Source organism: Ovis canadensis, chromosome 8 (genome assembly GCF_042477335.2).
Source record: "Ovis canadensis isolate MfBH-ARS-UI-01 breed Bighorn chromosome 8, ARS-UI_OviCan_v2, whole genome shotgun sequence".
Taxonomy (NCBI): Eukaryota; Metazoa; Chordata; class Mammalia; order Artiodactyla; family Bovidae; genus Ovis; species Ovis canadensis.
Genome location: NC_091252.1, coordinates 66,714,197 through 66,858,375, shown reverse-complemented (window position 1 = coordinate 66,858,375; position 144,179 = coordinate 66,714,197). Strand labels below are relative to the sequence as shown.

Here is a 144,179-nt window from a genome sequence, read left to right as displayed (position 1 = left end):
AACGATGGAATAAAATATCTATTAAGTTAATCTATCATCCATGCCTGTATGGATAAGAGAGTTTGAATAGCAACAAATATCTTGAATAAAGGGAAGTAGCATAACACTTTTAGTGCTAATCTCTAGGGGGTTTGGATATTATTTTTAGCGTGGGGATTTTAAGTGAAAAAATAAAAGCATAAAGGATAGAAAAGAAGAGAAATAAAATGTCATGCTCTTCTTTCAATTATGTAAACCAAATACTTTAATTTGGAACAAACTAACAACGAAGATAGAGTTGGCAGAGATGTTCCAGATAGTTTAGGTATCCAATGAATTGTTCAGAAATGGTGACATAGATGTTTTAATTTTAGCTCTCATGTTTACTGCCTTACAGCCTGAAAAATAAGTGCTTCAACATGCCTATCCTTTAGGGGGACAGAGAAGAATTGTAACACAAGGGAAACTAAAGAAGATATCATGTATTTAGAGCTTCTGAAATGAAAAATCTAAGTAGCTAAATAAAAATAGTGGACCAAGCTACAAATTTTCAGAAGTTGGCATGACTAAGAATAAAACATCTATGCAGAACAATTACCCCTTCTTGGACAATTGAACTCCTTAAAGAAATGAAAGTGATGCTCTCAGAAAAAATTGTCACAATGCTAAAACTTATAAACCTAGAAACTCATTTAGGTTGCTGAAGAATATACAGACAAGATAAAAAATATGTGCTCAGCACCAAACAGCTTTTAGTGCATCATGTTTGAACTAAAACTAGTCTAGTTTTGAAGAATTTATGTCTAGTTATTTTAAATAATTGATCTCACCTTGAGTCTTTTCAAATTTTCCCTTCTTTGCTGAATTTCTCTTTAACACTATACCATATTTAAGATTTTTCCAAAATGTGGGTTCTAATTAACAGTCTAAAAGGCCATGGAGAATCCCGACTAACACAGACATGCAGGACCTTAAGGTCCACCACAGGCTTAAGGCAAAGAGATTATTTCTAGATCCACCTACCGTTAGGAATGAAACTGGTAGAAAGAAGCCAGAAAAGGCTGATCGTAGGTGAAGAGGGGCTCTTCCATTCAGGTAGATCTCATTCTACCTGAATGAGATCAAACAGGGGCTGACACCTGAAGTTATGCAAACTCTGCTGCGTCATTGAGGACAATTTGAAAAACACAGAGGGGCAACAGCATCTGGAATACTTGGAGGTTTTTCTGGTGACACGTGCAGGTAGCATCATTCTGAAGTCAGCAAGAGCTAGTCTGTCTAGTTTTTCTCAGCTGAAAGAAAGAAAAGGAACATATATTGGCCTTACTGTAGGCCATCTGGGCCTCCCTAGTGGCCCAGTGATAAAGAATCCACCTACAACACAGGAGACATGGGTTTGATCCCAAGTCATGTTCAGCTCATAACACACTGAGTCAGACACGACTGAAGAGACCGAGCACAGCACAGCACAGCACATAGGCCATCTATAGGCACTTTGATTCTATTTCATCTTATCCCTGCTTATTGTTCATGTTTTCATAACAAGAAATCATGAAACGGAAGCTCAGAAAAATTGGCACTTACAGCTCACAGACTTAGTCATCAGAGTTAAGAATTAAACTTGGGTCTTTTCCCAATAATGGTGTTCTTTCTACAATTTTGTAAGGCTAGGGGCAGTTTTTCTGAGTATATAAAAAATTGATTAAAGCTTTAAGGACAGATTCATACTAATAAAATTCATGGGGGACTGATTTACTTAAAGAGTTCTAATTGATAAATACACAATGAGATATAAAACGGATGAGAAAGACTAGAGTGCTTGAATCAAAACTTCAGTGCATTCTCTCACGGAATTGGAAGCAAATATATATTTGCTGGAAAGCAAAATTAAATTCAAAATATTGCTGGGACAGTATAAGTAAGAAATAAAGGACTGGAATGTTCATCTTTAGTATGAAATGCCTCTTTTAAGAGAGATGGAGACAGTCCTCCTCCCTAGTTTAGAACTGGGATTGCTATCAGTGATGTCCCTTGGCCATTATTCACTATCCAGTGGGCAGTGCTGAGAACGGACTACCACTGCCATATTACGTACTATACACATCCACATGAAAATGTTTGCTTCAAAATCTTTTACATTCATTCGTTCAAGATATATTGTGCATCTCTAACGGTCGGACTGTTTTAGGCACTCCAAATTTAATAATATAGAAATAAAAAGAGTTATAATCCTTGCCTTTGATGGAAGGAGTATTAAAGTAGTTCTCAGGCAGTTTTATCTTGTAACATTCACGGGTGTCTCTATAGCTCTTCTTTACTCACTGGCCACCGAATTTTTGAAGAGTTACTGCATCTCTAAAGAAGGCTTGAAAGCCAGAGGTGCAGTCGCGTTTATTCTACTCATATACCGAATGTCATCCATTTTGTGTGCTATCTATTCCTGGGAGATCGCTAGCTTGGTTCTCAACTACCTTTAATGCTTAGACCTTTCAGAGACTCTGTCTCTACAGTAATTAATCTCAATGAAAATGCTTCTATAAATTCACACCAGGTCATCTGGGGATTTCATATGGTATTATTATCCTCATCTCTAAGAGGACTCCATGCCCTTGATTCTGTCTTATTTACTTCTTATTCTAGGACAGAGTTACATAAAATACCAGGAGAAATAAGTGGGCTGGTGGCTAAAAATGGAAACTCTTATGATTATACAAGAATTTTGATTCAAATGCTGCTTGTAAAAGAATTTATTCTAAGTATGAAAACAGCCTTTTGTCTCTGCTCCCTAACCCCTGCCAAAGTAAAATCTACAAAACCAATCTGTAATATAATAGAAAGTTTTTGCTTCTACTAGTGATTAGGTAGATTTCATACATAGGTTCAAATCGAACAGCTTTCACCTTGAAGCAGTTTTCACTCAAGGCTGAATGGTGGGCAGCAATGCCTCCGTCTTGTCCTGGGGAATGGGTTACATCCTGCCTCTCATGAACTTCCTATGTGAAAGCTCTGTTATTACAGGGGAGCACAGGCGTTGAGTGTGCGGCATCCTCAGGCAGCCTGCAGGTTTTACACCCCAGCTTGGCAGTTATGGCGCTTCCCAAGTGGCTCAGACTGTAAAGAATCCATCTGCAATACAGAAGACCTGTGTTCGATCCCAGGGTCAGGAAGATCCCCTGGAGAAGGGAATGGCTACCCACTCCCATATACTTGCCTGGAGCATTCCATGGATAGAGGAGCCTGGCAGGCTAGTCCATGGGGGTCACAAAAAGTCAAACATGACTGAGCGACTAACATGGCAGTTACTAGCTGGAAGATCACCAGTAAGTTATTTAACCCCTCTATGCATCAGTTGCTTTGTTTATATAAAATAAGGGGTCGTCATCCATTCAGGCTGCTGTGAAAGGAAACTACAGATTGGATAACTTCTGTAACAAAGACTTTTATTTCTCACAGTTCTGGAAGCTAGAAAGTCTAAGATCAAGGTGCCAACAGATTTTATACTTGGTGAGAGCCTATTTTCTGTCTCATAGAGAGCTGTCTTCTTGTCATGTCCTTATTTGGAGGAAGCTCTCTTGGAGGAGCTCTCTTGCCGTCTGATTTAGGGTGCTTATCACACTCATGACCTAATCACCTTCCAGTCCTCACCTCCAAATACCATCCCACTGGGGATTAGGTTTCAACATACGAGTTGGGGGGCATCGTGTATTGTGCATTAGTATGTATTGTACATTAGTGTATTGCATGAGAATAATAACACATATCTCATGGGATTTTTACAAGGGTGAAGGGAGTTATTACTCCTAAAATCCTTAGTGCCTGGCAAGGAAGATGCTCTCAATAAATGTCAGGTTGCTACACAGCAGTGGCTGACTCAGTAACATATTCAATAGTTCTCATCTCTCTTCTTTCTAACTTTCCTTTCCCTCCCTCTTGCTTCCCTGTGATGAAACCTTACACATGCACCATTACCTGAGGTTTGCCTTCTGGATGCTGTGCAGGATGACCTCTAAAATTCCTTAACAATATGAAGATCACATGCAGTGATGCGAAGAGTGGACTCGCAATCAGAGGACCTAGTTTTCTGTCCTGGTTTTAACCATGATATCTGTGTGACCTTGGGTTAGCCATTTAACGTCCTCAAATGATGGCTTTCTTTTTAATAAATGGGGATTAAATGTACTTGATTCTGTGAAAAACAGCTTCCTTCACCAAGTGATTGCAAGGGTTGACTGGAATGTTTATTTGAAAACAGTTTGAAACTGTGGCGCTATATAAATCTACAGTTGGGGTCAGTTCTTATCCATCTGTCTTACATTTGCCTAAGCAAGGACTTCTGTCCAAACCTACAAGGGGTGAGTATTAGGGGGACCTCTTTGAGCCCCTATTCTTCTGCCCTGTAAGAAGCAGAATGACCCAGGTTTTCAGTGAGTAGAAGATACAGTTCCTGACTTCTAGGCATTTCCAGGGAATTAGAGAAGGTTCATGCTCATTTATTCTAGCCCTCCTCTTAATTTCCTATTACCATGTTACCATAAGTGTATCTATCCCTCCACATGTATAGGCTTATTATTTGTTATTCTATCCCTGTTCTACCAGTGACCAGGTACGATGGAGCCACCCTGCTAATTTTTTTGCAGCAGGTAAGAATACACAAGTGTACTTGATATCTTCCCTATAAGTTCAGCAGTCCTCACAGCCAGTCTAAATATGGGGAGTAAGGTCTTATTAGTCTAAGCTACATATACCACCACAGTCTACAGAAGCCAGAAAGTCTAGGGCTACAGTCCATGGGGTAGCAAAGAATCAGATACGACTGAATGACTAAGCACAGCACCCAACCACTAATGGAGCTGACAGTTTGTGAACTTATTCTCTGATTGCAATTTGGAAAGGAAGAGGGGTGTTTCTTCATGGCTCCACTATTCATTCAACTTCTAGCAATATCTCTAACATGGGATCAACCCTGTCTTCAAATATTCACCACTCGTATCTTTTTACTGATGCTAAATCTTCACAAAGGAAGAGTAAATTGAGGAAGGTAAGTTTACAATCACTTTCCCTTTGAAAATAAAACAAGAGAGAAAAATAGTCTGTTTAGAGAGCTAGATGTAAAAACCTTTACCAAGAAACAGATCCTATCAGCATAGGACTATATTTAGATGGAAAGCCAGCTGGCCACAGTCCGACTGCATTTCCATGTTCTGTACAAAACTCAGCATACTCTGTTCCACAAAATATAGCACAAACCATAGACACTGGTTATTTAATATATTTTGACTGCTCATAACAACAGTTTTAAAAATAATCAGGATGATCAGTGTACTTCAATGACTATTTGTAGGATAGAAGAAGCGCTAAATAGGACAGAAAAGAGTGAAACTGGCACACCACTGCGATCATCCCAAAGTCCAGAAAGACTGCTGTATTGTTTCCAGGGGTCAGTTTCAGTTCACAGTGTTACCTAGAATGATTACATATTCTGATGAATTTGTATTATTCCAAAAACGGAGCTGTATCTCCCAAAGCTCCTGCCTTGAATAGTTCCATGTTAGCATAGGCCAAAAGAAATATTTTGATTGATATTTGGGAGGTGGTTATGGAGCAGCAGCCATATTCTTTTATGCTGGGAGATTTGTGGGACCAAGCTCTTACATATAATAACTTACCTACTGGCTCCCCTTGTAGGTTTGGGGCATGTAGCTACTCCAGCTCCTGCAAGATCCTCCTTTACCATCTCTGACTTCTGAGCCAAGTGTATGTTTAACTCCCATGGTACACCCATGTCACTTAAGTTGGAGGCTTATAGTCAGTCAAAGGCCATGACACTTTCTAATCTAACCTTGTGGGGTCTGTGTTTCCTTCTCTCTCTCCCTCTTCACAGTTATTTTCCCGTCTCACTGGCCTCAAACTCTAGTTTAGTTCAGTTCAGTCGCTCAGTCATGTCCGACTCTTTGTGATGCCATGAACTGCAGCACGCCAGGCCTCCCTGTCCATCACCAACTCCTGGAGTCTACCAAAACCCATGTCCACTTATCCTCTGTCATCCCCTTCTCCTGCCCTCAATCTTTCCCAGCATCAGGGTCTTTTAAAATGAGTCAGCTCTTTGCATCAGGTGGCCAAAGTATCGGAGTTTCAGCTTCAGCATCATTCCTTCCAAAGAACACCCAGGGCTGATCTCCTTCAGAATGGACTGGTTGGATCTCCTTGCAGTCCAAGGGACTCTCAAGAGTCTTCTCCAACACCACAGTTCAAAATCAACAATTCTTTGGCGCTCAACTTTCTTTATAGTCCAACTCTCACATCCATACATGACCACTGGAAACACCATAGTCTTGACTAGACGGACCTTTGTTGGCAAAGTAATGTCTCTACTTTTCAATATGCCATCCAGGTGTTCATAATTACATGGCTGCCATCACCATCTGCAGTGATTTTGGAGCCCCCAAAATAAAGTCTTACACTGTTTCCACTGTTTCCCCATCTATTTCCCATGAAGTGATGGGACCAGATGCCATGATCTTCATTTTCTGAATGTTGAGTTCTGAATGCAGAATGCATTTCTGAATGCAGAGTTCCAAAGAATAGCAAGGAGAGATAAGAAAGCCTTCTTCAGCGATCAATGCAAAGAAATAGAGGAAAACAACAGAATGGGAAAGACTAGAGATATCTTCAAGAAAATTAGAGATACCAAGGGAACATTTCATGCTAAGATGGGCTTGATAAAGGACAGAAATGGTATGGACCTAACAGAAGCAGAAGATATTAAGAAGAGGGGGCAAGAATACATGGAAGAACTGTACAAAAAAGATCTTCACGACCCAGATAATCATGATGATGTGATCACTAATCTAGAGCCAGACATCTTGGAAAGTGAAGTAAAGGGGGCCTTAGAAAGCATCACTATGAACAAAGCTAGTGGAGGTGATGGAATTCCAGTTGAGCTGTTTCAAATCCTGAAAGATGATGCTGTGAAAGTGCCACACTCAATATGCCAGCAAATTTGGAAAACTCAGCAGTGGCCACCGGAATGGAAAAGGTCAGTTTTCATTCCAATTCCAAAGAAAGGCAATGCCAAAGAATGCTCCAACTGCCGCACAATTGCACTCATCTCACATGCTAGTAAAATAATGCTCAAAATTCTCCAAGCCAGGCTTCAGCAATACATGAACCATGAACTCCCTGATGTTCAAGCTGGTTTTAGAAAAGGCAGAGGAACCAGAGATCAAATTGCCAACATCCGCTGGATCATGGAAAAAGCAAAAGAGTTCCAGAAACACATCTATGTCTGCTTTATTGACTATGCCAAAGCCTTTGACTGTGTGGATCGCAATAAACTGTGGAAAATTCTGAAAGAGATGGGAATACCAGACCACCTGACCTGCCTTTTGAGAAACCTATATGCAGGTCAGAAAGCAACAGTTAGAACTGGACATGGAACAACAGACTGGTTCCAAATAGGAAAAGGAGTACATCAAGGCTGTATATTGTCACCCTGCTTATTTAACTTCTATGCAGAGTACATCATGAGAAACACTGGGCTGAAAGAAACACAAGCTGGAATCAAGATTGCTGGGAGAAACATCAATAACCTCAGATATGCAGATGACACCACCCTTATGGCAGAAAGTGAAGAGGAACTAAAAAGCCTCTTGATGAAAGTGAAAGAGGAGAGTGAAAAAGTTGGCTTAAAGCTCAACATTTAGAAAACGAAGATCATGGCATTTGGTCCCATTACTTCATGGGAAATAGATGGGGAAACAGTGGAAACAGTGTAAGACTTTATTTTTCTGGGCTCCAAAATCACTTCAGATGGTGATTGCAGCCATGAAATTAAAAGACGCTTACTCCTTGGAAGGAAAGTTATGACCAACCTGGATAGTATATTCAAAAGCAGAGACATTACTTTGCCGACTAAGGTCCATCCAGTCAAGGCTATGGTTTTTCCAGTGGTCATGTATGTATGTGAGAGTTGGACTGTGAAGAAGGCTGAGCGCCGAAGAATTGATGCTTTTGAACTGTGGTGTTGGAGAAGACTCTTGAGAGTCCCTTGGACTGCAAGGAGATCCAACCAGTCCATTCTGAAGGAGATCAACCCTGGGATTTCTTTGGAAGGAATGATGCTAAAGCTGAAACTCCAGTACTTTGGCCACCTCACGAGAAGAGTTAACTCATTGGAAAGGACTCTGATGCTGGGAGGGATTGGGTGCAGGAGGAGAAGGGGACGACCCAGGATGAGATGGCTTGATGGCATCACGGACTCGATGGACGTGAGTTTGAGTGAACTCCGGGAGATGGTGATGAACAGGGAGGCCTGGCGTGCTGCGATTCATGGGGTTGCTAAGAGTCAGACACGACTGAGAGACTGAACTGAACTGAGCTGAACTGATGGGACCAGATGCCATGATCTTCGTTTTCTGAATGTTGAGATTTAAGCCAACTTTTTCACTCTCCTCTTTCACTTTCATCAAGAGGCTTTTTAGTTCCTCTTCACTTTCTGCCATAAGGGTGGTGTCATCTGCATATCTGAGGTTATTGATGTTTCTCCCGGCAATCTTGATTCTAGCTTGTGCTTCTTCCAGCCCAGCATTTCTCATGATGTATTCTGTATATAAGTTAAATAAGCAGGGTGACAATATACAGCCTTGACATACTCCTTTCCCTATTTGGAACCAGTCTGTTGTTCCATGTCCAGTTCTAACTGTTGCTTCCTGACCTGCATACAGATTTCTCAAGAGGCAGGTCAGGTGGTCTGGTATTTCCATCGGTTTCAGAGTTCTGGTTTATTGTGATCTACACAGTCAAAGGCTTGGGCAGAAATAGATGTTTTTCTGGAACTCTCTTGCTTTTTTGATGATTCAGGAGATGTTGGCAATTTGGTCTCTGGTTCCTCTGCCTTTTCTAAAACCAGGTTGAACATCAGGAAGTTCACGGTTCACGTATTGCTGAAGCCTGGCTTGGAGAATTTTGAGCATTACTTTACTAGCATGTGAGATGAGTGCAATTGTGTGGTAGTTTGAGCATTCTTTGGCATTGCCTTTTTCTGGAATTGGAATGAAAAGTGAAAACTGACCTTTTCCATTCCTGTGGCCACTGCTGAGTTTTCCAAATTTGCTGGCATATTGAGTGCAGTACTTTCACAGCATCATCTTTCAGGATTTGAAATAGCTCAACTAGAATTTGACCTTGCATAACTATTTAACAAGGTTCCAGAAATATGTAAGGTTAAATGGTTTTAATAAATTCCAAGCTGTTTTCTCTGATTGAACCTTGACTGATACAGATGTTGGTACTAGAAGTGCTTCCATAGGAACAGAACCTTACAGGTAGTTTCTCTGAACTGGTTTTGCATTATCTGGGATTGATTTGATTTGATTTGAAGTCATTGGGGTTTCCTTGATAGTTCATTTGGTAAAGAATCCTCCTGCAATGCAGGAGACCCTGGTTCAATTCCTGGGTCAGGAAGATCCACTGAAGAAGGGATAGGCTATCCACTCCAGTATTCTTGGGCTTCCCTTGTGGCTCCGGTGGTAAAGAATATGCCTGCAATGCGGGAGACCTAGGTTCAATCCCTGGGTTGGGAAGATCCCCTGGAGTAGGAAATGGCAACCCACTCCAATATTCTTGCCTGGAGAATCCCAAGGACTGAGGAGTCTGGTGAGCTACAGTCCATGGGGTCGCAAAGAGTCAGACATGTCTGAGCAATAAAGAAAGAGGGCCACTTACTTTCACCTCAGTTTCCAGACTTTTTTTTTTTTTCTTTACTGACATCCAGTCTGTTACATATAAAGAAAAACAGAAACTTTGCAGGGAGATTTAAAAACAAACTGCACAGCATGAGCCACTGGTGGGAGAATTAAAAAAGTGAAAAGCAGCTGTAAAATCCTGCTGCCATTACCCATCAGAGGTCTCCTCCAAACTCAGAATTTGATAGCAATGGTCAAATTCAACCTTTTCCAAACCAGAGGCTATCAATGTTGATAATTGAGTCTATAAAGCGAGATGTGTTTAATACATTTTTAGGAATTAAAATAGAAAGAGTAAGTTAATTAAAAACATAATTGTAATGTGAATTAATTGTATTGGACGTACTAGACTTTTCTGCCATTGCAGACATGCACAGAAGCTTCAGTTTTCTTGCTTTGTGCATTTCAATAACTCAAATCAAATGTGCTGTTTCAGCAAAGGGCCACTAGTAACAATTGTCTCCTCCTAACTATATATTTTGGAAGTTAAATATAGCACAATTCTCTCTGATCTACAGCCCACACAGATCACACACATGGACCATATAAAAGGCTTTTGTGCCCCGAGCATCACTTACACTTGGACTTGTCACATGACCCATTCTCTTAATCTTCAGAGAAATCAACTGAAAATGTCTTTGTATTTTTTGCTAATAAATCTTATTGTTTTATGACAGAAAAATTTCAATGACTTCTATTAAAAGTAAGAAACCAGGGAGAGCTTCACCCAGGACTGAACACAGGAAGTGATCTGATGAATTAAACATAAAATCATGAGGTGTTTTCACAGCTTGTGCGAACATTCCATGTCATTTACCCATTAATGGAAGGACTGATGATGGGCAGGGAGCAGGGTCTTCAGCCACAGGCGGGCTCATTCTCCCCCAGCTCCTCATTATCGCTGCCACCACTCTGGCCCAGGTCCTCATTACCTCTCACCTAGACTGCAGGAAGAGCCCTTTAACTGGTTTCCTCCAGTTTTCTCCTTCTGGACCTGTGCCTTCAAAGATTTATTTTCCTTAAGAACTTAGCTGAACATGTCACCACTGTGCTGACCATGTCACCTCTCTGCTCAGTAGCCCCACTACTTATCAGATTAAACACTAGCTCCCCCATCTAAGTACCTTCCTCTTCTAGAATCCTCTCTCACTCCTCACTTAACTCTCCTCCAAATATCCACCAGACTCAATCTTCTTCCCATTCATTGAACAGAAAAATCCCCATAGCTTTCTTGCCTCTGTAACTCTATTTCTTCCATGTGTATCATTTTCCTTTTTTGATTTGTGCCAATTTTACGCCATTTTTGTGGGGAAAAAAAATGCCACCAGCCATGCAAAATCTCTCTCAACAGAAACCTCTTTCATTAAGAATTTATTTTCTGACCACCACCTTCCCCTTCTTGAGCTGGAAGAGACCTTCTGTTTGTGCATTCTTCATGATATTTATTTTATTCTGTTTTGTATTATAGTCATTTGTTCCTTCAGAACAATCTGTCCCAGATTCTTTATTCCATGCTCCCCTAGGGAAAAAGATCCCCCCAAATTAATGTTTTGGGGATTTCACAAGATATGAGTTATCATGCCTGAAGTACACATTTACAAAACAAATAAGTGAGGGAGTGTCCTGTAATCCAAGCTTGAGATATTGTGTGAACTTACAAATGGCAGAAATTTACAGATGCCTTTTTCCTAAAGCTAGGAAATAATGATATCAATAAACCTTATTTTTAAACAAAAAGAAAATATATTATCATGATTAATAAAGAAGTAAAAGTAATTATAGTACTGATTATGCTTAATAAAATTCTAATAGCCCTGACAGACTCTCTCCACTAGTTGATAATCATAGCCCTAGCGGATTATGCTGGAAATATATGCAAAAGCTAAGCATAGTACTTGTCATATGATAGGTGTACAATAAAGGTTAGCTGTCTTATAATTATTGAGTAGCTCCTTGTGAGCAGGACTGTCAACTCTTGCAATATTCATAACCAGTTGGTTCTTTAAATAATACAATTTTTACTTCACAGCAAATTTAAAATTGTATTTTCTCAATAATGGTTATGGTAACAATCACTTCACAGTTTCTATGACACAACTTATGCACCTGAAGAAAAAATGAAATAATGGCCCAGAGAAGACAACGTATGTTAGTGAGTAAGTGGTAAGTTGACTGACCCTTTCAGGGCATCACTGTGTGTTCAGGATTGGATTGTTTTCACATTGAAAGAGATACACGAGATACTTTGATCAATAGTTCAGCAAATCAGGTGAATAACCACTTCAGAACTTTAAATTGTTCGACTGTAAACCCCAATGTGTCATCTTTTTTTTTTTAATGTAAAATTATTTATTTTAATTGGAGGTCAATTACTTTACAATATTGTATTGGTTTTGCCATACATCAACATGAATTCGCCACAGGTATACACGTGTTCCCCATCCTGAACTCCCCTCCCTCCTCCCTCCCCATCCCATCCCTCTGGGTCATCCCAGTGCACCAGCTCCAAGCATCCAGTATCATGCATTGAACCTGGACTGGCAATTCGTTTCATTTATGATATTATACATGTTTCAATGCCATTCTCCCAAATCATCCCACCCTCTCCCTCTCCCACAGAGTCCAAAAGACTCTTCTATACATCTGTGTCTCTTTTGCTGTCTCGTATACAGGGTTATCGTTACCATCTTTCTAAATTCCATATATATGTGTTAGTATACTGTATTTGGTGTTTTTCTTTCTGGCTTACTTCACTCTGTATAATCGGCTCCAGTTTCATCCACCTCATTAGAACTGATTCAAATGTATTCTTTTTAATGGCTGAGTAATACTCCATTGTGTATACATACCACAGCTTTCTTATCCATTCATCTGCTGATGGACATCTAGGTTGCTTCCATGTCCTGGCTATTATAAACAGTGCTGTGATGAACATTGGGGTACACGTGTCTCTTTCAATTCTGGTTTCCTCAGTGTGTATGCCCAGAAGTAGGATTGCTGGGTCATAAGGCAGTTCTATTTCCAGTTTTTTAAGGACTCTCCACACTGTTCTCCATAGTGGCTGTACTAGTTTGCATTCCCACCAAAAGTGTAGAGGGTTCCCTTTTCTCTACACCCTCTCCAGCATTTATTGCTTGTATAGGAAACGTTGTATGATTCAAATGACTTGTTGAGTTCACGCAAGAGAAAAGACTTCAATGTTTCTAACTCAGTGACATTAAATGGGGGTTATGTAACAAAATGACTAATTAATGATGTCAAACACCCACTTTAAATTAGTGAAAAATCATCTATGGTAAAATATTTATGAACCTTGAATCACCAAAAATGAGACTTTTTTGAAGTTTTTCAGTTATAATTATTAGGAAGTGAGGCTCAGAAATTGAGTCAGCATCTAAAGATAAAGTTGAAAACTCAATTCAATCACCTATGTTTAGAAAACATTACAAGCACTTGCTTGTCAGACGCCTTAGAAGGATACAACCAAGAAAAGCACTGTCACATCATATAATGTCATTAAAGACTGATGAAAGTATCATCAAACAGTGCAGAAAACATTGCACTGTTCCTTAACATTAATCTTGTTGTCTGTTATTAACAAAAACAAACTGCATTCTGCAAAAAATGAGGCAGCCCATCCATGAATATTTTTTAAGTTAATGCAGGTATTGATATGGCTATAGCACTGGATAAAGAACTAAGGAGTTCATTGTAACACATTAACTTGGTTTTGAATCTTAAAAAAAAAAAAACAACGAATGAGGCCTTGACTTAATTTTTTACTCTCTTATCTTTAAACTGTATCATATTTTTCATTAACTTAAGACTTTTAAGCTAATTCCCAAGAAGTTTCCCAGGCATTTACCAGTGTCATCTGTATTTATGCTTGGCCCACATAACTACAGATGCTGGGTGATGTTTTTCTGACAACAGGCTGAGGTTGAAGTAAAGAGTCCCCATCCTATCTGCTAATGGAGGAGACAGTCCAAAGGTATCCACCTGATCTCTAGTTAGAAAGACCTAGCCTGAGGTCTGCATGATGAAGGATTGCTTCCAAGGGGAGCGGACCCATGAGCTGATGCCTCAGTTATGTGGAGGTGCTGGGGGAGCAGAAGCAGGGACGAATACCTTTAGACTGTCTCCTGGAGCTAAAAGATGTTAGCCATGATTTGCCGTGACCAGCTACAGAATTCTCCCTTGCATTGTAGGAATATTTGCAGTCACTCCAGCAGCCCCACCTGAGACTCGTACGGAGCTCCCTGAGGAGAGGAGGCAGGACAGTTCTTGCTCACAGGACAATTGATATTCCCAGGTTCTATTTTAAGATATGATAGCATCAGCATATTAGTTTGAGAAAGCGCCTTTCTAACTGCAAGGCTAGTACCTGGTGGTTGCAGAGGGTAGGAGACAACATGGTGTGACCACATAGTAAAACTGCAGAGGACCGCGAACACTTTAAGCAGAATAGGTTCACTGAGGTTAGAAGAATAAGAACATTTGTCAAGAAAAAAAAATGAACAAAAGAGATACGTTTTGGGTAAAGAAAGGTACAAGATGTTCCATAGTGTGAAACCATAAATAGATAGGAAATGAGAGCCTGCAGGTACGTGAAGTGAGAGCTGGGTCCCCTGACAATGGACTCCAGAGAGGAGCGGAAACTAGAGTCTGCAAGAACCAGGTAAAAAGTGGGGCATGCATCTGTTAACCAAATCACAGGATGGCATGCCCCAGTGCGATTGATTGCAGTGTCTTAGAGAAGCCTCAGAATTATCTCACTCCCTTCTAGCACATGACTTTATCTTTGTTTGCAGGACAAATAAACCCACTTATATGGCTTCCCTTCTGCTTTTCAGAAGAACACTTGCCAGTAAATTTTCTTTGATGTTTGCAATTTGCCTCCGAAACATAAGTACACCTTCTCACTACTAGACTTATCTCACCAATAACTTTTTTTCTGATTTAAAAAAGCCAGTGGTTCCTTACATTATACTCTGTAAGATTTTCCCAGTCTCTGTTGAGTTGTGAGATATCGCTTTGCCATTAAGCATCAGCTAATTGGCAGAGCAGGTACAATTTCTAGCAGGAAACTTAGGTAAGCCTCTGGAGGGAAGCATTTTGCTTCATGATTTGGCTGCCAGCTCCCTTGAGATCTTTTTTCTGATTTTGGTTATGCTATGTTACCTTGCTCCATAAGTGTTTGAAAACAGGATTGAAATTTGACAGGTGGGAAGATGAATCGTGTCTGACATGTCTTTCCAATGAGCACTGGAGGCATTTTAAGAAAATTGAGCTGGATGCTCTTACGTATTCTCTCTCTCTGACTAACCATGATAATGACAACAAACAAAAGGACTCGCTGTCCTGTAGGTACAAGCCAATATTATATTATAACAGCTAAAAAGTACAGTTCCTTCTGTTATATAAAAACGAGGTATAATCAAGGCCTCCTGGTGTAGTCATTGCAGACACAGGTATTTTTAAAAGCTGGGAAACTAGGCAGGATAACCAACATCACATGGATTTTTTTCCCTCCCACTACTTTTTCTGTGGGTGGCAATCAGCAGTGGATATTATGTGGCAATTGACCTTTATATAAATGAATGAGCATTAGGCTAAAGCATTGATTGGTAAGAATTTTGCTTTCATTAAGCAGTAGGAATCATCCCTTTGCTATTTGGGTTAGAAGAGCTTGACGCAATTAGAGTTTTAATTAGAAACATGCTAGACTTAATTACCTGTTTGTCATCCTTATTTGATGTCAGTGGGAATGGTCTTACTTTTGATTCATAGTCTCTCATTCCACCTGCAACCTACCCCCTATGACCAGTTAAATTGGCTGGACTAAAACCTAGAAAATGTGAAAAATCACCCTAACAGTGGAGAAAGGCCATCGGAGGCTAAGAACAAAGGTAATTATGCTGTGGACATCTCAACACCATCTCCTTTTGTGGGAGCATCTGTGGTGTCCTTTGTGGTCCCATGGTGAAGTGAAGTGAAGTCACTCAGTTGTGTCTGACTCTTTGAAATCCCATGAACTGCAGCCCTCCAGGCTCCTCCATCCATGGGATTTTCTAGGCAAAAGTACTAGAGTGGATTGCCATTTCCTTCTCCAGGGGATCTTCCCAACCCAGGAATCGAACCCAGGTCTCCCACATTGCAGGCAGATACTTTACCATCAGAAGCCCCAGGTCCCATGGTAGGTAGGTGATAAAACTGATTTGCACAAAGCAGACCCAGTTCTGTTCCTGCCATCGAGTTCCCAATTGTCGTAGGTTGCTTCCCAACTGGCTCACTGCAGTCTGAAAGATCATCTTCCCTCTCTTCCCTACTCAAGGCAGTGGATGATATAGCAGACAGGAAAACCCTGGCGGAAGAAGCCCGGATGGCCTGTGACACAGTAAACTCCCAGAGATGTTCTTATTCATCTGTGCTTCCTTACCACACACACACACACACACACACACACACACACACAAACACACACACACAAACACAGACACACACACAAACACTTACAGGGCTTACTACATCAGTAAGCACATTGAAGATGCCTAATGCACAACCTAGATAGCATTTTCAAAAGCAGAGACATTACTTTGCCAACTAAGGTCCGTCTAGTCAAGGCTATGGTTTTTCCAATGGTCATGTATGGATGTGAAAGTTGGACTGTGAAGAAAGCTGAGCGCCGAAGAATTGATGCTTTTGAACTGTGGTGTTGGAGAAGACTCTTGAGAGTCCCTTGGACTGCAAGGAGATCCAACCAGTCCATTCTGAAGGAGATCAGTCCTGGGTGTTCTTTGGAAGGAATAATGCTAAAGCTGAAGCTCCAGTACTTTGGCCACCTGATGCGAAGAGTTGACTCATTGGAAAAGACTGACGCTGGGGGGGATTGGGGGCAGGAGGAGAAGGGGACGACAGAGGACGAGATGGCTGGATGGCATCACCGACTCGATGGACATGAGTTTCGGTGAATTCCGGGAGTTGGTGATAGACAGGGAGGCCTGGCGTGCTGTGGTTCATGGGGTTGCAGAGTCAGACATGACTGAGCGACTGAACTGAACTGCACTGAACTGAAACCATAGTTATAGATTGTCCAGTTGATGAGATGGGCCACAGAACGCCTTCCTGGGCCCCAACATCACCCAAACTAACGTGTTGTAACAAGGGAAACTTTGTAATAAAAAATGAAATGATTCGTGTTAAGGTGTTATTCTTGAAAAAGCCCTTTTTAAACTCCAAATGACTTTGAATGAAATAACCCCAAGTCATCAACATTCATTGCTAATGTTTACTGGGAGTTACTATGTGCCCCAAACACTTCACCAATATTCAAACTTCCACCCTATCCCTGTAAGGCATTTGTTCTGTTTCATAAATGAAGAAAACTACTATGTTGCACAAGCCTCCATGCTAGTAAATCTTAGCAGTCAAATTTCCAAGCTGGGATTCCTCACCTTACCTTATATTAGAGAATTCATTTATGACCTCAGTGTACAAGAGGAAGCTAAATTTTCTGAGGAAATGGGGCAGAGAACACATGTTAAGAGGGAAGAAGGAGAAACCCAAGACACGGAGAGCAGGCGAGAAAGGCCAGGGACATCTGGGGTACCTGCGGGAAGAAAGGGTAGGACGCAGGTAAAGGAAGACTTCTGAAGCCAGCCCACATGCCTTGCACTTTAAAATGCCTGATTATTCACAACAGCCCCAATGTGGAAACAACCTAAGTCCATCATCTTCTTTATCCATCCATTCTCATACAGTGGAATATTATTCCACCAAAAAGAAGGAAACCCTGTCTTCTGCGACAACACGGATGAGCCTTGAGGCTTTATGCTAACGAAATATGTCAGACACAGAAAGACAAATATCATATTTTCTCACATCTCTCTAGAATCTGATAAAAGTTGAATAGATAGAGAAGATGGTTGCAGGGGCTGGTGGGGTGGGAGAAATGGGATGATGTTTGTCAAACAGTTCAAACTCCCAGCTATAAGATAAATAGAATCTGAGGATCCAATGCTTAGTGTAATGATTCTAATCAATAATACTGTATTATATCCTTGATGGTTGTTAAGAGAATAGATCTTTAGTGTTATCACCCAAATTGTAATTATGTGAGGAGATCGTGGTGTTAACCAACTTTATTGTGATAATCATTCTGTAATATATGCATATATCTAATAATCACAATATACATCTTAAACTTCTGTATGTCATATGTTAATAATATCTCAAAAGTGAGAAAACAAAACAAAAATGCAAATTTTATCTCAAGTATTTCTCAATTCCCCCCAAACAACATCTGTCTGAGCTTCACCATGGACATCACTTATTGCCAGCTTACTATGGTCAAGCAGACTCTTCTGAGGTGCAAAAGTCCTGTGTATTCATTTCCTACTACTACTACCGTAACAAATGCCTACAAACTTAATGGCTTGAAACAATACAGATTTACCATCTTATAGTTCTAGAGGTCGCAAGTACTAAAATCAAGGTGTTGGCAGGGCTTGATTCTTCTTGTTTCTTCTTCCTTTAGTTGGCCTGTTCTAGCTTGGTAAGGATGCCTGCATTCCTTGGCTTATGGCCCCATCCTTCATCTTCAAAATCCGCAACATAGCATCACCCACTCTCTGCTTGTCATAACACGGACTTTTTATGACTCTGAACCTTTTGTCTCTCTCTTATGAGGACCCTTGTCATTACATTGAGCTTATGCAGATAGCCTAGGTAGGAAGTAACCCATCTTAAGTTCCTTCTCCCAAGATCCTGAACTTGTTCATATCTGTAAAGTTCATTTCACTAGGGAACATTTACTAGGTTCTAAGGGTTAGAATGTGAACATCTTTGAAGCCTATCATAGTGAATAAAAATCTAAGGTGCTAGTTGGAAAAAAAAAACACAATGATTGGAAATCATCTGTGTTGTTGAGAATGTGGAGATATGAGAATTATCCTACACAACCCATAAGTAGTGATGGATAGAGAGGAAATGTTATAATCAAAGTTTTAAAAACTTGTATTCCCTTTCAACCAACAATTTAAAAACACATTCCTCTGACTGTTCTGCCATTTTAGGTGCAGTCCCCATGGAAGGGAAGGAAGAGCAAGACCATTTTCCTCAATTTTCACAGGAGGCACCCCATCATTGTTTTCCTTCACTTCTCTTGTGGCTTTTTGGCTTTGCTCCTCATCTTCTCTAAAAGGCAGTGGCATTCTCTGCAGTTCTGTTTGTGACTGTCCTTGCTCTCACCATGTATACCTAAAAATCTGTGGTTTGGGATAATGGCACTGGTGTGTAGTGGTCCAAATTTATTTGTCCCTTTTCTTCACTTTAAGCTATACAAGTTAGAGCCCTGTTATAACACTGTCCACAGAGTCCATGTGTACTAGTTAGACTGTGTTTGGCTACAAGCAATAGGACAGCTTGAAAGCTTCAACCAATCAGGATTTTATTACCCCCAACAAGGAATCTGGGGTAGATTAATTTGGATAATAGCTCAGAGATACCATCTAGCCCAGATTCCTGTGGGCTGCTCCTCCTTCCTCAGCCTTATGGTGGCTGGAGGACTACTGCACTTCTCAGCTTCCGAGTCCAGGTCTCAGGTGGGAGGAACATGAGCCAAAGGACAGAAGAGAGAAGCAGCTGGCTTGTCTCTTCTGTAATGTGTTCCCAAAGCTCTTCTCAGTGATTTCTGCCTTGTTTTCACTGGCCAGAACTGGATCATATTGTCAGCTCAGATAGAAGAAAGCCTGGGTAGGTGGGTGTTTGGCTCTCTGGATTCTCATGTGGTAGTTAGTCAGTGAATCTCTTTCTATTTTTAAAATAAGTTTACTTGTATTGTTTTTAAAGATTCAACATACAAGTGATATCATATGATGTTTGTCTTTCTCATTTCACTTAGTATGATAATCTTTAGGTCCATCCATATTACTGCAAATGACATTATTTATTTTATTTTATATTATTATTAGGGTTATTGTACTGGTATAGATATACTCCTCTAATTTATGTAATTATAATTCTGACAAATTTCTAGATACTTTGGCAATCATCATCAAAAACTGATTTTTTTCTAGGCATCTTTGATGGAGACAGGATGACCATCAGAGCAGCCTTTGGTCTAAGATAAATTTAGCTCCATTTCAGAAAAAGTTCTGGAGTACGCTGATGCAGATGCTGTGATTTGGATACCCACAGCCATTCACAGCCCACTGCTCTTTCCTTTTTACCCTCTATCATGAGAATCCAGGAGACCTGGGTTCAATTTATGGGTCAGCAGGATCCCCTGGAGAATGAAATGGCAACCCACTCCAGTATTCTTGCCTGGAAAATCCCATGGACAGAGGAGCCTGGCATGCTACAGTCCATGGGGTTGCAAAAGAATTGGGCATGACTTAGTGACTGAACAACAACAAGATAAGAAAAAAGAATCTGATGTATATGTGTATATATATACATATATATGTGTGTATATATATACTATATATATACATGTATATATACATACATATATACACATATATATATGACATATATATATGGGGGAGAGAGAGAGAGAGGACTGAACCACAGTGCTGTACACCTGAAACTAACACAGCATTGTAAACTATAAGTTTTAAAAATTCATTTATACCAGTATGCTATGTCTTGACACAACACAAAAATGAAATTTAAGGAGAGAAAGGTGTTTCAGAGATTATCCCGATGTACTCTCTTGCAGATGAGGAAACAGATTAGAATTTGGAGGGGGACATGATTTTCCCAGGGTCACCTCAGGGTGGGTATTCAGAGCCCCTTCTCCTAGTCATGAGTCGCCTGAGAATAAGCCCCACACACCAGTGTGGAGGACCCTGGGCTCCACATCTTATCCGGGAGTTGTACTAACAATGTGTTGCATGAACTCTGTCTTTCTTTTCTTTCATACCCAGAAAATAATTTCATGCAACTCCCACCATTTCAATCAAGACATATCCTATTTATATTTTCATCAATGCAAATTTTGTTTTAAGGGGGAAATTTCAAAGCTAGAAGTGAGGAAATTCCACTGTTAGCGACTCTCTTAATGACAGCTAAAATATACTCCATAGACTACATATATACTTGCTAAAAATATAAATAGGAACATATTGAGACTGTTTATTTTTAAATATTGAAGATGCTAATGTCTTCAGTGAACCACAAAATTAATACATCTAATTTTTCTAAGCAATGTTTCCATAGTTACTTTAGATTCAGGATCAATTTTGATGTTCTCATATGCTCAATTTTTTTTCACCCTAATAACTTTTATTATTGTTTTTTTAAATTAGATTCAGTACCTGTATGATATGCCATCTAGCTTCCTGTCATTTATTAAACAGAATAATCATTACAGTTCTCTGTTTTCTAAAAGAATGATCCAAGCAGTGTCAAAGTACTAATTTCTGCTTTGACGCATCCTTTTTTCTTTTTTTTTTTTTAAGCAAACTGATTCAATAGTCATTCATTTAAAATATGGCTATAGTAACTGTCAAGAAAAAGAACTGAGACTGTATAAATCAGTAATCTGGGTTCCATTCCCACGTCTGCCAGTGGAGCTGTGACCTCAGTGGATGATGGTGGTAACTTCATATCACTGGGTTTCAGTACTTCATCAGTAAATGAGATTAGCGGATAGATTGACTCAATTGTGCCCACAATCAGTGTTTCAAAGAGAATGATTTGTGTCATCTTTTGATCTTGAACACTGTTCTCACGGTGTCCATCCCAGAAGCTGAACCTCTGAAGAATTAAGGGACAGTAGATTTATTACCGGAATTAGACCTTTCACGGGGATCCCCAGGTGGCGCTCATGGTAAAGAACCTGCCTGCTAATGCAGGTGACGTGAGAGATGCAGGTTGGATCCCTGGGTCAGGAAGATTCCCTTGGAGAAGAGAATGACAACCCATTCCAGTATTCTTGCCTATAAAATCCCACGGACAGAGAAGTCTGGCGGCATACAGTCCGTGGGGTTGCAAAGAATCAGACATGACCGAGTGACTGAGTACACAGACCTTTCACAATTGTGGAGGGGGAGAGGGCACTGGGTAAGTAATGGTCTCAAAGGGAGGCAAAAGACGACAGAGTGCCTGACCTGTTTATTTGAGAAGCCAAACACAGGCAGGCCCAGAAGAAGCCAGCAGAGGGGGAGCTGTTGGAGGAGTCGATGGGAGAAGTTGATGGGGCCGCAGCAAGAGTCTGGAGATAGACTTGGGCTGCAGGGTGAAAAGTTGGTCAACAGAGTGAAAAGTCAGGAAGGATAGTTGAAGAAGAAGCAGAAAAGAGTGAGTTGAAACTGGAACTGGCTGCCACCTCTGATCACAAACATCCAGAGAGGGAGGCTGCTGCTAAAGCCTACCCCTCATATTTTATGCCCAGTTCTCCTATGGCCAGTTCTAACCTGGAACCATCAAACAATGGGAGTTCTAGGAAATACAGCTGCAGTTTAATTAAGCTGATACCAGAATGATTTAATACAAACCCAGCCCAATAAAGTGATGGGATTTTTGTTCTGATTCTCTCAACTATTTATTCAATCTTGCTATAGTCTACATGTTTTTATAATTAAGCTCAAATCCTCGGTGCAGAAAGTTAGGTAATGAACACTTTGAAGGAGTATGGCTATGAAAACATCTGAGGATTTGGGGACCATGTGGACAATCTCAAAGTGAAGCTTTTGGTCTAGAATTAACCTGACTGCCTGCTCACACCAGCCCCTCCCTCCTCACAGATGCCCAGGCTGTGGGAGGAAAGAGTAGGAGGTTCTGCAGAAATGGGACACAGAGCCAGACGGGGAGAGGAGGCAGTGGGAGGAAGTGGCAGGTGGGGATACAGGATTGAGAACGACGGAGAGGGAGTTCAGGAGCAGGGAATAGGAGGTAGAGGAATAGGAAGAAGCAGAGAAGAATGATGAACGCTGGAGAAACGACACTGAGTGTACATCTGGCTGATTGTAAGATTTACCTTGGGAATTCTGTTTTTCATTACAATGAAATAGTTTATATATCCCAAGGAATATGAGTCACAAATATTTTTTAAAAAATGATGCACTACCCTACACTAAATGTCCACCACCCAGCTTAAAAAAAAGAACATTGTCCACAGTTGAAGCTCCATGGGTACCCTCCTCAGGCTGCCTTTCTTGTCCTGGAAAAGAAGGTTCTATCCTGAACCTAGAGCCCAGAAATATGGACCTTGCAAAAACTGCAAAGGAGAGTAAATGATGTGACTGAAAGGGGAATGGGTGGGGTTTCATCGAACGCTTCTTTCTCAAAAATTGTCATGGGGTTTTTGTATAGTCTGACCCGAGTCCCCTGGGTGGGCTGGCAGGGGTCACTCTTCTTACTCTGACTCCAGTGTGTTACACTTCAATGTCTTTTGCGTTTTCCCCTCAGCAAAACTCAAGTCCTAGGGTTATTTATTCCACCTAAGCAAGCAGGGTAACCTTATTTGCAGATAGAAACTGTCTAGAAATTAGAGGCATTTGCTGAGATAGTTCTTGTATATAGAAACTCAGTATTTAACAGCCCCATTGAAGGCTGTTTCTTTGTTAATGATAAATTACCAGAACCTTCCTATAAAGAGGGATATTGTTCTGTTGCCCTTTCTGGGACTTCTAGATTAGTCTCTTTGGGTCTTTTTTGGCTTCTTAGGTCTTAAGCAGCCAATAAATAGAAGTCAGTCATAAGGAAGGGCTTTTCAGGTGTTTGAGGGGGAAGGTAAACCGCAGAGAGAAGAAAGGCAGAGGGAGCTGAGGCTGTGACTCCTTGAGGAAGGAACAATATTATGCAATTTTCAATCCTTCCCTGTGCCTTACACTTTGTCTGGCACAGAACCCTTTGTTGAATTGTTGAGCTGAAATGAAACAGACTTAATTGGTCAGCAAAGCCTCCACAGCTTTCTTGTTTAACCATGCTTTTCGATCATCTACTTTGATTCCACACTATTTCTGAACTGCAAGTGGAGTTGAAATCCACAGAGAAATCTTCCCAGCATCACTGTGTCTGCCAACAGCAGTGATGACTCAGGAGTGGCTGCAGAGAGGGCCCATCATCCTTCAAGCCTCTGAAGATAATTGCCTCCAAAGGGTCAGAGCTGAGCCAGCATTTTCCACCCTATATCTTTATTCTGACAACCTGGGTACCTATATCTTTGTACCTAGGTTGTTAGAGTGCTCTGTAGTAAACTCCTAAGACTCAGTGGACACCGAGGAGAGTGGACCAACACCAGCTTGACTTGTAGGGAAACCGCAAACTAAAAGCAGAATGTTCTGAGTTTGGGCCCCAAGTCTGCAGAGGTCAGTATGGTTATAGAGCAGCACCAGAATCATTGTGAATCGTAACTCTTTGTTGTGGGGAACAGGGCTGTGCCTTGTAGCATGTACAGCAGCATTTTTGACTTGCACCCAGTAGATGCCAGTAGTGCTGCTCCCACCCCCACCTCACCAAGTTGTGACAATCAAAAATACCTCTGCATGTATGCATGCTAAGTTGCTTCAGTCGTGTCCGACTCTCTGCATCCCTATGGACTGCATGTAGCCTGCCAGGCTCCTCTGTCCATGGGATTCTCCAGGCAAGAATACTGGACTGGGTTCCCATGCCCTCCTCCAGGGGATCTTCCCGACCCAGGGATAGAACCCAGGTCTCTTATGTCTCCTGCACTGGCAGGCAGGTTCTTTACCACTAGCCCCACCTGGGAAGCAGAAAATAGCTCTAGACATTGTCAAATGTTCCCTGAGGGAAAATTCACCTCCAATTGAGAATGGCTGAGTATAGAATGTGTCTACAGCAGTTTTTCTCAAAACATTTTTCTAATCTATTTGTCTCAGAAACACCTGGTATGCTCATTAGAATACAGAGTCCCACAGACCATTCCAGAATCACTGGAACGATAGCATTTGTATGTTTGATGAGTGTTCTAAGAAATTCTTGTACAGATGAAATTTGTACTGTATGGTTTTCACTAATATTTGAATTAGGGATTTGTTTTGATAATTCAATAATATGTGGCCTGTAAGCAAAACTGTCTTAATGAATTTCCTTTAAATACAGGATTTTGGTTAAGAAGACATTTCCACATCTCAAAGTCAGGGCTTGTTGATATCCTAACTAATCCTTGCACAGTCCCTTAACATATTTTCTAAAATAAAATGCAGTTGTCTATCTGGCTCTAACATTCCATACTGCCACCAGGGAAGCCCCTTACTGCACTAGTCAACATCTATCCTATTCTAGTTGGCCATCATAGCCTGCAAATCCCCTACCACTGGATGCATGTATGTAAATTTGGGCAAGGAAATTCCCTGTTATTATGAAAGAAACTCTGTAAAACTTAGTCCCACTTAGTTTTAATGTTGGTGTTAGCCTAGTGCATGGAAGGATATAAAAACAGATCTTTAAATCTAGATGAGATGTTTTCTGAGCTTTGAACAAAACTTAAAGTTTGGAGACTACACAGTCTCTGGAGATACTTCTGTGGAGACCACTTCAGGATGAACATTCTTTGATTCATGGAGGCTGGGTGCTGTGTGCCTGATTAACCTGGGAAAGGAGCTTATGTTATGAGGCTTGGATGTGGTGGTTACTGGGAATGTAGTATACAGACATTCTTCTGAGCACTGGAGGTTGAACGCTGCCCACTAAGATGTGGGAGAACTGAAAGTAGAACAAAAAGGCTCTAAAAGTTAACAGAGCCTGCTTTCCTTTTTTGCTTAAGGCTGACTCTGCCAATAACAACAGGTAACATTTGTGATGCGTTTACTGCATGTTTAATGGGTATCATCTCATTTAATCTCAACAGCCCTAGGAGGCAGGCACTCTTCTTATTTCCTAAGGCAGATGAGAAAACTCCAATTTAGAGGTGGAACCATGACCTGGATGCAGGCCTCTCTTATCAAATCAGTCCTCTCACTAGACACCAAAGAATTAGACTTGAAAAACACCCTGGAGGGAAGAGAGGTTCACAGGCTTCTGTGGACCCAGCAGCCACTCCAGTATATGAACATGGCTTTAGATTTGGTTTACAACTGGGCTTCTATTGTATCTGCATCATATCTGCCTTCCAAGATTGCCGAGGGTGGTGGGATGAAGGAACAGAGCAGTCCCAGGGCTGAGGTGGGGACTGGAGGAAGGCAGATGGGGTCAGCTGACCATCCCCCAGGGATGATCAGCAAGTCAGGCACCCCAGGGCCTATGGAACAGAAGGCAGTTCTCCCAGAGGCTGCAAACATGGGTTGGAGCTCTTCACACAATTCAGAGTCCTCCAATTGCTTTTCTTGTGCTCTTTCTGCTGGAGCCTTCATTTTGTGCGTTCTTTTCCCCGCTAAGACACCCTCTTTCATTTGAATTCACTCACTTGAAAAGGAAATGAGGATGATTCCAACTGATTTTTCTAGCTCTGCATCCCCACAGGGAAAGCTGTGTCTCTGGTTCTTTGGAGACCCCAGAGGAGTCTGTGAGCCGCCAGTCACCCCTGGGGAGAGATAGGTGAGGGCTGAAAGGGAGTCAGCTGTCAGAGCGGAGTGTCTGAATAGAAGTGACTGCAGGCTTGGCTGTATTTAAAACGGGAGCCAGAGAGAACACGTGATGTTCTTATGAGACCACAGAATCTTAAACTCCATCAAGTGGATTAACATTAGAATTTATTTGTATTGGTATACTCTGCGCCTCCGTGATTGGGTTATCTTTTCTGTCCTTTGTGTTCGTTTTCCCTTCTCACCTGGTCTGAGAAACTGGTCTGGAAAACTGGTGGCTCCAGAGGCAGGAACGTAAGACCTTGACAATGGGGCTTTTCCAGTTACCAGCACAGCGTTACCTGGTTATCCTGCTGGCAGTCCCCCAAGAACCATCTCCTCAAGTCGTGTAGGGAATGTCAGTTAGAACATAAAATTGAGATATATCTGTCTTCAGAACCTATTGTGCCCCTAAAGTAGGACGTAGGGCTTTCTGGGTGGCTCAGTGGTAAGGAATCTGCCTGCCAGTGCAGTGACGCAGATGTGGATTTGATTCTTGGGTTAGGAAGATCCCCATGCAGAGACAGTGACAACCCACCCCAATATTCTTGCCTAGGAAATCCCATGGACAGGGCTAGAGTCCACGGGGTTGCTAAGGAGTCAGACGGGACTTAGTTACTAAACAACAAGACAAAAGTAGGACACACCCCAGGGAGGACCAGCACTGGCCAGAGGTCACAGACAGACCTGCCAGGAAGAGGGCCACCCAAAGTCTCCTTTTCTCTCTTCATCCTGTAAGCCACCTGCAAAATCCAAAATGCTGCGATTGAAGGCTTTTCTAGCACTTCCTTCAGGGTCTCTTGACATTTCAGGCTGGTGCACTTATGTTTATTGTTGGGGAGGATTTAGCTCAAAATAAACCACTAATACCTGTTTTCCTTTGCAAAGTGCCAATTGATGGGAAGAGTAAGCTTTCATTCCAAGGCTCTTGTGTCCTGTGCTGTGTGAGCTTTTCACTTGAGCATCAGTCAAGTATATTCGTGCTTCCATGTTTGGGAGGCAGACATGCCCATTACACAAGGAGAAAAATGCTTGAAGTCAAAGAAAAATATAGGAGGCAAAACCTGGCTTCCACATAGGAAGTGACTTGTTTTCTGCACACACACACACACACACACACACACAAGTGAAAGTGGAAACCTTAGTTTCCATTCATCCAGGAGAGAGCAGCCACTACCAGGAACCCAGACACTGGAGCTTGTGTTCATAAAACAACATGCTTTTAAAGAATCATATCAATCTTGTTTATTGCAGAGGCTTTGCTCGGGGAGTGTCCACTCTGAATAGGCACTTCAAAGATAAAGTGCTCCCTCTAAGAGAACTGAGCTAATTACATGCATGTCTAATTCAAGTGATTTCTTTTATCGTGATGACAGAAGACTTTGAAATCAGTTTGAGATTCTATGGGGATTTTCCATAATGTGAGCACAAAAACATCACAGAGAAGCAGGCCTAGTCACTGTATGCCAACACTGGCAGTGTTTCATTGTCCTCCCCATGCCCCTTATATTGGAAGCGCTGAAAGACAAAAGAGAGTCTCTTAATCGTTGGGTTTCCAATTTTGGAGGAAGGAGCAGGGACTCAGGATGGAATTCATTTTGTATGGCCCTGTTTTCATATTTGGAGATATCCTCTGTATCTGAATTATGGAATACAGTAGAAAAATTCAAAAGTTTGAATAGATGCCATCTAGGAGATCGCTCTTTGTTTTGGTTTTTGTTTCCAGTTTTGTTTTGCTTTTTCTTAATTGTTGCTGTTGCTGCTATGTTTTAGCTAGTTCTTTGGGATCACTTTACTTTTAAAAAAATTTATTGTAGTTGATTTACAGTGTTGTTAGTTTCAGGTATACAGCAAAGATAATCAGTTATATGTACACATATATCCTCTCTTTTTTAGATTCTTTCTCCATGTAGTCCATTACAGGGTATTGGGCAGAGTTCCCTGTGCTATACAGTAGGTTCTTATTAGTTATCTATTGCATATATAGTAGTGTGTATATGTCAATCCCAATCTTCCAATTTAAGAGCTCTCTGTTTAAAACTGTGCCGTTAGGCTGGACTAAAGTTTTCCTTCGATTTTATTGCAGAGTGTCCTCTGAGCATCTGGTGTGTAAAGACTCTCTTCCTTTTTTTTTTTTAACTTTTTATTTTTACTTTATTTTACTTTATAATACTGTATTGGTTTTGCCATACATTGACACGAGTGCTCGGCTTCACTAGACTTTGTCTCCTCAGCCACCAGGCATGAGGTATGGACACTTCTGAACTTAGTGGAGGTACCGCTCGTTAGAGGACAGTCTAGGAGTCCCGGTGCACACAGCAGTGAGACCCACAAAGTGACTCAGTGTTAATGGTTCCCTCTCTGTCCTCATCCTTTCTCCCCTCTGCCCCCCACCCCCTGCAGCTTTCCCTGCCTTCTATCTCAGAGATGATGCAAACAGGTTTCTAGGAGGGCAGTGCATCATTCTGTGGCACCATTGACATCCTTTGGCCAAAGAAAAAGATGGGGCCAATTTTGTGCATGATCAGGATGGAAGACGCCTCCATGGCATGATTTTTTTAAAAGCCTAAGAGAACTATCATTTAAAAATTTATCAGTCTAATGGGTTAATCGTATATTTTAGAAGACATGCAGGATGAAAAGAACTTGAAGAAAGGTGGTAGGGATACTGACACCATTAATTCAAGGGACCAAGAATCTATAATTTTGCTCCAGTCCATCTTTCAGAAAAGACTTTCTTCCACCTTTGAATCCCCCTAGGTGTAAGAGAGTCTGCTTGATTTCATTGTTCTGGAAACTCTTTCTAGGAAAATCTTGATAACTGATATAATATTTATGACTTCTGATGAAGGCAGGAAAGATCAGAGACTTTTTCTCATGGACAATTCACTCTTGATTCTTTTTAATTTTAACAAAATTCAGAAACTTTAATTCACTGTCTGTCGGGCTTAATTGATATCTCTGTTTTAAAGAATATATAAAGTTATACTTAATATTTATTTTCTTTTCCCTTTAGGGAGTTATACTAGACCTACTCAATCTATTTCCATGTATTATATATGTATACATTCCAAATATTATATATTTCCATAAGATATATTGTGTATGTTTAAAGTTATCATGAAAATATGGATGCAAATACCAGGAACTTATTTAGTCAGCAAAAACCCGTTGGATCAAAAAGCCTGGTAACATGGAAAAAAAGGACAGAGTTGTCTCAGAACACTTTTGTTTGTAATTCATTTGTCTGAATACAGATCAGTAATAATACTTGGAAGTGGTGAACTGGTTTTCTAATAACAGCAATGAGAAATTTATGACTGAGACTTAATATTTCAGGATTACCCTGCCCTTCCAACTATTGGAGACCAGCCAGTGCTCCAGTGAAAACATAAATATTACAGTTGCCATGGAAACCAAGATCACCTAGGAGATGATTAATACCCATAGGGCTAACAGTGGAGGCTGGAATCACATCATTTCTGGCCAAATTAATCATGATCAAACAATGAGCAACAAACACTTTTATAAAGGCACATAAGCCCAAATCCACTTTTCCAGACCACTTAAGTATTATTGAAATGGAGCAAGACCCTATGGTCCTTGTCCCCTGTGTCCTCTGCTTGCCTTTTGTCTGTGCAAAAACTTTAGCCAAAGAATAAGTTTAATCAGAGAAGTGAGAAAATGCAGAAACAAAGAAAAACAGTCCAACAGACTAAATAATAATCATTTAATCATTAAGCATAGTCAAGGACCTTTAGTTCCTTCTCAAGGGCTTTAGACAATATTCTGAGCTAATCCTGTCAGCCGTGTTATACATACTGAAACCTCTATCCGGTAGAAGTTAACCGCATGATGCCCAGACTGTAGCTATGACATAAGCTGCCACAATTCCGAGATTTGACCTCAAGAATATGGGAACAAACTGATCCTAGAACTGAAGAGTAACCATACCTTAAACAGTCAGGATGATGCTGATCAGACCACCGAAGAACAACTTCAAGATGACTGTCAGAGTTAACTGTTCTGTTTCTAGACATAATCCCTCCACCCCCACAACCAACTGCCTAGAAAAGCTCTTGCCTCCTGATTTCTAGGGTGGCATAGAGGGTTGATCTTTTGACAGGCGTCTGTCCTTTCTCCCCCCGCCTCAGTTGCCTGCATCCAAAATAAAGCAAACTTCCCTTTCCACTAACCTAAAGTGACAAGCAGCTGGACCCCACTTTTGGTTACATTATCAAATTTTGTTCTCTATAAATAAAGAAGTCTCCTGGTAAACAATTATATTTCCATCGACTGAACAACTATTTTCTAGTTCAAATGTAGGGGGTATTAAATAGTGCAGAAAAGGAAGTCCACCTCATAAAGGAAATCTCTCAAATTTATTTTTCCTATTATTGTTTTCCTTTTGCTATGAAACCTCATCTTTTGAGAATCAGGTGAATTTAAATTATTATGATCCTTGAGGTTTTAAAATTTTCTGACTTTTCTAGAGGTTGCCCTGCTTGAGAGAACTTTACCAGAACCATCAAATACATGATGATGTTATCGAGAAAGTTCTTTATTGAAATTATGTTCTTGCCTGAAGAATCCCAGGGACGGGGGAGACTGGTGGGCTGCAGTCTATGGGGTTGCACAGAGTCAGACACGACTGAAGCGACTTAGTAGTAGTAGTAGTAATAGTAATGCTCAAAATTCTCCAAGCCAGGCTTCAGCAATACGTGAACTGTGAACTTCCACATGTTCAAGCTGCTTTTAGAAAAGGCAGAGGAACCAGAGATCAAATTGCCAACATCTGCTGGATCATGGAAAAAGCAAGAGAGTTCCAGAAAAACATCTATTTCTGCTTTATTGACTAGCAAAGCCTTTCACTGTGTGGATCACAAGAAACTGTGGAAAATTCTGAAAGAGATGGGAATACTAGACCACCTGACCTGCCTCTTGAGAAATCTGTATGCAAGTCAGGAAGCAACAGTTAGAACTGGACATGGAACAACAGACTGGTTCCAAATAGGAAAAGGAGTGCATAAAGGCCGTATATTGTCACCCTGTGTATTTAACTTCTATGCAGAGTACATCATGAGAAATGCTGGGCTGGATGAAGCACAAGCTGGAATCAAGATTGCCGGGAGAAATATCAATCACCTCAGATATGCAGATGACACCACACTTATGGCAGAAAGCAAAGAAGAACTAAAGAGCCTCTTGATGAAAGTGAAAGAGGAAAGTGAAAAAGTTGACTTAAAGCTGAACATTCAGAAAACTAAGATCATGGCATCCGGTCCCATCACTTCATGGCAGATAGATGGGGAAACAGTTGAAACAGTAGCTGACTTTACTTTGGGGGGCTCCAAAATCACTGCAGATGGGGACTGCAGCCATGAAATTAAGAGACGCTTAATCTTTGGAAGGAAAGTTATGACCAACCTAGATAGCATATTAAAAAGCAGAGACATTACTTTCCCAACAAAAGCCCATCTAGTCAAAGCTATGGCTTTTCCAGTGGTCATGTATGGATGTGAAAGTTGGACTATAAAGAAAGCTGAGTACCTAAGAATTGATGCTTTTGAACTATGGTGTTGGAGAAGACTCTTGAGAGTCCCTTGGACTGCAAGGAGATCCAATCCTAAAGGAAAATCAGTCCTGGGTGTTCATTGGAAGAACCAATGCTTAAGCTGAAACTCCAATACTTTGGCCACCTGATGGGAAGTGACTCATTGGAAAAGACCCTGATGCTGGGAAAGATTGAAGGCAGGAGGAGAAGGGGGTGACAGATGACGAGATGGTTGGATGGCATCACTGACTCAATGGAAGTGAGTTTGAGTGAACTCCGGGAGTTGGTGATGGACAGGGAGGCCTGGCGTGCTGCAGTCCATGGGATCACAAAGAGTCAAACACAACTGAGCGACTGAACTGAACTAAACGGAAATAAAAAAATTCTTAACAGAATGTTGAGACAACAAAAAAAATCTTTGTCATTTGGCATCATTAGTTGAAGATTAGAATGTCCTAACTTTAGAAGACAATAAAATCATTATCAGTACTGTTTCAGTCACATATTCCTCTCAGAAATTTAAATATCAGGAGAAATAATAACAGAAATATTTGTGCTTTTCAGGTAAAGAAGGCTACATTAGCAAAATAGTATTAAAATTGATAATGTCAAAGATGACTGTTGAGATGCCTGTAATTTACTTTATAGTACTTTCTCCTGGACAAAGTGATATTATTATAGGTATACTAATAGTGGTAAGTAATATGGCTTCTGTAGAAGATACTCTGATCAATCACAGGGTTTAGTTCAGTGAAGATTTTTTCTCAATCCCTACACAATCCAATTTTAACAGTTTACTTCATCTTAATGTCACTATTCTGGGTAAAACTCAGTTTTTTCCCTATGTAAGGAAAAACTGAGTTCTTCCCTACAGTGTTTCTCTCCCCTGTGGATTGACCTTTATGACTTAACAGAACACTTTGCTCCTAATCACCAAATATGTGGTTTTCCCCGCACCAATAATTCTCTGCAACAACAGCCAAGTGTACGTAATTCTGAGCCTATCTACCTGGATATGATGTCAGATACCACAGATAATGTCTCAGTCTTAAAAGACCTCCCTCACCCCCCCCCCCCATACACACTTTGGATGCCTGTGTTTCTAACCAACCAGCTGTAGGTCAGAAGTTCCAAAGACTCCCCTGGGCTCGACTAATTTGCTAAAGAAGCCTGCAGAACTCAGGGAAACACTCAAGCTAATCAGTTTTTGTAAAGAAATGATAAAAGACACAGATGAACAGCCAGATGAAGTGATACATAGGAAGAGGTCTGGGAAGGTCTTGAGTGCAGGAGTTTCTGTCTTCCTGGAGTCAGGGTGTATCCCTTGGTGCAGATGTGTTCAACCAACCTGGAAGCTCTGAATGCCCCACTATGGGAATTTTGTAGAGGTTTCTTCATGCAGCCCTGATCAGTTATTACCTCCATTTTCACCTCCTTCTTTCCTCTCTGGAAAATGAGGATTGAGGTTGAAAATTCCAAGCTTCTGATCATGACTTGATCTTTCTGGTGACCAGTCCCCACCCAGGAGTCACCCAGGAACCCACCCAGAGTTGCATCATTAGAACAAAAGATGCTCCTAGTGTTCTTATCACTTAGGAAATCATAACACTTGAAGGAGCCCTGTGTCAGGAATGAGGTCAAGTCAAAGAGAAATATTAGACTAAGAGATGCTCTTAGTGCTCTTATCACTTAGGAAATGATAAGGGTTTCAGGAGCTTGCTGCCAGGAACTGGGAGTAGAGATCATTACCTATATTTCTTGTTATTGCAATTCACAAAAAAGCATCCATGCATTTCATGTGCCTCCTTAAGGGGATCCAAAAAAAACCTCACTCCTGACAACACATGCGCAGGACATACGGGGCAGAGAAACTTGTCAAATAACGCCAGAGGGATGTAGTCAGCTAAATCCAGAATGTGGAAAACAATATGGGACAAATGGTTTATTTCCTTCAACAAAGAAACTGCAAAAAAGGAAAAACTGGAAAAAAGGAGAAATCTAAAGATTAAAGGAAGCTTAAAAGACACCATTCACTTGTAAGGTGTGGATTTGTTTGGATCCTGATATGAGGAAATTGACAGAAAAAAAACTATGAAACAATTTGCGAAATTTTAATATCAAGTGAGCATTTGATAATATTAAGACATTCCTGTTACACTTTTGGGTATGATAATGATGTTATCAGATTAAAAAGAAAGAAGACTCCTTTAGGGATAAATGCTGAAACATTTACAGAAGAATTGGTGTATCTGGGTTCTGCTCCAAGGTAGTGTAGGGGTAGGGGTAGTTACGGTAAGACCTTTGCCTTTTTGATTTTTCAACAGAGACTTTGTTAACTAGTATTATGATATCAGAAAGGAGCTGCCATTGTTAAAATCAGTGACTTTCTAAAAGCAAAATGGCTGTGAAAGATGAGCTCTTACTTACGAAATCTGTGATATTCAAGACAAGGAGATTGGCTGAAACATTTTGGAGTTTCTCCTACACTTTTATGAACAGGTTCTAAAGACTTGAGATACCTTTTATCTCATTCTTCATCTTTTACTCATAGGGATGGTGCCTGAGAATTTTATTTTTAAACATCCAAGATATTGATTTGGAAGATTCTAGCTGCATCTGTTCTTTTACTGAATTGTAACCGCAGATGAGTGATTCTGAAAGCATAGCTCATGGGCTTCCCAGGTGTTCCAGCAGTTAAGAGTTCACCCTGCAATGCAGGGGACACACGTGTTCGACCCCTGGTCTGGAAAGATCCTACATGCTATGTAGCAAATAACCTGTGAGCCGCAACTTCTGAGGCCTTGCAACTGCAATGCAAGGAGCAGTGTAGAGTCTGTGCTCTGCAGTAAGAGACGCCATTGTAATGAGAAGCCTGTGCACATGGCAAGGAAGAGCAGCCTCTTCTCACTGCAACTGCGAAGACTCACCACAGCCAAAAACCAAAAATACATAAGTAATAAATACACAAAGCTTTTTTTAGGAAAAAAAAAAAGTACAATTTGGGGACTTCTGGGGGCTCTAGAGACTGGAAAGAGGACTATGAGGTCAAAATTATTTCCCTGATAATAAGGTTCTATTTGCTTTTCTCATTCTCATTCTTTGATGAGTATGCAGTAGAGTTTTCCAGAAACTCCGTATATGAAAGCATCATTGCTCTGACAACTAGAGATGTCTTTATATTTATTTAAGTTTTCAGTTTTATCTTCCAATGCAACAAATAACCACAGATATAAGACATAAACAAAAATCTCTCCGGAGTCTTCAATAAATTTAGAGAATGTAAAGAATTCTTGAACCCCAAAAGTTTGGGAACCCCTTCTTTAGATAACCATGTCTGCCTTGAGTGAAATTGTCATGGAGGTTATTGAGGGGGTTCAGGACATGCTACCCCAAAATATGGCACCTTAGTGTTAAAAATATCTTAAGATGGAGAAATTTGAGAAAATGGCAGAAACAGGAAGGTCACTGTGATATTCCCCACTCGTATTATTTTCCCTGAAAGCAAGAGATAAATGTCCCATGTGAAATACATCCTCCTTGTTTCTGGCGGAAGGGGAAAAGATAGGGAATACCGAGCTGAGAAAGCTGAATAAACAAACTTGTTACTTTATCATTTACTGGTGGTGGTGGTGAAGTCGTGTCCAACTCTTTGAGATCCCATGGACTGTAACCTACTAGGTTTCTCTGTCCATGGGATTCTCCAGGCAAGAATAATGGAGTGGATTGCCATTTCCTTCTCCAGGGGATCTTCCCGACCCAGAGATTGAACCCGGGATCGAACCCAGTTCTCCCGCATTGGAGGCAGACGCTTTAACCTCTAAGCCACCAGGGAAGTCCAGTCCAAACCCCTTTGTCATGTCAATTTTCCACACATTAATTGTTTCTTTGTCTAATAGGTTATGAAGGCTTCCTGCTCTGATCAGTTCTTCGGGTGTCTCCATTTTCTGGTGAAGGTTCCCATGCATATATAAAAATGTATTAAAATGTCTGTGCTTTCTCCTGCTTGCCTGCCTTTGTCAGTTTAATTGCAGACCCAACCAAGGACTCTCAGAAGGTGGAGGGACACTTTTTCTCTGCTATGGTGTAACAGGAGCATATACATTTTGGAAAAAATTTGAACTTTATCTAACTTACAGAACAGTTTTTCCTCTTATTTGCTAATTAATATCTATCTTGTCACACAACTCAGTAAGAGACTTACCTTCCTTATAACCTGGTAGTAAGAAAGAGACTAGTTACTCTGATCTGTAGCTGTTGGTGAGAACTTCATGGTTATTTGTGTCCATACTGGCTTAGATCTGCTATGTAGCAATAATGAAAACCATAAAGCTAATGCTCAGGAGACTTGGAATAGAGACTTAGGAAGTTGGAGGAGAAAATAAGGTGAAAGGATGAGAAGACAGAATGGAGTCCGACCTCAAGAAGAGAGGAGGAGGAGTTGGGGGAGGGGCAGTTCTAGGTCCTAGAGGGAATGCAGAGGCTGTTCTAGGTCCTAGAAGTAGCACGTATTCTGGGACTTCAGCTCTTTCATTCCCAGGAATTCCTGGAAAAGTTCTCTGGTAGCCAGCCAGCCTGGCTTTTCTTTTTTGAGAAAGAAGTTTCCAGAAGAATAGAGCCTGCAGAAGTATTATTTCCGCCTCCCCTCCACCCCAACTTCTTGCAAAGACTGGGATAATTCAACTGTAGAACCAAGACATTCATCCTACAGTTAGAGATAAAAAGGTTAAAAATCAAAGTGTCATCAATTATTAATAGTTAAATAGCATGAATTGTCATTTTAGATCTTTTCCTCTTAGAAGCTCAGAGGCTGGAGGAAGTTGTTCCAAAGAGCCATGTGTGGAGATAGGAAGAGGAGAGTTACAAAGGCTGAACTGCAAACAGACATATACTACAAATTTCCCAGGATCCTCTTGGGTTGGGTCAAGTATCCCTCCTTGCCTGGCTTCTTTTTCAAGTGTAGTTAAGACGATGCATTCCTCTGCTTCTCAAGTTTTGAGAATATTTTGCTTTAGACTAAGGGACTTTAAAAAATATAATCTTAAAAGTTCTGAGAAGATCTGTCACTGAGGAAGAAAGAAACAGAGTATACTCAGATCCATTTAAGCATAGGTGACATGACAATAATTTTTCAGTTTCTGGATCATCTCAGAAACAGCCTTTTCAAAACTGTTTGCATTTGGTCTTCCTGGTCTCATCCAGCCTTCACTCTGGGTCCATTGTTTCCACCTCCTCAGCCTTCATGCGTCCACAGGGGGTTCTGTGCATCTGCAGGGCCAGAGCAGGCATCTAGAGTGGATGGTTAGTGTCCAGAGCAAGGTATGAGCTAAAGGTCACAGCACAGTGGCTATTCCTGTGCAGCAAAGAGGTACTTGGTTATTTGAGCTTGTAAACTCCTTGAAGATCAGGCCATGTTTTGTTTTGCTTTGTTTCCATAGTACTTATCACAATGCCTGGTGCCCAGGGGGCTCTCTAAAAGTGATTTTTGCTGTGGCTATCTGAGGATAGGATCATGGGAGATATTTCACTTTCTAAGTTATACAGTTTCTTCTTTGGGGGATATATGTGCTTTTTACAGTAATGACTGCAGATTATTTCCAAACCAGTAATGTCATGCAAATAATTTTAGATGTATGAATAATAATTGAAGAAAGTCTTGAAAGCAAAGGTGAAGCAGTAGCTTGGGGTGCTCAAAGCTAAGGGAAAAACCCTAGACACTGTTGAGAGATTAGACAGAAACTAAAAGTGGCAGGAAGAGTAAGAGAGGGCGATATGGAAGATAGGGCTCTGGTCGGAATCAGTATCCATTGTAAAATGAGAGGTAAATTCAAGTTATGCCTTGTGGGGCAGGAAAGGAAGAGAGCATGCCACAAGAGTAAACCATAAACACTTAACTCAGGCTCTGAAATGAAGAAGTGGCTCAATGGTTCCCCAGGCATGCCATCTGATGTTGGGCAGGGACAGGTATCGGAAGGAATAGCATTCTAGAAAAAAAGGCACACACTGCGGAAAACCTTGAAACAGGCAAATGCCTGTTGTGTTCAATGATCAGGAAGGAAAGTAAATGGGTGTAGCTGAGCAAGGCAGGTAGTAATAGATGAAGATTGGAGGCATTTAACAAAGGGCAGGCTATGTAGGTCCTGCCAGGGTTGAAAAGCCACTGCAAGGCATGAGACAGGTGACAATTCATTCAGCTGCCACACTGAGAGTAGACTACACTGAAGGATGGAAGTAGGAAGACTAGTTACGTGAGTATTTCAGATTTCCAGGTGAGATATTATGATGAATTGAAACAGTGGAGGTGGGTATGAAATGTCAGGATTATAGATATATTTTGAAAGCAGAGCCAATAGCATTTGCTGAAACATTGGATGTGGGGAAACCAGAGTCAGTGAAGGTGGTAAGGTTGTGAGTCCAGGCAATTGGAATGATGGAGTCACCAACAACTGAGAAGGAGAAGACTACAGATAGATCAGGTTTAGAGAGAAAAACAGGAGTTCAGTTCTGATATGTTAAATTTAAAAGTTGGCTTAAAGCTCAACATTCAGAAAACGAAGATCATGGCATCTGGTCCCATCACTTCATGGGAAATAGATGGGAAAACAGTGGAAACAGTGTCAGACTTTATTTTTTTGGGCTCCAAAATCACTGCAGATGGTGACCGCAGCCATGAAATTAAAAGACGCTTACTCCTTGGAAGGAAAGTTCTGACAAACCTAGACAGTATATTCAAAAGCAGAGACATTACTTTGCCAACTAAGGTCTGTCTAGTCAAGGCTATGGTTTTTCCTGTGGTCACGTATGGATGTGAGAGTTGGACTGTGAAGAAGGCTGAGCGCCGAAGAATTGATGCTTTTGAACTGTGGTGTTGGAGAAGACTCTTGAGAGTCCCTTGGACTGCAAGGAGATCCAACCAGTCCATTCTGAAGGAGATCAGCCCTGGGATTTCTTTGGAAGGAATGATGCTAAAGCTGAAACTCCAGTACTTTGGCCACCTCATGCGAAGAGTTGACTCATTGGAAAAGACTCTGATGCTGGGAGGGATTGGGGGCAGGAGGAGAAGGGGACGGCCCAGGATGAGATGGCTCGATGGCATCATGGACTCGATGGACGTGAGTCTGGGTGAACTCCGGGAGATGGTGATGGACAGGGAGGCCTGGCGTGCTGCGATTCATGGGGTCGCAAAGAGTCGGACACGACTGAGCGACTGAACTGAACTGAGTAGGTATCCAAGTGGAAAAGGGAGACTTTAGGAGTCATGGACATGAGATATTGTAAAGTAAAATAAATTAAAAATAAAAATTTTTTTAAAAAAGCTATCTGATCACTAAGTAAGTGAGCATAGATCCAGAAGAGAGAAGAACCAGAGACAGCCCTAGGGCAGTCCAGTGTTAGTGAAGAAAGGGAGAGACCAGCCATGGAGATTGAGAAGAAGGAGCTAATGAAGCAGGAAAAAAAAATCAAGATATGGTGTCCAAGGACCCAAAGATGAGGGAGAGAAAAACAAACAAGTAAAGCTAGCAAATTAATAATATGATGACTGAGAATAGACACTTCCCCATTTTCCTTGCTATTACCTTGATCTAGGTCCCAAGGTCTTTCTCTCCTTGCTTCCAATATTTCCCAAACCTCTCTGCATATCACCACTAAGCATATATTCCTAGGAAAACTTCCTCAGTGTATTTCTCTTATTCTTAGGAGGTCTCATCATGAGTCTAGAAACCAGTTCCTTGGCCTGGCTTTTGAAGTTACTGTGAATGTGAACTCTGTTCCTTTGCAACTTACTTTCTGTTCTCTTCAGTTCAAACTCAGTACTTCAGACAGGCCATGTGTCTTGCAGGCTTTACTTCTTCCTGGTTCTAAGTCTTAACCGTGGCTGCTATTTTCCTCTAAATGATTTTTCTTGAGATAGTTCCTTGTTTTATACAAATCCTTCAAAGTCTACCTCAAGCTGTTTCTTCCAGAGAGCATTACCTTCTCTTTGATATTCTTTCAGGGTGTTAAGGATAATGCAGTTCTCATAATTGGTTCCCACGGCCATCAACAGTATCCCAAGAATGCAATATAAAATACTTGCATGCATGCATGCTAAGTCACTTTAGTAGTGTCCAACTGTTTGCAAAACTATGGACTATAGCCCACCAGGCTCCAGGGAATTCTCCAGGAAAGAAAACTGGAGTGGTTTTTCATGCCCTCCTCCAGAGGATCTTCCCAACCCAGGGATCAAACCCATGTCTCTTTACGTTACCTGTATTGGCAGGTGGGTTCTTTACCACTAGCACCACCAGGGAAGCCCATGAAATACTTGAGATTTTTTAAAAGTCAATTTCTTTAACTTTCTAAAATGAGTAACATCTGGATTTTTTCTCACATAACTTGGAAGAGGGATATTTTCATCTTAAATTTCAATTTTCCCACGCTTCTGGTATTTGCTGTTAGCTCACAGGTATAAAATCTCATTAAGAGCAAGTTTCTATTTCAGGTTTATATCTATGAAATGAAGATAATTTGCATGTTGAGGTAATGCTGGAATTTCTGGAAGACTCGAGAATGAGGAAGATGTACCATACCAATCACAAGACCTTGGTAAATGGATTATAACCTGTGGCTCTCTAGAAACACTAACTGCAAATGATCGTTTTGACATATAAACTCATGAAACTGAATTATTATGTACACCAGGGAACTGCTCCATTTGATCAAATGGAAATATCTGCTTTATTTCAAATAGAGCTTGGGCATTAAAATTAAAAAGCAAGTATATGGCAGGCAGATAATAAAAAGTTAATTTCCAAAAAGGCCATTGACCAGCTCTGCAGGTACTGAATTGCTTTTGCATTTCTAAAATAGCTTTTCTATGTTCTTTGTTTTTGGGAAGATAACCTAGCTTTTGAAATTACTTTCCTTATTCATCCTAAGATTAAAGGACCAAGAGTTCCACTGGATTAATTCCTTCTTCACTTCTAGCAACTGGTTTACAGGCCAGTTCATGCTTTATTTTCCAGTAAATATTGAAACTTAAAATTTAATGTAAAGTTAAATTAAAAGTTAACATTTTATAATCATTCATGTATGTTCTCCCTTTCTTAACATAGGGTCTTTTGGGAACTGACCCTTAAGTGTAGGACATTGAAATATAACCTTTATTTTTCACCCATGAAAAAAAATTTAAATTAATTCTATCAGTGTCCGCTGGGAGTCTAATAAGTACCAACACTGTGCAAGACTCTGAGGCATCTTGATGAATAAAGTCTGAAGTCTAGAAAATTAGAAATATTGAGAAAAGCGTCTACAAAGAATATGTTAAAATCAGTTCCAGAATTTCCCAAACTTTCCCATATATGAATAATTCAGTGACATACCTGAATTGGCAATAACTTCTATTCTGACCAAGAGTCAACTCTTGGTAGACTGTGGCAACAAGAGTGAAAGAACAAAAATAACAAATATAAAATACATATTTTGAGATACCCCCATTTTTTCAGATATTCTCTCTTTGCTTCTACTGTGAACCCATGGCAATGTTACTATTCTGTTGCAGAATGGTCAGTATTCAATGTTACCTCTCCTTTAGCCTGTAGTCCAAAGAGAACATAACCATAACACTATGGTAACAAAAGTAAATAATAAAATATGCAGATATATTTTAAAAGTTGAAAGAGAGGAATGTGAATAATCCACAGATTAAACGCTAAAGAAATACTTGAGAGTAGGCTATGCTTGTCGATGGCATCACTGACTCAATGGATATGAGTTTGAGCAAGCTCTGGGAGTTGGTGACAGACAGGGAAGCTGGCATGCTGCAGTCCATGGGGTTGCAAAGAGTCAGACAAGACTGAGCAACTGAATGACTGACTCAGGCTATACTTGTAGGACTAGGCCCTTTTGGTATAATTTTATAAACACATAATTATTTTGTGTCAGAATTTCTTAGCGCATATCATTGCCAGACCTCTAGAGTAAGAAAAGAATGGTTTATATGAAATTTACTTTGGAAGCTGCTGCATATTTTGTTAGCCAATATAAAATACAAGGTAGTATCTACATGCCAAAGTGAATATATTTCACTTAGATTAGTTCATAATTTTTTTCCTGTCAAATGATAATGAGCATGCTACACTGTAAGGAAAATTATTTATAGCCTATATTGAATATGATCCAGGTTCTAAATGTTCTCCATATTTTTTGCTCATATATATTTTATTTGACCCTCTTAATGCCCTGAAACAGTAAGAAACTATAATAGTGAACTCATAAAATGTAAGAGCCTTTGAAAGATATTTCCCTAACTCTTCAACTAACTGGCTGGAAAGTCAATATGACGTCTCAAGATATTAACATTATAACTGATAACAGAAGGTAACACATTGGGAGTTCAGAAATGCTTTAGGGAAAAATATATACTTAATGAACACAGAAAATATCTGAGTGCAGAAACAAGTGATTTGGTTTTGGGAATAATAATCTCTGAACATCTTCTAGTTATTGATGACTCATTAGTTGACAACTTCAAATTAATGATTAATTCACAAGCCCTGAGGGTGACTGATTCAAATGAGCTCTATAAAAAACATTATTAATGTGTACTAAAATGTATTTAAAATCAACTAAGAATATTTTCTCACTGCTTCAGTGATTAAAAATTATAAGCTTTCTTTTATTCCAAAATAAAGTATAAATGGAATGCCTTTTGCTGGGCATGGGTTTCTAATAAGCAGAAAAAACATATGGCATTTTCTCCTCTCCCCCAAGTCCCATACTTCTTCCTGCCCTCCTCCTTATCTTCCTGTCTTTCCTCTAGTACATGTGGTTTATTGAATATGGATGCAAATGACTCATTTTAGTTCCATAGATCTTGTTCAAAGATAATATAATGGCTCAGAAGGGCTTAATGGCATAATTTTCATGGCAGAGTTACAAAGTTAATAAATCAAACACAGGAAGTCAAACTATAAAATAGGTATTGAAAATTCTCATTCCAAACACTGTGCTTTCTCTAATGTTAGTCTCTAGTATATCACCACACTCCCAACCACCCCACATACACTTCTAAGATGTAATGGAAAGTTCAAACTATAGATTCTGGCTGAAATTTTAACCAGTCCTAATAAACCCAAAATCTATTCATCAGATTTTGAATGTATGTTTTTTAAAAAATCTTTATTTTTAATTGCAGGATAATCACTTTACAGTTTTGTGTTGGTTTCTGTCATACAAAAATGGGAATCAGCCTTAAGTATATATATATCCCCTCCCTCTTGAGCGTCGTTTCCACCCCACCATCCGACCCCTCTAGGTCATCACAAAGCACCAGGCTGAGCTCCCTGTGTTATACAGCAACTTCCACTAGCTATCTATTTTATACCTGGTAATGTGTATATTTCAAAGCTACTCTCAGTTCATCTCACTCTCTCCTTCTCCAGCTGTGTCTACAAGTCCATTCTCTACATCTGCATCTCCATTCGTGCCCTGCACACACGTTCACCAGTACCATTTTTCTAGATTCCATATATGTGCATTAATATATGATATTTGTTTTTTCTCTTTCTGACTTACTTTATTCTGTATGACAGGCTCTAGGTTTGCCTGTGTGTGTGTGTGTGTGTGTGTGTGTTAGTTGCTCAGTTGTGTCTGGCTCTTTGTAACCCCATGGACTGTAGCTCCCCAGGCTCCTCTGTCCATGGAATTCTTTAGGCAAGACTACTAGAATGGGTTGCCATTCTATTCTCCAAGGGACCTTCCCATCCCAGGGATTGCACCTGGGTCTCCTGGATTACAGGCAGGTTCTTTACCAACTGAACCACCAGGGAAGCTCTATATATGTTCACTAATATGCTCATCAATATATGATACTTGGTTTTCTCTTTTTCTGACTTATGTCATCCCATGTAACAAGCTCTAGGTTTGCCTACCTTACTTCAACTAATTTTTTTTTAAAGCTGGATTTGATTTTAATTGACATTGATACTGGGAATCAGTAGTCCTGGATTCAAGTCTTGATGCTGCCGTGAACTTGAGTATTCCACTGTGCATTAACTCTTATGTTCTTATTGTTTCTTGATTTTAGATTTGTATGTTTCTATTAGCAAGTATTTTATCTTTTGTACCACAAATACTGTGACCTTGCCTAGATTATAAACCATTACACTGCTAACAAAATCTCTACATTTAATTTGTAGAGAATACATGCTCCTGGAGAGTCTATAGTGAAGTGAAAGCCACTCAGTCATGTCTGACTCTTTGAGACCCCAAGGACTATAGAGTCCATGAAATTCTCTAAGCCAGAATACTGGAGTGGGTAGCCTTTCCCTTCTCCAGGGGACCTTGCCAACCCAGGGATCAAATCAAGGTCTCCTGAATTGCAGGCAGATTGTTTACCGGCTGAGCCACAAGGGAAGCCCAAGAGTACTGGAAGGGGTAGCCTATCCTTTCTTCAGTGGATCTTCCTGGCCCAGGAATTGAACCGGGGTCTCCTACATTGCAGACAGATTCTTCACCAACTGAGCTATCAGGGGAGCCCTTGAAGAATCTATATTACTTGGTAATGAGAAAAAAATAGAAAATTAATAAAATCTCAAACTACTAAATACTGAATTAATAGAGGAAGAGACAAAAATAAAAGTAATTTCCTCAAGCATTTGTGGTATAAAACAATTACTGAGTCAACCAGTAGTAGAGAGAACCAAAAAAAGAGAATAAATGAATTTTAAGATTATGGAAAAAGCCAATCTGAGGTGAGAATGACAAGATACTATGTACAGAGGTTTCCTATATCTTCTTTATGGCTTATTTTCTCTTTTCTTATACTATCTTATATATATCTATATGCATATATATTTTTTACATACAGGTTTACTAAATTTGTGTTTCAAGAATATGAATTGACCTATTAACACACGAAGGTTGAGTGACCAGATTCTGTCATGTTAATGAGCCCTATACTTGGGCAGGTTTGACTTTTATTACTAAGAAAAAAAGTTTTAATTGAAATACAATTCATTGAAAAAGCTGGCTTAAGACTCAACATTCAGAAAACTAAGATCATGGCATCACTTCAGGGCAAATAGATGGGGAAACAATGGAAACAGTGAGAGACTTTATTTTGGGGGGCTCCAAAATCACTGCAGATGGTGACTGCAGCCATGAAATTAAAAGACACTTGCTCCTTGGAAGAAAAGCTTTGACCAACCTAGACAGCATATTAAAAAGCAGAGACATTACTTTACCAGCAAAGGTCCATCTAGTGAAAGCTATGGTTTTTCCCGTAGTCATGTATGTATGTGCAAGTTGGACTATAAAGAAAGCTGAGTGCTGAAGAACTGATGCTTTTGAACTGTGTTGTTCGAGAAGACTCTTTTGAGAGTCTCTTGGACTGTAAGGAGATCCAACCAGTCCATCCTAAAGGAGATCAGTCCTGAGTTTTCATTGGAAGGACTGAAACTCCAATACTTTGGCCACTTGATGTGAAGAACTGACTCACTGGAAAAGACCCTGATGCTGGGAAAGACTGAAGGCAGGAGGGGATGACAGAGGATGAGATGGTTGGAGGGCATCACTGACTCAATGGACATAAGTTTGAACAAGCTCCGGCAGTTGGTGATGGACAGGGAAGCCCGGCATGCTGCAGTCCATGCGGTCTCAAAGAGTAGGACATGACTGAGTGACTGGACTGAACTGAACTGAACTGAACATTTCATTTACAATATTGTGTTAGTTTCAGGTATACAGCAAAGTGACTCAAATATATGTATGTATATATTTCAGATTATTTTCCATTATAGGTTATTATAATATTCTGAAGATAGTTCCCAGTGTTATGCAGCAGGTTCTTGTTGTTTATTTTATATATAGTAGTGTGTATCTTTTAGTCCTAAACTCCTAGTCTATTCCCTCTTCACCTTTGGTAACCATAAGTTTGCTTTCTATGTCTGTGAGTCTGTTTCTCTTTTGTAAATAAATTCATTAAATAGATTTCACAAATAAGTGATATCACATAACATTTGTCTTTCTCTGTCTGACTTACTTCATTTAGTACAATATTCTCCAGATTCATCCATGTTGCCATAAATGGCAATATTTCATTCTTTGATTTTTAAATTATTATAGCAAGATGACATTAAGATTTGATAAAAGACGCTTCAAATAAGTGAGCCTTTAAGCCTGTGCCATGATCCTGGGAGAAAGAGTATATAGAGAGAAACCAACTGAATTATTTCAGTTTGAATTCAGATCACAAAGGACTAAAATCATCAAGTGGGGATCTAATATCAAGTTTATGTGCCTTATAATTGATACAATGTCTTAAACAGAATTGCATATAAGGTGGGTGAAGGGGAACAGGGCAATTCACTGAAAGTATGAGACAGAGTAATCTATGTATGGTTTTTATGGTTCCTACTTAGAGAACTAGTGATTAAGACCTCTGAACAAGCTAAATACCATAGAAGTTGAATATATTCCACTGGACAGGTCAATCTTTTAATACTTAAAACACTATAAAATTTTGGCAAACTGGTGGATCTTTTTAAGAATCTATTTTACTTTTTTTTAGTTTTTCATGGTGTGTTCCCATAAGGATTAAAAAGGATTACATTTGCACTGCTAAAACAAGTAGCTAAAAACTCATCTTCATCTAGCAAATTGTTAAATTCTGGCATAATATCCATCCTGAAACAAAGTTTCAGTAAAATGTTTTTCTTTTTACTGATTTCTACTGACTACCGCTGTTTCCTCTAAAATTATGTAGATGGAAACACTAATTTGAGCCTGAAAGCTTTTATAATTGATGGTTGCTCCTAAGCAACTATTCTATTTTTTGTTATGTATCAAAATCAGTCATTCCTGCTTTAAGAAAACTCTACCACTTTTGTTTAAATGATTACAGTTACATTATCAGTATTGACTTAAACCTAAAATTGATCATACATTGATCACATATGCTTTGGGCCACCTGCCATCACCTGGTATGAGTCTGCTTATGACCCTGCTTATGAGTCTGCTAGAAGAAGGAAATTGCAGTGCACTCCAGTATCCTTGCCTGGGAAATCCTATGGACAGAGGACACTGGAAGGCTACAGTCTATAAGGTTGCAAAGAATCGGACAGAACTTAGTGATCGAGCACACACACATCTGCTAATTAGCTAGTCCACACACAATCAGTGGGTTAAAAGAACAGGTATGTACTCTCTTACCATGCCTGAGGCCAGCAGTCCAAAGTCATTTTTACTGGGCTAAAGTCAAGGCCAACCAGGAGGGCTGGTTCCTAGAGAGGCGCTGAGGGCAGAATCCATCTCCTTGCATTTAGCAGCTCCTAGAGTTTCTTTCCTTGCATTTTTTGGCTCGTGGCTCCTCCCTCCACCTTTAAAGCCCGGTCTTAGCATTTTCTGTTCTCTGGCTGCTTTGATCACCTCAGCTTCTCCTCTGCCTCCTCCTTACAAAGACCTTTTCATTACACTGGTCGCACCTGAACAATCCAGGATAACTTCCCCTGCTTTAAGATCCTTAATTTAGAGTTGTAAGTCCATTTTGCTATATGGGACATGGACATGTTTCAAGGCCTTTTATTCACCCTACCACTGGGGCATAGGGTGGAGGCAGCATGAAGTTTGAAAAGCTCTTAGGTGATACTTTCAGGCAGTAATAGTTTATATTTGTTGAATGTTCACTATGGGCCCATTCAAGCACCATCCTGGATTCTCTCTGAGCATTGAACCATTTAATATATAACAATGGATCTTTATCCCATGGCACCAAAAACCCTGGATGTTTAGAGTTAGAAAGTACTTTGTAGTTTATGTTCTTACTCATCTCCACTACCTATTTGAGGAACGAAGTCTTGAAATTAAGAAATTAGTTGAAATTGTATTTATCAAGATGGAGAGATGAAGTGACTTATTCAAAGCTACACAGCAAGGGTGACAAAGCCATTGGGGGCATACTGTGTTCTTGTCACCCACTCCAGGCTAAGAACACTCAGCTTTCCTGCTTCTTAAGGGCACATCTCAGTTGATGGGCACACCCCCCAAATTCATATGTTTAGTCCTAATCCCCTGTACATCAGAATGTAACCGTATTTGGAGACAAGGCCTTTTAAAATGTAATTAAGGTGAGATAAGGTCTTGAGGGTAGGGCCTGAACCCAACATGACTGGTATGGTCGTAAGAAGACAGAGACACACTAGAGATGCACAGTGAAAGGGTGGCCTTCTGTAAGCCAAGGAGACAGGCCAAACACCTTGATCTTAGACCTCAGACTTGTGAGAAAATAAAGCTCTATTTTTTAAGCCACTCAATCTGTGCTTTTTTGTATGGCGGCCTGAGCAAACTAATATAACCCAGATAGGCCACAGGCCTTAGAACCTTTGTAAGCTGGAGGCAGATAGTTCATGGCCCAGATTTGCTAGAAGAAGACGGGTTTACTAGAAGAAGACATGGAGTTTATGAGTAATCTGCAGTATTTGTAAAAGACTAAGGGGAATGTTCAAAATATAGTCTGACTAAAATTCCAGTCTCATTGATTCAGGGTGGAATGACATCAAGTCAATATGGCAACATCAGCTTACTTCACATTTATCAAAAGCTTTACTTGGCAATATGCATTTTTGATTAATTTAAAATAAGAAAATTATTTGTTGTTTAATAAATTGATTTGTTTGGAAGTAAAAACTCAGGCTTTTTGATGGAGAGGAGGTTGAACGGAAATCACTGCTTGAGCTGCCAATTCGTTTTTTTAAGTCTTCCAAGACCCACGCTGCTTAATCCTCTTCAAATTGCTAGAGCTCTTTCAGGGGTGAGCTGAGCAAATTATATTGCTTTAGTCATTTGTCCCAGCAGGGGTGTTGTGAGCCATTGTTTTCAAATCTAGGAGTATCACTGACATTCGCTGGACGCTATGTATCTGGTTATTTTCCTGAAAGTCAGAGAAATTTTAAGTGAAAATGATCCTCAGTGTTTTAGTCAGGGTTCTCTAGAGAAACCAAACCAATAAGAGATTAGATAGATATTAACAGATATATATTTTTAGATATATATACATATATTTATTATGAAGGATTACCTCTGGAGCCAAGAAGTCCCACTATCTGCCAGCTGCCTGTAAGCTAGAGAGGCCTAGAAAAGCAGGTGGTAGTTCTAGCCCAACCCAAAGCCCTAAAAACCAAGGAGCCTTTGGTTTAAGCCAATGGTATAAGTCCCAGTCTGAGTTCCCAGGAGCACTGATTCCTTAGGGCAGGAGAAAATGGTGCCCCAGCTCAAGTACAGACAGGGAATTCATCCTTCCTCTGCCTTTTTGTCCTATTCAGGCCTTCAGTGGATTAGATTATATCCATCTGCATTGGTAAGGGCAGTTTACTTGGTCTACCAATTGAAATGGTAGTCTATTTGGGAGACACCTTAATAGACACACTTAGAAATCTGAACATCCTTTAGTCTAGCTAACTTGACACATAAAATTAAGCATCACATCCAAATAACAAAATATCAAAATACCTTAATTCAGTAGGTGGATGGGCCTAGCTCATTAATCTAAATAAAATAAAATTTTTGTTAATGAAAATAAAGAAGCCGCAGTACCCAGTGCAGATGTTTAGGGTATCAGGTGCCTTCAGTAGAAGGTATCTGAAAGTTTGAAAAACAGTACTTTAAGCAGAAATGTATTTCATTCAAAAATAATAGCAAATGTATGAAGAGCACACACTTAATATTAAGACTGGAGGTTTATTAAATGCTTTATCATAAAATATTAAGCCCACACTATTACAATACACAGGCTTGATGTTCTAACAATTAACACTGTGCCTCAATCCAGGGAAGTTCATGATGCCAATACAAGGTGGGATTGTGGGGAATTACAAATACGGAGATATCTTCCTTTTCCTCTTCTACAGCTGCAATACTGATGTTCAGAAATGTTTACACATTGAGAAAAACTTGTAAAATTTCCTGAGTGTTCCATTAAACAATTTTTTAAAATTCGGTTACCCTAATGGAAACCATGAAAATTTCCTGGTGGAAAATCTATTGTAATATTTATTATCTTCAATAACTGAGAACCCTAATCCTAAATATTTATTATACCATAAGAAAGTCTTTGGAATTATCATAAGGCTTTCTAGAACAAGATAAATTTCAAGGCAATGTACCAAGGACTAAATTTTATTCAACCACCAACTTAGTGATATGCAAAGATAAAAGAAATGTCAAGGTTAGCTGATTTTCTTCCAAATAACAGGAACTAAGAAATATTAGGGGAAAACAAGGATGTAGGAATGAGTGGATATTAGATGAGGAGAGAGATGGCTAGGGAAAGATACTGAGACTAGTTAGCATTTACTAGCATATATTTTCATTCATTTAGTCAACATTTTCTTCGTTTATATAATTATTTCAAGAGAGCACTTCTAAACACTAAATTGGTTCATTCATTTTTCAAGTCAGTTGCAAAGAAATTTCAATCCAGAATATCTAAAGTTAAAGCTAAGAGCATTTTGATACTTACCCCTAAGAATATCTGGCATTCTCAGCCATAGCTCTTGAATACATGGTTTCTTAATAAAATATCACTAAAATAGAACTGATGTTGAAAAAATACAACCTACCTAAAGCTCAGGGCACTAGTCACAACCAACTTTACCAATTCATATCAGTTACTCACACAGAACTAAGCAAGTTCAACCAATTCAACTATTTAGCTTGAACAGAAGCCAGATATTTTGCCTTTTAAAAATTTAACCAATCCTAAAGCAATTTTTCAGAAAATGACACTTAAGATTTGCATTGAATTTATACTTCCATTCCACACTTTGGTACCCTGGCTTTTCTAAATTGGACACTTTGCTCTATGTGTGATCATCGAGATGAAAGAATATGATCATCGATGAAAGAACTTTAAAGTAAAAAAAAAAGGAACTTTAATTTGGATGGAAGTATTTTGTATTCCATATTAATAAAAGAGACCATGCTTTTGGAAAAAATAAAATCACACGTAGTATACAGAGTATTGCAATCATAAGTAATCCAAACATATAACCATCTCCATTACACAGTTAAGCAGCCAGGTCTAATATACTACAAACCATTTGATTAAAAAGGTTGGTAACCAAAATTTTAACAAGGAAATACCAGTGAAAATAGGTTTAAAATATATATATCCTTGTAAAATAAGATATGTTTTCCACATTAAAACCTTGTTTCAGAAGTTCCCCGCTTCAAGTTGTTACTCAAAAACTCATCATGTTCAAAACTCAAATTATTGTGAGATCTTGAAATCATAAGAAGCTTCTCCTTATTAGTAAAGTCCTTCTTGATTGCAGCTTGGGGCACAAGCAGCCTCTCCATTGGGTCCTCTTTGTTCTCTAGTTTCATATATCCTTTGCTGTTGCTTCGATCCAACCGAGGCCAGCTTGGATGTTTTCGTTGTTCTGCCTGAACGGTTAATGTGGAGTGACCCCGCTCTAAGTCTAAGGATTTGGAGTGTGATGAGAGCAAATGCAAGGATGTGTTGGAACCAAACTGTCTTCTAGCAGCCCCAGGAGACAAGAGCTGTCCAGCTCCAGGTCCAAGGGCCACAGAGGACTTGTACTGACTTGACAATGACTCCCCAACGGAATTATTCCTTGGGAGCATCAGACTGACTGGCTGGAAGGGCTGACTGGGATTGGGCAAAGGGACCATAAGGGAGTCCATTGACAAATTCCTTGACCTACTTTTGAGGTTATCAGCATCCTCAGTGATGTTATCTATACTGGGCTCATCAATCACACAATTATTAAGTTTGATCACCGGTAATGTAAAAGCGCTGATGGATGATGACACAATTGACTTGGTTTCACATTTCTTAGGGCCACTGGTTTTATCATCAGTTGTCTTGGAAGGAGGCGGATAGAGGCCACAAACAGAGGCAGGGCTGTCAGAGAGCAAAGGTGGCACGAGATGCCCAAAACTCTTGCTTTCATTCACCACAAGCTCATCCTCCTCAACAGAGCTGTCCATCCGAAAACTGCTCCTGAAACCTGAAAAAGAAGCAATGGTATTTGCTGCCAGTCTCGAAGCACAGGAGCTCCCATTCTGCTTTACTTCCGTTTCTCCCATTAAACCAGTGTAGATGCCATTCATGTGTTTTTGCTCCTTGATTCTCAGAGTGTGGATGTCGATGACTGTGGAATAGATGTCCCTCATGTGTATGATTTTGGTTTCTTTGTCACGGTTCTCGTGAAGAATGGCGTTAGCACAAATGAAAATGAAAATGCCTATCCCCATTGTGAAAGGGCCAAGCATTTTCATTTTATCGGAATGCAAATGTTGCTCAAAGAAGCGAACCACTACACCACCTTGGTTCCGGATGACCTGAGTTTCGTTTGTTGACAAAGTGGTCTCAGCATCGATAAAATGTTCTTTTTGAGGCCAATATCCGAGGACTGCCATTGCAATTCCTACAATAGAGATAAGGACCCCTAAAATGAGGAAAAAACCAGATGGGGAATAAAGCCGGATTTTGCCTCGAACAACCACAACATCGGCCCGAGGTCGACGCCTGACTGGTTTCTTCTCCTGGGCAGCAGGCGACGGGCTAAGGTTGACATGATGCTGTGATCTGGCAGAGTCTTGCCTTTTCAAGGCGGCCAGGCCAGTTATCACTCCACCAGTTGCTATCATAGCTCAGTCTTTTATTCTGGAAAGAAGAGAAAAAGATGATAAATCTATGTTCTGAGGTACGCTCATCATTTCAGCAAGTGTTTCTATATTTTTGTTGCTGCTGTCTCATGTAATGCAATGGGGCAGAAGAATGTCTTTTTAATCAACATAATTTGGGTAGAAGTTTTGTTTATCAGCTAATATAAAATTCTAGAGATTTCCTTTTTTGGCTGAATTAGTGTTTCTATTATTAAGGAAATGTGAGCTCAAGGTCCATTTTCCTTAAGTAACTTTATCAGTTAAAATTATATTTTATTGCTTAAAATTATAAAACGGTTTCCTGGTCACGAGATATACATATTCTCTCTTTTTCTCTCTCTCTCTTACACACACACACCATCCTTCATTATCTATTATTTTAAAGAAATGGAAACATCCAGAACACCTAATAGGCCCCAAACAAACCTTAGGTTTACAAATAGAATACATTCCATCAGCTCACAGTTCTAAGACTACTCTTGCAAAAGTCACCCATGAACTCTCAACTATCAAATTTAATTTCTCCTACTCAATCCTCATCTTCCTGACTTCTCTGTTTCCATGATATTACCCGAGCCCTCCTTTCTTGAAACTCGCTCTTGTCCAGCTTTTTTTATGATACTGTGTCTTCATGGCTCTTTTCTGACCTCACTGACTATTTCGATTTGGGCTTATTTTTCCTCCCCTAAAAACAGACACGCTTCCCCCAAGTGTCCTGTCCGTGACCATCTTCTCTTTATGCTCTCCCTTGGCATTCATATTCCCCCCTACATCGTTCGCTATTTCCTTAATGCTAATGAGTCCCAAGTCTGTACTTTGAACTGTAGCCTGAGTTTTAGTCTCACATTTCCAGCTCCTCACTGGGGAACATATTTGCGCACAATCATGCTTCTCCAGCAAAGTTGAGCTCCCCCTCCATCCCATACCACGCAGGGGTGGGCTCACCTTCTACCCTACCAATTGAAGTCTGACTTTTTCAATGGCCTCAGTTCTTGTGCTTGACTCTTCATAGTTATCTTTAAGTCCTCCTTTTCTTCTGCCTCTTATCTTCTAATCAGGTTCTAAGTCCTAAAAATTTTCACGATAGAATGTCTCTGAATTCTGCTCCTTCATTCCAATCCTGTTCTTCCCTGCTTAGTGCTATTCTTGTTAACACTTACTAATTAAAAGATGCTGACTCCTGGGAAGGAAAGTGATGACCAACCTAGACAGCATATTCAAAAGCAGAGACATCACTTTGCCGACTAAGGTCCGTCTAGTCAAGGCTATGGTTTTCCCAGTGTTCGTGTATGGATGTGAGAGTTGGACTGTGAAGAAGGCTGAGAGCCGAAGAATTGATGCTTTTGAACTGTGGTGTTGGAGATGACTCTTAAGAGTCCCTTGGACTGCAAGGAGATCCAAAAAGTCCATTCTGAAGGAGATCAGCCCTGGGATTTCTTTGGAAGGAATGATGCTAAAGCTGAAACTCCAGTACTTTGACCATCTCATGCAAAGAATTGACTCATTGGAAAAGACTTTGATGCTGGGAGGGATTGGGGGCAGGAGGAGAAGGGGACGACAGAGGAGGAGATGGCTGGATGGCATCACTGACTCGATGGGTGTGAGTCTGAGTGCTCCGGGAGTTGGTGATGGACAGGGAGGCCTGGCGTGCTGCGATTCATGGGGTCGCAAAGAGTTGGACACGACTGAGCGACTGAACTGAACTGAACTGAACTGAACTGAAATGAACTGAGACTATTATAATAATCTCCCAACTGGTCTTCCAAACTCCATTTCTCTTCCTCCACAATCAAGCTTAGATTAATTATCTAAAAATATGGTTCTGAAGTTGTTTAAAGAGTGGAAGAATAAGTAAAATATTTCTCACTACTCACCAAAGTTTTAATCTGGGTTTTCAGACCCATGGAATTTAGCTTCATCTCCAATTACTCTCTTTCAGTTATGTAAAACTAAAACCAAACCATGCTGCCTATACTCCATACAATGTTTCTGAGACTTCATTAATAATGTTTCGTCTGTCTAGATCCTTCTTTACCTCTTTGACATATTTCACGTATTATCCTCTGGCTAATCTATAAAGCTAATATTCCATTTCTTTATAAAGCCTCCTCTGGCTAAGCAAATCCCACATGAGTTCATGCCTCAGAGCATTTTAGCAAATTTTCTAGGGCACTCGCCATATTACAGTGTCTTAGTTCTTCCACTACTTGTGGTCAAATATCAAGTTTAACTCTCATTTTTGTTACCAGGAATATTTGATATAATACCTTACACATAGTTAGTGTCAAGAAATATTTGCTAAAATACTCAGTATGGGAATAATACTTCTCCTGAGATTTCTGTATGACCACAGGATTACTGTACTAACTTTCCTAGTTTAAAATTTGAACAAACGCAATGCCAAAACAAAAAGCAACATTTTGTGAGTTGGTAAAATATTTGTTATTACGTATAATGAATAGTTCTCAAGCTGCCAAATCTGGCTAGTAGAAAGCAGAGAATATTTTAAGACCCGCAAGGTCTCTGGCAAATTTCTACAAGAGTTTCTTCACAGTATCAAATTCTGTCTTGTGAAATCAAGCTCTCCTTTTGGATTTCTATTTATGATTTCTGAATTGTGTTTAAATAACGTGGTGGTGGATGGTACCCACAGTTTTAGTTAGCTGAACAAGCTGGTGAATAAATCCAGCCTTCATTGGAATTATAGCTTGGATTAAAATAGTTGAATGTTGGAAGAACAAACCATGATCTAACCCACAGCTCTAGCCTACGAAGTTTATCAAAGTATGCACACTACAGTTGAGGACATGCACAAAACCTTGGGTAAAACAAAGCTGTGTCCATCTATGTTTTCTTGAACCAAATACCAGTATGAGCGTTTGAAAAAAAAAATGCTTAGATTAGATAGCAGCCATCTAACTCAGTTATTTCCATTTAGGAGGATAAGGATTTAGTCTGAAATCTTTCTGAATAGAATGAAAACAAGGGCAAAAGTCTTGCATCTGGTATAAAAACAACCACGGTGAATTCCCACTCCATATACATTCCCAGTCCTCCCCAAATTGTTAAAACATTTTCTCCTTATGATGCAATTTTCTATTCCTAAAGTTGACAAAGAAAAAGGGGATGGAAGAGAAAAAACATATTTTGAGAAATACAGATGAGGAGAGGAAGCTGGAAAAGAGCAGTGAGGGACTGGGTTCTTTTAGGAAGAAGCAAAGCTGGTTAGACAGGACAGGGAGAGAAAGCACAGGCTGAATAACAGTGTGACTGAGAGGAGGAAAGACACCTGGAAGAGTACAGAAATTAAGTCTAGAGTGAGGGGAAAATAAAAGCTCACACAGTTTCTTCAGCCAGACCACCCTGACCAGCCAGCCAGAGGCACCAAGACACCCAAGGGTTAGCAAGTTCAGGTTGGATGTCAATGTACTCCCTCAATTCTATTCAAAACGATTCAACACTAAATGAGCTTCTTTCAGGATTCAGAGCCCCAAACTGACCCTAAAGGAAAAGCAAAAATGCACACACTCAGTCACTGCTTCAAAGAGCTTGAAAGCTAATGAAGGGGCTGGTATATCGACATAGAACAGAATGTGGTAACCCCTAGAATAAAAATTTCAATCAGGTAGGACTTTTACAGCAGGCTTCATTCAGATGACAGCATTCTAACATTCATCAGAGTGATAACAGCAAGTGAAAGGCATTTCAGAGAAGGTCAAGAAAGAAAGAAAGACTGGGGAACATAGCTCTGGCTGGCCTTAGCACGCAGCACCAAGGGAGGGAATGAAAACAAGGGCAAAAGGCTTGCATCTGGTTTAAAAGCAACCACGGTGAATTCCCACTCCATATACATTTTGAGTCGTCCCCAACTTGTTAAAACATTTTCTCCTTATGATGCCATTTTCTATTCCTAAAGTTGATAGAGGAAAAGGGGGGCGGGGCGGGGCTGGCCTAGAGAGATGGAGGGCCAGGTCTTGAAAGGTAGCAATAGTCATTCCCAAATACTTGAATGCTAGACTCATGCTTGTGGAGTTAGAGGAAGATGCAAAACACATTTGTTGTCATCTAGGGAAAATTTATCTCAACTTGTACATGAGGAGTTGATATTGGAAAAATCACAGTTCAGTTCAGTTCAGTTCAGTCCATTTCCGTCGTTCAGTCATGTCTGACTCTGCAACCCCATGGACTGCAACATGACAGGCCTCCCTGTCCATCACCAACTCCCAGAGTTTACTCAAACTCATGTCCATCAAGCCGGTGATGCCATCCAACCATCTCATCCTCTGTCGTCCCCTTCTCCTCCTGCCTTTCATCTTTCCCAGCATCAGGGTCTTTTCAAATGAGTCAACTCTTCACATCAGGTGGCCAAAGTATTGGAGTTTCAGCTTTAGCATCGGTCCTAACAATGAACACCCAGGACTGATTTCCTTTAGGATGGACTGGTTTGATTTCCTTGCAGTCCAAGGGACTCTCAAGAATCTTCTCCAGCACCACAGTTCAAAAGCACCAATTCTTCGGCGTTTAGCTTTCCTTATAGTCTAACTCTCACATCCATACATGACTACTGGAAAAACCATAGAAACCTAGGGAAACTATAAAATCTAGAAGTGGTGAATACACAGGCCTCAGCAGTGTCAAACTGCACTGTCAACTTGATCCAAAGTATTCAGTATACACAAAATAGCCTAAGTCTACTTGTTTATTTATTCTGCAAAGCCACATCTCCTCCATTCTACATTTTACCACTTTTTTTTTTTTTGGCTGGAGGTGAAAGGATGGGAGAATAGGGATCCTGTAAACTACAGTCTTCTTACCATAACAAATCATAGCATCCTTCTAGGTTTTAATAATAATAATAGTAATAATAGCTAACACACTGGTCACAGTCAGGCGCCATTCTAAGTGTTTTGGTATAAGAACATATTTATTATCACAGCAATTCTGGAAGTAGACACAATCATTATGATATCTATTTTACAGATGAGAAAACTAAGGCTCAGGAAGTCTAGGTAAGTTGCCTAAGGTTGCACAGCTCAGAGGTGGTTACAAAGCCTGTGCTCTTATAGAATTTGAGATGACATGGGCCTCCACATTTGCTTTCACTTGAGGTCTTCTTTACCTGCCCATTTTTCTTACTTTGGTTCCTGTTTCTATCAGAACACCAGACCCTAAAGAATGTTTGTGCCTTTAGAACAGTGATTGCACGCTCAGTTGCGTCCTCTTTGCAATCCCATGGACAGCCCACCAGGCTCCTCTGTCCATGGAATTTTCCAGGCAAGAATACTGGAATGGGTTGCCCTAGCCTTCTCCAGGGGATCGTCCCAATCCAGGGATGGAACTGCATCTCCTGCATTGGCAGGATTCTTTACCACTATGCCACCTAGGAAGCCTCCTTTAGAACGGTGACTATGAACCAGCTGACTTCCATTTCCATTTTTATTGGGAATAGATGAGAGTGAAGGTGTGTCCTTGGGTGAGCATTGACCTCTCACATCTGTCTAGATCCCTTTCAGCCTATGATGGAGTAGACTCAGAACAAACCAATCACCACCCCAACTCTCCTCCTTTCTCTACCATCCTGGAGAGAATAGGGCTGGGACTTTTCTCAAAGATCCAAGTGAAGAAGCTTTCTACACTGAATTTCACTTTGTTAACCTGGGCACAGAGTTTTTTTTTTTTTTTGTTTATCCATCTCTCTGGATCCAAGGCTTCACCCAAACTTCTGAAACTTGAATTACACCCTGTGATATTACACTAGAGACTTCCTCCTAGGTGGGCATTTTTAATTTATATAGATATTCATTCAAGTAACAAGTAAAAACTGGTATCTGGTACTATAGTAGATATAGGTCTCAAAATATGCATCCTGGCCTGAAGAATATAGCAGCTATTTTTTTTAGGCGGTCATTCAACTAGTTATAAATAAGTCTAGCAAGAGAGTCAGCTACACTCGGTGCTTCCATATTCTCCCAAGAGATATGATTTTGTGAAATGACAAGCTGACAGATATTCTTCTGTAAATAACCCAAAACAACAACCACAAAATTAGTTTGGGTTAACTTTTAGCTTTTAGAAAGGTAATGCCAAAGAATGCTCAAACTACCGCACAATTGCACTCATCTCACACGCTAGTAAAGTAATGCTCAAAATTCTCCAAGCCAGGCTTCAGCAATACATGAACCGTGAACTTCCTGATGTTCAACCTGGTTTTAGAAAAGGCAGAGGAACCAGAGATCAAATTGCCAACATCTGCTAGATCATCGAAAAAGCAAGAGAGTTCCAGAAAAACATCTATTTCTGCTTTATTGACTGTGCCAAAGCCTTTGACTGTGTGGATCACAATAAACTGTGGAAAATTCTGAGAGAGATGGGAATACCAGACCAACAGACCTGTCTCTTGAGCAATCTGTATGCAGGTCAGGAAGCAACAGTTAGAACTGGATATGGAACAGACTGGTTCCAAATAGGAAAAGGAGTACGTCAAGGCTGTATATTGTCACCCTGCTTATTTAATTTATATGCGGAGTACATCATGAGAAATGTTGGGCTGGAAGAAGCACAAGCTGGAATCAAGATTGCCGGAAGAAATATCAATAACCTCAGATATGCAGATGATACCACCCTTATGGCAGAAAGTGAAGAGGAAGTAAAAAGCCTCTTGATTAAAGTGAAGAAGGACAATTAAAATAAATAAATTTATATTTTAAAAAAAGCAAAGGAGGAGAATGAAAAAGTTAGCTTAAAGCTCAACATTCAGAAATCTAAGATCATTGATCCATTACTTTATGGCAAATAGATGGGGAAACAGTGGAAACAGTGTCAGACTTTATTTTGGGGGGCTCCTAAATCACTGCAGATGGTGATTGCAGCCATGAAATTAAAAGACGCTTACTCCTTGAAGGGAAAGTTATGACCAACCTAGACAGCATATTAAAAAGCAGAGACATTACTTTGCCAACAAAGGTCTGTCTAGTCAAGGCTATGGTTTTTCCAATAGTCATGTATGGATGTGAGAGTTGGACGATGAAGAAAGCTGAGCACCGAAGAATTGATGCTTTTGAACTGTGGTGCTGGAGAAGACTCTTGACTCTCCCTTGGACTACAAGAAGATCCAACCAGTCCATCCTAAAGGAGATCAGTCCTGGGTGTTCATTGGAAGGACAGATGTTGAAGCTGAAACTCCAATACTTTGGCCACCTGATGCGAAGGGTTGACTCACTGGAAAACACGCTAATGCTGGGAAGGATTGCGGGTAGGAGGAGAAGGGGACGACAGAGGATGAGATGACCGGATGGGATCACTGACTCGATGGACATGGGTTTGGATAGACTCCGGGAGTTGGTAATGGACAGGGAGGCCTGGCGTGCTGTGATCCATGGGGTCTCAAAGAGTCGACATGACTGAGCGACTGAACTGAACTCAACTCTTAGCTGTATATCAATTATCCTATTTTTCATTTTCAGTGTTCATAAATCAGTTACAGTTTTGCTAGCAAAACTGCTAGCTATTAGATCAGCAGCTTCAACTTCACACAACATGCTTGCTTCTTCACTGTGCAAAGCAGGATGCTATTGGGCCATCTCCAGGCCTTTGTGATCAAACCCATTCATTGGAGATCTCAGAAATCATCAGTAGGAATTCAATCTTATTGGCTACCTTTCTTGCTAGAGATGTAGACTGTTGCATTGTTTCAGGGACTCCATTACCATCTACTCATCACCTTGAGCTCATATCCCCTCCGTACCATTTTTATTCTACACATCTCAGCCAACAGCTCTTTCTCCTTGACAAAGAAGATTTCTGCCTGTGTGTTACATATCAACACTATACCATCTCATCTAACCATCAGGTTTATCCTCTCCTATTCTTGCTCTGATTGTAATTCTAAAAACCTTATTTCTGTTGTCCTTTACTCTTTTTTTTTTAACAAGTTTAAGCACATCCTAGATTTGCTTTTCATAGCCCTAAATCTGGTTTTTAATATTTACACCCTCATGGAAGTTTATTCCTGTACACTTAAGTCTTCTGTTGACCATACTGACCTATTATTTTGACCACACATGAGCCTACTATCCACCAGATGTGATTCTAGATGCATTCATATTCTTATATCTGAGGTAATGGTAAGTAACTAGATTTGGAGAGTTAAAAGCTTTAGAAGACTCTGAATCTGGACATTCCTTCTAGCCAACTAAGAACCAAGAATGTTGTTTAAGATCCAACAATGAAGTAGCAGAAAATAAGACTGGAATTCAAGTTTTCCGACTCCAAGTCCAACGTTCATTCTTGGTTAGACGCCCTTTTTTCTATTATTTTTCATGCTATCTTCCAAGGCCTCACACAGTGCCTAGAATGTACTTAGTGCTCAGCAAGTTTATCTGTTGACTGTGAACTGCCTTGATGAAAGCTTAAGTACAACTGAAATATGCTAGGTACTAGGGATTCAAAGATAATAACACTCAGTCCCTGATTTCAAAGAGTATGGAGTCCAGTGGGAACTCAAAGTATACATTTAAACTTGAATGAAGGAAAAGTTCTGATGTTATTATAACAGAATGCTCTTCCATACTATGTGGAGGAATCAGGGAGGCTTCCAAGAAGCAGCGGCAGGTCATGGACACCTGGTGCATCAGTAGGAGTTTGCAACACAGATTCAGTCATCATTATTTCTCACTGTTTCACAAGGGTTCTTGCTTCATCTTCTCAGCTGAAGTCTGCCTATTATTTTAAATATACTTGATATTGCCTTACTTTTTTGTTTGAATTTTTATTCTTATCTCAAGGTTTAACAAGTTGCCAGACGGTGAGGCTATCTGCCAAAGGGAAGTAAAAATTAATCTATGCCTTCAGGACCAAACAAAAGCATTATATAAAAGCCCCATGTGGTATCCACAAATGTGACAGATGGAAATATTTTCTGTTCAAGCTAGAACAGTTTTAGGACTTTCTTCCCTGTAGAGACATTTGAAACTTTTTCAGAAGAGTATTTCTAATCTACATACTTCCCAGAGTTGAAAGAGAAAATGCCTATGGGTGACTGATAGCTCAATCATATTAAAATTTAAAAAATAAGGATATAATAGAAATCATTTTTTAATGTGTAGCATAATGGTTTTGCACATGGGCCTTGAAATCAGAAAGATAAGACTTCACATCCTTGCTTCATCACTTGATAGCCATGAAACTTTGGACGTGTTGTTTTAAACTTTGGTTATGTTGGCTCCTCCATGTGTAAAATGACAAAACCTGTCCTGAATAGAGGGGATCCAGTAGCGATCCCATGGACTGTAGCCCACAAGGCTCCTCTGAAGCCTGGTGGGCTACAGTCCATGGGGTCGCTAAGAGTCGGACACGACTGAGCAACTTCACTTTCATGCATTGGAGAAGGAAATGGCAACCCACTCCAGTATTCTTGCCTGGAGGGTCCCAGGGATGGGGGAGCCTGTTGGGCTGCCATCTACGCGGTCGCACAGAGTCGGACACGACTGATGCGACTTAGCAGCAGCAGCAGCAGTACACTGGTGGCAGAAGACTGAGGGAACTTGAATCCCTGCATATCGCTTAACAACTATCCTTAAAAAACTGGTTCATCATCTTGGAGCCTCAGTTTCCTTGCCTGTAAAATGAGGATAATACCAATAGGGTTACATCAGTGACAGCATCTGTGTCTGACTTTAATATCTTCTTAGGGATAAAGCTGTTTTATACACACACACACTTATACATGCATAGGCTTCCCTGGTGGCTCAGATGGTAAAAAAATCTGTCTGCAATGCAGGAGACCTGGGTTTGATCCCTGGGTTGGGAAGATCCCCTGGAGGAGAGCGTGGCAACCCACTCTAGAATTCTTGCCTGGAGAATTCCCATGGACAGAGGAGCCTGGCAGGCTACAGTTCATTGGGTTACAAAGAGTTGGACATGGCTGAGTGACTAAGCACAGCATATATATATATATATATATATATATATATATATATACATATTTATATATATATATAAACTGTCCACTATAGTGTTGGTTAAAATAACTTCTCAATAAACAGTAGCTATTATTACTAATTCATTGTTCAATATCATTAACCCTTTCATTGCTCAGATAGGCAAACTAAAAACATTTTAATATACTGAGTTAAATAATTAGTGATGGGTCACTGTACATGGGAAGGAAATTATGACTGCAAGTTTGTTCTGGGATTTACAGTCAAAAACTATCTGAGCAGAGTATGTGTATTTTAGTGGCAGAAGCATTAATAATTTGGTAGTTTCAAGAAGAGTTGAGTGTATATAAGAGAGAGACAGGTGGGAAATATACTACCAAAAGAATAAAGCATAATTTCCTTTTTCAATCCATTCTATTTGTTGAGATTTAGATACGTTTGTGTCAAAAAATAATATTAGCAATAATAAAAACAAAGTAGACAAACCCAAACCAGTTCATCTGATATTTTTACTTATTTTAATGATGTAATCAAATCAAATGCCTGAGTAATCTGATTAAGTCTGCAAGCACCCTTCTGTTCCCACTGGGATACTTGAACATAAACAGATTGAAAATGAAGAATATGGGTTGGGAATATGAAAACTAGGGAAGATATTGATAGAAAGTGAAAATTTAAGAAATGTGAATTTTGTGACAAGATTAAGCTATGATTTTATGTACATTCTGAAGACCTTTGCTGGTCTGCCCTGGAGAGAATGGTTTCTTTATACTTAGTATAGTTCAACTTCCACATGAATGCTGGAACTAAGGGGATATACAGAATTTTTTATAACTATCAACACAATACCCAGATAAAATGTCACTTTATGGTCAAGTACCTTCTAAATATACAGAAAATGCTAAGAATGTAGAATGCACTTGAAAATCTCTATATATTCTTTGCTACTCATGCATCCAAAACCTGCCGGCCTGATGAACTATAAAATATGGACCTAAACCAATTATGAGCTATATAACAATGACATGGAACAATTTTCTCCAAGAGCTACAAGCCAGGAAGCCCACAGAACACAACAATCTTCAGGGGGCCAAATAACAGCCCCATAATGAGCTGTTAGGTAAAACCCTGCAGAGAGCCAGTGAGAGACATTTTCTGCAGGAACAGATGATATCAGAACTTATTTTCCCCAAAGTAGAAATATACTTCTCACCTTGGACCCCAGTTCTTCAAATCTGAATATGTTTTTGTAAGGATTGTAATGACCCATGTTCACTGCATTTCCTGGCAGGATGTGAACTTAGAATTGGTGTAAAGAAGCTAAAGAAATCACAAACTTACTAAGGTGCAGGAAATTAGCTGAGATACTCCTGGAAAAAGAGCTGAAGTTTCTAAATCACGAACTGGACCTTTTATATGGATTCCTCCTCTGCAGGAGAACATATCTGGTAACTTCACTTACAGGGAGCATGACCATGTTTTTGAAGACAGTTTTGGAAAATGAGACTCTAAGTAGTAGAAATGTCCTTTCCAGTGATTTTAAATGCCTGTAAAATCCAAACACAGGCTGATATTTCTATAAGATGAGGGGGAAAGCTAGAGTGCACTGCTGCTGCTGCTGCTGCTAAGTCGCTTCAGTCGTGTCTGACTCTGTGCGACCCCAGAGAAGGCAGCCCACCACACTCCCCCATCCCTGGGATTCTCTAGGCAAGAGCACTGGAGTGGGTTGCCATTTCCTTCTCCAATGCATGAAAGTGAAAAGTGAAAGTGAAGTCGCTCAGTCATGTCCAACTCTTAGGGACCCCATGGACTGCAGCCTACCAGCCTCCTCCATCCATGGGATTTTCCAGGCAAGAGTGCACTAAGAAGTTTCAATTCCAGCTGCTCCACCTTGAAGCCAGTGTCTTGTATACATCTATCAGCTTTGCATGTGACACAGCTGTGCCAATACCATTAATAAGGCAAAAGGTCTTACCTTCTTCTCTACTGTAAAGAAGAAACATTTCTCACTAGAGCAAAAACACCATTTAAACTAGAGGTGAGCCATGTCATCCTTCAGGCTTCCCAGGTGGCGCTAGTGGTAAAGAATGCACCTGCCAATGCAGGAGACAAAAGAGACGCGGGTTTGATCCCTGGGTTGGGAAGATCCCCTGGAGGAGGGCACGGCAACCCACTTCAGTAGTCTTGCCTGGAGAATCCCACAGACAGAGGAGCCTGGGAGGCTGCAGTGTATGGGGTCACAGAGTCAGACACACACATGTCATCTTTTTAATCCTCAGTAACAAGAGAGTACATCAAATTTCAGTAGCTCTAAGCTATGTAGCATTTCTAAAATCCTAGAAAAACACTAGGAAATAGTTCAAAGTCCATCATTCCCTCTAGAGAACTTACTTATTTTTGCCATAAGTAAAATCTGAGCAGGAATGCTTTTCAGGCAAGATGGAAAGTGGTATGAAGAGAGGCCTTGTGAGGGATGGCAAGATCAAACTCCTCTTGAGTCACACACACACAAAGCAATCTATTAAGCCTGGAAATATAAAAGTCCTTCAGCATTTAGAGGATGTGTCATCAGGAAGGGTTAATTTTGAAGTCTTACTGAATTTGCTTCTGTGACTTGATCCCTAATCTAGCCACTTTTGTTATTGTAGGCATACATCATGGCCTGCCTCGGGGAGATAGCCTGACCCTGCCACCAGTGAAGGATTGTCTGGAAGTGAAACTAACACATCCCCCTGCCTGAGGTTTGCTGCTCTAGGAGCTTTCTGCAAGAAGTAAATGGTTTTTTTGTTTGTTTGTTTCCTCACCTCCTGCCCCGTCTCTGATCCCTAAAAGAACCATCCAGGCCTTGACAAGTGGTTATTTTGAGGCTCTAGGCTGCCATCTTCTCTGACAGCCAGCTCCCAAATAAAGTCCCTTTGTCTCAATACCTTGTCTCAGATGTATTGGCCTATCCTGTGGTGAGCAGAGCAAGACATTTCCCATAGGTCCTTTAGACAAAAGCTGCTAATGGTTATGTGTGTGTCAGTTGCTGAGTTGTGTCTGACTCTTTGCGGCCCCATGGACTGTGTAGCCAGCCAGACTCTTCTGTGATTGGGATTCTCCAGGCAAGAATACTGGAATGGATTGTCGTTCCCTTCTCCAGGGAATCTTTCCAATCCATGGATCAAACCCATGTCTCCCACATTGTGGGCAGATTCTTTACCATCTGAGCTTACCAGGGAAGCCTCTGCTAATGGTAAATGTATTTAAAGAAAAAAAAAAAAAACCAGAAGGCAGTGGGGATGCATGTAACTATTTCTATTTTCGTTTTCTCCCCTCTCTTCTCCTACTTGTACAGGTTGGTGGCAGGCAGCAAGGGGAACTGGGGAAAACAGATTTTGAAGCTTCCAGCTTCAAAAAGTACTCGGTGCCCAATCTGTCTTTCTCTCATCTTCTTTATTTGGTAACTACTTGTGCTCAAGGTATTATAAAAACCCCACAGTACAAAGTAAAGAGGAAATCTCTCCCACTCCTGGTTTCTCTAGTTCCCCTTCCCAGAGGTAAGCCCAGTGTTGGATTTCTCATACCACTTTCCATAGAAGGGGGAGAATTTTTTCTCATTTGGTTTTTAGAATTGATTTATACAAGCTGTTTATATATCAAAGAAATCAGCTCTCTGGTAGTGAAATGCTGGCAACCATAGTTAATTTATATTTTTTACTTTTTTTGATTGTATCTTTAAGCAAATAGAAAATATCAGTATGTTGATTGATGGCCTCGAGGCAGGAGGTAGATGCCGCCCCACCCCATCCCCTGTGGAGGAAACTCCAAGGTGAGAATAGCAGGACAATTAAGGGAGGCAGCTGGGCTTTGCCCATACCACGTATTTCTCATTCTCAAGTCAGAAGACCTCCCTGACCACACATGCTCCTTGTTGGTCAAACAGTTGTGATGTCAAGAGATGAATGCACACACAAGGGAGGATCCTGAGATATACCAAATATGGACAGAGCTGTGCTGTGCTCAGTCACAGTCGTGTCTGACTCTGTGACCCCATGGACTGCAGCCCGCCAGGCTCCTCGGCCCATGGGAATCCTCCAGGCAAGAGTACTGGAGTGGGTTACCTGCTCTCCTCCAGGAGATCTTCCCAACCCAGGGATTGAACCCAGGTCTCCCGTGTTGCAGGTGGATTCTTTATCAACTGAGCCACCAAGGAAGCCCTGATACAGGCTATGAACCAGGCAAACCAAAATGACTGGCCAAAGAAAAGTCAGAAGGAATGTCCCATATAAGTGATTTAAACTACCACAAGGGGACGTCTCTCCCTCTCTCTGTGTGTGAGTTCACCTGTGTGCTGTGTGTCTATCCACAGGTACTATCCTCTCTTTTCCTCCTAATAAATACTTGCTTCACTACTTTCCTCCCTTGTGGAAATTCTTTCCTGAAGGGCCAGGGCCCTTGTCACTGACCACTGGTCTAGTGGCTAGGATCTGGTGCTCTCTCCATTGCGACCCAATCTCTGCCTGGAAAGCTAAGCTCCAGTTCAAGCCATGGCAGGTCAAGGCCACCCGAGATCAGCCTCATATAATCATTAGAAAGATCTTCAAGATTAGATTATATTTTAAAAATTTCCCATGTTTTCTTGCAATAATTCTTTGTTCCAATTTTCTTCCATTTTAATTTTCTAATATATCTGGAATTTCTTCCTGTGTAAGAACTGAGATAAAGATCTACTTTGTTGAACAAGTAACAAATCTCTCCTTCCTTGGTTTAAAATGCTACTTCTATCACATATTAACTTCATATATTTGTTCAGCTCAGTTCAGTCGCTCAGTCATGTCCGACTCTTTGTGACCCCATGAATCACAGCACGCCAGGCCTCCCTGTCCATCACCATCTCCTGGAGTTCACTCAGACTCACATTCGTTGAGTCAGTGATGCCATCCAGCCATCTCATCCTCGGTCGTCCCCTTTTCCTCCTGCCCCCAATACCCCCCAGCATCAGAGTCTTTTCCAATGAGTCAAATCTTCACCGGAGGTGGCCAAAGTACTGGAGTTTCAGCTTTAGCATCATTCCTTCCAAAGAACACCCAGGGCTGATCTCCTTCAGAATGGACTGGTTGGATCTCCTTGCAGTTCAAGGGACTCTCAGGAGTCTTCTCCAACACCACAGTTCAAAAGCATCAATTCTTAGGTGCTCAGCTTTCTTCACAGTCCAACTCACATCCATACAATACCACTGGAAAAACCATAGCCTTGACTAGACGGACCTTTGTTGGCAAAGTAATGTCTCTGCTTTTCAGTATGCTATCTAGGTTGGTCATAACTTTTCTTCCAAGGAGTAAGTGTCTTTTAATTTCATGGCTGCAGTTACCATCTGCAGCGAGTTTGGAGCCTCCAAAAATAAAGTCTGACACTGTTTCCACTGTTTTCCCATCTATTTCCCATGAAGTGATGGGACCAGATGCCATGATCTTCGTTTTCTGAATGTTGAGCTTTAAGCCAACTTTTTCACTCTCTTCTTTCACTTTCATCAGGAGGCTCTTTAGTTCTTCTTCACTTCCTGCCATAAGGGTGGTGTTATCTGCATATCTGAGGTCATTGATATTTCTCCCGGCAATCTTGATTCCAGCTTGTGTTTCTTCCAGTCCAGCATTTCTCATGATGTACTCTGCATAGAAGTTAAATAAGCAGGGTGACAATATACAGCCTTGACGTACTCCTTTTCCTATTTGAAACCAGTCTGTTGTTCCATGTCCAATTCTAACTATTGCTTCCTGACCTGCATACAGGTTTCTCAAGAGGCAGGTCAGGTGGTCTTGTATTGCCATCTCTTTCAGAATTTTCCACAGCTGATTGTGATCTAGACAGTCAAAGGCTTTGGCATAGTCAAAAAAGCAGAAATAGATGTTTTCCTGGAATTCTCTTTCTTTTTCGATGATCCAGTGGATATTGGCAATCTGATCTCTGGTTCCTCTGCCTTTTTGAAAACCAGCTTGAACATTTGGAAGTTCACAGTTCACATATTGCTGTACTATATACCAAATCTCATGTGCATATGGGTCAATATTAAGACTTACCATTTTGTTCCATTAATTGGTCTGTTAATTTGCCAGAACCAAACTGATTTAATTAGAATTTGTATTAAAGTATATATTTGAATATCTGATAAGATTAGCCCATTCTCATTCTGCTTAGCCAAAAGTTTCTTGTCTATTGTTACATATTTTATGTTGCCTATGAACTTATGAATTTGATTTTTTTAAATCTGGTTAATATTTTTATGGGATCATGCCAAAGGAAACTTGGCATTGTTATACCACTGAAGCATTTTATCTAAAAAGTTTTATGTCATAGTTTTTTTAAACATTGATCTTTCTTATTTTTTGTTACTTTTTATCTCTTGGGTATTCTGTCACTGGATTTCTGTTGCACATTGGTATGTTTTCTGTCAGTATCATTTCTATCTTCAGGTAGCTGTTTGGATGTAGGAAGTCTACTGATTTTTGTACATTAATTTTGAACTAAGCTACTTCTACTGAACTTGCTTACTTAGTAATAAAAAAGAAAAAACTTTCCAGTTCATTATCTTAGGTGTTCTAGAAATATAAGTATATCATCCAGATATATTTTAGCTTCTCTTTTCCCAAGTTTAAATCTTCACTCAGTCATGTCTGACTCTGTGCAACCCCCATGGACTGTAGCCCACCAGGCTCCTCTGTCCATAGAATTCTCTAAGCAAGAATACTGGAGGGTGTAACCATTCCCTTCTCCAAGGGTCTTCCCAAAGGGATCAAACCCAGGTCTCCTGCACTGCAGGTGGGCTCTTTACCATCCAAGCCACCAGGGAAGGCCAAGTTTAAACTTACAATTGCTATTACTTATCTATATCCCCTACCACCCAGAGAGCAAAGGCAAACAAGTAAACAACAGGATAAGTGGACATCCTTGCCTCTCTCTGGTCTATTGAATGAGAATAACCACTGTTTCACCATTGAAGAATTACCAATAGATACCCATTTTACTGAGAGTTTCTACCTAGAATTCCAGGAGACAAAATTAATGGATTCAGAGCTGCTGCTGGAGAAGAGAGACAGAGAAAATGGGCAAAAGGCAGAAAAGAAGGAAGAGGGAAAGGTGGGAAAAGCGGCAGAGGAGAAATGTACTGGGGGAAAAAACTATGGATTATTATTGTAAACATTAACTATCTGAAGGCATAAACAGCTCCCGTATATTTCCTTAAAATCCTTATTTCTTTTCATTTCTTTTAAAAAAACATTCATATAGGGACTGGACTTGTCCTCTGAGGGCTGCTGGGATGACTGAATCTTCCACAAATCCTGGCTCTAAACAGATTAGCTAAAAAGAGAAAACTGAGAATAACGATAGACTACATGAAATGTCAGGAATATGAAAAAGACTGGAAAGAATGCTTAGCAGTAAAAATGATTCAAGAGAGACCTAACCTAAAATCAACGGGGCATAGCACCGTGTTTCTAAAAACATTATACATGTACATTATGATTTTCTACAGGGGCAGGGCATTTTGGGATCATGCCTGAAATATTTTTAGCTTAACTATCTGTTATACTTTAGAATGGTTTGCTTTCTTGGTAGTTTCCTATGAGAGATAGCAATCCAAAAGAAAAATGGACAAAAGACATTCATAGTCAATTCACAGAAGAAAAAATTCAAATGTCCAGTTAACAACTGAAAAGGGCAGTAGGACAGAGGAACTGGGAGAGTAGGATTGAGATGTATATTACACTGCTGCTGCGAAGTCGCCTCAGTTGTGGCCAACTCTATGTGACCCCGTAGACTGCAGCCCATCAGGCTCCCCCATCCCTGGGATTCTCCAGGCAAGAACACTTCTCCAATGCATGAAAGTGAAACGTGAAAGTGAAGTCACTCAGTCGTGTCTGACCCTCAGCGACCCCATGGACTCCAGGCTCCTCCGCCCATGGGGTTTTCCAGGCGAGAGTACTGGAGTGGGGTGCCATCGCCTTCTCTGGTATATTACATTACTACTACTACTGCTGCTAAGTCTCTTTAGTCGTGTCCGCCTCTGCGACTCCACAGCAAGCAGAAAGCGGCTGTATAGCACAAGGAGCTCAGCTCAGTGCTCTGTGATGACCTAGAGGGGTGGGATGGTGGGGATGGGTGGGAGGCTCAAGAGGGAGCAGATATAAGTTTACACTGATTCACTTTGTTGTACAGCAGAAACTAACACAACACTGTAAAGCAGTTGGGGCTGGTGCATGGGGATGACCCAGAAAGATGTTATGGGGAGGGAGGTGGGAGGGGGGTTCATGTTTGGGAATGCATGTAAGAATTAAAGATTTTAAAATTTAAAAAATAAAAAACTAAAATAAAAAAAAAGGGGGGGGGATCTCAGTAGTAAGCAAAGAAATGCAAACAAAAGCTACTTCAGAAGTAAAGGAGCTATTGATAAACATGGTGGGGAAAACAGGGATTAATTATGCCCATTACTGGTGAGGCGCTAGAAAACAAACTAACAAGCTGGCATGAGAGGCCAAGTTGGTATTTTTTTGAGGTTAATATGGGAATGACTTTCCAAAGTTTAAACGTTCATTTTCTTTGCAATGCCCCCCATTTCACTTCTAAGAAGACCTCCTTTAGGAAGACTTGCAGAAGTACATGGAAAATCATGCATTCAGCGCTACAATAATAGAAAATGCTTGGAAACAACTTAAGCCTCATCAACAGAGGACTGTGCTGCATCTGTATAATAGAATATTATTCAGGTATTCAAATGACTAATATGGACCAATAAGGAAAAACATTCACATCATATGTTTGAGATTTTATAACAACAGTAAGAGTAAGGTCCTATTTACATCAAACATACAGATATGTGTTTGGATATGCACTGAGGTGATGTAGGAAGCGGCATCACTGTTAACAAGGCTTATGCGTGAAGAGTGGGATTGTGGAGAATATGAAACAGAGCACTCACTTTCTGCACGTCTAGTTATTCACCTCTGCATGAAGCATGCATTGCTTTTATTTCATTTCCATTGTGGGACTCTAATGAAATATAGACCAACAACAACAAAAAAGATCCTGAAACTTGGAAAATAGAGTAAAAGTTAGACCGCTAGATCTTTGGGTAATTCAGTGGAGTTGTTAATTTAAAAGTAGGTGTAATATAACCTTTGAGGCCAAAATGCAGAGCTTGAAAAAGTAGAAAATGGCTAAAATCACTAAACTGACTAAACCAGAAATTCAGGAACAAAAGGTTTACTTACAGTACATCACAATCTTGAAACACAGAAAACAATTCTACCTTTTCTGGCAACACCTGCATTTACTGGATACAAAGCAATATAAAGGATGAATTAAGAACCGATGTCTGTCTTGAAGAAATTTATAATCTAGAATATTCTCAAGGATAATGCTGTGTATTGTAAAGCAAATCTTTTATCAGGATTGATCAACACAACTCCCTTCTGGCTTTCGGAGGTGGTGTGGTTTGCTTCCTTTGCTCAAAGCTCAGTCCTTGCTCACAGCCTTCAGTTACTCTGACCTCTAGTTTTGATTCAGTTATGCAAATGAGCTCCTTACGGAGAAGTACTCTGAAACTTCAAAATTATTATTTCCATAAAGCATGCAGCCACCAAGGCTGGATGGTGATCTTTAGCTTCATTATGAGAGGGAAACTGCGCTCAGGCTCCAGAAAGGGGTCTTCCACTTAACCTGAGTTACATTCATTTTCTCCTAAAGATGATGGAGCAAGAATAAACTTTATTTAATTTTCAAACTCTGCAATGAACTCTCTCTTCTGCCCCCTCCACTTACCTGTTTCATCCTTCATGTGCAGCACAGCTAATGTCTACAGAGACCCATGAATTATCCCGGTGCGTGGGTCTGACTTGGCAGGTCTTTATGGCAGGAGCTGCACGGAAACCATCCGTGCACTCAATACCTCATACGTGCCTTTTCCATGCTTAATCTAATGTCTCAGACGGTAAAGAATCTACCTGCAGTGCAAGAGACCCGAGTTCCATCCCTGGATCGGGAAGAACCCTGGGAGAAGGGAATGGCTACCTACTCTAGTATTCTTGCCTGGAGAATCCCATGAATGGAGGAGACTGGTGGGCTACAGTCCACAGGGTCTCAAAGATTCAGACATGACTGAGTAACTAGTTTATTAATATTTACATTTAACTTTTCTTCAAGGCATTAACATCCCTGGGGCTTATTTAAGATGAGTTTATGCCAAGGTTGGGCTTTCTAGTCAGTTCACTGGACTTCAATCTGAGTTTTAAAATGCCTTCAAGGGAGGGAGGCTCCAGAGGGAGGGGACCTATATATATAATTATGACTGATTCACCTTGTTGTTCACAGAAGCCAACATAACATTGTAAAGGAATTTTCCTCCAGATGAATGAATAAAATGCTTTCAATCTTGATTTTTTCATGAAAATCAAATACTAGTAGGGTTATAGTGGTAAATTTTCATTTGTGTACTGAGTACACACACACACACACACATATGTATATATATATATATATATATTTTTTTTTTTTTTCCTGGAGTTACAGGCTTATACCACAGATTTTATTTATAGCCTCTTGAAGTTCAACCAAACATAGGTTGGCTTATTCTCATATTGTCTCATTAAATTCTCAATAACTATGAAAAGCTGTTATCAATATCCCCATCATCTTGAACAAAGAGTCCAAGAACACATGTAATTGATATGTAAGTTTTGATCCCTGGGTTGGGAAGATGTAAATGGCAACCCACTCCAGTATTCTTGCCTGGGAAATATGGACAGAGGAGCCTGGAAGGCTAGCGACCATGGGGTTACAAAGAATTGGACACAATTTAGCAACTAAACAACAACAACTACTATTTTGTAGGATCTCCAATGCCAGTTCTGACTACACATCTTCTGTAGCCATGACATCACTTCCTGAAGAACTAGTTGTATCTTTAAAACAAAAACAGTATAGAGAATTGATCACCCAGCTTATTCAGGATTCAGTATCCTTTGCTTTAAACCATTTATTTATAGGGTATCTGGATTATTCTTTTTTTATTACTTTTTGAATGATAAAGAGGACTCTTCATCATTTCTTCTTAAAATCTGTGTAAGATAATGAAATCAAGTAATTAAACAAATCAAATAACATTCCTAATTCTTCCAACTGAACACAGACTGTCCAGAGCTCCAGAGTAAATCTGACATCCTCTGTGCTCTTATCGGTCTGAGCGCCTAGAGCAGGAGGACAAGCGATTACTGAAAAATGTTCTTGGCACGATGACGCAAGTATTTATGGGGTATGGAGAAGGTCAAAGGAGATAATGACCTTGGGGTGGGGGAGGAGAAGGAATGAGTAGGAGAGATTTCATGAAGATGACCCTCAAGCTGTCTTAAAAGAAGGGAGGAGCAAAAGCAGACAGGCAGAGGAAACAGAAGGAAGATAAGCCACAAGTGGACTCGCGTGAATTCAGACTGGCTGGAAGTTTAGACCCAAGAAGTGTCACTTTCTGTCAGCAATTCCCAAGCAGAACACAGGATTCAGTGGTAACATACTTAAGCTTTGCTTGTTGGAGACACTCGTTACCATCATAGCTCTCTGCTTGACCTGTGATCTCAGATAGTAATTCCTTCTTATAAAAGACTTGAGGACTATGTCCTGCTTAAAAAGTCATTTTAGGATTCATTCAGACTTAAATGGAATAAAGTTGACTAAGCTAAACTCTGTGGACTTACTGAGATCAAAGTAAATGTTAGTTAAATGGTGACTTTTTAATACTGATGAATCCCAGAAAGAAGGGGAAAAGGTTTATCCTGAATCTTTTCCAAGAGAACTGCCAAGAAGTTCAAATGAGTCATCTGGAGACTCTGGGGGAAAGGATGCAACTTGAGAAGAAAAAATAAAAAATTTAAGATGAGAAAGGTATTAGTGTTTACTGAGTTTTTTTTAGGAACTTAATACATATCATCGTTTTTAATCTTCAGAAACACTCTATGAGGGAGGAAAAACTGTACCATTTCACTGAGGCTCTGAGAGGGTAATTTGCTCAACAGCACACAGTGAAGAAGTAGAAAAGCAAGATTTCAAGTCCAGAGCTGTTTAGCTTGAAATCACGTGATTCCTCCTCCCAATGTACTGCTTGTTAACAGAAACAGAATTAGGGGAAGGAGGTCTAATTGGAAAGGCTGAGAGAAAACAAGGAGATAAGGGGAGAAAGAAGAATTTATGATCATGAATTTAGAATGTAGTGAGGAAAAATACATTATTTCAAGAAAGAACAAAGTTTATCATTTAAAGAGAATACATTAAAGAATGAAATCATATGCATCTCTGAATTGAATGGCACAGTGGCATACCCTCAATGACTTCCAAGTGTTGTGATGACAAAATGAGTTCAACTTCTAACCTTTATAAGAACTAGATACATAAAAATTAACAAGATGGTATGTGAGAAGAAATCAAGTTCCTCAAAACAAAAAAACAAATACCATATCACCCAATGCATAGATAAAATAAAGATCAAATGTTCCCCAAAGAAAGTAACAGATGGCAACACTCAATCTATTTAGTTTCTTATGTATCTCATTACTTTGGGGCATAATTTTTGGTATTTCATCTTTTTATTGCTGCTGATTGGACTATTTCCCAAACTGAAAAGAATATAAAAAATTGACTCCTATTTACCCTAAACTCATAGATAATATTTTAACACCCAATCAATATAAAGACTTCACTTTTTACCTAAAGTATCAGATAAGAAGTATAAACTAAGGAAATATTAGCAAAAAGTTTTTTGCTAGTAATGTTTATACAAAAGTTTTTCCTCTCTTTCCAGAGGGTAATTTGGCAACATAGTTTTCTTTTGACTATATTAGCACAATGATTTGATCTACTAATTAGGATACATTCACATAAAGGGATATTATGTAGTCAGTTTTAAAAATGTATAAAATCATTTAATACAGGAAGAAATGTTCAATAAATATGCTAATTAATATCAAAAGAAAAATGTAGTAAGCTCTCATTTATTCAAAAAAATATATTTTATATACTACACACACACACAGGGCTGGAGAATGGACACCGAAATGTACACAGCTGTTCATGATCTACCGATTGAGGCACACAAATGCCCTGCTTCTAACTAGAGAGATACACAGAGAAAAGATATGCATAAAGAAAATACCCAGATAAGCCATCTGGAAAAAGCTGACGTTATGGTCTCATTAAATGTAAGTTCTAGTTTACCCATTTATTAACAAACATTTCAAACAGAAGATCACTCAAAATCTAGACTTTCTTTTTTTGAGAATTTTGTTTGTGTATTTATTTCTGACTGCTGGGTCTTCACTGCTGCACAGGTTTTCCTCCGGTTGAGGCGAGCAGGGCTGCTCCCTGGCTGCAGTGTGAGGGCTTCTGACTGCAGTGGCGTCTCTTGTTGCAGGGCTCTAGCGTGTGCAAGCTTCAGCAGATGCAGCACGTGGGTTCCGCAGTTGTGGCTCCTGGGCTCTAGAGAACAGGCTCAGTAGTCAGGGCACATGGGCTTAGTTGCTCCACATCATGGGGAATCTTCCTGGATCAGGGATTGAACCCATGTCTCCTGCATTGGCAGGTGGATTCTTTACCACTGAGCCACCAGGGAAGTCCCTGGACTTTCATTTCTTTAGGTTCACATGTGTCTTTAACGTCAAATTACTCAGTTGTTTTTTCAAGATCAACTTAAGAGCTACAACCATGAATTTAAAGCTTGAAGCAGTCAACTAAATGACAAAACTCCTTGTGCAAAACTGCAGACACATTAATTTTATCTCTCACCAATAGACTGAAGTGATTCTTTTTTTAATGATTTCTAAAAGGCTGACCAGCTAATAAGCTAGATACCAGGAGTATGACAACAACAACAAAAATGATACATTTCTTAAATAATTAGTTAAAGGGCCCAAATGTTTGCTATAAGGAAACCATCCCTTTACTGACCAAATACAGCCTTCATATGAGCTGGGCAGGCAACTCCCTCAGATTTCTCTCTAGAAAGTCTTCTGGGATAAGACAGTTCACAAGAGTAATAATTCATAATCCATAACAATCAAAACAACATTTGGGTTGACACATAAAGTATCAGAAAGAGAAATAATGAGGAATATTAACAATAGTTCAAAAGCAATACGAAAAAGCAAAACCAGTACCTGGAGAAAAACTAGCACCGGGAAATTTGGGGGCGGGATGGGGAAGGAGCCCTGGGGCAGTTCAGATGGAGTAGTGCGCTCAAAATAGGGCAGCATTGGTGCAACTCACGAGCTTGTTAGAAATGCAGATTAGGGGGCCTACTGCGACCTACTGCATCAGGAACCCTGGGGATGGGCCCAGAAGTCCGTTTTCACAAGCCCTCTAGGTGATGAGGATGCTACTGAAGTTTGAGAGCCACTGAGATGAAGGGATTTTTCTTAACAGACCCAGCCTTTACACTGATCAAACAGTGGCAGAGGACTGCTGACTATTTCTTCTAAAACAGATGCTTTTTCAGGGGTGGAAGGAAGTGGGGAAGGGAATGTTGTTATTAGAGAAATATGGCTTGAGGCAACAGTGTGCAGCAGTGCTGGAGGTTCAAGAGATCCCCTTTTTGTTTCCCTAATGGTCGCCACCAGCCATGAGGCCGAAAGAGATGAGAAAGGATAAAGATAATTAGCATAGGATTTCAGGGGCCTGACACTAAAAAAATGCCCCCTTGTTCTCTTGATGCCTAAAATAGTTTCAATTGGGAACAATACCTTTGTTGTACAGTTATTCTGTTCTTCACTCACAGTTAATGAAGACCAAGTTCCAGATGCTTCTGGGCACTGGGGACCCAAGCCCAAGGATGACAGTCTTCACTGTAGAGAAGCTCACAGGCCCGAATAACGCATTTAAGACTAAAGAGCCAACTAACACAAAAAGTCATTTGTGCTAAAATGTAGCCAATCAACCATCCATCACAATGACTCAAAGACTGATTTCTTCCTGTTTAACAGAAATGACTGAAAAAAATAGGCAAGAGAAAGGTCCCTTCTCAAGAAGAAAGGGAAATGAAGGAGGAGTCTAAAACCTAAGAAGACCTATTTTTGCCTAAATAAATTTGACTATTATCTGACCTGCCTATCTTCAACTTGGAAGAAACCCTGAACCATAAGCAAAGCTTTGCAGCTTTAATTCAGCTTTAGATATCCACCATTTTAATACACATTACCTTTACAAGGAACATGCAGAAAAAGGGTTGGACACTCAAAAATGATGAAGTTGGCTCCATAACATAAAATGTATAATTTCAAATTTCTTTGTTATTTAGCAGTTTATAAATAACAAATTTCCCAACTGGACAGAAAGAATAACTGACTACTGTAACATCTAAGTCATCCAAGGCCTGATGCTGAGTTTGTCCAGCACACTGAGGCATTTTCTTCATGCCAGGTTATGAAGGAATGCGTAATGCTTCCTTATACAGCTCTATTTTTTCTTAGACACAGGGTTCATTTCAAAATTTTCATTTCAGTGCAGTTCAGTCACTCAGTCATGTCCAACTCTTTGCGACCGCATGAACCACAGCACGCCAGGCCTCCCTGTCCATCACCATCTCCCGGAGTCCACTCAAACCCATGTCCATTGTGTTGATGATGCCATCCAACCATCTCATCCTCTGTCATCCCCTTCTCCTCCTGCCCTCAATCTTTTCCAGCATCACGGTCTTTTCAAATGAGTCAGCTCTTCGCATCAGGTAGCCAAAGTATCGGAGTTTCAGCTTCAACATCAGTCCTTCCAATGAACACCCAGGACTGATTTCCTTTAGGATGGACTGGTTGGATCTCCTTGCAGTCCAAGGGACTCTCAAGAGTCTTCTCTAACACCGCAGTTCAAAAGCATCAATTTTTCAGCACTTAGCTATCTTTATAGTCCAACTCTCACATCCATACATGACCACAGGAAAAACCATAGCCTTGATTAGACGGACCTTTTTTGACAAAGTAATGTCTCTGCTTTAGAATATGCTGTCTAGGTTGGTCATAACGTTTCTTCCAAGGAGCAAGCGTTTTTTAATTTCATGGCTGCAGTCACCATCTGCAGTGAGTTTGGAGCCCAGAAAAATAAGGTCAGCCACTGTTTCCATTGTTTCCCCTTCTATTTGCCATGAAGTGATGGGAACAGATGCCATGATCTTCATTTTCTGAATGTTGAGCTTTAAGCCAACTTTTTCACTCTCTTCTTTCACTTTCATCAAGAGGCTCTTTAGTTCTTCTTCACTTTCTGCCATAAGCATATCTGCATATCTGAGGTTATTGATATTTCTCCTGGCAATCTTGATTCCAGCTTGTGCTCCCACCAGCCCAGCATTTCTCATGATGTACTCTGCATATAAATTAAATAAGCAGGGTGACAATATATAGCCTTGACGTACTCCTTTTCCTACTTGGAACCAGTCTGTGGTTCTATGTCCAATTCTAACTGTTGCTTCCTGACCTGCATATAGGTTTCTCAAGAGGCAGGTCAGGTGGTCTGGTATTCCCATTTCTTTCAGAATTTTCCACAGTTGATTGTGATCCACACAGTCAAAGGCTTTGGCACAGTCAATAAAGCAGAAATAGATGTTTTTCTGGAACTCTCTTGGATCATCATTTTTTGATGATCCAGCAGATGCTGGCAATTTAATCTCTGGTTCCTCTGCCTTATCCAAGTCTATGCCTTGACCAGTAACACTGAAGAAGCTGAAGTTGAACAGTTCTATGAAGACCTACAAGACCTTCTAGAAATAACACCCAAAAAAGATGTCCTTTTCATTATAGGGGACTGGAATGCAAAAGTAGGAAGTCAAGAAACACCTGGAGTGGTAGGCAAATTTGGCCTTGGGGTACAGAATGAAGCAGGGCAAAGGCTAATAGAGTTCTGCCAAGAGAATGCAATGGTCATAGCAAACACCCTCTTCCAACGACACAAGAGAAGACTCTGCACATGGACATCACCAGATGGTCGACACTGAAATCAGATTGATTATATTCTTTGCAGCCAAAGATGGAGAAGCTCTACACAGTCAGCAAAAACAAGACTGGGAGCTGACTGTGGCTCAGATCATGAACTCCTTATTGTCAAATTCAGACTTAAATTGAAGAAAGTGGAGAAAACCACTAGACCATTCAGGTATGACCTAAATCAAATCCCTTATGACTATACAGTAGAAGTGAGAATTAGGTTTAAGGGGCTAGATCTGATAGACTGCCTGATGAACTATGGATGGAGGTTCATGACATTGTACAGGAGACAGGAATCAAGACCATCCCCAAGAAAAAGAAATGCAAAAATGCAAAATGGCTGTCTGAGGAGGCTTTACAAATAGCTGTGAAAAGAAGGGAAGCAAAAAGCAAAGGAGAAAAGGAAAGATATACTCATTTGAATGCAGAGTTCCAAAGAATAGCAAGGAGAGATAAGAAAGCCTTCCTCACCAATCAATGCAAAGATATAGAGGAAAACAATAGAATGGGAAAGACTAGAGATCTCTTCAAGAAAATTAGAGATACCAGGGAGCATTTCATGAAACGATGGGCTTGATAAAGGACAGAAATGGTAGGGACCTAACAGAAGCAGAAGATATTAAGAAGAGGTGGCAAGAATACACAGAAGAACTGTACAAAAAAGATCTTCACGACCTGGATAATAACGATGGTGTGATCACTCACCTAGAGCCAGACATCTTGGAATGTGAAGTCAAGTGGGCCTTAGGAAACATCACTATGAACAAAGCTAGCAGAGGTGATGGAATTCCAGTTGAGCTATTTCAAATCCTGAAAGATGATGCTGTGAAATGCTGCACTCAACATGCCAGCAAATTTGGAAAACTCAGCAGTGACCACAGGACTGGAAAAGGTCAGTTTTCATTCCAATTCCAAAGAAAGGCAATGTCAAAGAATGCTCAAAATTTTTTTTATTTAAGGGACACTAAAATAAAGTTCAAGTCATCATTATGAATAAAGTTTGTAATCAATGTACATCATAACAGTCCCTAGCATTTACTTAGTTCTTGTAAGGTACCAGGAATGAGCCTTAGTGCTTTGCATTCACTAAATGAACCCTCCTGACAATCCTAATAAATCCAGGTGGTGATCATTAGGGCTGTTCACCAACAGCTCAGTTCTCTTTCCAGACCTATTGACCCACTGTTGGATTTCATTGTCCCAACTCCATAATGTTAAGCAAGAGCGATGAATTGCCATGGTCTGTCAAATGTAAGTGGAGACATATTTATGTCTTTTTCTGGCAAAAACCTTTAGGAATCAATCTGTGATTTGCTATGATCTCTTCCCCTTGGCCATGATGATTGACAACCTTCTAGATTAAAAATGTCAATCACTCCAGGTTCTCATATAAGGATGATGTGAAAGAGCTACTGGTCAACCCACAACTGACATGAGTGAATGAGAAATACATTTTGTTATTTTAAATCATTGAGATTTGGGGACTGTTTGTTATTGTACATGATCTAGTCTGACTGATACAGATAGGTGCTACTGTTATTCCAATGTTATACCCAGAGAAACTGAGGGTCAGATGAACTAAAAAATAACTTACTAAAACACACAGGGTTGGTGTCATTGGGAAATGTCTTTTTATTTAATACCTGATCCTTGGGCTTCCCTGGTGTTTCAGACAATAAAGAATCGGCCTACAATGCAGGAAACTCAGGTTCGATCCCTGGGATGGGAAGATCCCCTGAAGAAGGAAATGGCAAACCACTCTGGTATTCTTGCCCAGGGAATACCATGGACAGAAGAGCCTGGTGGGCCACAATCCATGGGGTCACAAAGAGTCAGACACAACTGAGTAACTAATACACACACACACACTGGCTTCAAAACCCAAAGGAAATTCATTAGCTGATTTCTCAAAGATTTCCCCTCCTGGCTCCAGTTCATGCTTTGCCAAGCTGATAAGTGATAATATCACATGACTAATAGTTGCTGTTCTCCAGCATCACAATTCGAAAGCATCAATTCTTTGGCACTCAGCCTTCCTTATAGTCCAGCTCTCACATCCGTACATGACTACTGGAAAAACCACAGTTTTGATGTTATGGATCTTTGTTGGCAAAGTGAAGTCTCTGCTTTTTAATACATTGCTTAGGCTTGTCATAGCTTCAGAGTCCCTTAGACTGCAAGGAGATCAAACCAGTCAATCTTAAAGGAAATCAACCTTTAAAATTCATTGGAAGGACTGATGCTGAAGCTGAAGCTCCAATACTTTGGCAACCTGATGCTAAGAGCTGACTCACTGGAAAAGACCTTGATGCTGGGCAAGACTGAGGACAGGAGAAGGGGAAGATAGAGGATGAGATGGTTAGATGGCATCACCACAACTCATGACTCAATAGACATGAGTTTCAGCAAACTCCAGGAGATAGTGAACGACAGAGAAGCCTGGCATGCTGCAGTCCATGGGGTGGCAAAGAGTCGGACATGACTTAGCAACTAAATAACAACAACAAACAGTAGTTGTTCAGTTTTCTCTCACCTAAAGAGATTAAGCACATTGCCCACTGTGGCTCAGTTGGTATTGACCAAAGGAAAGATACAAACCAGGATGTTTCTGACCAAAGCTTGTGATTTTAGCACAATGCTACACTGTTTTTATGGCTAACTGTTTGCAGAAAGACCAAACGTTTCTGGTCTTTAATAGCTGTGATCTTGAGATAATAATTTAAGTAACAGCTTCAAGTTTTTACTTGTATGAACACTTACCTCTCTTCTTCATTGTTATCAGCTAGGTTGTTTAAAGGGTTTCTGAACTAAACATCAATAGAATTAGAAGTAGTCAATAATAAAACTTTATCTCTGAGACACTCCATTGTTTATGAATGGCTCTAAAAAATGGAGGCAATAACTTTATATTCAGCTCTTTTAGAAGAAAAGCTTTTTATTTCCATTATTAGAGAAGAAAACATTTCTAAAATATAGTATTTCTTTCGAGCCTCCTCAAACAATATTGAACATAATTTAATTTTCTCTTGATGACTCAGAGTTGTTTTGCTTTGTTTTGATTATGAATATCAACTATGCCATGGTTTTGTGTGATTCTCTGAAATCCTTGTAAAAAGTCAAGGTTTTTCCTTACAAGCTTATGATCAAGAATGGAAAATGACTTTTTAAAAGCATAATCATGCCACTAGGTGAATATGGTTAGTGCTGCCATGCAGTCAATTTCCACAGAAGTCTGGAGGAGGGCGAGATGACTCTGTTGTCTGCTAACCTTGCCACGGGGAACAGTGGATTCCTACAACTTCTTTCCCTCTCCAGTTCCTGTCTGGGGCTTTGATTTTAGAAATGAAAAAGCCAAGAAATAGGTGTATTGATACTATGTGCAAAATAAGAGCAATCAAAGTTGGAACAAAGACTCTGAGAATACATATGCTTTGGGCTTTAAATGACATCTATTTGACTTGCTTTCTGACTTTTGGGGTGTGTGCCTATTTCTTCTTTTGCCACATTCTTGATACATCTGCAAATTTCCAGTGAGTCTAAAGTTATTATGTAATCATCCTTCATATGTTTGAGAGTTGTTTAGATGACTAAACAGCTATAAGAAAACGCTTATGGGATCACAATCTCTTCTAGATTTTACATTCCATGTGTATTCTCAAAAGGAATCCTTTTCACTTGTTCAGGGCTTACCAGTATATTTAAGATTCTTCACCTGAAAGATTCTTTCTATATGTACCCATACATTGCCAAGAACCCTAGTAGACATGACTGGTGATGATACTTGCAAACAAACTTTTAAAAAGCACCACTCACCTGGGCTCAAATGTTCATTATTTGATTTTTTTGAACGTCAATTGTCACAATTCGACACCAAAAGTAAATATCTAAGTGATATTCATATGCGTCTTCCATTCATTCATCTTCATTCACCCTGTGAATGCTTCCTGTGCATTCACTATGTGTCAAGCACTCAGCTGGGGTAAGGAATAAAATGAACAACTCTAAGGAGTTGATCTTCACCTCCTTAGATTTATCTGTTGAATGGAAAAGCTAGACTTTGAATAAGTAATTATGTATTATGTGTGTTAAGAAGGGAAAATGTAGGATGGCATGGAAGTGAATGTCAAGGTGGCCTATCTTAGTCTGAGAAGTATAAGGATCAGACTTCACATTGAGACAGTGTACAGAAGAGAGGGAAAAACAGCATGTTCTAAGATGCTGAAAGGGTCAAGTACCCGGTTCTCAAAGAAATGAACAGAAGCGGTGGCACTCTGGCAAAGGGGTGAGTGAAAGGCAGTAGGGGCAAAATCACATGCAGTTTCACAGATTGCAAAGCTGTGAACTTTCTGTTAGGAGCCAGAGTGAACAGGCTTCATGCGGAGACAGACTAGGATTATGCGTGCTCAGTTGTGTTCAACTGTTTGTGACCCCATGAACTGTGGCCCACCAGGCTCCTCTGTCTATGGGATTTTTCAAGCAAGAATACTGGAGTGGGTTGCCATTTGCTCCTCCAGGGGATCTTCCCAACCTAGGGATCAAACCTGAGTCTTAAGAGCATCTTCTGCACTGGCAGGCAGATTCTTTACCACTGAGCCTCCTGGGAAGTCCAGACTAGGATCAGATCTGCATTGTTATAAGATTCCTGCTGCTATATGGAAAGGAGGCAAAAACAGTCTCGGAAGAACAGTTAAGAAGCCCGACAGCAATCAAGGTAAGAGATGATCATACTTTGAATCAAGGTGGCAGCTATGGGATCAACGAGTGGAAGAACTAAGAAGACAGTTTAAAAGGTAGAATAAACAGATCTTGGCATTAGAGTAGATGTGGAAGGCAAAGGAGACGAAATTGTCAAGACAATGCCCAGTGGCTGGCTTGAGCAATTAGATGTGGATGACGGCAACTTTGAGAGAAATAAGGAACAAATGAAACGAAGCTGTTGGAAAGTAAATTTAAGTTTTGAACATGTTATTGGATCTTACATTCCTACAGACTTATTGTTAATTGACAGTGCACATACACACAGACATATACACATGATTATCAAAAGCTAAAAATTCAATCCATAAAATAAGCATGAAGCTTAATGACTATGAATCATAATAATGTTGCTTTCCTCAGTGAAATAGAATCTTGGTGTTTTTACAATAGTCAAATACTAAATGATGAATGTGATTTTGGAACTAGTTTCTGTTCTCTTACAGTATTATTTATTTCATAACCTGAAAGAGAATCTCAGTAGCAATTAGTATGGAATAATTGCTAAGCTTAATTTACTATTAAGAAAACAACAACCCCAAAAAGCTTGATTCCAAAATAAATGTCTTAATAAAAATCACTGTAATTATGATATTTAAAATGCAAAAAGAAAAAAGGCTGAAATGTCTACAAAATATTCAGTATATGAAATACTTTGAAGCCTTGGAAGAAAAGGGAATTCAGTGTATTATTGTTAACCAAATTATTTCCAGTTAATTTTCAAATGATTTGTTTCAATAAAGATGATAAATTTTCATTTCCTTACATGCACACAGCACAGTCACTCATTGACGCATCAGATTTCAGTTGTCCTTTTTAATGGCACAATCTCAGACACCCTCCAAGAACTATCTTGTGGGCAGTGGAAAGGAGACATCTAATGACACCTAAGTAAAGAAAAAATAGATCTCATGAGCAGGAAAGGGGGGCACATTTATTATAATTATTTAGTAAACTACAAAAACGGGGTTCCAAGGAGTACCAATGTCCTTTCAAAAGTTAAGGATCTATTGTGTTATGGCGACTTTGATTCTCTTTTTTGCTAACTACTGACATGTAGTTTTCTTTAAATTATAAAGAACTGACTTCTTCACCAAGTAATGGTGCAATTCATTAATAATGAAGCTTGCTGTTGGTAAGTCAAGCACACAGAATTGAGAAGCACATACTAAATGGTTCATCCCTTCAGCTTCCAGTTTTATCCTGTCCTCTCTACAGGGTGCACAATATTTGTTGTTCAGTCACTCAGTCATGTCCAGCTCTTTGCAACCCCGTGGACTACAGCACACCAGGATTCTCTGTCCTTCATCATCTCCTGGTTTGCTCAAACTCATGTCCATTGAGTCAGTGATGCCATCCAAACATCTCATCCTCTGTCGTCCCCTTCTCCTCCTGCTTCAGTCTTTCCCAGCATCACAGCTTTTTCCAGTGAGTCAGTTCTTCTCAGTAGGTGGCCAAAGTATTGGAGCTTCAGCTTCAGCATCAGTCCTTCCAATGAACATTCAAGATTGATTTCCTTTAGGATTGACTGGTTGGATCTCCTTGCTGTCCAAGAGACTCCCAAAAGTCTTATCCAGCACCACAGTTTGTAGGTATAAATTTCTTGGTGCTGTCTTTATTGTCCAGCTCTCATATCCATACATAACTATTGCAAAAAAACATAGCTTTGACTATATGGACCTTTGTAGGCAAAGTAGCACAATATACTTCCAGAAAATATTTCCTGAATGAAGATGAAGTCTAAAGAACTGGACTTGGCCAAGTGATGCTACAAGTCACTTCTCTGTGCTCATGAGTCAGAATTTAAGAAAAACAATGCATGCACACACTGGATTGTGCAATGTACACATAAGGAATTATTTTATGGTATTTATGAACACCATAAATACCATAAATTTAATAAAATACCACCATAAATTTAACACCACCATAATTTAATACCACCATAAATTTAATAAAAATTCACCATCTTTACTGAAATGAGTCTTGTGAAAATTAAACTAGTAATAATTTGGTAACAATAATACATTGAATTCTCTTTCCTTCTAAGGTTTCAAAGTGTTTCATATACTGAATATTTTATAGACACAGTTCCTTTTTTTCTTTTTTACATTTTAAATGTCATAATTATATTGACTTTTATTAAGATTTTTATTTTAGAAGCAGTTGGAAGCAACTTTAATGTTATTTTCTTAATAGTAAATTGAGTTTAACAATTATCTCATACTGTCACTGAAATTCTCCTTTGAGTACAAAATAAGTAATATGTAACAGAACAGAAATTGGTCCCCAGATCATACTCATCAGTAAGCATTTGGCTCTAGTATAAAGATACAAAGGTTCTGTTTGGAACAAGGAAGTTAATGATATTTTAAGGAGACGATATTCAAAAGTTCTAAGGTAGCAATATTTGTTATGGTCTAGGAACAGAAAGAAGGCCAAGTGCTTGGGAATGAAGCACACAAGATGAAGCTAGAGAGATGAGCAGGGGGCTGGTCATGCAGGTGTATAGAAGAATTGTGGAATTTGTTTAGTGTGTTTAAGTAGGTTAGAAAGATGATCCAATGTACAGACATCACTTTGACAGCTGTGAGGATAATGAATCACAAGGTGACAAGAATGGAGTAAGAAGCATACCAGGTGAGAGATGGTGGTGGCTGGACTAGGCTTGAGACAGGAAGTGCTGAAAAAAACAGAACAGACCTTGGAATACACTGATCTATTCTCCATAAGGGCATCCCTGATAGCTCAGAGGGTAAAGCGTCTGCCTGCAATGCTGGAGACCCGGGTTCGACCCCTGGGTAAGGAAGATCCCCTGGAGAAGGAAATGGCAACCCACTCCAGTACTCTTGCCTGGAGAATCCCATGGAGGGAGGCGACTGGTAGGCCACAGTCCGTGAGGTCGCAAAGAGTCGGACACGACTGAGCGACTTCACTTCACTTCACTTCACTTCATTCTCCACAAAAGAAAAGAAGAACCAAGAACATTTCCAGATTTCTGGCCAGGGTTGCGTGGGGGTGGTTCTGCCATTCACTGAGATTGGAAAGAAGATTTGTGCTCAGAGGGCAGTATCAAGAGTCACAAATTCAGATATGGACATGTTGAGTTAGTCATTCCCTTCTCCAAGGGATCTTCCCGACCCAGGGTTTGAACCTGAGTCTGCTGTGCTGCAGGCAGATTCTTTATCTTGGAGTCACCAGGAAGCCCATGAGACGCCCGTGACACATCAGAAGGGAGATGTCACATAGGCACTGGCTATAGGAGCATGAAGCATAGGGGACGCCTACTTGACATCTGCATTTTATGTCACAAGCATCTCAGGGCACAACTGAAACTGAAGAGTAGTCTAGGGTCAAGATCTGGATTGGAGATATAAATTCCATGTCCTAAGTATACATTCCATGTGTAAAACAGAAAATAGCTTAGACCTTTTTGTCTAATTTAAAAGACCACAAATCTGATGAAATGTAAATGAGGAACTCACTGCTACTTGGGATTCTGAAATTTTCATCATGGGTTTGGGACACAAAATTCTCTGAAGACAACTTATTTCTAAGGAATTAATGCAAGTGTACATTTTGGAGAAGATAAGCTGTAAATGTGTCTTGTTTCTCATTGATTGCAGACTTGATTAAACATCAGAGCTTTGCCTTATTAAAATATGTACCTTTACATTAAAAATAATTCTTTAAAAAACTGACACACTGGCTCACGCAATAATTTCTTTTCAATTATATGTTCCAGAGTCTTGGTTAAAAAATATGACTGCAGATCTTCCAAGTTTGGTAAATTATTAGGTAACTTCTAAATCCACACTTTAAAATGTAATTGAGCTCCATTCCCCTTCATGAACAATTCATTCCTGAAGTCATTTGGTGGAGCTGAGCAAGGCAGAAATTCACACAGAAGTAGAGGAACCGTGATCACCGAGAGTGGAGTACTGGATCCTGGTTGGGATGAGGACGATGTACATTCAGACGGGTGGCAGCTCCAGCCAAGGTGTCAAACTTTGAGTGGAGGAAAGAAGGCATCCCCATGGGAGGCAGGAGGGGCAAGTGTCCAGTTACAGAGTTTCAGAGCCCAAGGGAAGCAAAGAGTATTTCTACCTGGGGCTGTGACCCAGACATGGTATCAGAGCCTGAGCAACATGATGTAGCACTCCCTATGGGAGGGGGCAAGATGGTCTGATGTGGGTATTGAGATCCAGGCAACATGAGGAAGGAGAGTTATTGCACAGGAGCCCAGTGAAGAGAATCGGAGCACCGATAATGAAGAGGGTGTCCCCAAGAGATAGAGTGGGAGCAGCAATGATGAGAGATTATATACATACTGAGAGGGTCTGTGAGCAGCAGCCAACACCCTGATAGCAATGAGCATGCCTGTCATCCAGATCTTGGTTTCTAAGAATCAGGGCTTCTGGGAAAATGGCTAATTTCAGAACTAAGGCAAGGAAAGTATAAGATGATCTCAAAACAACATGTGCTTTCCAGAAAGCAAGGAAATGCTCAAAGAATAATGGGGGTGTGTCAACAGAAAAGTCAGTTTGAATAAGCTACCACTAGCCAAATATGGGATAACTGAGCATCAGAATATATGACAGTAGAGATTATAGGGCTTCCCTGGTAGCCCAGCAGGTAAAGAATCAGCCTGCAGTACAGGAGACCCTGGTTCGATTCCTGGGTCAGGAAGATCCCCTGAAGAAGAGATAGGCTACCCACTCCAGTATTCTTGGGCTTCCCTGGTGGCTCAGACAGTAATGTTTCTGCAATGAGGGAAATCTGGGTTCAATCCCTGAGTTTGGGAAGATCCCTTGGAGAAGGGCATGGCAACCCACTCCACTATTCTTGCCTGGAGAATCCCCATGGACAGAGGAGCCTAGCAGTCTACATGTAGTCCATGGGGTCACAAAGAGTCAGACACGACTAAGCACAGCACAGCACAGAGGATTATAACCTATTAAACCAGGTGACCATAAAAATAAAAACTCACATATTTGTAAATTTAAAGATATTTGCATAAATTCAAAGTACCCCTCACAAACTACTTATTAACTAAAAATGAAGAACAGTGTGAAACTTTACAATGGCAGATACCCCTTTATCAAGGGATCAAAGTGAGCATCATTATCACAAGATGAACTGAAATTGTACACTAAATGATACAATGAGAATACAGTGCCAGGAAGGGATCCAGAATAAGCCACTGTGGCATAAAAATGATTTTAAGCTAAAGCCATCTGAGTTCCTAAAATCCCTTATCTGCCTAAAAGCAGAGCCTCTCAAAAGAACTAAAAAATTCAATTGTCATAAATCCCATCCCTGGGAACAACAATCTTCTCTTTCAGAAGAAGAAGTTAGTATTACAACCAAACAGTCACAAAACTATTATATATCCCATCTATTCTCCTAAGGTCCGCTTATCTTTCAAAAAGTCATTTTTTCCTTCAGTGCTCTTTCTTTCTACTCCCCTTCTAGGAAGTTATTTGTTCTCCCAGAGGTGTCCCTCTGGCCCTCCCCATTCCCTATTAAGATGGCATAAAAGCTCCAAATCCTATCTTCCTCTTTGAGTCATATTTCTTTCTGAACTCCTATGCATACATGCATTAAGTTCATTTTTCTTTCCTCTTCTAATCTGTCCTTTTTCAGTTTATTTCAAAGGCCTCCAAACACTGAACTAAAGATGGTAAAGAAGTTATTTTCCACCCCCAAAACTGCTTCTTTGATATTCCCACCAAACCTGAATCTAACAAAGAAGCATCAGAGAAACCCACACTAAAAGACATCCTACAATGACTGGCCTTTCAAGATCATGAAAGTCTGGGAAAGACTAAAGAAGCATTCCAGACTGAAGGAGATTAAAGAGACATGACTACTGAATCCAACGCACGATCCTGGACTGGATCCTTCACTGAGATAACTGGCCAAACTTGGGTAAAGCCTGAAAATTAGATGGTGGTAATGTACCAACGTGAAAGTTTTGAATTCAGTGGTTATAATGTAAGTTACATGGAAAATGTTTCTGTTTGTAAGAAATGCACATTAGAGTGCTTGAAGGTGAGGATGTCATGTCAACGAGTTATTGAATATTTTCAAATGACTTAGGGAAAAATGTTCTTTGTACTATACTTGTAAAAATTCTGTAAGCATAAGATTAAAAAATAAATAAATAAACACTTCCAAAAATGGCACTGGTTTGCTTTATTGCCTTATCCACTTACCCCAACACGGTCCATTGCTGGTTTAAAACAAATCTCTAGTGTCAATGGGAGGTGCCATTTTGACTTTTCCAAAACTTCCACTTGACAAATGCAGCCTCCCAGCAGTAGCCAAGTCTACAATCCACTGTGGTTTTTCTAGAGCAACACTGATAACCTATTTTTAATTGAATAAGAAGGTTATGCCCCCCCCCAATTCAATCTTATCAGAATTAAGACATGATTTCATTAGCATTTCACTTGGGCTTTTGACATAATCACTCTTGTCATGTTCATTGATTATAATTTAGCTTTGTTCAAACAAGTAATGTGTCACATGAACAGAAGCAATATCTCAATTGTGCATGGGTCTTAATACTATAAAATTACATCAAATGAAATCCTTCTACCAGATAGACTTCCTAGTACTATTAAACAAATTCAAATAAATAGGAGATCTTTTGTCACATGGTTCATTTCACATTTAAGCAACTACTATGTGTTCTCTTTAGATGAAAACTTACTAGAAAATGCCCACAATTACAGTTATGTCATTAGGACTTAATACATATATATCTTTAATGTAAAAGTTAATGTTAAAGATATTTAATATTTTATCATTTCACATATTCTGAATCCATTTGAATTTCTCTCAGCCTTTTAGTTGTTACTTACTGAAGAGATCCTAATATATAAAATGAGAGCAAAGCAGTACACCCAAAACCATGAGGTTGGTCTTCCATCCCTCCCTAAATCCTGGACCACACCAGGAATCCCCATTCACAGACAATTCACAGAAGAGCTCTGATCACAGGGACACTTGAAAGTCTGCCCAGGAGATTAAATAACACTCAATTCTACAACTTAAACAAATTCACTTTAGTTTCAAAAACCTTGATACTCAGCCTAGCATTTTATTTTAAATAAATATAGTGCATAGTTTTGCTGTTAGTCATATTATATAAACTGCAATATGACAGACCTTCTAAAAACAAAAAGGTTAACGCACATGCTTTTCTCATGTTTGAAGATCACAACCTCCTTCAAGAACATGATTCACTGTTTTTACTTAAAGTGACTTTTTATTAAAGAAACAGAGAGAAATTGCTCTTCATCCATAAGGCATAACATTCCAGAGAGAAACACTGCCGCAAAAATCACATGGTGATTTGCTGTAATTAATCCTGTCTTCCCAAACGCTAGGTCACAGGCTTTTAAGATGCTAAATTATCTTCCTTTTTTTTTTTTTTTTTGCAGGAAGGAAGTGTTTTATTTTTTATTTTTTTTTTATTTTTTTTTGAGTATTAACATTTTATTTTATTTATTTTTTTTTAAATTTTAAAATCTTTAATTCTTACATGCATTCCCAAACATGAACCCCCCTCCCATTATCTTCCTCCTTTATCTAACCACCTGCTGGTCATGAGATATCAAAATACTTTATAAGAATGACAGTCAAGAAAAAAAAAAATCCCCTCTGTCTGAAGCATTTCCTGTCCATCAACTCACTGAACTTGAGCCAATCCTGCCATGATGGGATGTGGGAAATACATTATTAAGTAGAACTAAGTAAGGCTGGCAGTTCTGCCCTGGTCCCCTAGAAGCCTGTCAGATCCCAAGTAGTTGTAATGATAAACTTGTGCAGAGAAGCTTGGCATGCCCGGGGGTCCAAACTGTCCTGAGATAATTTATTTAAGGTTACCTCTGACTTCATAAAACAGTGTATTTCATATAAAGAAAGCATGGTAGTTCAGAGGGTAAAAATGGAAACAACCACTTAAAGATACATACTAAAATTTAAAAATAGGTTTTTGAGGCAATCGTATGTCAGTTCATTCTCTATGAAAGGCCGATGCCAAGACAGAATTAGAACTGAAAGAGATTACCGGGAGAAACACCTGTGACAGATAAAGAGGGAGGGTTCGGGAAGAAAGAGAGGAACCCACAGACCACCATAAACCCTTGGCAACCATGAAAAGAAAGAGAAGGATTGAATAGGAGACTCATGTGTTCGGCTCTGAGAAAGGCTGCCAGCTTTGCCTCAAGCGTACTCACTAGAATGAGTCCCCTCTGGGCAGAACTGGCCTGGCCCCGGTCCCTTGCCATGCTCAGTCATCACCCCTGAAGCCCTGTGGGCATTCAGTGGCAAAGCAGAAGATATGGCACCTGCAGGCTGCTGGCCAACTATTAATACTCCCACAGAAGTTCCCTCCTGAAAGCAGGTCAGAACAGCAACCTCATCAATGGCTTCAGCGCAGAAACAATCAAACTAGCTAACCAGGACACATATACTTGCTACACAAGCCTTTCATGTCATTCCGCCACTTGGAAAGCCTTTCAGGGTTTTCTCATTTTGAACGTGATAATGTCGAAACTCCTCAGAAAAGCACGTATGTTGCTCTGGGTTCTGGACCCTGCTATCTCTGGTCAACTCCGTTCCCGCCTCCTCTCCGTAAGCATCCCACCTATGCTCTAGTCAGGCATATTCACTCCTGCTCCCAACGTGCCACACGCCCATTTTGCTTCTCTGACTCTTCTCAGGCTCCTTTCTTTCCTGTGGTGTCTGGTTCCCCAGCCTCATCCAAGCCGACAACACCTGACACGTGCATACTGGACCATTCAGAGCCTAGGGTCAGAAATCAGGGAAAGTAGATAAAAAAGAAAAATAAGAGGCTGCGATCAGAGGATGGAGAGTGGAGACTGGAGCAATGCTAGAATGAATCACAGGGTCTCAGAAGAGGTCTATCATAGACTTTTGCCAATCCCATGCAGAGCTGGAGAAAAATCCTTGATAAATATCCACCTGGGCAGAAAACCTGGAACCCGCTTTTTTTGTGTGTCTCTCTGCTAAGTTTCTACTCATCCTTCAAGAGTCCCACTGGGTCTGGAAGCCTGTGCAATCTGCTTTATCTAATCAGTCAGAGCTCCTGCCTGCCTCTCCATTGGACCATTACAGTACTGTACACATTGGAGCACTTTTTATATTGTACTGAGAATACCGTTTCTTTTTTTTTTTTATTGTTCTATTGAAGCATAGTTGATCTACAAAGTTGTGTTTCATTTCTGCTGTACACAAAAGTGACTCAGTTATACATATATATATAAATTCTTTTTCATATTCTCTTTTATTATGCTTTATGCTGTGCTGTGCTGTGCTTGCTTCAGTCATGGGTGATGCTTTGCCACCCCGTGAACTGTAGCTCACCAGGCTCCTCTGCCCATGGGGATTCTCTAGGCAAGAATACTGCAGTGGGTTGCCATTTCCTCCTCCAAGGGATCTTCCCAACCCAGGGATCAAATCCAGGTCTCCCACATTGCAGGTGAATTCTTTATCAGCTGAGCTTCCAGGGAAGCCCACTGTTATGAATTATCACAGGATATTGAATATAGTTCTCTGTGCTATACAGTAAGACCTTGTTGCTTATTCATCCTACATATAATATTTGGCATCTGTTAATCTCAAATTTCTAATGCTTCCTTCCCTTACCCCATGGTCCATATCTACCTCCTTACTACCCTAAACTTCTCAACTACATTTTATCAGGCTTTGTGTGCCTGCTCTTTGTAGTGGAAGATAGTTTCGTAACAACACAGGTTTGATGAATGAAATAAATTTATCATGTATTAGAATACAGATGATATGCAAATAACCCATCAATACAGTGGCTATATAAAAATAAAAGGAATTTCATAAATCAGGTTTGAGACGTAGTCTCTTAAATCTGCTCCAAAAGAAAATTGTCATACAGTTTGTGAGAGTCAAGTTCTCTTTTCACATGAATCTTTATATACCTTTTCTGTTCTGTAAATGCCATTTGTAGGCTGATCTGCAATATAAATTACTTCTCTACTTTGATTTTTTTTTCTCCTCTCGATTGGCAGCAACTTGAGGGCTATCTCTGCTATTCATCACTTGCTTGCAGCCCCATTGTGGGTGGCGGTTCAGTGGCTAAGTCTTGTCTGACTTCTACAGCCCCATGGACTGTAGCCTGTCAAGCTCCTCTGTCCATGGGATTTCCCAAGCAAGAATACTAGAGTGGGTTGCCATTTCTTTCTCCATGCAGCCCCATGATATTGACCAAACTGAATATCTTCATGTACATAGGTGTAAAGGTATAATCGATGTTAAATTATTGAGATAATTATTTGAATAGAGATATTAGTAATTTAGGCAACAAAGTTCTTGGTTTTGAATTACTTAGATCATTATTTTAATAATCTTTGCTAAACTTTGCAAATGCAGACAAAATATATGTCTTAAGCACAATAATCCTACTAGTAATTTCCTGGTTTAAGTGAGAAGCAGCTATTAATTCTGCTGCCAAACATCTGATATTTCAGAGTCTTGATAACTGTCACATTCCAAAGTGAACTGAATACCTGGATAGAAGACAATATTCCATTAGAATTTTTTCCAAGTTTACTTCTATCACTATTATTCAGGACGTATTTAAAATGGGTTTAAGCACTTTCTGATGCAAAGTTGTTTCTCCTCCTTCTCTTACCACCTCACCCACACTGTCTTAATATGAGACTTTAAGAGCATAATTATAATTTCAGGAGCCTTTTACATTATGTAAGGGAGTCTTTATGCCATCAATATGAAAATAAAAGGAATGCTTATTAAAATCAGGTACAGTGCGCTCAAACCAAGAAAATCTGATTATACGCTCTTGGAGGCTTACATTTAACATTAAGCAGAAAAAGAGGGGGAAAAGGAGCCTGTCATGAGCTTTGTCACAAAGATTAAAGAAAAATAAAAACGTGGAGAAGCCAACTATCAAGAGGTCAAATGAAACCTGGCTGGGAGGCCAAGACATAGAGACAATCAATGTGAACTACTCTAAGATTTTAGTCTTGAAGGAAAAGAGAAAGGACAGCAATGAGAAATAGAGACACAGTTAAGCAGAGGGTATTGCCTTTCTGTTTAAGACAGAAGAGTTTTCTTTCTGGCAACAAAACTGACAAAGTGAAACAAAAGAAGCTAAAGTCAGGGAATAAAAAGTGAGAAGTTACTTTGTTTGGAATTCAGGACATGCATCAGGTATAGCTCTATTGGTGGTCAAGTATGGATGTGAGAGTTGGACAATAATGAAGGCAGGGGGCTGAAGAATTGATGTTTTTGAACTGTGTTGCTGGAGAAGACTCTTGACGGTCCCTTTGAAAGCAGGGAGATCAAACCAGTGAATCCTAAAGGAAATCAACCCTGAATACTCTTTGGAAGGACTGATGCTAAAGCTGAAGCTCCAATATTTTGGCCACCTGATGTGAACAGTTGACTCATTGAAAAAGACCCTGATGCTGGGAAAGATTGAAGGCAGAAGGAGAGGGTGACAGAGGATGGGATGGTTGGATGGCATCATCGATTCAACGGACATGAACTTGGGCAAACTCCAGAGGATGGTGAGGGACAGGGAAGCCTGGCATGCTGCAGTCCATGGGGTCACGAAGAGTCAGACACAACTTGGTGACTGAACAACAACATGATCAGGTATAGAGTCTCCAACAGCACACCTGGAAAATGGGAATCAGATGAGAGAAAACTATGTGTTCATGGAGATTAATCTCACAAATGTGAGTGAAAAGCCTGGTTTCAGAAGATATTATCATTGCATTTATATTTTTTAAAGACTCTATATTTTATTTAAGGACTTCTTGTAGAATATACTTGTTGTTGTTTAGTCTCTAAATTGTGTCTGACCCTTTTGCAACCCCACGGAATGTAGCCCACTAGGCTCCTCTGTCCATGGGGATTTCCCAGGCAAGAATACTGGAGTGGGTTGCCATTTCCTTCTCCAGTAGCATTTATATTAAATAGCATGTGAGATTATTACAAAAGATTTTTAAAGAGACATACATATGTGATTAAAGAAAAAGGGGAAAATAATATAAAATTTAGGATATTGTTTGGAGGAGATAAGGAAGAGTGATCAGAGCACATAACTGTTCAGAAGTATCAGAAGGGATCTAGTGTTAAGCTAAACCAATTGTGTTTGTTATACAATTGTTCTTTACTCTGCACACACATTTTATATTTCTTGTTTATACATGTGGAATGTTGTCTATAGTTTTTAAAGTCAAATATAAAGACAGAAATTACTTGGTTATGTTATATGTTAATGAAAGGAGCCAAGGTGAACGTTAGAAGTGGAAGCTATGAAAAGAAAAGGATAACCGATGGAGGTGGACGTGGATCCCAGAAGTGAAATAGTTTATGAGTCCCTGAGATGGACGAATGAACCTTTCAAGGAAGGGTCAACTACTCCTAGAAGTCAGGGAATGGTAGAAAGATGAAAACATGAAAACCAAGCATGCAGTGGCTTGAGGCAGATGTAACTGCTGATTTTGCAAGTCAAAACCAGTCAAACATTGACAATTTCATGTCTGTTCAATATTATTGTTCAATATGTGGAAAGGCTGTGGTACAGGGAGGTGGTAAGCATTGCACGTTTGTCATCTGGACCAGGAAACAGGACGTGAGGACACCTGAGGAGGATGGTGTGAGCCAGCACGTGGAGAGCACCAGAGACTCCCAAGAGGACCTCAAGGCAGTGCTGAAAGCAAGCTCCAGGCTGCAAACCTCAGCTGAGTAAGGGCAGCGACTTGGAAAGTTGCGGCGTTGTCTCCAGCAGCCCTGAGCAATCCAGCTGTCAGAGGTGAGTGACTGTTCGCGTGAATGCGAGTGCACATCCTTTCTCCCCTTGGAATGACTCTCCTACCATGAGACAAAATCAGCTAAGGGAAAGTAAATGGCATGAAGAAATCAAAACAAAGTGCTGCCATAGTGGATTTAAGTGAGTAGAGTAATTCTTCAAAGTTTCTTTTATAAGAATGATTCACTGAAAACCATAAAATGATCCATGCTTTTGCAGTTCAAATATAAGCTATCAAAGATTATACATTTTTATTTCAAAATTCAGTAATATAAAACATACATTTGCTTCTTCCAATAACACTAATCATATAAGTGATCACCAGTGTAAATTAGCAGGAAAAAAAATTCTTCAAATTAAAAAAAAGAGAAGGCTGGGGAGGTTTGGAAGCAGTCATTGTGTAACGCTGGACTGGGAGTCAGAAGACCTGGTTTCTAATCCCTGTTCTGTCACTAACGAGCTGTGTGATCTTTGAAGCTTAAGTGAAAATGGTACATGTTAGAAGATATGAAACAAGGAAAAATTCTAAAACTCAAGGGCATGAACAGAAATCTCGAGTCGATTGGAGGCGGACTAAGAGAAGTGTCGCACAGTTATGTGAGAGCGGTGACAAGCTTGAGAGTGATGAAAGTGTCGACAGTGACGAAGATCCTGACAGTAGCAAGGGGTCTGATCACATTAAGAAGCCAGAAAATACAAGAGAGCTTAAATTAATTAATGTTGAAGGTGAAGGAAACAGTAGTAAGCATCTCATTAACACTGACAATAGTTCAACATATGAAGAAGAAAAGAACAAAACTAAACATGGACGTATTGACTTAGCAGATCATGAAAAGGGTTCAGGTCAAGAGGAGGGTGATCTCCGCAAACACACTGGACAAATAACAGAGGAGGATTTAGAAGAAGAACATATCAAGCGAGGGAAGAGAAAAAGGATCTCCTCTGTGATGAGTGACAGTGATGAGAGTGACGACAGTGATATCCTAGCTAGGAAAGTGGGTGTTAAACGTCCACGCAGAGTGGTCGAAGATGAATGTGCCTCAGTGGAGATGGAGCAAAACATTCCTGAAAAAACTTCAGCCTCAAGGAAGCGAGAACAGCTGCAGAAACTGGAAGAACTCTCAAAACAGAGATCTCGTCAGAGACGTAATAGTGGTAGAGATTTTGAGGACTCTGAAAAGAAATCCTCCCCCAGGAGTGATGAAAATGATGTTGAGGAGGAAGAGGAAGAAGACAATGATTATGAATTTGGTGAAGATGGAGATCATTATATTATTGATGGCTTTGTAGTACAAGATGAGGAGGGTGATGAAGAGAATAAAAGCCAACGAGGAGAACAATTGACTACATCACAACGGAAATCAATAAAACAGAATTCTCTTTGTTCTTTTAGTGACCACTATACTCACTTTGAAAGAGTTGTGAAGGCTCTTCTGATCAATGCTCCAGGTGGATCTTTTCTGGGAACTTTATATAGTGGCACCAGGCAGAAATCGTACGCACAAGATATGTTGACTTCTCTTTATTATTTGGATAACCGCTTTGTTCAGCCTCGTCTAGAGAATTTAGTCTCTAGAAGTCGTTGGAAAGAGCAATACAAGGAGCGAGTAGAAAATTATTCTAGGGTAAGTATCCAACTGAAGAATCCTGAGAACTGTTCCTGCCAGGCTTGTGGGTTGCATCGCCACTGTAAATACTCAGTGCATTTATCAGGAAAGCTGTTTAACACCAGGACCATGGAAACAGATGATTTCATGTCACACGATAAACAGAAATATGATCAACTTCAAGAATATCTCAGTTCTGCGGATTACTTTCAAGATGAGAAGTTTGACTGAATTTTAACACATTTCCTTCAGAGAAGATTTTGTAAATTCCTGTAAATGCGAAGATCACAAGTCTTGTTTCTCTGTATCATGTGACCTATTTATATGTTTTATGTATAGCTTCATGGCAAAATATCTTGTGTGAAACATGTTCATCTTAATTTCCATGAAACAACACTGCAGTCTAATAAAACTTCTATCTACTGTAAAAAAAAAAAAAGAGAGAGAGAGAGAGAGCACTATGCCTGGACACCATTTATCAAAATAATAACAATTATAAAGAAGATTTCACTACTCAACATAATCTAGAATTTGCTTGGTATGATACCTTCCTTGGTCATACATTCTCTCTGAACAAGGAGAAAGGAAATCTGTGATCTACTAATTATTGTGAATGTTCTGTTACATTTATCAGCAGAATTCAAATAAGTGATTAGTGATCACTAATACAGTCACATGTCAGATACCTCTCAGCGTGGAGGGGATCATCAGTGTGAGGAATCGACAGATGTTCCATCCATGTGTTTTTTGCAAATGTTTTTACCTGGTGCAGCTGCACCTAGTGATAGAAAAAGAGATGCAAGGCAAGGCGGCCAGTGACAGAAATAATATGAAATTAACCTATGGCAGATTTGGAAGATGAAGGGTGCACTGATGGGTATTTATTTTTTTTATACTTTCCTAAATTATATGATTTTTTTAAAGAGAAAAGATTGCTGGGAGAAATATCAATAACATCAAGTATGCAGATGACACCACCCTTATGGCAGAAAGTGAAGAAAAACTAAAGAGCCTCTTGATGAAAGTGAAAGAGGAGAGTTAAAAAAGTTGGCTTAAAACTCAACATTCAGAAAACTAAGAATATGGCATCCAGTCCCATCACTTCATGGCAAATAGATGGGGAAACAGTGACAGACTTTATTTTGGGGGCTCCAACATCACTGCAGATGGTGACTGCAGCCATGAAATTAAAAGACACTTGCTCCTTGGAAGAAAAGCTATGACCAACCTAGACAGCATACTAAAAAGCAGAGACATTACTTTACCAACAAAGGTCTGTATAGTGAAAGCTATGGTTTTTCCAGTAGTCATGTATGGATGTGAGAGTTGGACTATAAAGAACGCTAAGCGCTGAAGAATTGATGCTTTTGAACTGTGGTGTTAGAGAAGACTCTTGAGAGTCCCTTGGTCAGCAAGGAGATCCATCCTGTCAATCCTAATATTCATTGGAAGGACTGATGTTGAAGCTGAAACTCCAGTACTTTGGCCACATGATGCAAAGAACTGACTCATTGGAAAAGACCCTGATGGTGGGAAAGACTGAAGGCGGGAGGAGAAGGGGACGACAGAGGATGAGATGGCTGGATGGCATCACCAACATGATGGTCATGAGTTTGAGTACGCTTCAGGAGTTGGTTAAGGACACGGAAGCCTGGCATGCTGAAGTCCATGGGGTCGCAAAGAGTCAGACATGACTGAGTGACAGAGCTGAACTGAACTTTCCTAAATTATATGATTTTTTAAAGAGAAAAGTTGAGTATTATATTTACAAAACCACCACCAACAACAACCACAAAAACAGCCCCCTCATTTCCTCTTGGGAAATTTGAATTTTTATAACTTTTTTCACATCAATTTAGAATATTATTAATTTAAAAGAACTGGTAAAAATCCAAAATGTCTGAGGATTTTCTCAAAATTACAATAAAATTCTAAGCAAACAAAAATATATAAATAATGCAGCTAACGACATCGAAACAACTTAAATGTCCATCAAGAAATGAATGGTTAAAGAAGACGTGGTGCATACATACAGTAGAAAACTCCTCAGCCATAAAACATAAAAAAAAATAATGACCTCTGCAGCAACATTTATGGACCTAGAGGCTTATCATACTAAATGAAGTAAGTCAGAAAGAAAAAGACAAATACCCTATGATATCACATATATGTAGTATCTAAACTTTGACACAAATGAGCTTATTTACAAAATAGAAACAGACTCATAGACCTAGAAAACAGATTTGTGGTTTCCACCGGGGGATAGGAGAATAATGGAGTGGGAGCATGGGATTAGCAGATGAAAACAATTATATACAGCATGGATAAACAACAAGGTCCTACTACTTAGCACAAGGAAGTTAAATTCGATACCCTATTATAAATCATAATGGAAAATATGAAAAAGAATATATATATGTATATGCAAAACTGAATCCCTTTGCTGTACAACTGAAACTAACACAACATTGTAAATCAACTATACTTCAAAAATAAATTTTTAAAACACATAAATAAAAAGTTGATACCAAAATTTTCCTTAAAATTTTTAGTCTTCTATACTATGACCTGCCAATATCTGCAGAGCACCCACTGTGTGTAAGAAGCTGTCAGTCCCACGTCCATAAATGTCAGACATGACATGACACTGAAGTCGCTCAGTTGTGTCCGACTCTTTGCGACCCCATGGACTGCAGCCTACCAGGCTCCTCCGTCCACGGAATTTTCCAGGCAAGAGTACTGGAGTGGGTTGCCATTTCCTTCTCCAGGCGATCTTCCTGACCCAGGGATCGAACCCAGGTCTCCCGCATTGCAGGCAGATGCTTTACCGTCTGAGCCACCAGCAAGATCCTATAAATGTCAGAAATACTAATAAATATAAAGTCTAAGAGTAGAGAACATTTTTTAAAGCTTAGTTGTTTTCTTAAGCCCCCCCAAAATGTAAACTGTACTGATTTTTCACACAAGTTCATATGTCTGATACTTTCATTTGAAAATGACTCTAACACCAAATGCCCTTTATCACTATTTTCATATTTAAATGTTAAAGTGTTAAGTTTTAGCCACTAATGACACCATCATAAGTTTTACATCCCTGCCCTTTTAATAACTGCTGTCAAAAAAAAAAAGACCACGTTGTTATGGGCTCTGGATTTTAACTACCATTATGTGTAGTATCCCCTTTAAATTCAATCACAGGACTTTCCTAGGTGTCCAGTGGTTAATACTCCAGGCTTCCAATGCAAGGGGTTCAAATTTCCTTTAAAGTTAATCACAGGACTCCCCTGGGCACCCAGTGGTTAGTACTCCAGGTTTCCAATGCAGGGGGTTCGAATTTGAGCTCTGGTCAGGAAACTAAGACCCCACATGTTGTGCAGCACAGCCAAAACAAATCAAATAGATAAAACAATGGACTGTAAGGTAAAGGTCACTAAAATTCAGGTTAGAAGATCAGTGCTTAAAAGAAAAAAAAAAATTCAATCAGACTCTGGATCAGAGTAGTAACCTTCTGGTATAACACAATCCAGTCAAGAAATGTGTGGTGAGTCTCTTCTAACATCATTACCAGAAAATCCTTTCCCATCTGACCAGTGAATTTAAAAGCAATTGTTCTGAACAGATACCATGTTCATTAACTTTTTATTAAAAAAAAAATCACTTCGTAACATCAGGTTTCATAAGAGATTTGTAAAAATTACTTAATTAACCATATAGGAGTCTCAGCCAGAACCTGAAATATTTTCTGAGCCACTTTCACTCAAATCAGTTGTTTATTATAATCACTTCCTCTGAAAAAACAATTTGTGAGCTCTCTTCTTCCTGAGTATGCCTTCACAAATGCACTATTAATGTTTCAGATAGTATAATAGAACAGACTGTCCAGGGCAGGCAACAGGAGCTGCTTTTCCACAGCCTCCAAAATTACAGATTGATTTTGACATGTTTCAGCTGGCTGGCATTTCCACAAAGGGTTCCAACCACTTGGGAGAGGGGAAAACTACTGACATGACCCTTTTTTCAGGCAACTCAATCTAGTTGCAAGAATTATAGCCAATCCATCGAGAATGGCTATACAGCTAGTCAGAATTGTTTGGGTGGGGAAAGGGTAAGGTTTTCTCTTTTTTTCCCCATCCTACACAGAAGGAACTATGAAGATAAATTTGCTGTACCTAATACAATGTACTAAGTGACCAGTACTTTCAAAACATTGAAATATAGCAAAAATAATGCAAGACAAGGAGAGAAGACTGGTATTCTGGCATAGGTTCTAGCACTGGCCAGCTGGGTGGCTTTGGGTGAATCACTAAGTGTTTTGGGGCTTTAACTTCCTTAGCAGGGAAATGAAGGCAATGGGGAACATGAATTTTCAAATCCTGATACACTTACAAGTTTAGGATTCTGTGGTTCACTCTTCACTAAAGGGTCATAAGACTTTTGCAAGAAGACAAGTAAATCACACAAGACACCCTATATTTGGACTTCCCTGGTGGTTCAGATGGTAAAGAATCTGCCTGCAATATGGGAGAACTGGGTTCGATTACTGGGTGGGGAAGATCTCCTGGAAAAAGGAATGGCTACCCACTTACTCCAGTATTTTTGCCTGGAGAATTCCAAGGACAGAGGAGCCTGGTGGTCTACAATCCATGGGATCACAAAGAGACCCAACTGAACGACTTTTAACACCCTCTATTTACCCAGTACTATAGCCTCTATTCCAAAGAGAACTTCCAACATCCCATACCTACTGCAAGCTCCAGGATGTAAGCTCAGCCTTCACTCCAAAGCTCTGTGCGTACCATTTGACATCTTAACAAATGCATAAAAAACGCCAAAAAAATAAATTAGCAAGGGCGCTGTCAGCCAGACATGAAGTGAAAAGGATAATCTGTGCCAAAAAATGTCCTCCCTCATGTAAAGAAACTGGTAATTGGAAGTAAGAGGAATTCCCCACCTCCAGGAACAGACTGTGCAGGGGCGGGGCGCCCCTGCCAATATCCAAACCTTTGCCAGAAGCAGAGGTAGCGTGGGGAGAGAAGAAAGCTCTTCCACCCCCGCTACTCCGACTATTTACAGGGAACCATTCCAACTTCTGGCAGGAAGCTGCTGGCAGAAGTAAGTATTCCCTTCTGTAGGAGCGGAAGGGATTTCAGTGTGACAGTTGCGCAACAGCAAAATCAGACCAAGTCTTGATAAAGGGTCTTTCTTGCACATCAGTTCAGCACTTCCCTTGAAACAGTCCCAGGCTCTAGACTCTAGACTGGGTAGAGGGCAAGGGTGGTGGCTCCTTGCACACAAAGCAGTCAAGAGTCAAATCTTCTGGGGTTGGTAAAAGGTTTCTGAGAAATGGACAAATATTGACTTCAAACGCTAACAACTAGCTTGAAAATACAGTTTATTGAATCCTGAAACACAACCAGGGATGTGATTCACTGCTATTTCACATCAATGATGAAGTGGTGGATACATAACAGGAGTGGAAACTGTTTACATTACCCTAATTGAAGGGCAGGATGTGATACTCAATCTGTCAAAAAAAAAAAAAAAGGAAGAGAAATCCTTCCCAAGAAGATGAGCTGACAATTCAAAAGATAAAACATGATTAGAGATTTTCCCAATAGAATATATAAAGGCACATATTTGAACAACAAAGAAATGCATTCCTTGACCCAACCAGAACAACATGGTTCCTTCAAGGAAATCGTGGATTAAAATGGTTTATCGTTACTGTTTAGTCACTCAGTCACGTCCAACACTTTTGTGACCCCCATGGACTGTAGCTCTCCAGGTTCCTCTGTTCATGGGATTTCCCAGGCAAGACTACTGGAGTGAGTTGCCGTTTCTCTGAGGATCTTTCCGATTAGTGACAATAAATGATGCTTTGGCCATCTCCTTAGTGTTGAGAAAGCTGTATCCTATGCTCTCCCACTTTACATGTCAGGTCCGAAAAATAATCTTCCTGAAAAAAGGACATACTTTTACACACGCACACAGAGGTTGTGCTGAACATTCATATTTTTGATGCTGTTGTAATTATTAAAATCAAATCAGAAGAGTCCCCTTCCTCCCTGCAACCGGGCCCCTGTCAGATCAGGGATATTTCAGCTGCACTGAAGACTGCGTGGGCTTCCTTCCTTCTCCCCTCCGGAGCCTGAGACAGAACTCTAGCTCATCCCCAGCTATCTGATGATTTGAGGGGCCGGCAGGGTTGTGGGGGAGTGGGACTCCTCATGGAGGCTCACAAAGGAGGCACTGTTCCCTTGTTCTGCCTAAATTCCCAGCTTCCTGGGCAAACACTGCCTGGTCCTATCCTCAGCCAGCATTTCAAGTAGAGAGGATGAAGTTTTCCGAAGAAGCAGGGCTGCTTCTGAGCAACAGATGGAGTGGGCCCAGAAGCCCGGGACAGGTGCTCTTGCAGTCCAGGGGGTGTTCTCAAGGCTCCACCACACCGCCCTCCGGACTTGGGGACCACATATATTCATCCCGTAGAGTGTCTATTTCCAGGCTCGTGCTGTGCTCTACCCAACCCCACTGTCTAGTCCGAGGATTTGAGAGCCTTGGGCAGCGTTGTGCGCAGAGACTGTTAGGAGGTAACATAAGTTGAGGGTAATCTTTTAGCAGAACAGTTTGAGTTAAAATAAAGGGATTGAAAAGGAGGGGGGAAAAAAAAGACATGCTTTTAGCAGTAAACTAGTCAAAAAAACACTTAGGTAGAAAATGATGAAACACTGGCATCTTTTGTGGCTCAGGCCATGTGAACCCAAGGCAGTCTGGTCCACTGAACTCGATCTTTGATCAGGCTCTTTATATGAAGCTGTTACTGGCACAGGAGGCTTGGAAATGATGTAAAACATCTGCCCACTGCACATGTGCCTTTGATGTTTGAGCTGGTCATTTCTGGCCCCCAGGCAATGACGTGACCCCATTTGTTGAAAAATTACTTCATCTCTGTTGCCATAACACTAGGTGCGTACCTTTTTAAATAGTACTCCATTGTAAGAAATGATTCACTTTTTTCTCTGGTGTTCTCCCTCATGAGATCAAACTCCTTGAAAGCAGGGACAGTAAAAGAAGGTAGCATGCCTTAATCCCCAGGCCCCTAGGTATTCCTCCCTCTATTATCTACTACAAATGAGCTTTATCCGTCAAGACTTCTAACTTGATCTCAGCTTTAAGATTCTATGTCTACTGACCATTGTATTCTATCCATTAGAGATACCTACATGTTTTCTTCACTCTTAATTTTGCTGCTTAATTCTGTCAATTTATTCTGATTCAGTTTTATTCCTGCAGTTCTATAAGGCTGCACTGGCTGACTCAGTCTTATGGAATCATAGTTTTACAAATCCTACTGTGTGCCAAGAGATGAGCTACTCGCTACAGAAACCGAAATGAATGAGAAATCAAAATGAGTATAACATCAAAAATTCACAATTTAGGGAATTATGGGGATTTGACTGAAAGATGAATAGATATTAGTTTAACAAAGAAAAGAGGGAAAACAAGGAGGCAGGAACAGTTGCCAGAAAGGTATGAAAGTATGAGTGAATCTGGCATGTTGGAGTTTGAGTGCTAAAGCATGTTGGGATACCACCCATGGTGAGCCTAAAAGATAAGCAGGTCCCCGAGGGCCACCTACATCATGCTAGCGAGGTTGACCTTCATTATAAAGGCAGTGAAAGACACTAGGAAGCAAGACAATGAACGGACAAGCTGGATATGAAACTGGAAGCCAAATGGCTGGTTTTAAGGACAGCTGTAATAATCTAAGCAAGAAAGGATCAAAACCTTCATGGAAGCCATTGCACTTGAAACGGATAAGAATGGACCATACTGAGTAAAATGACAGGTGGGATTAACAAAAGGGATTCGCAGGGATTTGCTGGGTAGAAACAGGGAAATGGTGAGAGGAGGAGTAAGAGATGAGAATCATTCTGATTTCTCATTCATTTTGGTTTCTATAGTGAGTAGCTCATCTCTTGGCACATAATAGGATTTAATAACCACTTACAATTGAGTAATGTAAACCTAAGTAAACATGGAAGGCATGTTTTTGGACAATAACAACACTTAGCATTTATTAAGCAGTTCAGGCAATATTTTGTAAGTGATTTACACGCATTACCTAATTTGATCTTCTCAAGAACCCTGGAAGACAAGTATCCATCTATCAGATGAGGATAATGGTGCAACAAAAGAAGTCATCTGCACAAGGTCACTGAGTTATCAAGGAACAAAGGAAGACTGACTCCAGAGCCCTGCTCCAGTCCCTGGAATAAAGAATTCAGAAGGAAGTTGAAAACAGACAAGGAAGTAAGAGTATGAGTTCAACTGTACACACATGAGGTTTTTGTTTCAGGAGTTTGTGAAATATTGCAAGAGAAGATACCTTAGTAGGGCTAGGATACATGATTCCGGAATTCATTGGGAGGTTCTTAGCTAGGAATTTAGAAATCTTCAGGGTATAGATGATATTTGGAACCTGGGGGTGGAAGATGCTATGAAGTTTTAAAAGAAAGGTGGAGAGAAAGAGGCACCTTTGATCTCTGCCTGGACCTTGAAGCCTAAAGTCTCAAGTAGCCAATGCCACTTTGAGTGAACACACTGAATAATTCTGTCAGCCATCAGGGAACGGGAAAAGGAAGCTTGAGAAAAAGGTGGTGGCACTAATGGTTTCAGAAACAAGACCTGAGGTTTTGGTGAGTCCTTGCCCTTTTGGTCCAGAAGAAAACAAAAAATACACATAATGAACCAACTCAATTACTGTAACTGAGTAGTTCTTCAAGTGTCTTTTCCTTTTCTTTCCATATTCAGTGTACTTCTGTCTGGTGTGGGACCCGTCCTCTACGGGTTGGTGAGGAGCGGGCACAGGCAAATTATTAATGATGATTACATACACATTGGGCTTCCCTGGTGGCTCGGCTGATAAAGAATTCACCTGCAATGCAGGAGATCTGGCTTCTATCCCTGGGTCGGGAAGATCCCCTGGAGAAGGAAATGGCTACCCACTCCAGTATTTTGGCCTGGAAAGTTCCATGGACTATATAGTCCATGGGGTCACAAAGAGTTAGACACAACTGAGCAACTTTCACTTTCACACATTTGGGGCTGTTGTATGACTGTTGTATACAGTGATTTTTCAACTGTGGGCAATTTTGTCCTCAGAGGACAAAAGGCAATGTCTGGAGATATTTTTTATTGTTCAACTTGGTCTGCTCTTAAGGCTGAAGTTACTGGCAAGAGGTGACTCAGTGCTAAAGAGTCCATCTGCCAAGAAGGAGATGTAGAAGATGGGAGTTCAATCCTTGGGTCGGGAAGATCCCCTGGAGGAAGGAAGTGGTAACCCACCCCAGTATTTTTGACTGGAAACTCTCATGGACAAGAGGAGTCTTGGGGGCTATAGTCCAAGTGGTTGCAAAGAGTCAGACATGACTGAGCACAGCACAGAAGGAGAAGTAGAGACTACAGATGTGTCTAAACATCCTACAATGCACAGGACAATCTGCCACAACAAAGGATTATCTGATTCAAACTATCAATAGTGAGAAGGCTGAGAAATCCTGCTGTAATGAGGGGGAGCAGACGAAGTCCAGGGCAGAGGGACAAAAACTCAAGGCTGCCTTGGAGGATCAAGCAACTTCAACATTGGAGCAGATTCCAAGAGAAGAAATTTGCCAGGAAATGAGTGGATATCTGATCTTAGTGCACCCATGTCCCTTGTTGAGCAGCATTCTTTTTTTTTTTTCCTAACAGTCCCAATCCATTATCAGCATTTATTAAGCACTTCCTATATACATGGACAGAGGAAGCTGGTGAGCTACAGTGGGTTGCAAAGAGTTGGAAATGACTGAGAGACTAACACATATGCAATGCACCCCCCCGCCGCCACGATATGGAGGAGAAATATTCATAAGAAAGATGGGTTCACACCCTTAAGGGTATAAAGAATACTAACTCTTAGCAAGCTTTTTCACATCCTCCATCATTTAAATCTCAGAGTAATTCCTGTGAAGCAGGTAGTATATGCTGCACTTTGTAAATTCAGAAATGGCTCACTGAGATTAAATGACATACTTCAGACCACACAGAAAGTGGTGGTGCTACTCCAAACACTGACACATCCTGATCCTCCTGCCCCTTCTGCTCTCTGCATGACAGCACCCTGCAGAACGTGGGTCACCTGACATGACAAAAAGACACCTGTTATTTCACCAAAATGGGACACAGAAAGTTTGCTCTATAGCTACAGTGAAGAATTTCAGAGTGCTTCTTGGTTAAAACTAGATGACTGCAGGGGTAGGGGAAAGGATAAGTTAGGAGTTTGCAATTAACAAATACATACTGCTATACATAAAATGGGCTTTCCTGGTAGCTCAGCTGGTAAAGAATCTGCCTGCAATGCAGGAAACCCCAGTTTGATTCCTGGGTAAGGAAGATCTGCTGGAGAAGAGAGGGGCTTCCCACTCTAGTATTCTTGGGCTTCTCTGGTGGCTCAGTTGGTAAAGAAGCCACCTGCAATGTGGGAGAGCTGAATTCAATCCCTGGGTTGGGAAGATCCCCTGGAGAAGAGAAAGGCTACCCACTCCAGTATTCTGGCCTGGAGAATTCCATGAACTGTATAGTTCTTGGGGTCTCAAAGAGTCAGACAAGGCTGAGTGACTTTCACTTTCACACATAAAATAGATAAACAACAAGGTCCTGCTGTATGGCACAGGGAATTATACTCAACACCTTGTAATAAGCTATAATGAAAAAGAATCTGAAAAGAATACATGTGTGTGTGTGTGTGTGTGTGTGTGTGTGTTACTGAATCACTTTACCATACGCCTGAAACTAAAACAACATTGTAAATCAACTATGAAAGAAAGTGAAAGTGAAAGCCACTCAGTCATGTCTGATTCTTTTTGACCCCATGGAATTTCTCCAGGCCAGAATACTGGTGTAGGTAGCCTTTCCCTTCTCCAGAGGATCTTTCCAACCCAGGGATCAAATCCAGGTCTCCCGCATTGCAGGCAGATTCTTTACCAGCTGAAACACCAGGGAAGTCCTTAAATCAACTATACTTTAATGTAAATCAACTATGCATTAATGAAAATAGAATAAAATCTTAAAAAAGAACACACTAGATAACTGAGAGGTATAATAAGATCTCGTTTCTCCAAGATCCAAACAACTGAGATAAAATAAAATAAAATTATATGATTTATAATCATGTCTGTCAGGCTTGAAATCTTATAATCAAAGAAAATTAAATTATAGTCAAAAATAGTTTGAAGGCTGTTGGGCATTTAATGTTTCACACTTTTTTTGGAAACCGATAAAGCATTCGTAGCATTACTTGATGAACAACCAAGACAAGTTCCTTCACTTTAATAGAATATTCTTAGGTAGAGAATTGTTACTTCAGGTGGTCCAGTGAGAGTCAAGGGAAAAGGTATGAACAAAGTACCTAGCAAGGTACACAGAGTACATGCGAACAAATGTTAGACATTTTCCTTCACAGAAAGATGAAGTTCAAGTTCTAAAGTGATAATTACCTCATACAGCCCTTTATATTTGGAAAGGCCACCTTTCACAGGGGTCATTACAGTGAAGCTGGCTTGGTGAAATACAGTTCCTGCTCAAGTGTGCATCCTAAGTTGCTTCAGTCATGCCCAACTCTTTGTGATCCTATGGGCTGTACACCCCGCCAGACTCCTCTGTCCATGGGGTTCTCCAGGCAAGAATTCTGGAGTGGGTCATCAGACCCTCTTCCAGGGGATTTTCCTAACTCAGGAATCTAATGCGCATTTCTTGTCTCCTGCACTGGTAGGCAGGTTCTTTACCACTGCTGCTGCTGCTGCTGCTAAGTCACTTCAGTTGTGTCCGACTCTGTGCGACCCCGTAGACAGCCTACTACCAGGCTCCTCTGTCCCTGGGATTCTCCAGGCAAGAACACTGGAGTGGGTTGTCATGTCCTTCTCCAATGCATGAAAGTGAAAAGTGAAAGTGAAGTCGCTCAGTCGTGCCCGACTCTTAGAGAGCCCATAGACGGCAGCCCACCAGGCTCCCCCTTCCCTGGGATTCTAGCACCACCTTAATCCTGTTCTGCGAGCTCACACCTCCCTCTTCCCCTAACGGTACAAACACTGACATATCTACTTCCGTCATCTTTATTCCCAGCACAGGCCTTCACTGCCCTTTTCAAAATCTACACTTAGCATTCTGAACAGCGCACTTCAGTAGAACATGCCCTGGGCTGGGAACCAGAAGACCCTTTTCCCATTTCTCAATCTGCTTCCTGCTTTCACAAATATTCCACTAATATCTTGCTATATGACCAGGTCCTAATTCGAATTCTTTGTTCTCTGATACGTAAAAATTAGATGACTTTATTAGAAGATTTTCTATAATCTATAATCTATGCTAGACTATAGTAGTATTTTCATGTTTTATTTATTTTTATATTCAAGATAAAATATTAGATGAATGATGAACAGTTTTTTATAAGCATTTTTATCTTCTCCTTAAATATAATGATCAGTGTTAAAATTATTGTCATTCAGTGATATGCTGAATGACATGAGTTATACGGTTTTGTAAGCATATATACTTTTAATGGTTGATGTAATTTACAGAAACTGAATGTGCAATTTATGCTTTCTGTAAGGATATTGAAATGCTTCCTTTTTTCAGTCTCAGTAATTTTAGTATTTATAATTGAGTGATACAAATATTTTTTAGGTACTGAAATTATTTTAAAAATCAAATATGTGCTTACATATTTGATTTTTTGATAATTTTTGATAATTTTTATTTCAATAAATAAATAATTTTATTCATGTTATTTTAATTTTATTAATTATAATTAATTATTAATTATTATTATAAATATCATTATTTGATATTTTAAACATAAAAATCAATTGTCTTTGTTTCTGGCAACAAGATTGAGAAAGCATGATTACCTAATCATGCCACTTACAAAAAAATTCATTAGTATGAAAAATAGAAAAACTATATGAACTTAGATTATGTAGTGAAAACACACATAATCAAAAATGCACGTCACGTCAACAGACTCTGCACTTATCTAGGCAATGAGTTGTCACACTCTGAAGACAGGTCCCATTTTCCCTGAGTACATATATAATACCTCTCTTGAGAATGCATTCTGGAGATAATTTAATTTAGGAAATATCCAGGTAGCTAATTTCCTAATACCATTATTTAAATGTATTTCCTTTTTAATTTTTTTTCTTAAAGAGGAGATATCTGATCCTTATATTTGAAAGCATTTAATATAAACTTTCTCTTCTCCAGAATAACTCTAGTTCCTTTCGCATTTTGCAACATCTTAATCAGGCCTTATGGCTCACCTAAACTTTGATTTCTCTCATATCTTTCATTTGGACACCACTGAAGGGGACGCAGTAATCTCCATGGGCCATTCACGAGGGTACAGCCCAAGGTAGTTACTGTCATTTAAAGTTTCACTCTCCTCTGTGTGCCTTTCTCCCTTCCACGCCCATACTGCTCTCTGTGAAAACATCCACCTGTGAGAAAAAACTATTCAAGAAGCAGAAACTAAATTTTCAGTTCTCTAAGACACTGGCATACCTGCTCCTCACATCTCTGTACTCTTTCCTACTTTCACAAAGGCAAACAGGATTTCTGAAACTTCCAAAGAGAAAATCCCCAGCAATTGGACAGGGCTCTGAGCTGCTCTAGTCAGAAAGCTTAACCTTGAATATTCCCAGGGCTTCCCGATGGCATTAGCAGTAAAGATCCTGCCTGCCATTGCAGGGGATGTGGGTTTGATCCCTGAGTAGGGAAGATCCCCTGGAGTAGGAAGTGGCAACCCACTTCAGTATTTATGCCTGGAGAATCCCCATGGACAGAGGAGCCTGGCGGGTTACAGTCCATTGGGTCACAAAGAGTTGGACACGACTGGCAAGACTTAGCATAACACATTCCCAAGTCTGGCTGCCAAAGAACCTCACATAACTGTTCCAGGAAAACGTAGTTAAGGGTATGGAAACTGTGTTATGATTTTGCTCTAGAATTCCCTCTACAGATTTGAGTCCGCTTGGCTCAACCAATTGTAAACAAACTTGAAAAGTCACGTGGTTGAATCCACTCAAAACACGCAGGGTCACCTACCCTTTTAAAACCCTTTACAAACAAACATCCCTTCTGATACAAAGGAATTATGGGCTTCTAATGTATTTTTATTATAAACACAATAGGTCTAGGGGACAGTTACAGATAGGCAACCCCCCCTTCTTTCTTTTCATGCATTTCAAAGTCTTGCACCACCAACTTCACCAAAGATATACTATCACAAGATAATAGAAAAGGATCATAAAGGTCAGATCTTCTTATAATTGATAATTAAAGGGCCCTCTTCTACCCACTGATTTTAACAGCATTAAAGGACTGTTGATGAATGAGCTGTGTTGTGTGACTGCCTTCATCAGAAAGGAAAGGTTTCCGGTTTAGAAATAGGTCCTCCAGAAGGGAGTGCCTGGGAATCCTTCAGGGGAATCTATAAAAGGACTTGGCTTTCAACTACTGCTGATGGAGAAATAGAAATGCTGACTTTTGAGCATGGTTTTAAATTAACAAGACAAAATTTGCAAAGCAAATTTATTATAATATGTTCCAAGGTCATATCTGCTGAGATTACATTTTTACTAGTTTATCTTCTCTTTCTTTTTTGGATGAGGGGGGCAGTGAAAAAGTATTTCAATGCCAATAACCTAGAGTAGCTTTTAAAGACCTGTGGTTTCCTTTCTGCCCTAAAATGTTGTTGTTCAGAAGGGACAGAGATTGGGCACTGTTACATCTGTAGTGGGGCAGTAGAATTGGAATTCTCCGAGCCAGAGTACTAGGGTGGATAGCCATTACCTTCTCCTGGGGATCTTCCCATCCCAGGGATCAAACGCAGATCTCTCACATTGCAGCTGAATTCTTTACCAGCTGAGCTACCAGGGAAGCTTGATGAAGCTAGAAGGCTTTTCTAATCACTTTCCCAGATTCTCTCTACTGGTCTGAAAAGATCATCGATTCCCAAGTGCCACTGTTTATGGCTGACAATACAAGATTTCCTTCAGCAGCTGTAAAAAGCAGACTGTAAATGTACACTACTAGGGCCATCATAGCTTGCTCTGACACACAGAATCTGGGTCCTGTGCAACTTTCAGCTCCGCCAAAACTTAGCCACTACCCTTTCAGCACAGAAGATTTCAAAACACCCAAGTGCCATGGATATTACACACCCTTCCTCTGAGCTTTGGTGAACAGGACAGGGTGGAACTCCTGTTTTACTTTATTAGAGATCATTTCAGGGATGGGAACCAAATCCCGCAGAAAACCCCAAATCTCTTTTAATACATTAGATACTGAAATACTTTTCCATACTTTATATATATTTTTTCCCAATGACTATACAGTCACTGTATAAACCCAGATATAAACACAAGCGAAACAAAAAGATAGAATTCTAGATAATGTAAATTTAAAAGCCCTCTGCTCACAAATATATTAAGTTTTCCTTAGAATAGCAATAGGATTTCAGAAAAAGCAGAATTTCTTCCTCAATCGAAGGATAATTTTCTCAACTGTTTATTTTGCATTTCAAAGCATGACCAAAGGGCAACAGGCCACCTTTAAAAACTCATCTGAAAATTCTTCTTGCAGTTTATTTATAATAATGTGAGATTACATAGTGTTATGAGTTAGTTGATGCTCAGACTCTTAGAAGGTTTTCAAAAGGAAAAGGATAGGCAAGATCAGTGGTTGCAAGGTTATAAACCTCTTTTAATCTCAAGCAGAACATAATGTAATTTTAAAATTTCAGAAGTGCAAAGAAATTAATTTTTCCTTTCAACACTGAGCTTCTAATTAAGGGTATTTTCTTTTTGGGAGGAATGAGGAACAATCCTGCTAAAAAAGCCTCCCCAACAAAACAATCTGTAAACTCGTTTATAGGGTAAGTGTTTTTCCAGAGTAGTGGTCTATCTTTATTGTGTGTTAAAAGTATTTATTGGAGAAACTTTGATTTGGCAAAATAAGACAACTGTTTTATATAATAAAAAAAGAAACAGCCTGTCAAATCCCCAACAATAAACTGCTAGGAATTTAAAGGAACTCTGTTAGATCCTTGGAAGAATAAACAGGTTATAAAAACAATCATAAAAAGCCACTTTCAGGGTGACAACAGTCCACCAGGGCCCTGACTTCAGCCCACATTGTCGCTCACTCACCTCCAGGCACACGGTCCCAGTAGGGAGCTCTGGTCCCCATCAAACCCTGCAGTGGCTTAAGGCTAATGGAAATTAAAAGTTTTATCATGTAGTCTCTGTAACTGATAATTTCCTCAGAATGCATGCATGGAGCACAATGTTAACAAAGAAAATCCTATTTCTAGATAAAGACATTTTTCTTCCATATTTATATTCAAAAGATTGTGTTAAACCTGATTGATAGTCTTCCTGTGTTTCTCTCTACCACTGGATGAGATGGTAAGAAAGATACATCCTTTTACAAAAAAGATAATAAATGTACTTCAAATGTTAACCGTTGTAATATTAAAAGAAAAGCAAAAATAATGCCAAAGTGTCTGACACGGTGAAGCTTCTAAGAAGAGAAAAAAATTCCATCAGAACACTTTAGGGAATGGCTATCTGCCCTCTGACAAGTCAACAAGCACAATCTGATCATCACTTTAAAGGTTAAGCTTCATTTAAAAAATACCAAAGTGTCCAATGCTACAGCTGAAAAACATGCTTTTCTTTCCCAAGACTGCAAAGAAATTGCAAAGTTTTAAACATCAGAAGAATCAATATTTCCTTTTTAATTAATTAAAAACTATAATTTAGAAATGCAGGTAACAGACCATCATGTGGTCTTTAGAAAGGTATGTTTATAAAAACTTAAGTAACAAGACCGATATTTATAGTAAAATAAAATCTTTCATAAATCATAAACTTATTTTATATATGTACTCATAAAAACAACTTATAATGTTGAGAAAGTAATAAAGAAATGATTTCTTCTTTTCCACATTTTTGAATAAATTATTCCTATTGAATTCTTTGAGTCCATTGGCCCTCAAAATTTTAATATTTGTCAGAATTATTCAAAAAAATTTTAAATACATTAATCATCTTTTGTACTTATAATGACAGTATTCACACTTTTGGATATTCATTTTTATCTCTATGCCAACAAAATGTGATTTACTGAAACACTAAAAATTAAAACTGAAGACATTTATTGGGTTTTGAACCTGACAGCTCATAATTTATTGATCAGTGTTTTCAGAGAAATCCAGGAAGTAATACCTAGATATACAGCTGAGTTATGAACTATGTTTGGGAAGCAGATTATCTGTCACAGCCAGGCATTCCAAGTGTTCAACTTTCAATTTTACTAAGATAGTTCATGGATATTTCAAAACATCAAAATGAAAAAGGCCAAGAAAAGGACTGGTTATCTATTATCATTTAATACTCTCCATCTGGCTATGAGTTGGAATGCCAGGACACCCAGACTTGCTGCCTCATACTGCTTCATTTGACTCAGGATGCCACTGCTGACTCCTCAGCTATCAGGAAAAAGTCAGCCTCTAAGTCTAGGGTAGCTCTTCCTCTGAACTAGTTAACACTTTTGACTTGATAAGACCTGCCCATCAATCAAGGTGATATTATCCCACCTGATGCTACAGGCACCTCTGAACCCCTCAGAGCTTCTGTCGTAATTCAACTGAATTATACCATCCAAAAACTAGAGAGGAGGCTTAAACACAATCGATAGAATACCACACCTAGCCTTAAGGAGCTCACACAGTTCATCAGGTAAGAGGGTGCACTTCCAGTCTGGAGTCCCTACGGGGCCAGAGCAGGTGCCAGGAGCCTGGCCACAGGAGAAACTTAATAGCAGGACCTTAGCAAAGTTAGGAGAGAAACTTCCCTGCCCAGTGTATCTACTTTGCCCCTGCCCCCAGAAGAGAGAGAGAAGCCTCTTGGGGATGGGAAGGAGGTGCTTCTACTGCTTTTTTTTTTTTTTTTTTTTTGGTCTGAAGTATAGTTGACTTTCCTAAAGGAAATTAGCCCTGAATATTCATTGGAAGAACTGATGCTGAAGCTGAAGCTCCAATGCTTTGGCCACCTAATGCAAAGAGCCAACTCATTGGAAAAGACCCTGATGCTGGGAAAGATTGAAGGCAAAAGGAGAAGAGGTTGGCAGAGCATGAGATGGTTGGATAGCATCACCAATTCAACGGACATGAATTTGAGCAAATTCCAGGAGATAGTGAAGGACAGGGAAGCTTGGCATGCTGTAGTCCACTGGATCACAGAGTCAGACACGATTTAGCAACTAAACACAATAGTTGATTTACTATTTACTACTTACTATTACTACTTTACTACTTACTATTTACTAAAATGTTTTAGTTTCAGAATTTCAGGTGTACAGCACAGTAAAACAGTATTTTTATAGACTATGCTCCATTATAATTTATTAAAAGATAATGGCTATAGTTCCTTGTGCTATACAGTATATCCTGGTGGCTGTTCTATGTTATACACAGTAGTTTGTTTGTATCTCTTCACTGCATACTCCGACTTATTTCAGGGCTGCAGCCCTTCTTGAGACCCCTGTCCACTGGTCTCCAAAATGCAAGTGCTCAAGCCAGTATCCTTAGAGTTGAAGTGGTTGCCTTTTTTTCGGTAACATTGCTGGTGATAATACCACCAGTGGAAGAAAATAATTCCCCTCTCACTCTCCATTCAACTATTTTTGTGGTCCTGAGGGAGACATTCGGTCCACTTTTACGACTTATGCTCTTAGGTCTGCAACAGAGACAGCAGAGAAGTCACTCTTTGTGTATCGGTTTTAACTGCTGGCATGAGCAAAGCATCTCAAAGGTCCTGGAAAGTACAACTACTCTCCCTGGAAAGGCAGGGGAAGACCACAGAAGAGGTGCAGTCACAGTGGGTCTAGAATGAAAAGTGCTTCCCCCACCCCAAGAAAGAATTTCAGCTTAAGTAGCAGGCAGAGAAACAGCTGTTTCACACAGAGCATATGCGCAAACCGGGGCACAGTGGTGGGAGCCAGTGGAGAAAAAGGACAAGTAAAGGACTGGATTATCTATTGTCCTTGAATACTCCCCCTCTTATGGGCTTCCCAGGTGGCCCGGGGTAAAGAATCTGCCCGCCAATGCAGCAGACGCAAGGGACATGGGTTGGATCCCTGGGTCAGGAAGATCCCCTGGAGTCGGAAATAGTAAACCACTCTAGTATTCTTGCCTGGAGAATCCCATGGACACAGGAGCCTGGCAGGATACAGTCCATAGGGTCACAAAGGGTCGGACACAACTGAGCACGAGGTGATGAGACAGCACTCCCCCTCTGGCCTCATTCTGGAATGCTAGGATGCCCAGACTGGCTGCATCATACTGTTTCCACTCCGTGCCTCACCCTCTGCCAGACCCTTTACCTATATCAGCATTTATGACCCAACTACCTGTCTAAGGAGGTTACATTCTCCCATGCTAAGCAGAGTGAACTAGGGCTCAGCAAGCTTAAGTAACCTGAACAAAACCACATGGCTCTTGGGGGCAAAGTTCAAATTCTCCAGTGACTATCAAATTATCCCTGGCAACGGGACTCTTTTTCAAACAAAATCTGATTTAAATCAACAGCCCAGATAATCAAAGATTGACTATATATTTTAAAATATCTTTGAACTGAACTTGAAGGGGAGCCACCTCAGCTACATAGCCAAGTGGTTTGGATTCTGGAATGAATGGAAGAGAGAGTGCAGATAAAAGAGGGCATCCCACTCAAATATGGGAACCAGACTATCAAAGGTTAACCTTTAATTAGCAATTCCTCAAATCTCATTGCTGCTGCTGCTAAGTCACTTCAGTCATGTCCGACTCTGTGCAACCCCACGGACTATAGCAAGCCAGGCTTCCCTGTTCATCACCAACTCGTGGAGCTTGCTCAAACTCATGTCCACTGAGTCGGTGATGCCATCTAACCATCTCATCCTCTGCCATTCCCTTCTCCTCCTGACTTCAATCTTTCCTAGCATCAGGGTCTTTTCAAATGAGTCAATTCTTTGCATCAAGTGGCCAGAGTATTGGAGTTTCAGCTTCAGGATCAGTCCTTCCAACGAATATTCAGAACTGATTTCCTTTAGGATGGGCTGGTTAGATCTCCTTGTTGTCCGAGGGACTCTCAAGAGTCTTCTCCAACACCACAGTTCAAAAGCATCAATTCTTCAGCACTCAGCTTTCTTTATAGTCCAACTCTCACATCCATACAGGACTACTGGAAAAACCCTAGCTTTCACTAGATGGACCTTTGTTGGCAAAGGATGCATACCTGTGTGCTAAGTTGCTTCAGTAATGTCAGACTCTTTGTGAACCTATGGACCATAGCCCACCAGGCTCCTCGGTCCATGGGATTCTCCAGGCAAGAATACTGGAGTGGGTTGCCATGCCCTCCTCCAGGGGATCTTCCCCACCCAGGGATCAAACTCGAGTCTCTCATGTCTTCTGCATTGGGAGGCAGATTCTTTACCACTAGCACCACCTGAAAAGCCCAGAAATAAAAGATAAGAACCAAATAAACCTTTCTGGTACTTACACTTAAATTTTAAAATGGTACTCTCTTTTCACAAACTGCTTTTTAAATGTGTACCTCAACAAAAAAGTCTGTCTCCCACTTTTCAGGAACAATATGCTGTAATGTGTGTCTAACCTAGCACAAGACAGCTTAGGGACTGTCACTCAATTTACTGCAGTCACGCAGAAAAAAGTGGCTGACATTCCAAAGCACTGCACTTGCAGGGAAGCTACTGGAGTCCCCAGCACAGTATCCCATGGGCTGAGGGTTATTTTTCACTCAACTTCTGCACCAGACATAGTTATCCAAGGGGAGTCAACTTCTACAAATTCTTACAGAAGTCCTCTCTGAAGCTGAAATCAGCCCCACTTCCCTCCTCAAAGATTATCTTCAGCAATGGTTCACCCAAAGGCACAGATTTGGGGGAAAATTCTTTTTTTTTTTTTTTTTTTGGTTAAGAGCAAGCAAGAAGATGGATCATCAATTATAGCCAGCAAGTACCTAGTACTACTTCTTAGGACACACTGCTGTGAAGGTTTCATATAACTGACAGACACTTACGCCAAGACACCTAAAACCACTGGTAGGCTCACCTTTTAAGCATTCAGGTAAGAAGACAAAGGTGCCCAAGGAGGTCTGGTGGATTCTCACTGATCCAGGGGATCCTGAGCAAACTCCCAAAACACTCAAAGTCCAGGAGAGTTTTTTATTATATATTTTTCAATCATAGGTTAAGAAAGTGCTATGGACATAATACGGGCTTCCCTGGTGGCTCAGTAGTAAAGAATCCGCTTGCCAATGCAGGAGACATGAGTTCAATCCCTCTCGGTCAAAAGGATCCTCTGGAGAAGGAACTGGCAACCCACTGCAGTATTCTTGCCTGGGAAATCCCATGGACAGAAGAGCCTGGTGGGCTATAGTCCATGGGGTGGCAAAAGAGTCGGACAGGACTTAGCGACTAAAACAACAATGGATATAACAAGCACTACTAAGTGCTTTTATAACCTCTTCTTATAAATAAGGTCATTCCTGAATCTTAAACAGTCTTTTAATATGATGAAACATATTTAAAAAATGAAAAGACTACATTAGAAGATTAGAGAAAATGTAAATGTAGTTAATCCCTTATAATCCGAAAATGCACACGCAGGATGGTTTTCAATTTTCGTACATTAGTTTCATGTACTACTAGTGACTTTCTACTGTGTCCTTTCCTGTAGGAAAATACAGGAACAAAGATATGATTCTCCCTCAGGGTGCACTGTCACATACAGGATGGGCTAAGCTCCCAAGGGGAGAGGCGAAAGGCAACCTCAATTAACAGGTGCCTTTTCTCTTCAGTTTTAATGAGCTAAAATGCATTTTAATAATAAGAGCCAGGGTGATCCTCTGAGTCTTTTGCTAGCTATCCAAGCAACTTGCTTTTACATGATATATTTTCCTTACATGATATATTGTCCCGGAAAAGAAAATAGCTTAAGCTTCTACTTGTGGTTTTAAAAATGCCTATCACATAGATAATATATTAAATATGATGTAGTAATGGTTTAAAATAAATGTCCTAGGGAATGTAATGTATAGCATGGTGACTTATAGTTAATAACATTGTATTGCAATTTGAAATACATATTGCTGAAAGTAGTCCTTAAAAATTCTCATCACAAGAAAAAAAAGTTGTAACTATGTGTTGTGATAGATGCTAATTCAGTAAGACTTATTTTGGGGGGCTCCAAAATCACTGCAGCTGGTGACTGCAGCCATGAAATTAAAAGATGTTTACTCCTTGGAAGAAAAGTCATGACCAACCTAGATAGCATATTTAAAAGCAGAGACATTACTTTGCCAACTAAGGTCCGTCTAGTCAAGGCTATGGTTTTTCCAGTGGTCATGTATGGATGCGAGAGTTGCACTGTGAAGAAAGCTGAGCGCCGAAGAATTGATGCTTTTGAACTGTGGTGTTGGAGAAGACCTCTGAGAATCCCTTGGACTGCAAGGAGATCCATTCTGAAGGAGATCAGCCCTGGGATTTCTTTGGAGGGAATGATGCTGAAGCTGAAACTCCAGTACTTTGGCCACGTCATGCGAAGAGTTGACTCATTGAAAAGACTCTGATGCTGGGAGGGATTGGGGGCAGGAGGAGAAGGGGACGACCGAGGATAAGATGGCTGGATGGCATCACAAACTCAATGGACGTGAGTCTGAGTGAACTCCAGGAGATGGTGATGGACAGGGAGGCCTGGCATGCTGCGATTCATGGGGTTGCAAAGAGTCGGAACGACTGAGCAACTGAACTGAACTGAACTGACTGGGGTAAGCATCTCACAATACATACATATATTAAATCACTGTGTAGTGGATTGGGGGCAGGAGGAGAAGGGGACGACCAAAGATGAAATGGCTGGATGGCATCACGGACTCAATGGACCGTGAGTCTGAGTGAACTCTGGGAGATGGTGATGGACAGGGAAGCCTGGCGTGCTGCGATTCATGGGGTCACAAAGAGTCGGACACGACTGAGCGACTGAACTGAACTGACCTGACACATCAATTATATTTCAATTTGTTAAAAGTATATGTGCAAATACTTTACAAAGTTCAAAGACTTATTAAAGTGGAAGGCAGCGATGGAATTGATAGCAGAAATAGATGAGCAATGAACATGATAATGAAGAAACTGACCTTCAGATAAGCTATTCTATCTTTTTATTGTGAAGGTGTGATTTAAGCATTTATTCTATTCTAATTTAGTATCAACAACTATGCCCATGGAATTAAAAAAAAAAAAATCAGTAACTTCTAATCTCATCTCACCCAAAACTTAGAGGCTACACTATGGTTGCACTGGCTCAGTAAGAAGCATGTGCAAACAAACTTTTTCACTAATATCATGTGACTTTCATCAGTGACATCACACCCCTGGCTTTTCTCCTACTTCCAGGGCTGCTACTAATACTTCTCTGTATGTTTCTCTGACCACCCTTTAAGGTGGAAATCCCAAAGCATGCTCCTCAGTCACCTTCTTTGTTCAGTCTCTATTCTTTGCATGACTTTATTACCAACTACAGGCTAAAGACTCTCAAATGTATGTGCCCTTTCTAAATTTATCACCTAAGCTCCACACCCATCTGTCCAAACGCCTACTTGCCCTTTCCTCTGAGATATCTCACCTATAACTCAAATGTTATATGTCCAAAACTGAACTCATAAATGGAACTTGGGAAAAGTCTTTCTCACCTATGTGAATGTTACCACCATCCCTGCTAAAATCTTGGAGCATCCTGGACCACAATTTCCCATGTGCTATCAGTTACCAAGTTCCACTGGTTCTGCCTTCCAAACCTCCCTTTTCTCTCTCCACTTCTCTCATCTCTGCCACCACCCAATCCAACGCCCTGTTATCTCCTTTATGTATTCTTGCTTCCTCCAGCCCCTTCACCAGGAAACTCCTAGAATGATATCCAAATTCATTTGTCAATCCTCTTTTTCTCAAAACTGGCTCTTTGGATTTCCATTTCCCTCAGGACACTACATGATGGCGCTGGCCCAGCTTACAACTTTTCCTTCCACCCTCTCTCCTAGGCTGACTTGATCCCATAACACAACTAGCTCCCTGTTTCTCAAAAACAACCCAGCTCTTTCCTTTCTCAACCTTCCTGCCTGGGTTTTTCTCTCTGGCAAGGATCTTCTCCAGACAAGCTCCTCTGGTCTCTGGTCCTATCTTAACAAGACATTTCTCAGGGAAACCTTCATTTCCCCTCTGACTCATGACCTTCTCTCCTAGTAGCCTATGTGTTTTCATGTTATGAACCACACTTACTATTTATGACATTATTATTATTATTTGCCTCTACCAGCTTCCTGTTCCCCCTGTGAACACAGCTCCCTGTTCCCCCAGCATCACACACAGTCGTGCCGAGAACACAGCAGTTGCTCGACGGGCATCTGTTGACCAAATGAATGCTGATGTTTAAGGAGACTTTCTGGGCATGCTCCAAGTCACTAACCCTGACAGTTCTGGTTCTTATTAGGTAGCTAATCTCAGGCCAGATTTCATATTGTTTCTCTTCCTTAATCCACGTGCATCACCCCTTTCCTCGAGAGTCAGGCCTGGATTTTAATCTTGTATCTGCATCAAATACTTAGTAAGTGAAATTTAGCGAAAGTGGACGGGTTCTCCAGTCTTCAGATTTCTTACTGTATGAAAAAGTCTCAAAAAAAAAAAAAAAAAAGAAAAAGTCTCCTCAGGGCACTGAATCTGTGAATGCATACTGTTTTCTATCCACAACAAAATTGTGCTCACACCCAAAGCAAAACATCCCCTTTGAAATTCTCTGGGTTATCCTTGCTTCAAAGTCTTTGTCAATGTTGCTCTCCTTTGATCACATCACTTTCCAGAATCTTGAGTTGGAGTTCAGGCCCATCAGGCAGGGCCTACAGGAGAGGAATAGGCCTCCATTCACTGCATATTCCTTCCTGAAACTAGTTAATTCTATGAGGATTGGGCCTAACAAAGCTTCCAGGGTAGGTTAGGATCCTGGCAGGTGCTTCCTTGCTTCTCAGAGTAAAGTCCAGAGTTCCCTCAAGGTCCCAAGGCCCTCTATAAACTCTTGCATTGTTTTAATCACACCAGCCTCTTTGCTATTCAAACATTCCAAGCTTACTCCCACCTCTCCTGCTGCCTCCTCTGGCCTTTGCACTTCCTGCTCTCAGCCTGGAGCTCTCCTCCCACCCAGACATTCTAATGACTCCTTCCCTCCCTTTCAATCAGGTCTTTGCTCAAATTTCAGACTGATCCCTGAGGCTTTCTGTGTCTAGGCTATACTACCCTCCCCTCTACCCTCATCCCAGTGCTCTCTGTTCCTAAGCTGGGCTTCATTCTTAATATTTGTCATTACAACTATACACACATTGGCTGTCTCCTCCAACTTGAATGTAGGGATCATAAAGAGAGGAACTTGGCTTTGTTTTCCATTATATAGCCAGTGTTTAAATGAGTAGATACTCAGAAAAAGTAGTTATTGAAAGAATGAATGAGTGAATGAATGAACAAAGCAATGAATAAGTGATGCTCTGCTAGCAACCAAGAAGGCAGCAGAATCAAGAATCTGCCAATCTAAAGCTGCGGGAATATGTGGGGACTTCCCCTAGTGGTCCAGTGTTTAAGACTCTGTGCTTCCAATGCAGGGATATGGTTCAATCCCTGGTCAGGGAACTAAGATGCCATGTGCTGCACAGTGCAGTCAAAAAAAAATAAAGCTGCAGGAGTCTGTGAGGGTCAGGAGGAGCGGAGGCCATGAGGTAGATCCCAAGGCTTGTGAGCCAAGGGGGCGGGTTTCATGGGGCCTGGTGTTGAAGTGAGGAGCATGTTGCAGTCAGTGCCAAATGAACACTGAGTCACTGACAGCTGGGGAATCCCCACAGTAATCTCAACAGAAATGAGAATCAGGACACAGGTGGCCCTGTTACCTACAGATGCAAGGCACATGCTGCCTTTTTCATCTTTGTCTTCTTTTCGTAATCTGTCTTTAAGAAAAACACTTAACCAAATTCTACACTGAAGACTTCTGTGAAGTAATACACGGCTTCACTCACTACTCTCTCCTTTCCCCAAGCTTAGACTCAGGGACACCACCCAAAGATCATCTTTCAAAACTCTCCTCTTTGCTCTAAGTCCTGACCAAATTGCCCCCTGGACTGTGAGTTCCTTGTAAGAAGCCTGTTAACTCCCAGAACTGACCACAATGGACGGCACTTGGCACACTCTCCATAAATGTCTGATGACTCAGAGAGGATATTTTGAACTCAATCTCCTGGAAGACACTGAGTTAAACATTCATTAACAAACATCACTAATGATATGCTATCACCATCTATATTCCATTCTATGGGGGCTGGCAGGAGAGTTCTGAACAGAGGTTGGTTCAACAATTGGGAGATTCATAAAATAAATAAGGAATTTTCACATGTGCTAAATAGAGTGGGAAAAAACCAACTGATACTAGCAAAATCTTTATCTAATGTGTGGACTTTGCAGAGATTTCCACCTATACTGTGTGGTGAGAAGTATTTAAAGAAGATAATTATAGCTGTGTATTAGATATTTATATTCAATATTTCAACTATTAATTTTGACTCTAACTGAAAATCATTAATATTCATAGTACACTAAACATTTTATCTAATTTTTTTCCAAAGATATTATTTGGTCTTTTCATAAAAATACTGTGACTTCAATGTGATTCTATATCCTAGGATGATACTGTATGACAGTATAGAAGATTTAATGTAACTGATTCAGCAAATAGTTACTGAATGCATACCATACACAAGTCGCTATGCTGTGCTGTGCTTAGTTGCTCAGTCGTGTCCGACTCTGTGACCCATGGACTGTAGCTCGCCAGGCTCCCCTGTCCATGTGGATTCTCCAGGCAAGAATACTGGAGTGGGTTGCCATGCCATCCTCCAGGGGATCTTCCCAACCCAGGGACTGAACCCAGGTCTCCCTCACTGCAGGCGGATTCTTTACCATCTGAGCCACCAGGGAAGCCCTAGAATTCTGTAGTGGGTAACCTACCCCTTCTCCAGGGGATCTTCCTGACCCAGGAGTAGAACCAGGGTCTCCTGCATTGCAGGTGGCTTCTTTACCAGCTGAGCTACCAGGGAAGCGCAACTATGCTAGGAACAGCTTTTTTTTTTTAAAGCTTTACATAAGAACTTCCTGGCTGACTCATTAAGCTGTTTATATTCTATGGATAAACAAATATTTGTATTTATATTAAAAGCTTTTTGAAGGGACTCATTTGAAAAGACCTTGATGCTGGGAAAGATTGAGGGCAGGAGAAGAAGGGGACGACAAAGGATAAGACAGTTGGATGACATCACCGACTCGATGGACAATGGGTTTGGGTCGACTCCGGGAGTTGGTGATGGACTGGGAGGCCTGGCATGCTGCGGTTCATGGGGTCACAAAGAGTCGGACATGACTGAGCGACTGAACTGAATACTGTTTATGAAGGGTGATATACTGTTGAAGGTGGATATACTGTTTTTGGAGGTGGTGCTAGTGATAGAGGCCTGCCAATGAGGGGACATAAGAGACATGAGTTCAGTCCCTGGGTCTAGAAGATCCCCTGGAGGAGGGCACAGCAATCTACTCCAGTATTCTTCCCTGGAGAATCCCATGGACAGAAGAGCCTGGCGGGCTATAGTCCATAGGGTCACAGTCAGACACTACTGAAGTGACTTAGCATTCACTCACACATATGCATACTGTTTATGGAATGTTTTCAGCCACTTAATGATATAGGGAACACCTTGAACAGAACAACCCAAGAAGTTTCTAAGTGCGAATGCCACTTTCGTTCCCGCTTCCAATACGATCATCACAGTGAGGAACTGCTTAACATTCTTAATCTCAACCCCTGTGATTAGGTTTTTAATTTTTGGCTGCACCCTGTGGTGTGTGGTACCTTAGCCCCGCAACAAGGGATCAAATATACATCCCCTCCATTGAAAGGCAAAGTCTTAACCACTTAGCCAGGAAACTCCCTCAACCCTATTTTTAATAAATGACCTCAAACATCATGCTCCAAAAGAAAAACTTCCTAATGGTTTCCCAGTGCCCTGAGAATAAAGCCTAGTTCCCCTCCCCAATGCGCTTCCTCGGTGGCTCAGTGGTAAAAAATCCACCTGAAATGCAGGAGCTGCAGAAGATGTGGGTTCAATCCCTGAGTTGGGAAGATCTCCTGGACAAGGGCATGGCAGCCCACTCCAGTATTCTTGCCTGGAGAATCCCATAGACAGAGGAACCTGGTGGGCTACAGTCCATAAGGTCGCAAAAAGTTGAACACAACTGGACATGACTGGACATGACTTAGCATGCATGCACACACCCCTCCCCAGTATGCAAGACTGGTCTTAATTCAAATGTCTCGAACACAGAGAAGTCTTTCCTACCCTTCGATCTACAAAAACCCAGGCACTCTATTCATTAGATTCCTTACTTTCCTCACAAGCACCTTCTACTCTCTGAAGCAGACCTGTCTTTCCCACTTAGATGTACACTCCACCACAACCTTTGTTTTGATGCCTGCCATATCCCGTTACCAGCATGTAACATTTATTGAATCAATTATTAATTAATGAGCTTCCTACAGAGCTTGGGTACTTTGGGTACTACTTTATGCAAGCTATGAGAACTTTCATATGTCTCATCAGAAAGCAACCAATAAATGTTTAGGTCATGATTTCCTCCCTGTTTTTCTACATTACCATGTATAAGATGACCTCATATTTGACAAAATGGGTCATAAATATGATTCAACAGCAACTGCTAAATGAATCTCACTAAATAATGATTTGGTGAACAAATGAATGAAAACAATTTTGCTCAAAATTATTGACTGAGATCCGCAAAAGAAAATGGAATCATAACACTCTAATAATTTTCTCCTCCAACTTTTAGAAGAAAACCAGAAGTATTTTTATTGTAGTTGTAAATTATTTCTGCAGCAAAATAGCAGTTGGAAAAAACTGAAATTGGACCTCAAAAACCACCTCAAACTGACTGCGGCGGTAAGTTCAATAGTTCCCTTGTAGTCTGAAGCAATGTTTTGGGCAACAAAACACCCCGTGGAGGTTTGAGTAAACCCCAAGTTCCTCCTTCTTGTGGAATAAAGCAAGGGTTATCACTCTGAAAATGAGATACTTTGATATGGTTGGCTAGTCTTTGGGAAAGGGAGTAAACCCAGAAGGTTCAAAATTCAGTATCTTTGCTTGACTTGTTTGGTGGGGGGGGATCAGTGACTAAGAGGGCAGAGGGCTTTGGGGAGGGGGTATCTCTCAGGTGTCCACATGTTACATTAGGGCGCAGCCGACCTCACATTGTACCCACCAGCACAACCTGCTCCTGGGTCATCTGCTCAGAGAACAGTGTGAATGAAATAGACACAGACCCATGCTCCCGGAGTAACAGCCCCTTCCAACAGCGTAGGAACCACAAGCACAATGATCCCAAATGTTCCAGGAGTCTAGGAGTCCAAGCACCCAACCGCCAAACTACAGAGACAGAGTTGGCAGAGGATTTTGGCCCGAAAAGCGGGGCCTTTGTCCAGCATCACCTTCACTAGGAGGTGCTCCACACGAAGGTAGGAAGAGTACCCTTACAAGATGTGCCTGCCTGTCGCTGGCTTTAAGAAATCATTCACAAACTAATGTTCTCTCTGTCATGGGCCCCTATATGGATATTCAGGCCCACTCTGTGAACAATTTTTTTTTAATGGAGTGACTCATCGCAACATCTGACCAATCACCATTCTAAAGGAGAGGTCTTGGTAACAAAGGAACAAAATCAACAATTGGCAAAACTGCTACTCACTTAAGAAAAAAATAAATAACCCCTCATGCAGACAGGTGAGAGGAGATTTCTGTGCACTGGCAATCACAAGTTCACCTACTCTGAAAATTGGTTTGGCAGTAAGTACCAAAGGTCTTAAAGTATTCTTACTCTTTGACCCTGGAATTACCCTTCCATGGATCTTCCTTAAAGAAATACTCTGAAATATGAACAAAGATTTCATCAAAATGTCAGTTATAATACCAGATATTTGGAAACAGCCTAAAGGTCCAATTTTAAGGGAACAGTTAATAAATTATGGTAAATCATGCAATCAAATATTATACAACATTAATAAAGCTTTCCGAGAAGCTGGAAAATATTTAGGACATAAGGTTAAGCAAACAGAGCGCATTTAACTATGGAAAAACTTCATTAAAAATAAAGAGGAAGAAAAATGCCAAAATGTTATGGGTACTTTTGGGTCATGGGATTATAGGCAAACTTTCTCCCTGATTTTTAAAAATACATAACGTATTTTCCAAAGTTTTCATTAGAAACATGTATACTTTTACGATTAGAAACAATAACATCCTTCAGAAATGCTAAGTAACCCTGCTGCTGCTGCTGCCGCTAAGTTGCTTCAGTCGTGTCCGACTCTATGCGACCCCACATACGGCAGCCCACCAGGCTCCCCTACCCCTGGGATTCTCCAGGCAAGAACACTGGAGTGGGTTGCCATTTCCTTCTCCAGTGCATGAAAGTGAAAAGTGAAAGTGAAGTCACTCAGTTGTGTCCGACTCTTCGTGACCCCATGGACTATACCCTACCAGGCTCCTCCGTCCATGGGATTTTCCAGGCGAGAGCACTGGAGCGGGTTGCCATTGTCTTCTCCCTGTTAAGGCTTAGATATGGTCAATTACATCCTCTAACCCCATTGAAGGCACACACACACACACACAAGCTGCTAAGTGGTCATACCAGTAGAATACAGATCTTTGACCCATTGGGATCATACCAATGTTAGATTGGTTAGGGTTACCTCTAATTTGTTAACGTGTCTGATCTTAAATTCATGGGAATCCCAGGCTACACCTTCGTATCCATCCCTGTAGATGTGAAGCCCATAGATTAGTGCCACAAATCCACTGAGTTACATACCAATAACTCTCTCTAAGGGTAATAACAGGTATAGTTCATAAAGCACCCAGCCTTGTCTCGTAATTACCAGGTTGATCATTTTTAGTATGATTTAACAGTTTCTAACATAGAGGAGCCTTTAAACATAAATGGCCATAGCCTGGTGTTAACCATGTAGATCCTCTCCATAATTGTGGGAGTTTTCCTTTTAATAAGTAACCCGACTGTATCACAAATGCTTGCACATGTATGTTCTCATTCTTGCATTGAGCTGATCTGATACTTGGTTTGCCAAGTGAGCCAAAAATGTGTGCCTCTTCTATGCCAAGATCAGCTTAGAGAGAGGATGGAGAATCTTTGAATTCATACTGCATTTCAACCCAAAGATGCTGATTCTCAAAACTGCAAACATGCCTCAGCAGTTGCCAACCTATTCAGCACCTCTGCGATTAGCTCACTGTTTGCAGAAGAGCCTGCTTTTTCTCAGCATCACTTTCATCCCCAAAGCCCCTGTTATTCTTTACCTATTCTCATATGTCTACCAGTTTTATTTCAATGCATCACAATCACTGATTCACATGTGGTTTTCTCATTAGATTATGAGATTCTTGAGATCCTTGTTATCTTGACATCCCTGGAATCTTACAGGGTACCTAGTAAACAGTGAGAACTTAATAAATGCTGTTAGCATTAAATACAATTTTACAGAATAGGAAGAAAATCACCTCAATAACCCCCCAAAGAAGTATTCACTAACAGGCTCTTATTGTAAATGGGTATCTTGGTCAGTGCATAAAATCAGATACACTGTGGAATGTAATTTCCAGTTTATGAAAGAGCACAAAAGTAGCATAGGCGTCTAGGAGCTGGCCCTGGGGCTCTCTTGTTGGATGGAAATAATTTCACAGAGCATCAGTACCAGATAAGGCCACTCTGTGACTGTGATGGATCAGGACAAAAAGAAGAGCACTGTGGTATCCTATCTGAACACAAAAACACAAATATCCAACCCCCTAAATGACCAGTAGTCTCCGAATCTGGCTAATGAATGTTTGCTGCATCTTTGCCAGTTATAGTCTTAGCCTCTCTAGTCTTGCTCCTTCTAGATAAGACTTATTAAGATACAAACTCATAAGATTATTTCTGCCTCAATGCAGAGCAAAGTCCTATTTCTTTAAACCCTCTTCCAAATCACTTACAAGACCAAATCTTATAATCACTCATTTCTAACATTTACTGCAACGCTCCATGTTTTCCTGTAGTGTACACTTTCCCTCACTGTAACAAGTAGCAAACATAACCTGTTCAACTACAAGTCATTTCCCAGTGGTCTCTGGCTGCAGGATATTGATAAGTTCCTGGTCATGCTACCTTGGGCTTCCCAGGTGGTTCAGTGGTAAAGAATCCACCTGCCAAACAGGAGACGTGCGTTCAATCCGTGGGTCAGAAAGATCCTCTGGAGAAGGAAATGACAACTTGCTCCAGTATTCTTGTCTGGGGAATCCCAAAGACAGAGGAACCTGGTGGGCTACAGTCCGTGGGGGTCGCAAAAGAGTCAGATACAACTTAGTGACTTAACAGCAGCAGTAGCATGCTACCTGAAAACCCCTTCTGTCACATACTCATCAGAACTTGCCTCCTCTAGGAAGCCTCCCCTAATCTGTCTTCCAGGCTCAGACAGTTCCAGTCTTTTTAGTTTCCATAACATTTATGTTCAACTGCTCCTAATAAGTTTGTACTTCATAATACTGGCTAGCACTGTGATCTTGATCACTGTCTGAAAGATCCCGTCAACTCTAAAATCATACTATTCTATTGTGCTGCTTTAACATTTTAAACATGATTGTCTTACCTCTCCAAATGAGCTACGGAGTCTCGAAAATATGTCTCAAATATTTCTTCTCAGGTACCTTCTCATTCCGCTTCTTCTTACCATATGTATACAGAGTTCACTGCACACGGCAAACACCTACATCCAGTCAAATTTACACGGTGACCAATTTGACCTTGAATTTGTTGGGAAATGATATATCACTCATATTTCATCAGTAAATAACTCTAAATATGTCATCATTTAGAGCATCTTCAAGATGGACATTAATAGCTGGAGTGTATTCTACATTCTTGTGACATTGAGTATGTGCTAACGCTCTTCCTCTATGTATCTATTTTTTATTTATCATATTTCTGGGAAAAGTACCTGCATGTCTAAAGGTAAATTCAGGCCATGGCAGCTGGCAAAGGTCCCTTCTCTTCAACTGAAATCAGTAACTAAAATTAAGCCCTCCAAACATCTGACTTGCTGACGTATCTATCCTGCGTAATGATAGAGATCCTGCACTGAGGGGAAAAATCTACTAGGTTATTGAGTTTTCTGCCAACGCCAGATACAGTCCTGCTGGACAATTCTGTTCAGATGACCTGCTCTCAGCTCCCGTTCAAATGTCTGAATGTTCAACTCACAATCTCCCTTTCCAATCATATGCCTTTGCTGACTTCCCCAAGTCTATGGCCCAGACTTTGACCTTGCCCTGCTGGAAGCAGGATGATTCCCTGAAGACTCAGGATGAGGCTGAGATACAGATAGATTTCGGTTTCCATGACAGCTCCTTCAACTTCCAGTCTGGCTCCAGGAGCTTAGGCAAGTAATTTAACCTCTCTAAGCCTTCATTTCCTGGCTCAACAACAACAACAAAAAGCCACAATACATCTCCTCCCAGCACTCTAATGAAGATTTGATGAGATTATGTATAGAAGGCACATGGCAGATGCTCTACAAATGTCAGCTCTTTTTTCCCCAATAGTGCCTGACAAACTAATAGAACTCCGTCTCCCTCCAAGGAGCTGCCCATGCTGTATTTGTATTGACTTCCATCACGAAGGATATTTAAACCGAGGCAGATGGCAGAGTTCCTGGCCTCAGATCAACAATCAGGCTCTAGTTGTTCTATTGATCTCCCCACCTGTTCAACTTCCTGAGCTGTTCCTACCCACGTTCCTCACTGCACCCGAACCCCAAGCCAAGAATCTATGCCTGTGCCCTTCTTACTCAGGCCTTAAGTTTGCTACTGAACCCCAATACTCTACCTCTTCACCCCAATAGCCTCCATTCCATCCCCTCTGTCTGACCTGTATTCCTGGCAGTCTGGATGCCCATCAGATGGTCCAGTTTGGCACTCATCCTTCAATTTGGCCTAATGTACTGGGTTTTTATCTTGACTTTGAAGACGGTGTTGCATAGTTTAAGTGCAGGCTTTTGTTTCAGACTGCCAGGATTTGAATCCATTTAATGACCATATAACCCTGAGCAAGTCATTTACTTCCCTTACTTTCTGTTTTCTCACCTTAGAGGGCTTTTATGAGTAATGGATGTAAAGCATGTAAGATGGGACCTGGCACACTAGGTATGCCTTTGAGAAATGTCAGTGCTACACATATAAAGGCTTTGCCCCTAGGATGTGTGGTGGCTACAGGACGCCTCTTGATACAGCCCATTTGCTATGAACAAATGTACAACACACAGCCACTTCACCTACTGACCCAGCCTACCTTCTGGTCTTCTCCCTTCTGATTTGTTTTATCCTTCCAATGCTTCTGTCAACACAAAGGCTCCTTGGTCCTCATCAGACCTTCATAAAGTTGCTCACACAAGCCAATATTTTAGCTTGGGACCAATCATCTTAGGCCTCCTAAGTGATAACCCTAATCTCTGCCCACTGCCTCCTCTCTGCCCAGTTCCCACAATCTCAACAAACCTGTTTAAACAATAGTTCTATGTTCATCTCTTTACTTCCTTGTTCAAACTGTCACTGTGTCACTAGATCTTGTAATGCCCAAAGTAGGGGGTCTCCAATCTCATGATCCCAGGATGACCAAGGCTTTTGAAAATAAAATCCTTAGGCTGAAAATAGGGCACAAAGGCGTTTCCTAAAAGCACATGGACATGGATAAATGGTGGGTTCCTCACTCCGTAATCCTCTGGATCCTATTATGAAAGTCTAGACAAGGAAAGAACTATTTCATCTCCTGATTTTGCCTTGGCTGGGAGAAAGGTCCCATTTCTGGAATTTGCATGGCCTTGGGCATCTCAGTTGCCTCTACACACAAAGTTCACATCATTGTCCAGGAGGCTATCCCCAAAAAGGAGGGAGCAATCCTCCCCAGTAATAGAGATGCTGCTTTTGATTGGCAGCCTCATAAGTTTGGGGGATCTATATGATCTTGACAGAACTGTCCGTCGTGGTGCCCCTCCCAGTCCTTTGCCCCACCCCACCACCAGCACCAGCACCACATACAAACAGGGTTGGGCACTCCATCCAGTCCAAGACTATTTCAGCAGAACTCTTGGTTGGACATGGAGACTGAGTCAATGACCACCAAGCACAGCCAATCAGAGACCTTTTAGAAGACTTCCATAAATGGGACCTGGAAGAGACAGGTCTTCTCTTCTTATGGATCAAAAGCCCAGGAATGCAGGTTTGGAACTACCAGTGCTCACCTTTCTCAGCACGTGGAACACATGGAAAGGGGCCTCAGAATGAAGCTGATTCAGAAAGAAGAGAAGCTGAGAAGCAGGGAGAGAGAGAGGGTGTGTGTTCCAGCCATGAGGCTCTGTGTTCCAGCCGTGACTAAAGCAAAGTTCACCTTTGGACTTTCCAGTCACATGAGCCAATAAATATACTTCGTTTTTTTTTCTTTTGCTTAACACAGTTAAATGTAGGTTCCTCGTGTGCATAACCAGATGAATCCTGATAACTCTCTTCTGCAGGAACACAGGGTAAAGGGGAGGGGACTTGACCCCCATTAGTGTGCTTAATGTCTGGAGCAGAGTGACAAGGACACTGTAGAAAGGAACTTACATGTCCACATCTTCACACTTTGTTCACACTCCATGAATTTTGTGTAATTTCACGTCTGGTGACAAAATTTCCAAAGAATAACTTGCTACTGGAACATATTCCATTGATTAATAGCACAATGGCCCAAGAATGCCCATCTTTATATGAGAATTTTCTTTTTCCAATTGCACTCAAAGTTTTTGGAAGAGTCTTATCCATATGGCAACCCACTCCAGTATTCTTGCCTGGAGAATCCCATGGATGGAGGAGGTTGGTGGGCTACAGTCCACGGGTCGCAAAGAGTCAGACACGACTGAGCGACTTCACTTTCACTATCCATGACTATAATACTCAAATCACCAGAATTCCTGCTGGGGATGGGGAGGGGAATGAGATGAGGAGGAAGCCCTGAACAGGAGTAATCAAACTAAAGATTAACAATCAGAATTTCAGATGTTTCAGGCCTTAATATCACAATTGGAGATTCTTAACTTCCAGTATGGGCTTCCCCAGTGGCTCAACAGAATCTTCTTGCAGTGGGGGAGATGTGGATTTGATCCCTGGGCGGGGCAAATCCCCTGGAGCAACACACTCCAGTATTCTTGCCTGGTGAATTCCATGGCCAGAGGAGCCGGGTGGGCTACAGTTCTTGGGATTACAAAGAATCAGACACAATTGAAGCAACTTAGCACACATACATCTTCCAGAATATAACCTAAACTTTTCCTCATACATTTGAAACTCTACTAAAATCTGATGCCACCCTTATCTCTGTCTCCTATTTACACAAGGTTTCCAAAGTGTGTTCTAGCTTCTCTTGTCTCTACAGATCCTGCAAAAAAGCAATGGAGCATATTGGCACAAACATGCTCTGTGAAATTAGTCCTGGAGAGATGTTATGGGGAGGGAGGTGGGAGGGGGGTTCATATTTGGGAACGCATGTAAGAATTAAAGATTTTAAAATAATAAAAAAATAAAGAAAGAAAGAAAGAAAATCAACTGCCATTATCTGTAAAAATTCATTGAAAACCATCAAGGACTAAGTGAATGTTGCTAATTCATTATTTTGTTATGTATTTGAACTTGTAGAATCAGTGATGGGCCAGATGTCCGGTCTCCTTGACCTCCTACTATCATGGGCATTACTCTTCCCCAGTCTCCAGTGCAATCTCCAGCCTGTCTTTCCCCAGCCCAAACTCTGCTCACCACACCACCCCCACCACATCTGGATTTCTCCTCATCATGCAGCATTCTACAAAAAGGATGAAAAGATCAAAGTCCAAAGTCCTTGGTCTGCCAACGAGAGCAGAGAGACTGAAAAGCCTAGAAAGGTATCCAAGGCCACAGAACCAGTATCTCAGCCAGGATAATAACTTGGGTTTTCCAGCTCCCCATTCAATGCCCTTGGAAATCCAGTGTGGACCAGACCCCTGATGCTCAAGGACCATTGCAGATGCTCAGTGATCTGACACGTTTCCCAGTCCCCTCCCTGCCAGCCTGCAAACTCCTAGGAGGAGAGGCTAATTTGCCACCAATCAACAAACCTAGCACCATGACAAGGGTTCATGGATGTTTTCTAAGTGGTTGGACACATATCAGATCTTAGCAGACAAAGCATATCTTAAATCCTGAAACAAATACCCTTGACAAAACTGCAAATCATATATCCCTTAATAAAATGAAGGGTCTGTCTTACTGCAGACACATTTTTTCCATCTCTACACAAGTTCTTTTCCCAAACGTGCTTTGTTTGACTGAACTCCTCATGCTGTCTCTCATTTAGCGAAAGTAACATGAAATGAAATTTGTTTTAGAATTGCCTCCTCTTTTAGACTATACATTCTATATGATAAGTAATAGGTATAACCATGAAGACTTAATTTTATCATCTACCAATTTTGTTGAAGAAACATAAGAAAGTGACATCTGTTCTTATCTTTGTTCTTATCTATTTTCTTAAATTTCTGTTCCTTTATGCTGAGATTTATCATGGGAATAAGAAAATTTAAATAAATGGTTTGAATCCTCTCCCCCTATAGGCTAGTAGTTATCTTTGTCCAATGAGCTGTTGTCAAAATGCTGAAGCTACAAAAGTTCAAGTATAGCAATCTAACTCTTGGAATGTTCAAAAGCGTCACTAGTAATTCCTCTAAACTGGAATAAAAAGAGCAGCCATCACACTTTACAGTGACCTTTCCTGAAGAATCCCTTCCAGAAAGCCTTTGGATATTACATGTATTTCCCTGAACCTGACTCAGAAGCAACAGGTTAAATCTCTTTGTGTCAGCTGCCTGCAAACCTCATACAGATGCTCCCCACACAACTCTCTTTCACTGAAAGCTTCCCCAGCCTAGGATACAAAGCTAATTATAACCCAGGTTACAAATTATAGTTAAATCATCTCACAATAATGAGCTCTATAGTAAGACTTCATTAGAGAAAAATCATTCCTAACACTTCAGAAGATACATTTTAAGAGTTAAGAAACATTATTTTCTGTTAAGGACAACTCCTTCACTTAAGCTGTCTGAGAGGCATGAAACTAAAGTGTTTCATGCTTTAGTGGATGCTTCTGTATAGGGAAAAAGTAGTAGAAAAATAAAGTAAGGTTTGAGAAGTTTTGAAGTTCAGCCTACTTTACACAAAATGGTGATATAGTCCGGTATTGGTGGCCAAATAACAAACTGAAGGTCATTTTACGTGTTTTTGTAAAGCAAGACATGACAAGCCAGCAAAGTTAATAGCTTTCACAGAGCTGTTAATATTTGTTCATAATTTTGTAGTTCTTCATAAAGAACTACAAAAAGTGTACCTTAGAACTTGGTTTGACTGCAAAACCTAAAGAGTTCAATATTCTTACTGACAAATAAGAACAGTTGTCGATTCTAGAAATGCTTTCTGTGTCCACAAGTACTTTTGAAGGTCTTTAGAAAAAAAACAGGTAATAAACACTTAGGTCCAACATACATAGTCCAACACCAGGCTAAGGTGTACTTGATCTGACTTCAGTGAGTAAATTACATATATGGGAAGCATCTGACTTTCTGGCATTGCCTATGCCTGGTACCGAATAATGAATTATTCTGATTATATACACCATTCACACACACAGGCACATACTTCTCAGTGGAAAACTAGTGGCAGTAAATACCCACAGAGAGCCTGTACCTACAAAATGTGAAATGCTGGCTTGGGCAATTAATTAAAGCAAAAGAATGATTAATGGAGGAAATCTTGCAAACGCTCAGCCCTTTCTCTTAAGGACAGATTATATACAGAGAAGAATAGCGCTCAATTTGGCAAATAATTGCTTCGCCTCTCCATTTTGTCTATGAAGATCTTACCACACACAGATTTTGCTTTAGGAAACCCTGACCACACTTTGCTCTTGCCAAGGACTACTATAAATTAATACTGTGGACGTCTTTACAGAGAATGCCGACTCTGGAACGGAGACAAAGGAGGGTGTAGCTTGGAGAAACCCAGCCAGGCGCTCCAAGGCTCCGGGGTCCTGGGAGGCTGCCCTACACCGCTCCTCTGGCGCTCCAGGGACTGGGGAGTCCAGAACTGATGGCGGGTTTGGTTTATTCTCCAAACTTCAGGAGACAGTGTTTATCCTAACTCTGGGGGCCGAGGTGGGATGGGGAGGGAGAGAGTGGTGAAGCGGCGCCCCGTTTCAACCGCACCGATTGCCCACCCACCTTCCCAACCCTGGCAGCATTCTTTCCTTCCCCCCTCACCTGTCCCGAACGCGGGGCCTCGGGGGTCCAGTCGCCTCTCACGGCTCTCACTCCCGGAGTGGGTGGGACGTCGGGCGCCTCCCGAGCAGAGCGCAGGAGGCAGCGGGGTTGGGGGCGTCAGCAGAAACCTCCGCAGCCTTGGGCAGCCGCGGTCTCCCTCCCCATCCCGGCGGGGCTCGGGCAGCGAACTCGGCGCGGCCACCGCGGGCGGATGAGTCAGGCGAGGGGGCGGGCGGCGAGGGCTGCCGGAGGGCCGAAGTGGGTGGGGGCGGCGGCCTCTGGGCTGGGGGCGCGCGGCTGGCTGTGCCCGCCGCGGGTCGCCCGGCCGCCGGCCGCAGCCATAGGGCTCGCGGAGTCCGAGAGCTCCTGCCCTCGGTGGTCACCCGGCGGGGTGCGCCGGGCAGCGGACAGGGACTCTCAGTCGCACAAGACAAAAGACTCACGGGGGCTGAGAGGAGAAAAGTTTTCAGCAGTGCTCAGATCCCCACTGAACAGATCCCCACCGAACCTCACGCTCCAGTCGCAGAAAGCGGAGTCTGGGGGCGGCGCGTAGGGTGCCGGGCGGGCTTCCAGGAGCGTGGCCACGCGATCGCGACCCGGGTGCGAGCGAGTCTCCCGCTGCCCACGACCGGCAGGAACTCCCCAGGCCCTGCCGCCCCCACGTTCGCCGCCAGCCTCCTCCTTGAGGATGCAGACAAAACCCAATCCCCCTCCCCCGAACTCCCAGCCCCCAGGAGGCGTACCCTGGCCTCAAAGTTGCCCTTGCTGTGCAGGGATCACCGCAGACAAAACCTATCGTTGGGAACAAAATACCCACTTTCTGGGGCTCTTCTCCCTGCTGGAAGCCCAGAGGGTGGAAAAGGACACACCCACCAGCCGGGCGCGCCTCTCACTGGAACCCCAAGATTCGGAGCCGGGGTCCCACCAGCCCCTGGACCAGTGGGGAAGCCCCGGCTGATTCCGGGTATTCCTGGAGCCGACGCTGCAGGACTCTCGCTCCACGCCCCTCGGACTCTCTCTTATCAGACTCTGCCTAAGCTGGTCGGGGTCCCCCTGGCGGGCTGCGAGGGCGCTGCGCAAGCGGAACCAGACCCGGTGTCTACTATCAACGCGGCCCTGGAGCGCCCACCTGATCTAGGACCGAAAAGAGCCCCTCGAGAATGGCCCGATATGAGGGTCATGGGTAGGGCGGACGAGGGCGAACCGGATCTTTGAGAGCTTCGGTGATTAGTGCTTAGATTTAACTCTAAACGTCACAGCCAAGGAGGAGTATGGGTTAATCTTCCTTACCCTCAAACTATCCCCGATTCACAGAGAAGAAGGTTATCTGACGTGTGCGTGTGTGTGTGTGTGTGTGCGTGCGTGCACGCGCACGCTCAGTCGTCCAACTCTTTGTGATCCCATAGACTGTAGCCCACCAGGCTAGGTGGAATTTTCCAGGCAAGAATACTGACTTGGGTTGCCATTTCCTCCTGCAGAGGATCTTCTGATCCAGGGATCATACCTTGGTCTCCGTGTTGTCTGTATTGGCAGGCGGATTCTTTACCACTCTGCCACCTGGGAAGCTGCTAAAGGTTATACTAGGTACCTCCTATTTGGCAGAGACCGAACTGGTGATTGTATATATGCAGGTCAATTCAGTAAATAAAGTTTTATGTAAAACTCGGGATTACCAGATAGTCCACCCACGACCCTGCCATGTACAGAGCATACGATCCCCCAGCGCTGGGTGTAGGGGATACCTGTGGGTCTCCTGAATATATTTAAGCTGATGACTGGAAGACAAGTATGGCATTCTAGTGCAGTGAATTTGTGTCTTTCAATGTGCAGTCTGCTGATTTCATTTTCAACAAAAATTTGTTTCTGGATGTGGGAAATGTACGAGAAAGAGAAGAGAATTCCATGCAAAACTTTAACATTAAAAAAAGAATCTTGGATATCAGATTTGGCAATGAGGGGAGAGACTGCTGTAGAAATGGATTTCTTTGGTACACTCTTCCTGTCTTGACTAGAAGAATTGGGAGATTTGACACTTTTAGTAAAAATTTCACAATCAAAATGTTAAAAACAAAACTAAACACTAAAGGGGTTGGAAGTTGGAAGGGGTAGAGAAATGAGTCACCCCTGTAAACCATCTGTAAGTTTTATTTTTGTCCCACCTGTCTCTATACTCTTTAATCCACAGCCACCTGCTCAACTTGCTTAGGTGTTCTCACACATTTGTGCAGCCATGCCATTAAAGGGCTGTGATTCCAAGGGGCCTTCCTTTTAGTTCTATGTAACCTCTTCAATTCATAACAAAGTATCTTGAAACCACATTTTTCTGTAGAGCTCCTGAGAGATATTTCCTAATTATGTTTCCTAGTGGCTTCCTAGGAAATGAAGAATGGGCACAAGTGATCAAGATCATCAAACATGACGTCCTAAGACAAGTAGTGGCGCATTTAAAATGGTCATCTAACCATTTTACACTCTGAAAGACTGAACCTGCCTGAAAGATGAGGGCCTTGAAAGAGGCATAAGCACATTCTTTTGGTCATAAATACTGATGATTCATTTTTGAACTTAGATTTCAGTGATTCAACTTAAAATAAACTCCATAAGATCACCATAAGGAGAATTGTTTACATTTCCATTTAAAAGAATTACTATTAGTCCCAGAAAAAAACAAGGATAAAATATTCTATAGAGGATTGTTTGTAATTCAGTAGACCAAGCAACTTCCAAGATAAATTCTTGGCATTCTCATAAATTCTTCCTTGGCATTGAGTGCCCAAGACAAGCTCAGGTAAATTATTTAATCTCTACTACGGGCAGTATCTCTCCATGTGGAAAAAAGAGCAGTCAAAATACCACGCCTGTAATGGGTTTTGAATTTAGCTCCATATCATCCTTTGAGGTAGTGGATGGCACCTCTCACCATCAAAGTGCACTGCACTTCACACATAATATTTTTTGCAGTGTCCTTCTGAGATGCGTCAATTTCCACTAGAACAAGCCCATCTTACGAGAATGTGTAGTGGGAGCAAAACATTCACCATAATTCAAATTCAACAAAATGCTAATGGAGGGAAATGAACCCTCATTTCTCCCAACCCTTAAGTAGGAAAAACCTATTTCAAAGTATTTTGTATCTGAAAGTATTTTATTTCCAAAGTATTTTTTGCAAATTAAATGAAGTAATACATGTAAGACTCTTTTAACCTGTGACACAGATCCTCATCACATTTTTGGTTACACACACACACACACACACATACACACACACACCCCCAAGCTTGTCTTAATGCTATTAACAGAATAAGACACTTCCTCTGGAATTTAGAATTAGCTTGAGAAAAATGTTGAAATATGCAAATCAACATTTTTGTTCTTGGTACACTACAAATGCAAGCCAATGGATGGCAACACATTTTGAATGAATTGATTTTGAAAACACACGTTGGAATGGAGAAGAAAAAGAATTCTTAAGTAGATCATGTAACAAGGCCAAGGGAAGACTGGTGAAGTTTATGTGGGATGGTACTCATTTGCTTTTCCTGTAATTGTAGCCCATAACATCTCTAGATTTGAGCAGAAAATTCCTCAACCAGAAAATAAAAATATCTTCAATGGCAAACAAATGGAATTGTTTGCCAGATTCTTATCTGAATTACTCTGCTCCCGCTGTGAAATAGATTGATAGTCGTAAAGCCCCTGAGGAAGCTTGGCTGTCACCCAGAGTTGCCAGCAAAGTAAGGGGTAAAGAAGGACAAAGTCAAAGATTATTGTCTATTTTAGTTTATCCTTAAAATATGGAATTAGGTAGAAAGAATCCAGAAGAAAGTAAAAGACAGCAGAAATATATTTAAGAGTAAAAATTTAAAATCATTTCAATTTCACTCTTCTTTTGAGTAGCATTTTGCTGTATATTAAATTTTTCTCTCTCATTATGTATTGGCTAATAGTTGAGTAGATTTAGTGGCAGAAAGATGCTGCTAATTTCTGTTCATCAAATGTGCAAGTTAGATATCTCAAATAGATACTTTATAATATTGAAGCTAATACTATTGCTTAAATATTTTATGAATTCTCTATTTGTCCTGATTAGATTCTTTCTACCTGAGGAGCAGTAGTAGCATCCATTTTTAAATTGCAGAAGCAGATACCCTCTCCCCTTTCTAATGCCCCAGTTCTTTCCTCTGGATAGAATTGTACATACCTGTATAAAGGGAAGGATCACCAGATAGCTGCTAGCAATCCAAGAAGCAGTTTTTTTTTTTTTTAAATAGTCTGTCTGTGCATTTTGTTACAAGAATCTACTCACGGAAGATATTAGAGATTTGAGAGAAATGGCAGAGGTGGCGGTGGTGGCACACCGGGTCTACTGTCCATGGTACTGAAACAGTCAAGCAGCAGTAGCACCTGGCTACTCAAAGTGTGGTTGGAGGCTGGGCAACACTAACATCACTGAGGAGTTCTTAGAATAGTAGGATCTCAGCCCCAACCCAAACCTCTTGAATGATATTCTTCAATTAACAACATCTTCAAGTGATTAGTCTACTTGTTTAGATTTGAGAAGTGTTGCCCTAGGACACGATTTCCATCACCTCATGACTTCCCTGGTGCTCTGCTTAAATCACTCCTCATTTCAATTGTCTCCAGATACACACCCCAAATGTTGCTCTTTTAGCTACAGTTTTGGTTATGGTGGCGTTGTGTTAACCAGAGAGCACAGGCTTTGAATCAAACAATTAGGTTAAAATCTCAACTTGTACTGACCATTCTAAGCTCCATGGCTCTCATTCATAGTGTCAATAATTATAATATGTCCTTATAATGCTGTTTTAAGAATTCAAAGATGATAAAATAGTATTTGTAAAGTACTTAGCCTGATACATAGCAGATGTTCGACATGTTTCTCAATCACTGTGTGAAGGATGCCCTCTCAGCATAACACTCTTAGGCATAGACAAAATTTATTGTAAAACAGTTTAATCTCTGATTTCTGCTCAATCAAATCAACAGTATGTCACATACATATTAAATTGATAATATTTGATAAAATAAAAATTTTAAATGTACCAAATCTTTCAGTTTAGAGTTTTTACAACCATAATTTATGATCTGAAGTAAAGAAAGATAATGTTTTTCTTGACAGTTATATTAGATATGTTTTTTATTAAATTAGAATGAGATAACTTTTGATATCAAACATGTTTACAAATATCTGGATGTCTTAATTATACTACCAACAAAAATGTGCACATCACAGAGCTGACTTTGTAAACAGTAATCATTTACAATTATGTATAGATCTTAATTAAGTTACAATGCTGGTAAAACAGAATGCAGTTTAAATTGTGTTAATTAGAAGCCCTGAGGATACCCTTTCACAGATTTATTTTTTTTATTTTGCATTCTTTTTTAAATATTATTTTCCATTATGGTTTATCACAGGATATTGAATATGCATTAGGACCTTGTTGTTTATCCATTCTAAATGTAATAGCTTGTGTCTACCAACCCCCAAACTCCCAGCCCATTCCCTCTCTTCCCCCTCTGAAAGGGGGAAGTCAATTCGCTATGTCTAGAGTTCTTTTCTGTTTTGTAGGTAGGCACATTTCACACATTTATTTTAGAACATGAGGAAATATTGAAAAATTCATTTTTTGAAGGAAATGTCAAATTTGATCATCTATTTTATTATAATAGTCATTTGATGAATTTTGACACTTGGGATCATTGCTCATTGTGCCACTGATGATCTGAAAACACCTTTTTCTATAAATGAATGAACTATAATGAACTTGAGCAGGTCAAATTGTCTCTTAGGCACTACATTCAGTTTTTAAAATTGCTAGAAAACAACGTTTAAAATACATTGTCATTCCTTTCAGCTCCCTCATTTTAAAATTTATGGACACAA

The 144,179-nt window shown here is 40.5% G+C and overlaps 1 protein-coding gene and 1 pseudogene across 3 annotated transcripts; one reads left to right on the top strand and one right to left on the bottom strand.

Moving 5' to 3' along the window:
- Positions 1–49,497: 49,497 nt before the first annotated feature.
- Positions 49,498–139,301, bottom strand: TMEM200A (transmembrane protein 200A). Of its 3 annotated transcripts, XM_069598399.1 has the most exons (3): positions 138,272–138,764; positions 106,724–106,868; positions 49,498–52,470 (listed from the first exon to the last, which is right to left on the bottom strand). In XM_069598399.1, exon 3 carries the CDS (start codon positions 52,452–52,454, stop codon positions 50,979–50,981), a length of 1,476 nt encoding a protein of 491 aa, XP_069454500.1. In that variant the 5' UTR covers positions 52,455–52,470; positions 106,724–106,868; positions 138,272–138,764; the 3' UTR covers positions 49,498–50,978. The 3 variants fall into 3 exon arrangements, with proteins under 3 accessions (XP_069454500.1, XP_069454498.1, XP_069454501.1); XM_069598397.1 differs by lacking the exon at positions 106,724–106,868 and having other exon boundaries at positions 138,272–139,301; XM_069598400.1 differs by lacking the exons at positions 106,724–106,868; positions 138,272–138,764 and adding an exon at positions 139,089–139,288.
- Positions 97,405–98,860, top strand: LOC138444850 (coiled-coil domain-containing protein 82 pseudogene; annotated as a pseudogene).
- Positions 139,302–144,179: the final 4,878 nt, after the last annotated feature.

Coding starts and splice junctions, on each gene's coding strand:
- TMEM200A (XM_069598397.1), bottom strand. CDS start 52,454: ATGATAGCAACTGGTGGAGTGATAACTGGCCTGGCCGCCTTGAAAAGG.